Source organism: Dreissena polymorpha, chromosome 6 (assembly GCF_020536995.1).
Source record: "Dreissena polymorpha isolate Duluth1 chromosome 6, UMN_Dpol_1.0, whole genome shotgun sequence".
NCBI lineage: Eukaryota > Metazoa > Mollusca > Bivalvia > Myida > Dreissenidae > Dreissena > Dreissena polymorpha.
In genome coordinates this window covers 28,250,025-28,382,294 of record NC_068360.1, presented here as the reverse complement: position 1 = coordinate 28,382,294, position 132,270 = coordinate 28,250,025, and the positions used below count along the sequence as shown (strand labels likewise).

The window sequence follows — 132,270 nt, the reverse complement described above, 5'->3', positions numbered from 1 at the left end:
GACTGTTCAAAATTGTGTAAAAAAATGAGTTGCAAACTGTTTTACATTGTGAACATTTGCGTCGTGTACTTCTCAAATTTGTGCAAAAAAATGTCATTCGCTAATGAGGAAAAAAAGCCCTGAGTCTAAAATAAAAATGCTATACACATGTTATTAATAATCTCTATTTGGGCGTTTCATCTCAGGTTGGATTTGTTTTATTGTATTATTTGTTTTTAATAAATGGAAAAAAGTTGCGACCAAACATTTCAAGGGGTCATGATCATTCGCCCTCATTCTTGGCGGCACAGTTCTAGCTTGGTCAGCTGCGTCGGTCTAAGTCTTTCTCTGCCTCTCAAACATTTTAAGATCTTCCTCTGCATTCCGGCACATCTCCACATCAACCCATCTAATCACTTTCTTGGAAAAAAACTTTTTTCGACCAATTTGTGTTTGAGAGTATTTTTTATTGTTTATCTTTGAATGTTATAGATCTATATTCAAATAAAAGATCTAATAATAATTTATAGGTCTAGATTTGTATTATTCAAGGGACCGTCAACCGCGATTGACAAAAAAGAAAAGGTCTAAAATACCGTATTTTTACAATTATTAGTTTATATTGATTAAAATATCACGACTGGTATATGACATAACTTAAAAAAAAATCTTATTTTTCAGTATATTCGGTAATAAAATTTCGCGATGTGAAATCGAAAGTACATCGCGAAAATAGTGATCACACAATCAATCAATCACTAACAGAGAACAACAAACGCCACGCGCGAGAGGTAAGTTCCTTCGTTTTATTTAAAGTTATATCCTAAAGATTAGTTTTTAAGACAAGACACATGGTCGAGTTGATAAATGGTGTATCCTTTTGTATTGGGAATACACAATTTCACGGAAGAATGGTACAGTTTTGCCAAAAAATAGAAAATTCGATCGGAAAACAGCATAAACTGGGTGAACAGTAAACATTTTAACAAAATAAAACTACTTAGAATTATTGCAAGAAATTGTTTGCTATTCCAGCATGTAGAGTAATCACTGTGCTTCAAATACTGAAATTTCGATAGTATTCAATGAAATATAAACAAAGATAGTGCATGTTGTAATAGGTGGCATACATAAAGTTGCAGGCACTTTGTTTACCGATAAAGGGCACTTCAGATTACGGAGACTTTCAACAAAGCGGACACTCTGATAACTGAGTTTTATCTTCTACCTTAAATGCATTTATTTATATTATGGCTATTCATACGAAACATTTTGAAAATATATTTTTCAAAAATCACATTACTATTAATTTATACTGTGTTTATTATAATTGCAATTTTCAAATAAGATAATATTTATTATTAAATAAATGTGTACATAATGAACTTGTTTTTTATTGGTAACTTGAGATTCAGAGAAATGAAAATACTACGGATAATGCGGATCAACACAATCGTGTTTAACTTTACTTATAGCAGGGCTCTAGATAACGGTAGTGAAGGGGTCTTTATGAGGCAAATACACATTTGTTCTTCATAAAATCCTATGTCGGTTGTGCTTATTTGAATCGCATCATCAAGACGATACTTATGCGTAGCAACAAAATTTAAAAGAGAATGGTAAAACTCCCTTAATTTTGAGCCCTGCTTATAAGGAGCACTTCCCTTAACGCAACGCTAACGTTTGCTCGAAGTGCGATTCACCTGACCCTAAATCACTTTATTGGTTGAGTTTAAAGAAACACGGGTAAAATTAAATCGTAAAAACAACTTGGTCAGAAGTGGTATCTAGATGATGTCTATGTCAAGTTTGAATATTGGTCATGACGGGTCAAAAACAAGGTCACGGGGTCACTTAGTGCGTTTTAAACATTAAGCATGGTGTCCGCTCTCTAATTCAAGTAGTGTTCATCTAATATTTGCCAAACTTGTTCAGAAGTTGTATTAAGATGATGTATAGGCCAAGTTTGAACATGTTTTTTATTTGCGTACTAGGTACATACATTTTTATTTATTGCCTGCTTTCTTTAACAGTATTCCACAGCGAATTCTGCATTTTTTATTCACAAAAAAACGAGTGTGTTATATCTGGAAAAAAGTGTCTAGATGTCGGGAAACGAAGTGCCATTGTTTTTTTAGATGATCGGTAAACGAAGTGCAGATGAAAAATGTGCATGCGACTCTTAAAACATTTGAATTTTCTCAAATACATTAGTAAACTAAAATGTAACATTTTGTAACATTACTGGATATATTGATCTTTTATTTTGAATAGTCAGCACGTTCTTGATTTATTTCCAAGTATGTTTATTTTGTTTAAATATGTACTGATCATTCAATTCATGCTGATTATCGATGGAATTTTATGGGTTTTTTTTCTAATAATTAACCGTTTTTCCGCGAATTTCTTTCTTCGCAATACGAAGTGCTATACCATTAATCACCCAAACAATGTTCTGTGTCTAAAAACAAATAAACAGAACATAAATACAAAAAAAAAACTGAAGAACTCACCTCTCGCGCGTGGCTTTTGTTTTTCTCTGTTAGTGAAGTGCCATCCGTCAACGAAGTATTCGCATACCCGGCGTAACAATTGTACACTTGTGGCATAATAAAATTTATATTTTCTGGCCCGATACGAATAACGGCCCCTTTGCGACGTCATTTTCTTTGCTATTTATAGTAACGATATGTAAAATAATTAAGTTGGCAACCGTGGGGAATTCCTCATATGCAAAAACTATTTTAATTGTTGTAGTGATCCGTTCCCCGATTATATGAACATAAATGTCTTCATTATGTTTATTTCAAACAACTCAACAAGTTTGTCTGTAAAAAGTATTCAAATTTTGAAGGAAACCTGAGTCGTGTTTGGCAACCCTTACTGTTTTGTCAGAAATTTTTCGACAATTTTAGGTTAATTCTTGGCTTTCAACACATAGATATTGATCAACGTTTTGCTAAAATAATTAGCATATAAATGATGGAAAAGAAATGCAAATAATTACCAAAATGGATAAATCATTAGTATACAACAACAACAAATAACAACATTTTATATATACAAGTAAACAAGTAATACAAGTCATGGCAGATGTGGATTAAATGTTAAATTGAACACATGGTGTTAGTGCGAAAAATATATAATATATTCGTTTGAAAAAAATATATTCAATATTGACAACAATGTTATGTTAAGAAGTTCAGTATTCATTCACTGAAAATTATGTTTGTATCCAGCAACACGTTGAAGAAATAATTTAAAATCAAATTATTTCAATACGAGAATTATGGTTATAGTTATTTATAAAAATTAACAATTTCTGAAAGTTGATATAATAACATAAATTATTAATAGCTTAGGCATTAAAAAAATCAAAATGAAACAACAAGTTGAGTGGAAACAAATTAGCATTGTTTATAATGCTATTCAAATTTATAAGGAATGAGAAATTGAATTTGAGTTAAGGTATGTTGTGCAAGGGTTGTTACGTTCTAAAAGACTAATTACGTATTTAGTAGGCGTCGTAAATTTGATATACCACAATCTACGAAGCCTTTAGTTTGTTTGAAATGAAAAATACTTACTAAACGTTACCTGTTGGTGACACTGCGAAACAGAACATTATTTGTAACAATCAAATTAAACATACTTATAACATTTAAATTCATACCAAAACAGTATCTTTCGGCACCCTTAAAGTGTACAGGTAGTCATTGTAGACGGCGCAAATTCACAAAATATCAGGCCATTGATGAACAATTGTATTAAATCTTATTTCCATTTACAATTTTTTTATTTCTCTAAAAATTCACTTATTTATTGCATTTTATGAGGGAAAATTTCGAAACGTTTGATACAAACATAATTATAACTTAAACCCATTTCAATCAAGGAAAAATGCAAAGCTTGATCTAAACACTACAATTCTGCACTGCATAAATACTCTATAGCAAAATGTAGGATTCTTGTCTTATCACTTTATGCAGTATATCATTCCTGTGAAAATTGAAAAACGGATAGGCCTACCGAAGGCAGCAAGCACATCAGTTGTAACACACACATACTCAATAAGGCGAAATCTATGTAGAAACAAAAGGCAAAGGTAAAGGCATGCTTTTATAGTCTGACTTCTCACTATGATTCAATCGACTTTGACATTTACCCCCCCCCCCCCCCCGATCACTGGGATTAAGTCGTCCGATTACATATGGCGCACAAGGCAGCCACGGCACAGTGACTTATTTCCCTCACAGGTACCCATTTATACACCTGGGTGGAATGGAGCAGATATGGGATAAATTTCTTGCTCAAGGAAATCCCAGTGGTCCTCTCGATCCTTAAGCCAGCGTCTTACCATTAGACCACTGCTCCCACAGTATCACAAACAGTATGGTGATAGGTTATCAATTTAAACAGCAGACACAGCAAGCATATAATCAGTGTGTATCAGTGCGTAAGGCATCCAGTTTGTTAAATATTGTTACCAGCAAAGGTTAGTTCTAAACACAATGGCCTATCCTACAACATTGACGGGGTATATACTACATATATATTAACCTACGTAAACTTGTGTTTTCATTAATGGAATCACCACATATCAAAGTTCATACTATGTAAGAAATGTTCAATGCTATTTTGATTTACTGGAAAACAAAACGTATTTGGTTTGCAACTGAATATGTGTGTCAGAACAACGGTGTTAAGCATCATTGGCATTAAATGCATTTTTAAGATACAACTTAACACATGTCATTTATATGCGTCAATACTTTACACACGATACTAGCATATTACTGAAGTGTTTGTGTTTGGAATATACTTAAACATTCTCAACAGTCGCACTTAAACAATGTATTGTAAGTTTATTTTAATAAAGATAAAGTATGGCATAGCTGCCCAATAATGTATATACTTCGTAGGAGATTTTTTAATTGAAACATTTATACCTGACTTTAGCCTTAAGCATTATTTACCTAAATTGAAAAAAAAACATGTGAATATGAAGTTTATATTTAATACGTGATTCATGCAACTTTTGCTAAATGTGTTTTAACACTTTTGGTGAAAAGTGTTTTTGATTTGTTTTCATATATAATGAGGTGAACTATAAACAATAAATATGAATGTACGGCAATTTGTTTTTTGTCATTTCTGAATATATTTATTGAAAGAAACACCTTCAAATCACTCTTAGGACAAAATAAGTAATTATGCAGCATTCAGTGATGTTTGTTTGTATTTTTAAAGAACAGAACATAACATAATAGTTTGTTCGTCGTTCACATACATATAAAATGCGTTGAAGTACACACAAAACACACATCACTTTAAAGAACAGTTAATCTAAATAAACAGGAAATAAACATATTTCGTGAACATATAATCTAAATAAACAGGCAATAAACATTTTTCGTGAACACATTTCGTGAGAATGTCACATGGATGAGGTATGCAGGTTTTTTAGCTAAATATGGCCTTGACTTGTAAATATTTTACGACTATGTAACACATATATTCAAATATGTATGCCATGATTTTTATGAACATTTCGACCTGTACGCTAACCATTTGTTGCACGTGCACTTGAAGTAATTATGTTTGACATATAACTATGCGATAAGAAAGTAACAGGTTATAAAGTATAGACTGATAAAAAAACTATGTAAATGTATAAAGGATATTTGTTGAATTTGGTGGAATATCGATTTTAATTCACGAGTGATCATACAAAATGATTTTTCACGAGTGGCGTAACTTTTCTATGATTATGAGTGAATTAAAATCGATAATACACCAAATCCAACAATTTTTCATTTGTTTTTATGCTTACAAATTACTATTTTTGTATTTTTGCCATCCCGGACGATATTCGATATTATTACCATGTATGTTCAAGTGAAGCTTATCCGTATGTTTTTATAAACATTTAATGCAGAGTATTTTTCCTTGGTAAGATTGTGGAGGTTCACAATGGGGAAACCAACGATATCTAAAATAGTTTCGGTAAAGCAATGAAACGTATCGATAATTATCGATAAGTTATTTTTCACTCTTTGAAACAGTGAAATATCAGTTTTAATGCACTGATATTTCTCTATAAACTGTAACGTGTCTTGACCGAGCGTCGGTCTTTATAGTATGGCTCAGACAATAACTCAAAGCACAATACAATAGTTTATAATTTTCCTTAAGCTACACTGCTTTATGATTGGTTATTAATACAATAATTGGTTTGGAACAGTAAATCAAATGTAATCAAATGCTATAATCATATGACCTCGAACCTCACTATTTACGCTTATGACCTCGGGTCTATGTATGGAGACTGATGTCTCAGGACTATGTATGGAGACCTATGCCTCGGGACTATGTATGGAGACCTATGTCTCGGAGCTATGTATGGAGACCTATGTCTCGGAGCTATGTATGGAGACCTATGTCTCGGAGCTATGTATGGAGACCTAAGTCTCGGGACTATGTATGGAGACCAATGTCTCTGAGCTATGTTTGGAGACCTATGTCTCGGAGCTATGAATGGAGACCTATGTCTCGGAGCTATGTATGGAGACCTATGTCTCGGAATACTTCGTAATGACTCCGAGTCTGTGTGACTCGATACCCTATGTATGGAGCCTTGTAGTGTTTGTGTGAAGGTATGTGACATACATATCAACTATTAGCGACCCAGGCTGCTGAGGGTTAGGAATCCAACTTCAAGGCTCTCAGAACGTTTGAAGAGGATAGCCAGTCTCTATGTGCCCAAAGTCCCTAATGTATGTTAATAATATAATTTAATTACATATTTTCGCGATGTTAACTCGACGAAGTCGGGACTATTCATAGAAGAAACGCGCGCTTTTATACGTTGTGCTCATGCGGCGTTACTCGGACATTTTCATAGTGATACAGTTGAGATCTACGCAATCGTGGTTTGACTTAATTATATAGCATAATTTCAGGGGTGGCGAAATCAAATGTCCGAGTTGCCCGAGTCGTACATTTGCTTGTCTGGGCAACTGATTTTTTTCGATTAAGTTGTCCGTGGACAAAAAGTTTTTTTAAAGTCGGGTCCAGGTATACAAAAGAATACGTTGTATTAAAGCCGTAATTAAGTTTTACAAAACCGGATGTTGACACGCGATTACATTGTCAGTGCTATTTGCGGAGCAATCAAGCTAAAATACGGGCACTCTCCTGCGCAGTGATCTCCCTTATTCTATAAGAGACCAGGAGCATGCCGCATTTTCAACATTCGGCCCGACTGTTAGACGGTGTACAGACTGGTTTCTTTATATTTACAATCAGACGGAAATAAAAAGTATCAAACTAAGATAATCAAAACATGGTCTACCTTGTTATTTGAGACGACTTTAATGGTAAAGACCGAACATTTTGTTTTTTTAAATCTCCAACAACAGAGCAGAAACACCAAGCTTTGAGCAGTCCACCTCCCAAAAATACTAAGAAAGATTATGATAAAAAATAGGATCTAAGTAAACGCACCAGAACTTTAAAAAAAACTTGGCTAACAGATTTTCAATGGTTACCAGTAGATGATAATCAAATTGCTACCAGTAGCGGTGCAGAGCCTCCGTCTGATGAGGTTGACATATTGGACTAGTTTAATTTGTTAAGATTACGATGTACTTATGTTCAACACATGTTTTAATAACACTAGCTTTGCAAGATTAAAAGTTTGACAAAGTCTTTATATTGTTTATAATATATTGCTATAATGAATGTACCATTGAAATACAACTATAAACAAAACAAGCAAATCATACTCATTTCTATTTATTCCACATTATTTTACATTAATCAATAAATGCGTTTATAATTTATATAAACATTAACGGACAAGTGTAGTTCAGCAACGGACAAGTTAAATTTCCTAAATGGTTGTCCGTGGACAAGTATAGTTTTTTGAGATTTCGCCACCCCTGGCATAATAATGAGGTTCTGGTCTTTTTCAGCGTAATAAACATTTATTAAACAAATGGATATAAAAACAACACACAACAATACATTTCTAGGCATATTTTCAACAATGAATAAAACCTCTGCAATGCTTACTAGAAATCAATGGACGCTTTTAATATATTAACTAAAAGGAACAATATGCTCAAAGGAAAATGAACGTAAGTAAAGAACGGTGGTAGGTTAAAAATCACCACAAAACCATCGGAAAGCATAAAATAAAGTAAAATACAATGCCACTATTGGCTGACTTTAGTCAACTACTAACCTATTAACCACGAACATAGCCCTCAGCTCAAAGATCAGACTCATGCGCGCCCTGGTCATGTTCATATTTGTGTATGCCTGCGAGTCATGGACACTAACAGCTGACTTGGAGAGAAGGATACAGGCCATGGAAATGAGATGCTTTTGACGACTCCTCGGCATCTCCTACAACGACCGCATCACAAACGAAGAAGTCCGAAAGAGAATCAGGCAAGCCATCGGGCCCCATGAAGAACTACTGACCACTGTGATTAGACGCAAACTAAAGTGGTATGGGCACGTCTCACGATCGTCAGGGCTTGTCAAGACTGTGTTACAAGGAACAGTAAAAGGAGGAGAGGCAGACAAAAAGATGAGAGGACCACGTCTCAGAGTGGACACGGATGAAGCTCAGCGAAACATTGAGACAGTCCGAGAGACGAGAGAAATGGAGAGAACTGGTTGCCAGATCATCTGTGGTGCCCCAACGGTCGTTCAGACTACGGGACAAGTGAAGTGAAGTGAAGAACCTATTAAAACTGGTGTGATTTCATTGTAAATTTGCGTTTTTATTTGAATAGATATCCTTTTTGTCCTTGTGGTCAAATTGTTTTTCATTAATACAGGCATGACGAAAAAACACAGAGTGTACTCCAATGTCCGAATAATGCATTACCAGTAATTACAAGACTTTTGATTTTAGCATTATAAGATTGCTATTTGCACACAAGCATCGTTATACAGCATTCAGCATGTGTGTAAAGCGTCGTCCAAGATGAGCCTGTGCAGTACGCACAGGCTAATCAGGGACGACACGTTTAGCCTAAACTGGATTTTGCGAAGAAGAGACTTTCTTTAAACGAAAAATATCATGAAAGCGGAAAGTGTCGTCACTGATAAGCCTGTGCGGACTGCACAGGCTAATATGGAACGAAACTTTACGCGCATGCATTAAACCCCTTTTTTACAGAGCACGGCCCATATATTTTCTGTATAAAAAGGTCTAGTGATTGGGTCTCATGTCTTGTCACAATGCGTTACTGTAAGAAATCTTCACATCGAGAATTTTTGTTTTGTTTTAAGTGTATTATAAGCTAATATGGCCAAATAATGAAGACCTTGCTTTCAGATTTTCTAAACTTCGTGTCGATCAAATGATGTAAATCGGTGAATTAGTCTTACCGTTTGTGTAAGTACTATGCAAGGAGAGTGGTCATATATTGAAGATTAAATACATATTTAGCCGCAGGCGTCATCTTGAATTGCTCAACGTTTTACCATTCAATCTTGCAGGCATTGTTGATATGATATGAAGTTGTTATTAAAATACACATTAAGCTTTTTTTAACTTAAACACTACATTAATTCATGGTAATGAATATTTACTATAAACAGTTTAATGAAACCGCGAGGTTCACAGTTTTAATATTTTGTATGTATCATCGAGTATTTGTCCTAATATTGCACAATAACTTTTCCAAAGATTTGCCACGAGCTACAAAGCTTTAATACTTCGAAATGTAACACAATTTGTTCTAATCAGTATTTAAATGTCATAAATAGTAGGGCTCAAACAGGTCAATGCATTTCTTAGGGTCGGGTCAGTGTTAGAAGTTTAAAGCAACGTGGAATTTTGGGTCGGCTCTGGTCAGTATTTAAAGACCTATAAAATAAATGTAAGTATTGAAAGACACTAAATAATCTTTAATTGAATTTATTTAAAATACTATTTTAACGAATGAGTTTTTTTATGATTAAGAAAACACGTTTTCTACACTTTTTTGATTTGCTTCCCAACACAGTGACAGTATCACCGGCAAACTCTTTGTCCGAAACATAGGATATTTGTTCGACCCTCAAAATCGATTCTTTTTCGCGTACCCGATAGGGCTATCCGTGGTCGCTTTTTAATACGTGAATAGCCTTTAAGACTATTGTAGGCGCTTGGTCCTAAAATGACCCTCTTCGTATTTTGCAAAAACATTATATATTGTCATTGTGTGGTGCCCGCTGTCAACAATAAAAAAACATTAGTGTAGTAATATTGGGCAAGCTTTAAGTCGATGATGACATTAAACAATTCATTTAACTAATTCAATAGGAAACAATTATGGCGTTAGATGAGCTGGATTACACGCACTTATTTGGGAATATCCGAATCCAGTGTATTTAGTATTGCATAATATTTCCCACAAATGCACATCGATGCGAATATATTTGCCTTTCAAAATTTGTGTTAGGTTTACGTGATTATACATGAATTAATTGTGTCATTAGTTGCCCGGAACGACCGAATCCTTTTTGCAACGTTGTTCTATTGAGTAGCCAAATAAATTAGTTTGAAAATCGTCAGTCTTTGAACTGGTCTCGAATTTATTATTTCGTGCAAAAGTTGTTCTAAATAACCCCATTAAAAGGCACAACAACGTGTTGTATTTCCAATATATATTTATCTATTACATAAATAAAAAATAAATAACATATGAATACAGGTTATGCAAATAAAATAAATATTAAATTTTATTTCATGCGGACATAGTAATTGTTCATTTCAGCAATTTATGTATAACTTTTTTAAGTAATTGTAAAGTTCAATTGATATAATATACATGTAGTTTCTGTTGGAGACTAAATAACGAACATAAGGGTCACAACAGCGTTAAATCCTTCATGTCTTTTATTTATGAGTTATCTACCTTGTGCAAGTGATGACTTATTGCTCTGCTTCTTTTCATTAACTTATGGTGCAACAACTCGATTCTGAAATGAAACGAAAAAAGGACAATAGTTTAATCAAAATGCATAGTTTATACAACACGGGTGCATGATAATAACATGATTGTGAGTTTCAAAAAAAAGACAAATTTAACCGTTATTTATATCATACATTAAAAAATACGTACACAATAATTAAAATAGCATTTGCTATATCAATCACTAAACATGATATAATGCAGATATAAACTGACCCCGTGTGTAATAAATTATTTACATATGTGATATAAGCAATTGTTTCGCCTAGAAACCAATGCCTTTATGAGATTTTGCGAGTGTTGTGCTCGGCCATTTGAAGTGACATTCGCCGAATGGACTCCGAACAATACAAGACACCTACAACAAATAACCGTTTCGATATGATATGACTTACAGGCATTGAATAATATTGTAGAATTGCGATTCTTACTATTTGTTTGAGAAGGCAATCCCGGCTGTTTCTTGGACGGGTTACTTTGTCCTTTGTCGGACTTTCCCTTTACACCAGGCTTCTGGGCGGGCTGTTTTGCTTTCCACTCTTTCCACTTAGAAACCTCTTTTACAAATTTTGCCCCTATAGCTGCGTCATTCGTAATTGAAACTGTCCTACCTTTATTTCTAGTCAAAAAGTGTTTGTCCATTTCGATTGAATCGTATTTCCTAGCCACTACCTGCATGGTGGTCAAAGCTCCGCATTTTTCCAAGCGTTTGAATACATAGAGTCGGCGGTTACCATTGACGACATACCATATTTTCTCAGATTTCCCGCCATCCAGCTCATCGGTTTGCATGACCTCGATTGGCGGTACATCGTTGCCCCCTAGTCGTATCTCAGCCCGACCGTATAACAATGCAATAAACGTCGAAATCATAGAGCGGCCATCTTGGAAATGCGCCGTTATTTGGTCGTGAGTGTAACGCACTTCTGATGGTTTTAAATAAATAATTTCTCGATCATAAAGTTTAGTTACCATATATTCATCTCGAGGTGTGAGACCTAATTCGTTTTTAGTTTGTTTTCCAGATTCATTCTTATCGTTTTTCATCGGAGTATTATTCTTTTCTGGGGACTCCTTTCTCGGCGTCTTTACCGCCTTAATATCCTTCCGCGGTGACACGTATACCGGGGGTTCGCGAGGGGTTTTCCGCGGTGAATCAGTTGGCATCACTTTATTGGAAGTACCGACTGGTTTAGAGGTACTGTTATTACTTGCAACAGATCCAGTCGAGGGCGGAGCTTTGCGAATGTCAAAGTACTCTTTGTCACGTGATTTGTCCAGATTGATCTGCTTCTTTTTCTTGTAATTGAGGTTCTGCAATATATAACGCCTGCCCCTCGGACTGGTGGACGGTGAATAAGATTTGTATTCCAGCGAGTGTCCATCTGCGTACCTTGACATCATTTTGCTCATTTAAACGTCTATTTTGGACGAAACGTGACGTCATTCATATCTACAAGTCGTCTACACCGCTTTTTTGTTTGTTTGGAATCCAGCTGCAAGCAAAGGAACGTTTGGTTATGACTGATGTGCAGTTTGTACTTTTTTAATACATTTTTACACCAACAATTCGAATTTTTTTATATAAAAATTAAAATAACACATACATATTGAACATATATCAGAACATCGAATTCTAAATATCTACACTTCATTTTTGTTATCATGAAGTGACTAAAAATAGTACTAAGGCCTTCCATACACAGATACATGTAGTTTATATGTCAATTTTTCTGACGGACGTTGGTTTTTAATTTACATGATCTAAATTAAATTTAAGTGTTTTATTCAATCAATATCCTCACGAATCATGATGAAAATACCACTAGTATAATATTGATTACTTGATAGAAGTTAATCTTGATGTTTCTGTATATGCAAAAATACTTTAAGTAGAGGAAAATGCCATATGAATATATCACTTTAAATTAGCCAATGGCGTTAAGTATGGCATTGAAACATTGGAAAATCTGAAATGCATGTATCAACAGAACGATTGACTTTTATGTTCTCTACAATTGAGGACTGATAAGACAAATATTTGCCGGAGTTAACATTGACCTACCTGGGTGTTAACACTGGGGGCTGTCGAGGTCAAAGCGTAGTCCGTTTCGCTACGACGTCGGGTATATGTTTTACTACGAAAACATTGTTTAAATACACATGACATCGAGAACGGATTAGTCGAAAATTGTGTTTAAACATGTAAGATTATGCTTTTCTAATAACAAAACTCTGAATTTAAGCACAAAGACATTTCATAGGGCTGTTACATCAAATTATAATCCAAGATGTGCCTGGTTTATGCGGTTAAACATGAAATATACCGCTGATTTATAAAACCGAAGTAAAGTTTCACTTTAAAAAAATGCAATTAAGGTTTACAACTGTGTTTAAGTGACACAATTTTACAATTTCCATATTGGTCTATGTATCGTTAAGCCACTGGTGTGTTTAGAAATGTGTAGGGTGACCCAGTTATCACAAAATAAAGGCTAAATATTATTATTAGGCATGATCATGTCTCTGACAGTACACGTATATGCCTCGCAACGACAACGCTTTAGCGTGTATGCGTTTCTCACAGAAGACGTATTGGTTATCTCTCAAAGGCAAAATAAAGAAAAGTGTTTTTTTCATACGGAGTCATGGAGTGACTGGATGTTTCCTTTGAGGAAGAGGTACTAACAACGGCACAACATGATCCGAAGCGCACAGTCGACATGGTAATGCACATTATGATATAATTGAATTCACGACTAGGCCAAAGGAAACGATTAAAATCGAAAATCCATATATAAGATGACAGTTGAGAGTCGAGAACCTAATGTCGTCGGTCTCAATAAAAATGACGCATCTTCACCTTGTGACAATCACTTATACGTTCATTTTGATAGAGACCGACGATAGGTTTTCAGCATACGGTACTCTTTATCAAATAACATTCGATTCTCGTTATCCCCAACTCGCTTATCTCGTAACTGCTTATGTCAAAGTAAATCCCATGTCCAACTTTGATCATTATTTATCTCATACGGATTTTGATTTTTACATTGTATATATCAAAGCGATTTTCTTGAAAATCGGTTATCGTCAACTAATTTTGAGATGAATTTCATGTTCGTATACATGATTTTACCTGTAAAATCCACACCTGTAACAGTCGTAAGGTGTGGAAAGTAGGACCCCAATGGCATAAATCCGCAATTGCATAATCAATATATCGTTGTAAAGGTGTGGCAGTGGGTTTCTGTCACAGGTTATTGTTTACTGCGTACATGACGGCCGGTAAATTTACCTCGTGTTACAATGCGGTTAAGGCCCAGTCTCAATATGATGCCGGCGGAGCCCCAGTGCGTGATCAGGCATCTACCGGGATGAACCGGGGCCCTACCGGGATGAACCGGTGCTCCACCGGGATGACCCGTGGACGACCGGGGACAACCGGGGCTCCACCGGGAAAGTATTAAAATGTTTAATACCTCCGGGATGAAGCGGGAGTCACCGGGTAGGACCGGTAACGACCGGTGTGGCACCGGGAACAACCGGGACTGTACCGGGAACAACCGGGACGGCACCTTAGCTCCAGCTGGGCCCAAACACACCCCGGCAGAGCTACGGCAACGCCCCGGTAGAGCCCCGGTGAATGCCGGCAAAGTCCCTTTATAGCTACGTTGCATAAGTAAACCGGATCTCTGACGGTGCCGTCTCTGTTGTTCCCGGTGAAGTCCCGGTTGTTTCCAGTGCCAAGCCGGTCATTGCCGGTCCTTCCCGGTAACTCCTGGTTCATCCCAGAGGTATTGAACAGTTGAATACTTTCCCGGTGGAGCCCCCGTTGTCCCCGGTTAAACCGGGGCGTTGCCGCAGCGCTGTCGGGGTCTGATGCCGGTATAGCCCCGGTGAGTGCCGGCGTAGTGACGGTATACCGGGGCTCTGCCGGCTTTCACCGGGATCAACCTTTTCGTTTTGATGTTCATGCGCACAGTGAAGCACGGCATCTTTTGCACTGGGCAATGGCAGTCTGCAGTAACTGCAAACTGCATGTGATATGTCCTGAAATGGATACAGAGACTTCGTTGAGCAACCTTTACATTATATTTGTACTTCGTTGCGCAACCAATACATACTCTGTGCGAAACCTATACATAAAGCGACTTGTAATTACCTTTGCAACAAAGCATTTGAATAATTAAAACACATGTTCGTAACCTGTTTTGTACTTTAAAATGTGTAATGTACACTGAATCAAAGTAACATGTAGTTTTATTTAATATAGGTTACCGTAATTGGTAATTTTAACAGAATAACCACCTTATGCATTGCTACAAATCAAAATATTTCGATTTTAGCTCAAAATAAACTTAAAGGTTGCAACTACGCGCATTTGTTATTAGTTTGTTATTGAAAATAAGTGACTAACATTACTGGATGTTCCGTTCTCTAATCCATCAACACCAGAAAAGATGAAACTCGCCTGATTAAGTAGTGTATTTACACAATGTTTTCGTAGTAAAACATATACCCGACGTCGTAGCGAAACGGACTACGCTTTGACCTCGTCAGCCCCCAGTGGTTAAATGAAATTATAATTGCTGATAGTGTGCAAGTTAAACCCACAAACGGCTCTTGAAATTTACATGGTTACTTACAGTTTTGATGATAAATAATAGTCTATATGGTGTGCATAATATATAGCATGTTTAAACATGCTCATCTTTAATAACTAATATTTTAGAACCAGAGTTTTCACAAGTATAAAATTTATTTTAAGAATGTATTATGCATTGAAAGAATTTAATCTGTTTTCATCTTGCATTGTTTTATCATTACATATTGCGGCATAATTTTAATTGCAATTCTAATATTGCTCTTCAAGCATCCACAACTGACTTACAAAATATTGCTTAAACTGATTTAAAGGGATCTTTTCACGGTTTGGTAAATTGACAAAATTGAAAAAGTTGTTTCAGATTCGCAAATTTTCGGTTTAGTTATGCTATTTGTGAGGAAACAGTATTACTGAACATTTGCCATGGTCTAATATAGCCATTATATGCATCTTTTGACGATTTAAAAACCTAAAAAGTATAAAGCGTTGCAACGCGAAACGATTGAATAATTTGGAGAGTTCTGTTGTTGTCGTTTAAATTTGTTGAACTACGAAGATTGCTTATATAACGTATAAAATACGCAACTTATGTATGATTGGCGGGATAGCTCTGTTGGCTTATGCGTTTTTACTTCAGGATTCCGGGGGTCACTGGTTCGAGCCCTGCTACGGGCTTCTTTGTTTTCCTTTTTTAAATTTTATTTTTGATTTTTTACTGGGGCTTTTAAAATTTTATGTTTACATTTATCAATATAAAGCATTTAATGACAAACTTCAAAACATGCCAAAATCTGTGAAAAGGCCCCTTTAAGGTCAGTTGAAAACTGGCCACATCTTTGATTTGTATTTCGTTTTACTGCAGTTTTCCACAATGTTACGTAAAAGTAGTCCATTTATTCTCTGAATCAGAAGTTCCCTTTGTCAAACATTAATATTCAATTTTAACCCATTTAAGCCTAGTGGACTCTCCCATCCTTCTAAATTGGATCAATTTATTTCCAAAATTTGGGATGCCTAGTATATTGATTTCAATATTTAGAATATTTCTTACAGAAAATCCTTTTAGCAAACAGCGCAGACCCTGATGAGACGCCGCATCATGCGGCGTCACATCTGGGTCTATGCTGTTTGCCAAGGCCTTTTTTCTAGACGCATGGCATAAATGGGTTAACTTTGACACATACATTGGGCATTTCATTTCAAGTCATCATAATTTCTTAGAGGAAACTTAGTATGGAAGGACACGCCTAGTTCCATGGAATCAAACGAAAAAGCTGCTCAAACAAATTTGGAAAACTGCTGCCCTTGTTCAACTTCAGGTAAGACATTTTTTTCATATGTATTTAAATTTAGTATCGTTTGTGAAGTAAAATTATCATTTAACAGTGCTTAAAAGTGTTGATAATTTTTCAATTTATAGCTTATTAAAAGTAATTCCTGTGCATTGTCGTATATATTTGGATATTAAAGTTTAATTAATAGATAGATAGATAGATAGATAGATAGATAGATGGATGGATGGATGGATGGATGGATGGATGGATGGATGGATGGAGGATGGATGGATGGATGGATGGATGGATGGATGGATGGATGGATGGATGGATGGATGGATGGATGGATGGATGGATGGATGGATGGATGATGGATGGATGGATGGATGGATGGATGGATGGATGGATGGATGGATGGATGGATGGATGGATGATGGATGGATGGATGGATGGATGGATGGTGGGTGGTGTTTTGGGTGGGTGGGTGAGTGGGTGTTTGGATGGATGGATGGGTGGATGGATGGATGGGTGGGTCTTGGGTGGATGGATGGATGGATGGATGGATGGATGGATGGATGGATGGATGGATGGATGGATGGATGGATGGATGGATGGATGGATGGATGGATGGATGGATGGATGGATGGATGGATGGATGGATGGATGGATTATCACTATTCATTGCAGTAACTATTAAATAAATTCCTTTTTTCGTTATTGACTATTTGTTTTCAAATTACTGTTGTGTCACATACATTAAATAGTAATTTTACAATTTTGCATATCTAAAGTTGCAGTTAAATTATATAAAACATATAAAAAGCGGTGTTTATTAGTTCAGGCGTAATTAATAATTCAACGGTCGACATTTTTCATTCTGATCTGTTTCAAACACTGTTTTACCGTGTTTACTTAAACTTTGCATTATCAATATCACGAGTAAACACTAAAAATACGGACGCCTATTTGTTACACGAATGGTACATACAAACAATTTGAAATAAGCGCAGTAACTTCCGAAACTCTTGAATGTACAGGCAGTGGTTGTTAAAGGCCAAAATCTACAGAGCAGCAGGCCGACAGAGTTTTCCGGATCAATATAACTAGAAAGCATCAACAATGTATGAACGCTCTAGTTTGTTTGTAATTAAAAGGCCAATACAATATAAGGTGCTGGTGACCCTGCAAAACGGACGCTTGTTTGTCAAAGACAAATTGAACATAGTATAAAGTTCATATTTCAAATAAGCACTGCAACTTCCGGAACCCTTCAATGCTATAAGCAGTCATTGTTGAGGGCAATGATCCACAGCATATGAAGCCGCCAGTAATTTTCTTTTTTTATTTAATTGAATGTATTCTTATGAACATCAATGATTCTTATTTCACTGAAAACTCTTTTAAATGCAGTTTTTAAAGAGAGTTCAGTACTAAACATGATGCCGGTGAAATGTAAATTACAAATAGTAATTCACTTATAACCTACAGAGTTTTCAAACGCATATCAGACTTTGGAACTTATGTCGATTTGTGTTTCAACTTTTTTTAAATTTGCCTTTCGAAATAAAGATTATCGTCTCACATATTAGCCATTGAAAAAAGATATTTATAACACTGTAGAAATATCTCAGCGTTTCAATAACGTTTTAATAACTTTATTATGGTTATGGTTCATCCTTCAAATTTCGAACAATTTCAGCATGAAATGTTAGTCGATGACCAATCTATCATTACATTTACATTTATATAGTATCATGAGAAAAGAAAACACATACTGCTATTATGTTGATATTTGCATGATCAATGCAATTCTGATTGTTTACTCTTTTCAATAAGATAAGTCGCATTTAATATAGTTTTCTTTATTTGGTAAACCGTGTGTGAATCGTGAACACATTTGTCGGCAATAGTAAGTTGCATTTTGAAGTACACTACGATACGCCGCTCTTTTACCTATGGTGTTGCAATATAGAATTCAACAAAGATAAGCTATCATGTGGACTTAAGTCCGCATAGTTCCCGTGTCGACACCTTTAAAACTTTAATCAGAATGTATTTACTGTTCTGTGATCTAGTAGTATACAAAAATGTACCTTTTATTCAACGAATGCCTTCATTTTAATTCAATTTATTACACATGGTTTTAATAAGATATAGAAATAAGTACAGGGGTTGCTACTTTTTAGCTTTTGCTTTGTTTACCGTATTTATGAATATGAATAAAAACTAGTAAAAAAATGTTTAGTACAAAATGTAAAAACAGTCAAACGGATTTATGTCACATGCGTGTATTCACGACCCTTCACTATGAAGAGACCTTGTTTATATCAAATACTGAATAGTATGTCAATATTTTTTTAATGAAAATGAGATCCTTCCACGAGTAAGAGATGGTTAGATAGGAACATTAACCCATTTATGCCTAACGTCTAGAAAAAAGGCCTTGGCAAACAGCGTAGACCCATATGAGACGCCGCATGATGCGGCGTCTTATCAGGGTCTGGCTGTTTGCTTAAAGGAATTTCTGTAAGAAATATTCTAAATATAGAAATAAATATACTAGACATCCTTAATTTTGGAAATACATTGATCCAATTTAGAAGGATGGGAGATTCCACTATGCATAAATGGGTTATATGATGCTTATGCGTTGTTTCCTGATACTCTTCATTTTGTAAATATGGTGTGTTATGGTTTATATTGTCCATCCATTTTGAATGTCAATGTTTCTACTATGCATTATTTATGATGTTTATTTTAAAGTACTAGCCGTCTGGAACACATGAAAGAAGTTTGTTTTCAACGTTGATGGTGAACGTGTTTTATTAAATCTCTTCATTCAAAATATTGAATACCCGTATGTAGATTTTAATGAAAATTCGTTGAATACAAAATTAAAGAATCCCGTACAAACCCATCTACGTCCATTCTGACACTCGTGAGTTTGACATTTAAAGTGGATCACAGCCAATGAATCAGCTAAATGAGTTGACATTTCAATGGATGAAAGTATCGATTTTGCCTCTTTACCGTCGTTAAGAAACATTGGATAATACCTCCTTTCGGCGCAAAGCGGAAAATTGTGTAAGCATCATTAAATGCTCTGAAAGATATTTCTTAAATCCAAGCCTCGAGATTGCATATGAGTTTTAATAGAAATATATATATATATTAAAAAATATGGTCGCGAATAAATTTTATGTAAACAAACTTCGATGCGAGGCTTTTAGTCGTTCAGATATTGAAAAGAAAATCAAATCATATTAATTTCAAACCAACTTAGACAGTTCAATGATTAAAAGCGGTTCAATCCTTATATCAATAAAGCCAAGTTTGAAAGTGTGTATATGCAAAAATAAATTGTTAAACGCGTAAGTGACATAACAGGTAGTTTTCATTTAAATATTCAAAATATTACGAGGCAAACAGCCACTAAATGGATCATTGTTAGCATTCTTAAATGTGAATTAGTTTTGAAAGAAGCAACAGCCACAGTACACATTCCTCCGCTGTAAAATTTAAGCGCTTCATAATATATTTTCCTTTTTTACGGTTCCATCCATATTTACTGGTTCTCGTAGGGCTGTTTTATCAACCCAATAGCTAGGTAATTGCCATGTCATTATGAAAAGTATAGTCGTTTATGATTCCTTATCAAATACTTGGTCAGTTATTGATTGTAGATTTTGTTTATACACTGATTAAATGAAAACATTGTGCTGCATTAACATAGTTAAGTGGACTATATCGGTCATTTTAGTTCCGCTGTTATCGTTTTATGATTCCACCTGGGATTCGGACGAACGTATGTTAATAACTGTTTTACTCAAACTTGTTTTTATGTTCATGTCAAACAAACCAGTGCGAATAATTGTATAGTAGTACCTAGTGTTGTAGAAGTTTACATAATAAAAAGATGCGTTCAAATATTGAGTGCAAACTCTTTAGTTTACGTTGACTCGTCATTTAAATATCAATTCCAGAAACAATGCACAATTGATCTATATGTGTCTTGTTCTGTGAAAATTGGGCAAAATGCATGTGCGTTAAGTGTCGTCCCAGATTAGCCTGTGCAGTCCGCACAGGCTAACCAGGGACGACACTTTCCGCTTAAATGGTATTTTTCGTTTTAAGGAAGTCCTTTTTTTACGGAAAATCTAGTTTAAGCGGAAAGCGTCGTCCCTGCTTAGCATGTGCGTACTGCACTGGCTAATCTGGGACGACACTTTACGCACATGCATTATGCCCATTTTTATCGGAACGCGACTCACATACATGTCGTTTGCACGACCACACTTTGACTAGCACGTAAAACGTAATCTAAATGTAATATTACAATGATATAAAAATAAATTAAGGCCGACAAATGACAAAATTGCGATGACGAAATGAAACACCGGCATCATTTGCTGATTTTATCCTTCTAGGCTTGTTTATTTAATTTTCCGCTTTTAGATACACGTTTGAATGCACCTTTTTTAACTCATTAAATAATGATAATTCATTATTGTCGTAACATAAGAAGCATATGAAGGTTTGATTTATGCGTCATGCATACATTTTGTATACAACTCCAAGAAGTACATTTATTATCCACATAGAAATATCAATTATACTTGCATTCCTATTACATGGAGTAAAAACTTAATATGAAAACACAATGTCAAAACACGTATAAAAGTTCACGTAATAGAAACCTACCGTTTTGATCTGATCTTTTATGTGTGTTGTTTCATGCTTCGGCTTAATATATCAATAATTGACACGCGTATTGCAATATTTGAATATAGTCAATAAATGACAGCAAATGTGCATTTTTATTTACGTACAATACTGATAAAAAAAGAGTATGAATACTTACATTAATTTTCCATTTCTTATTTTGAAACAGTTAGTTACAATATTCAACTTCAATTAATTCCCTTTCCTTTCGGACCTAACGAATCGCACCGCTTATTTTCAAAAGAAGTATGGATTTTGGTACAAGCACGGAGCTATGTAAATAAGCAGTTCACTTTCGCCTTCTGTGACGTTTTAAACTTTCACTGTTTATGTGTTGATAATGGCCGTGAATTCGTGATAAGCCGAACTGAGTCGTACTCTCTCAGGTAGCGACTTACCTTTAATATGTAAAATTGTTCATTGAAATCATATTGCATCAAGAGGTTGTATGATTCGCGTTCTGGGAAAACTGGATATAATGCATATGCGTAAAGACGACACTTTCCGCCTTAACTGGATTTATGCAAAGAAGAGACTTTCTGTAAACGAATAATATCATAAAAGCGGAAAGTATCGTCCCTGATTAGCCTGTGCGGACTGCACAGGCTTATCTGGGACGACACTTTACGATAAACAGATGAACCGTGCTCTGGGAAAACGGCTCTAACTGCATGTGCGTTGAGTGTCGTCCCCGATAACCCTGTTTACTCCGCCCGGGCTAATCAGGGAAGACAATTACCGTATAAACTGGTTTTTTTAAAGGACTTCATTAACCCATTTATGCCTAGTGGACTCTCCCATCCTTTTAAATTGGATCAATTTATTTCCAAAATTAGGGATGTATATTAGTATATTTATTTCTATATTTAGAATATTTCTTACAAAAATTCCTTTAAGCAAACATCTGGGTCTACGCTGTTTGCCAAGGCCTTTTTTCTAGACACTAGGCATAAATGGGTCAAACGAAATGTTTCAACAAAAGCTGAAAGTGTCATCCCTAATTAGCCTGTTCAAATGGCACTGAATAATTTCTAAAAACACTGTATCCTAACATCGCGGCTTAAATATATATGGCTCATGCTATGGGAAAGTTTTTTTTATGCATGTATGTAAAGTGTTGTTCCAGATTAGCCTGTGCAAACTGTACAGGCTCATCAGGGAGGACACTCTCCGCCTAAACTGGATTTTGCTAAGAAGAGACTTTATTTAAACAGATAATATCATAAAAGCGGAAAGTGTCGTCCCTGGTTAGCTTTTGCAGACTGCACAGGCTAATCTGGGGCAACACTTTAAGCACATGCATTAAGCCTCCTTTTCACAGAGCATCACTCTTATTATTAAAGTGAGTTAGCGGGATTACAGACTGAAAGAATCCTTGATGGAAATGTTAACTTAAGTTGTACTTTGTATTTTATTTCAGATTAATTTCTCTATATGAACTCCAACTCATTAATAGATTTGTCATACACAATATTACCTATTCAAGCAATATTGACTAAAAAAATTTTATCAATAAAAAGGAATTTCCCAAAGTTTTCCCACTGAGAATATTGTAAATATGGGCCCGGACTCTTTTCCTATATTCTAGGTAATGGTAATATATCAACATGGTCCGATGTATGCCAGTAAGAACCTTCCAATTGTAGTGTCCCGAAAACGGATGTTTTGTAGCAAACATAAAAATGGGTACACAAACCCCTGAACAAATTGCGAGCAAACAAAAGTAACACAAACTTATAGTTAACGTAGTTTATTCACTGGTCATTCAATAAATAAATGCAACGAAAACAAAAGTAAACAATAAATAATTCAGTTCTTAACAATAAATAGCAGCTAGAGTAAACAGGGACACATTACATCACTAAAAGTAAGTTAAAATGACAAAGTCTAAACTCTTGTCAACATAGACAAATAGCAACATATTTACAATATTCACACATATTGAGTTTATATAGTTCAGTACTTTAACAGCTGGATATTGTTATTAACAACTAATTGATTATTTTTAATGTTATTTAAAAAAGGGAAATAAAAAGTGTCAGTAAAATGACAAGTCAGTAAAAATAATCTATATGAGCTGTGGTCTGTGAAAAGGGGGTTTAATGTATGTCCGTAAAGTGTCGTCCCAGATTAGCCTGTGAAGTCTAAACAGGCTTATCAGGGATGACACTTTCCACCTTAACTGGATTTTTGCTCATAAGAGGCTTTAGACAAAAAATATCATAAAAGCGAAAAACTGCGTCCCTGATTAGACTGTGTGGACTGCATGGGCTCATCTGGGATAGCACTGTACGCACATGAAATTAACCCTTTTTACATAGCAATGCGCATATATATTATATTTTGTGAGATTACTGAGTTACCATAGCTTAGTGCACATCTGATACCAGTAACTGACAACTGCCCTACCAGCGAAGGGACAAACAACTAACCAACTTTCATAATAATAGTTAAATTCTAGAATTTATAATGCAAACATTGGCAATTTCTTGAAGACCTGGTGTAAATTAAATCACTGTACTGTGTGTGCACATTAGTATATTTTGGTGACGGGTTGGGGGTGAGGGGACCCTAGTCAAAACTAGTTTTTGAAATACACATTTTTTTCAGTATGAGTGTGAGCTTCTAAGTCACAACACTGTTTCCACAAAATAAACGCAACAGCATTTACAACAACAACATCAACAAACTCTGTGTTATCACTTATATGCCTTAAATCATCATCTTATATCTAGACTTTGTAAAATCAACAACAACTTTAAAAGTATACACAACTTACAAGTTCACACTACCCATAACAATATCATAAATTTGTATTGCATATTCTATATCAAAGGCAGTAGACTTAACAATGAACAAAAACATATATTGTATACACAAATGTGCATTACAAATTGAACAAAAGTAAAGGACACCTGTCTGTATTGCCTTATTTTAAGATTTTATAGTGAATACCAATCTTAAACCTAATTCATATAATCCTGACAATTCTTGTTATTTAATTTGACCAGGACCAAACAATATAAACTCAGATGAAAACCAATATTATTCATCATACATTATTCTTTCCGGGGTCCCCTTTGACACGAAATCAAATGTCCAATGAATTTTGAAGTACGAGGTTTAATATCAGATAATAAAAATAATACATGTATTTAAGATCATAATGAAATAAAAGATTTTATGAATCCATCAAACTTCATTTCACCAAAGATAAATAAAACTATAGTACTTCAAAATAACTGGAGAATAAAAAACTGATAAAACCACCATATTACATGAAAGTGATACAAAAAAGTAATTGGTCTTTTTTCTTAACTGATAAAACTTATAATCTTCTATTTCTTTTTCAAATGTTCAATAGAGGGATTTCCACAATAAACTGAATGCATTTTAATAAAATATGAACTGATGTATGTATATTATGTAAATAACTAGAACAAATAAAGCAGACCGGAAACATTTCAAATTGTTAAGCGCACAAATATTGTCCTCTTGTTTTACATAATTGATTTATAAATGCCTTAACAAATATACAAAGAAGACAAAGGTTACATAAAATATAATAAATTTCACGCCTTAGAACTCCTTGATTTGCACACAAACCGGTAGTGCAATTGGTTACAGTTTAGATAATTATTTTAACAAGATTCAAATTGTGATACTCTTATAAAATGACTAGAGCTAATCAAAGTTAAAAGCACAAGATTTTATCTCACACAGGAATGTATTAGTACTACAACACTCTGCTTTCAACAATTGATACACTTGATATAGAAACCTGGCCCATTTACTTATAGATACTTAACTAAACATACTTTATAAAGACATAACAGATACAACTAGACATGTATCACAGACACTGATGTCCCAACGACACATGTTTGGACACTAACAAATCCACAATTATATACTACAATGGACAAAAGGTGGCAGTGGATATGGTGTCCGCCTAGCAGGTTACAGGTTCCATACCCACTGTGGTAGCGTTCTTTAGAGGTACCCAATAGACACCCAAGTACTGGTTCTAGTCCAAGGAAAATAACTTAAGAGTGTTTCAAATAAGCCTTAGGCTTTCTATGCAATTGAGCTGAATTAAGGAGGACATGAATAGACACAAGACAAATCCACTGTATATTCTTCAGTACATGAACATGGCCATAATTCAATCAAAACTGGGCGCAGTCATTTTTCCTTTATTTACATTCATCTACACATGAAGGTAATTCATATGTGAAAGTTTGGGCTAGATTAAACCTGCAGTTAAAGTGAAGGTAAAATTCCTTTTTAACCAGTCATCTTCATGTTAAAAACATTAAACTGTGAAGGTTTGAGTGTGATCTACCCAGTTTTTAAACAGGAGTTCAAAACACAAGCTTTGGGACATACATGTGAACGAACAAGTGCAATAAGGCCACCCACTCTCTGTGGGATTTAAAAATATAAAAATTGTTAGCTGAAAATCAATTCATAAACAATTCTTAAAATTGTAAATCGGGATTTAAAAATTACAAATACTTATTTACACTTACAAGTACATATTTGTATACATATTGCACATGTGACCAATTTATAAAATATTCCTTAACATTCATATAGCAATTATTAAAGTGCCTTTTGTTTAAGCAATCTTTTCATGCATGCTTAAAATACTCTTAAAGACTGGAATGATATTTCGAACTGGAATGAAATTTAAACATGCATAAAAAGAAAATAGTTTGAAATTTAAAAATATATCTTGTTTAAAAACATAATGGAATCTAAAATTAGATTACTTTTTGGAATGTATTTGATGGATTTACATACAAGTTTACAAAATGTATTAAAAAAGATGGAATACATTGAACTGAATGCATTTTGAATTATAAATTTGAACTTAAAAATATACAGTGAATCATTCTACAAATCTTTTATTAGATTTATAAAAATGCAATCTTGCATTTAAAAATATTCACTTATTTTAAGTTGGAATTCAAAAGCAGAATTCCATAGTCTCAAACATATACTAGCACACACAGTACAGCAAAGCATGACTAAGTATTTATTTCTTGACCTTTGATCTTGAAATCAACCTTGGGTCAGTGGACTGGTTTTTCTGCAAAACACTGTGTTTCACCATGGTCAACAATTAAACCAAGGTATCTAAAGATCTGTACCTTATGCGCAATTAAAATGCTGTTTTCAAACAACTCAGGATAGAATTCTTCAAATATTTGACCTTGAACTTTGACAAATATTCACTCTCTCTATCAAACACTGTCCCAGACATGACATGTCCTGTATAAATCATCAATATCAGACCATACAATTTTACCAAGCACAATTTTGTGATCTAAGCTCCTAGGGCTCCAAATGAAGCATTTACCTACACTGGGTCTTAAATGTTGCTCTTATCAATTGGACTGGTTACACATGAGTAATATGCTACATAGAGCTTAGTGCCAGCAGGGTTCGGAAATAACCATTGTAAAGCTTAACATTGGCTGTAATATGTGTTTTTCACAATTTATGAGGTCTCTCCATGACTGAGGCTGCATTATGTGATGACCTGGAAGATTTGCTGTAAGTCTTGTTGAGTGGCTTTTAAATGGCGCTTTCATCCACTGGACTGGTTGCACTATATCCACTGGAATGACTGGTTTGGTCCGCCTGACTTCCAGAACCTGAGACGTAAAAAATAGAACTGCATTTGACCCTTGCTCTAGGAAAATGGGGTTTAATGCATGTGCATTCTACACAGGCTTATTTGAGACAACACTTTCTGTTTGAATGCTATTTTTTCTTTAAAAGAAGTATCTTATAAGCAAAAATCCAGTTTAGGCGGAAAGTGTTGTCCCTGATTAGCCTGTGAAGATGGTGCAGGCTAATCTGGGATGAAGATTAACACACATGCATTAACCTTTTGCATGCTGGGAAATTTGTTGTCTGCTAAAATGTTGTCTGCTTAATTTCTAAAATTAGCATTTTTTTCGAATTTTTTTTCAAAGAATACTATCAGAATAGCAAACAGTTTGGATCCTGATGAGACGCCACTGTTTGCAAAGGCCTTCAAAATTCGGTTCCCGCACTGAAAGCGTTAAACACCTTTTTCCCATAGCCAGGCTTATATATTAGGAATTTTAAAAGTTGTTTGTTTTCATTTACCAAACAGACCCTATTTTTTGGTTCCAATTATGCACATTTTAGGGGGGTATTCTAGGTTTAGTTAAGATCCTTCTTTGATTATGCATTCAATAATAATTACTAAATTAACTTTGACATATATTGTATGTTGCATAATACCTTGTAGGATTTCCATCATTGAACATTCATATTAATTGGAATATATATTGCATGTCATAAAAGCATGATAATTATGATTTCACTATGTTATTTATTACGTTTATAATTTTTCAAAAGGATAGCAGTTGAACAGACTTATGGCAGTTGAACAAACTAATGATAATAAAATACAACTCATATATATAAATAAATAAATACTTAAACAAACTGGCATTTAGAGCAAAAGTCAAAGAAGTAAATGCATGAATGCAATAAGCACAAAGAAAACTATTAGACATGTGTCTGTAGGAAAAGGATTCCAATGTTCCCCTTAAGTCTCACAACTTCACCAATATTGCCAAAATAACCAGGCCCCGTGTTCACAAAACATTTTTGCAATCAAAAATCGATTTTGCTTGTCATTGAAACTGGATTTCCATTGTAGTTGATAGGCAAAAATGAAAATCGATGTCAGTTAAAATTGATTTTCGATTGCAAAATCTTTTTGTGAACACAGGGCCAGGTGCGCAACATAAAATGATGCAAAGCTTCATCACTCAAGCATCAAACCTCTGCGATTTTAACATGCACAAATCTGCCTGATGGACAGATTCTCTGATGGACAGACTGGCAAGTGCAAAACTAAAAGTGGGGGCATAAAAAACAAAATCATATACATGTATCAAAAAAACAAAATTATATACATGCGTAAAAAACAATTATATACATGTAATAAAAACAAAATTATATACACGTGTTATTATTTTGTATATTCATGTATCAAAAATCAATATGTACTTCAAGGTTTACCTATACTGGAAACCGAGGCCATCGATCTTGACCCTGCGTTGGCAATCGGGTCGAGGTAGGTAGATGGTACCCAGCCCTCCTCATTGGTGGTCATGTGATGCGCGAGCCACCAACCTGTGCTACCTGTGCGCAGGATCTCGACCACATCACCCTCATGCAGACTCATTTCCACGTCGTCAACGGCAACGTAGTCGGCAATGGCAACAAACTGCTGTAGGTACGTTGGCTGAATAAAGAACGTGGTACAAATGTGATCAAATGACAGTGTACAATATTACCGGTATTTGACAATTATGACAAGTGGTCTTATACCATGATCACAGTCAAATTATTTTTGCCCAGTACTGTATGTAATCTTTCATAAATGTGTTTACTTTCAAGTTATTTTAAATATGATATTCACTCTGGGAAAACAAGGCTTAAAGCATGTGCGCTAAACGTAGTCCCAGATTAGCCAGTGCAGTATGCACAGGCTTATCAGGGACAACTCTTTCCACATTTATTTAATTTTTTGTTAGAAGGAAGTCTCTTCTAAGCAAAAATCCAGTGCATGCGGAAAGTGTCATCCCTGATTAAGCCATTGCAGACTGCACAGGCTTATCTGGGACGACCCTAACTCTTTCAGTGCTGGAACCGAATTTTGAAGGCCTTTGCAAACAATTTGGATCCAGATGAGACGCCACAAAACGTGGCGTCTCATCAGGATCCAAACTGTTTGCTATTCTGATAGTACTTTTGAAAAAAAATCAAAGAAAATGCTTATTTTAGAAATTCAGCAGACAACATTTTAGCAGATGACAAATTTCCCAGCATGCAAAGGGCTAAAGGCATATGCATAAGACCCTGTTTTCTCAGAGAAAGGCTCATTTCTTTTAAGCACTTACTGACATAATTATTACTTTTCATTTCCAAAGATCTAAAGCATATGTATCTGTTTACTGATTTATTAATTGCTTAATTGGTGAGGGAGGACGGCATAATATGACAAACATGTTTTAACAATTACTGGTACTTCAATGTTTATATCTATTTATGTTTTTCAAATATATGCATTTGTGTATTTGGATACTTGCTTGTTGCGTTTAGTGTTTAAAATTGTAGAACATAGTAATATATTCAGAATGTTTGAGGTATTACTCATATGATTTGTTTAACAGTATTTAATTGTTTAAAGCATAAAGCAAGGATGCATAACCACACTTATGGAACTTAATAAATTTAAGCGGACTTCAATTTCATTAATATCCTCTAAAATGCTTTGTAAAAACAAGCCCGTTTCCACACTTCAACACCTCACTCACCTCCAAAGGTGACACATGCTGCGCGGCCTTCCTCTCAGTCTCAGGCTCCGAGTCAGTGTACTCCACGTCGGACCACCTGTCTCCATTCTCCCGTGACTCGGGGGGACTCTCAGGGCTCATCATGGCCAGGCCCACGGGCACAGTGGACGTCGGGTTGCCCCCCGAGCCCTGCCGGTTCCGCCAGCTCTCCATCCCACTGTCGCTGCCTGACCGGGTGGTGAGGTCCTCCGACGAGTGTTGAATGAGATTCAGCTTATTTACTGGGAATAATCATTGAAGGGTTGATTTTTTTTAAGTATTATGGTTAACATTGTTCAGAAATGGAACTAAGCATTGACCCTGTTTACAGTAACTGTTTGGCAGGATCATAAATACTAGAATATGTCTAAGAAATGAGATTCAACTTGCTTAATGTGAACATGGCTGGCATTTACAAGTTAATTTTTGAACCCTTTCCTTCTCAGATACACATTTGGACCCATTAAAGTCCATTAGAAAATAAAATTAAATAACAGACTCCTCTAACTAGATTCAAGATTGAAAGCCTTTATTTCCAACACTAAGTTACTTATTGTGTTTACAATAAATCTGCTTGACTTGTATACAGCAAACAATTATACTTGTCTGCCCTTGACCCCAATCAAACAACTAACATCCTTTGGATTAGCAGAGGTGAAAAATAGAATAACATGGTAACAAAATAACTTTGAAACAAAATAACATTCAAATTTTGAAACAAAGTAACATTGACACTTTGAAACAAAATACCTTCAAACTCTGAAATACAATAATATTGAACCTTTGAAACAAAAAGGAAAAGTTCAGGCCAACTTACATTTGATTTCATCAAACTGTCCCATGAGGACCTTTTTGATTTCTTTCACCCAGTAGTCCTTCACTTCCAGACTTCTGGCCTGCAACAGCAGATTGAAAACTTGTTTATAAACCATAAAGGACTAGTCAGGTTGAAACTTGGTTACATAACACAAACTAGAGCTTTGTTACAGACTTGACGTATACCCCCACGTGCCGCATTGACACAGACTATTTTGCATGCTGTCTTCACAAAACAAGAAAATCAAATTTATGGCAATTTTTAAGAATTATAATGCCATTATCATTTATGGCCATTTCGACCTTTGAACTTTTGAATTCTTTCGCATGACATGCCGTCCAAATTTATGGCCATTTTTTTACTTTTGAACTCCAAGTGTGACCTAGACCTTGGAGTTATCAACATAATTCTTTCGCATGACACATCGTCCAAAGATTGTGAACAAATGTACCTGGTATTTTAAAAATCTCACAATAAATGACATAGTTATGGCCCGGACAAGATCATTTATGGCCATTTTTGACCTTTGAACTCACAGTGTGACCTTGACATTGCAGATATTGACGTAATTCTTTCGCGCGACACACCGTCCAATAATGGTGAACAAATGTGCAAAATGATTTTAAAATCTCAAAATGAACAACATAGTTATGGCCTGGACAAGCTCATTTATGGCAATTTTTGACCTTTGAACTCAAAGTGTGACCTTGACATTGGAGTGATCGACGTAATTCTTTCGCGCTACACACCGTCCAATGATGGTGAACAAATATGCCAAATGATTTTAAAATCTCACAATGAACAACATAGGTATGACCGGGACAAGCTCATTTATGGCCATTTTTGACCTTTGAACTCAATGTGTGACCTTGGAGATATCGACGTAATTCTTTCGCGCCACACACCGTCCAATGATGGTGAACAAATGTGCCAAATGATTTTAAAATCTCACAATGAACTACATAGTTATTGCCTAGACAAGCTCATTTATGGCCATTTTTAATCTTTGAACTCAAAGTGTGACCTTGACCTTGGAGATATTGACGTACTTTATTCACGCGACACACCGTCCCATGATGGTGAACAAATGTACCAAGTTATTTTAAAATCTAACGATAAATGACATAGTTATGGTCCGGACAAACTTTCGGTTTAAAACACACTAAGTGACCCCGTGACCTAGTTTTTGACCCGGCATGACCCATATTCAAACTTGACCTATACATCATCAAGATACAATTTGTGACCAAGTTTGGTAAAGATCGGATGAAATTTCGGGACAGACCAACAGACCGACAAAGTGACTCCTATATAGCCCCCATTACCAATGGTAATGGGGGTATAATGACAGGTCAGATTGAAACTTGGTTACAAAAAAACAAAGGACAGGTCAGATTGAAACTTGGTTACAAAAAAAAAGGGCAGGCGATGTTGACTGGTTTTGATAAAACTTGGTTACGAAATACAAAGGACAGGACTGGTCAGGTTGAATGGTTTAGAAAATTGAGTTAAGTTGCATTATGATGTTTGTTGTAAAAAATTCAATCATCATTAATTGTAATCCAAACATATGTCTTTGATAGTGTTCATAATTAGAATGGCTCCAATAAGTATAAGCTGTAATAATCTCAACATTTAGTGTACACAGAATAAAAAGACCTGATTTTACACATAGATGCTCTTAAGCACACATAAAAAAATATTTCTTTTTTATTTCTTTCAAACTTCTGGATTTACTAAACATTCAACTTCAAAGTTATTAAAGAATTGCAGAATATGTAATAATATTGTTGAATGGACAATATTTTTCAGTTTTAACTTTTTTCCATATAGAGTGGTATCAGAATTCTAGTAATGAACTTACAGGAAATGTATGTTATAAATCTGCCGTAAGAAATGCAAGAAAATGTTTCTCATAATAAAATGATTGACAATATCTTTGTGTATATTATTCAAGATGTTGATGTAGCTGCCCTGTTAGGAAAATGGTTGTTACATGCTGTTCTGGTTTCAATCTCCACTCCAAGGGAATTCAAGTTTTATTGGGGGGTCACCATACCTGAAAAGCTGTGTTTCCTAAAGACTAATAAGTAATTTATGTATGAGAGCCTAAACAGCGCAGCTTCAGGTGCATAAACGTTATAATACACACACACATATATATATGAACCAACCGCACTCTGTGAAAAGGGGATTTAATACATGTGCGTTAAGTGTCATCCCAGATTAGCCTGTGCAATCTGAACAGGCTAGCAGGGACAACACTTTTCCCTTTCATGATAGTTTTCGTGAAAGAAATTCTCTTCTAAACAGAAATCCAGTTTAAGCGGCAAGTGTTGTCTCTGATAAGGCTGTGCACAGTCTAATCAGAGAGAACGGTGTCTGCTTAAATCTAGGATGAAACTTTACACAAATGCATTAAACCCCGTTTTCCAAGAGTGATACCCACTGAACCACATACCTGTACAATGTACACTTCCTCACGACCTCTCAACCAGAGCTCAAACTTCTTCTTGTCTCCTTTGATGTTCTCTGTTAATCCTACCTGGTTACACTGAAACACATACCGGTATTATGTTCAAGACATATTGAAATTTTTAAAATTATACAACTGATAATTGTATTTTTGAATCAGTAAATATCTTGGTTTTAACCATAATCTGTTTATGTTCCTATCATTGCATCAGAACCTAAGGTTAACAGAGACACAGTCAAGTCTTGGTATAGAAAGGAGCAAGTATCTCGTGTCTGGAATCTCCCAGAGTGGGTATCAAACCTGGGACAACTCAATCATAAGGCACCCCACGAGTCCACCATATTGGTTATAAATTTACAACATGGTTACATTTTTCATTGTTATATTTCATGTGAACTAATAAGCTGATTCTGATATCCGGTTGTTAACGCCGAAAGGTAAGTAAATCAATATTTATGCTTTGATTGTTTTAAACTTTTGTGTTGAAATAACATCAAATGAATGTCAGGCGATGAATTGAGCACAATTTAAGTTCATTATATTTCCATACAACGCACATGCGCCTGATTCAATCCTTAGGTGGATGAATGTATAGGAAAAGAGGCTATAAAACGTTTTGTGAAAGTATATTCTGAATTATAATGCATGTTACCTGATCTTGAACAGTCTCCTCAACTTCAGAAAAACCCGTCCAATATGTAGTTACAAACACAGCTGACCAATTTTATCCAGCAATAATAAGTTGCATTGTAATAATAATGGTCGATATACTTTGTGATTTGGAAAGGATTTTTCATGTGTTGGCTATGTCTGTACACACACAAGTGTATTTTTTTCAAAACCAGGCACATTTATGAAAGTAGATCTATTGTTTGTTTCTGGAACTAATCAACCAAAAAAAAATCAAACTTAAGAAATTATATATAGACAAACCTTGGGTTTTTATTTACCCGTCAACTAAGGCCAGAGGTTTACACACAACAGTGTTATATCATAACAAATTTGCTACTCTTGCCTGGATATGGTGTCCACCTAGCAAACAGACAGCCCTGTGTTAATGTCCACTCACGGAGATCACCTCTTAAACCTTTCCCCCATAAGAAGCAAAGTGAACATGGCCTATGCAACCAGCATAACACCAGAACAGCCTGCGAGTAACTCCCAGTCTGTTCAGGTTCTATGCTGTTTGCTGCTCATCAGTATCTAAGAGTTGCAACTGAAGCCTTTAAAACTTGAATCTAGTAAGAAAGGTATTTAATTAAATTTCTACGGGACTATACAAATGCCTCAAAATACCTATCCAAGTGGTAAACACAACCAGCAATACTGGTTCAACCCAGGAAACTGACTCGAGGACATGTCAATAAGTGCTGGGCTTTTGATGTAATGGAGCTTAAACAAATTGCAGTAGGTTTACACAAAGACTGCAACAGTAAGGTTAACTATTGTGTTGATTAATTAATATTCCATTGATCATTTTCTGCTCAGGTACTACTTAAAAGTAGCCTGAATACTCTTAATTACACTACCAATTACCCAGGGTATGAAAGCATACTAAAAAGTACCCCATAGTATGGCCAAATGCCTTAAAGTGTTTTTTTCCATAACCAGGGTACATCATAATATACTTAAAGACTACCTGAGCTACTTTAGAGTATTCCTTGAGCCAACAAAAACCAATTAAGCTTTATCAAGTGATAGCTCTTTTGTTTTTTTAAATCATTGGTTCAATGCAAGCTTAAAACATTATATACCATACCTAATTTTGAAAATCAATCTTTTCAAAGGAACTTGATTAAAAGTGTGAAAAAACTGCCACAAAGCTACTCACCCGTAGCAAGTTCTTGTAGCAGTACGTGTCCCTGCTGTCCCCATGTGCGTCCTCCTTCTGTTTGCACAGCAGGATGGCCTTCTCGTAAAGGAACACGTGACGCTGCATGGCCTTGAAACGAATATCACGAATCTTTTCATGCTTGTGTTCTGTCCATACACTGAAGCTGCCCTGCATCAACAGCTTGCCCAGGTCTGATAGGTTACCCTGCAAAGGTCACAAAGGTCAATTACACGCAAAGGTCACAGTTGAAGGTCAATAATATTTAAATGTGAATAAATGTGTCAATGTGTGTTGTGTCCATTCACTAAAGCTGCCCTTCATCAACAGCTTACCAAGCTACGATAAGTATCTTTTCAATGGTCACATTAGAAAATTAATGTACATGTAAGGTTGCTAACATTGAAATGAAATTATTGTGTCAATTTGTGCTGTGTCCATTCACTGAAGTAGCCCTCATCAAAAATTTCTTCTAAGTCTGTTTTTTTCCCTTTTTTTGCCACTTTCAACAGCATTTCAGTAATATCTGTGGTCTGTTTATCAACACACACTTTCCTGGGTCAGCTGATTTACAGTGCTTAGTGCACATAGTTATACCACAGTCTGAAAACTGCCAATCTTGAATCAGAGATAGGAAAATAAAGGCTGTAGAACAGATTTCAAATCAAATACCCACACAAGTAATGTGGCTGGGCCATGGATCTTCAGATTCAGATAACAGCTTACAAAAGACGTACAAAAACAGCATTCATGACACAAATGCAAGCACAGTTACAGAGAACCATAGCCCAAATGCAAGCACACTTACCGGGAAGCCCACAATGGCGACGTGGTACATGCTGTTGTTGACGATGCGTACCACCTCCAGCATGGTGTTCAGGGCTTCCTCCAGCTGATCCTGACAGGTTTTGTTGTCCTTTGTGTACTTAAGCATCTCCTGAGAACAAAATAATATATACAATTTAAATACCAACATTTCTCAAATACTTTTACTTCTCCAAGTATTTGGGTTTAGGGCATAAACAGAGTGTTGAAAGAGCAAATGTTTACAACAGACGACACACTATGAACAAGAGGTTAAACTTGTCAGGCGGCTTAAAATTAGATGGATTAGCCTCATTAAAAGTGACAAAAGTATGCACTTTGCAAATATATTACATACAATAATAAAAAAAATTGACCTTGAGTGAAACAAACAACAAGAGGGCCTGAAAGGCCCAAAGTAGCTCACCTGAGATAACAAGATATTATTACGACAAATCTTCTGACCAAGTTTCACGAAGATCAGAAAATAAATGTGGCCTCTAGAGTGTTAACAAGGTTTTACTATAGCCATATACAGAAAAATGCCCTGCCCCCTGGCAGTCATGTTTTTCAACTAACCAGCATCATTTTTGAACTCGTCCAAGATATAATCGGGATGAATCTTCTGACCATGTTTCATGAAGATCGGACAGTAAATGTGGCCTCTAGAGTGTTAATAAGATTTCACTATAGCCATATAAGGAAAAATGCCCCACCCCTTGGAAGCCATTTTTTTCAAGCAAACATAATTATTTTCGAACTCATCCAAGAAATCATTGAGACCAATCTTCTGACCAAATTTCATGAAGATTGGACAATAAATGTGGCCTCTAGAGTGTTAACAAGGTTTTACTATAGCCATATAAGGAAAAATGCCCCGCCCCTGGTGGCCATGTTTTAAAAGCAACCAAAGCCATTTTTCAAACTCATCCAAGATATCATTGGGACAAATCTTCTGACCAAGTTTCATGATGATCGGAAAATAAATGTGACCTCTAGAGTGTAAACAAGGTTTTACTATAGTCATATAAGGAAAATAGCCCCGCCCCCGTGGTGGCCATGTTTTTCAACCAACCGGTATCATTTTATAAATCATCAAAGATATTATTAGGATGAATCTTCTGACCGAGTTTCATGAAGATCGGACTATAAATGTGGCCTCTAGAGTGTTAACCAGGTTTTACTATAGCCATATTAGGAAAATAGCCCCGCCCCCGTGGTGGCCATGTTTTTCAACAAACTGGCATCATTTTTGAACTCATCCAAGATATTATTGGGATTAGTCTTCTGACAGAGTTTCATGAAGATCGGATTATAAATGTGGCATCTAGAGTGTTAACAAGATTTTTCTATAGCCTTATATAGCCATATAAGGAAAAATGCCCCGCCCCTTGGCGGCCATGTTTTTCAAGCAAATGTAACCATTTTAGGACTCATCCAAGATATCATTAAGACAAATCTTCTGACCATATTTCATCAAGATTGGACAATAAATGTTGCCTCTAGAGTGTTAACAAGGTTTTACTATAAATAGCCATATAAGGAAAAATGCCCCACCCCATGGCGGCCATGTTTTGAAACCAACCGGCATCATTTTCGAAGTCGTCCAAGATATTATTGGGATGAATCTTCTGACCAAGTTTCATGAAGATTGGACAATAAATGTTGCCTCTAGAGTGTTAACAAGATTTTACTATATACATATTAGCCATATATGGGAAAATGCCCCGCCCCTTGGCAGCCATGTTTTTCAAGCAAAGGTTACCATTTTTGAACTCATCCAAGATATCAGTGGGACAAGTCTTCTGAGCAAGTTTCATGAAGATTGGAAAATAAATGTGGCCTCTAGAGTGTTAACAAGGTTTTACAATAGCCATATAAGGAAAAATGCCCCGCCCCCTGGCGGCCATGTTTTTCAACCAACCAGCATCATTTTCGAACTCATCCAAGATATTTTTGGGATGAATCTTCTGACCAAGTTTTATGAAGATCAGACAATAAATGTGGCCTCTAGAGTGTTAACAAGATTTTACTATAGCCATATATAGCCATATAAGGAAAAATGCCCCGCCCCTTGGGGCCATGTTTTTCAAGCAAATGTAACCATTTTCGAACTCATCCAAGATATCTTTGAAACCAATCTTCTGACCAAATTTCATGAAGATTGGACAATAAATGTGGCCTCTAGAGAGTTAACAAGGCAAACGCACAACGGACGACGGACAAAAAGCGATCACAAAAGCTCACCATGAGCACGTTGTGCTCAGGTGAGCTAATAAAAAACAAAATCGTTCGACATACCACTATTTGCAAAACCTAAAGGATGCATAGCATAAGGTTAATCATGGGTTATTTTCCAACACATTTCATCATACAAATTAGGATTAAAAAGGTAAACAGGTACTTTCCAATTCTGACAATATACCTAACAAATTCGTCGTACCTTAAATAGTAACTTGTATTTCCTGACACGCTGCACAATATACCTAAACCATTTGTCCTACCTTTAACAGTAGCTGGTATTTGGTGATACGCTGCACTGGCTTCAGGAGGTAGGCCCCTAGGGGCAGTTTGTGGTCCAGCTTCCTCTGACACTCCTTGAAGAAAGGGTTATTGTCCCCTATTTGTGTACGCAGCTCCTCGGAACGGGGTTTGTTCTGGCAGTATATGCTGTACATCTGGAACATGTCCTTCTGGAGAAGGGAAACAAGCATATTGTTGAAACTGACGAATTCTCCCTATCTGAGCCTCATTCTGGTAAAACAGGGCTTATTTTGCACAGGCTCATCACAGACTACAATATCCGCCTAGACTGGATTTCACAAAGAAGAGACTTCTGTTCAACGAACAAAAACCCATAAAAGCAGAAAATGTTGTCCCTGATTAGCTTGTGGGGACTGCACAGGCTAATCTGGGATAATACTTCACACACATGCATAAATCCCATTTTTTGTGTGCAGGGTTTGACAGTATCTGCTGTACATTTGGATCATATCCTTCTGGAAAAATTGAACAAGAATATCAATGGTATTGGTTTTACTTTTCAAATTTTGCAGATGAAATTAGGCCGCCATTTCTAATCTCAAAAGTATATATTTTTTCAAAATGACTGCCTAAAATTTCCAATTAGAAGTTTCATACAAATAATTCAGACTGATGCATACTTAATTCCATCAACATTATAATTCTGATGGATGGACAAACAGCAACTACTACATGCTCCTCCCCCTCTCCAGGAGCGTTATAACAAATGTAATGGAGCAATCGCTTAAGTATTGATTGCAAAGACATATCCCAAGTTTAACGTAATTGATTTGTTTTATTAATAATAACACTGTAAATTGACTCAATTTAAATATTTAATTCTTAATGGCCTTTTTAAAATTATGAAATACATAATAACTTCATCTGTGTGCCATTATTATTACTCCCATTTCATCTTGCAATAGCAAAATCCCATATACCCATTGCTGCATAATTGTAAATATCTCAGCATGATGCCAGGAAATATAAAGGTACCCTGATTTGACTATATTTTTTTATAAATGCCGAACTAGGGCTTAAAATATTAACATGGTTCCCTGAAATAATCTATATTATTTTACATTACTACTAAGTGAGTTCATTTTCTCTTTCACTAACATGTACCTACATACAACTATTAACATACTAACCAACATTTAATGTAATTGTAATCATGCCACAATTACATTAAATGTTGGTTAGTATGTTAATAGTTGTATGTAGGTACATGTTAGTGAGAATTGAAGGTTTTTACTGAGATTGTGGATTCCCATGAATTTATAAACTGACATTTTAGAAGAAATGTGACATAAAATTGAAAGAACACAATAAACATGATTACATACTCTGTTCACGAAACATTTTCCCAGCTTTGTTGGACAATCGGCACAACTTTGAAGATCTTTCAGAAACTCACTGAAATGATAAAATAATACAATAATACAATATATAAGCCACATTCAATTTTTTAGCCCAACTCAAGCCATGAAATTTGAGCTTCAAGTAAGCCGAGTATTCAGAATGTCAGTCAGCTAACGAACAATCTCAAATTTCAGCTGAAAGAATATGCATGCACATTCTCCCTGAAAACCCCAAGGATAAGTGAAACTTTTTTTCCTTTTCCTTCAGCTCAAAAATCCAAAAAGCTTATGTGAACACTTAACATAAAATGATGGTAAAACTGAGCTCAAAAATTGAGACAAAGCTCAGTTGAGTCTTTAAGTCCATACTAGGCCTCTGAGTTCAGGACATGTGCACACTAAGAATGCATGGCAACATTACAACATGACTATCTCTTCTTCACTTAAATACGTATTTTGGAGTGTTCGTAGCCCCTTAGAAAGTTTCATTTAATTAAATACCTTTCTTACTCAATACAAGTTTAAAAGGGTTCATTTTCAACACATAGTTACTGATGAGCAGCAAACAGCATGGTTTTACGCTATTGCACATGGCCATTTTGACTTTTCTTCTAAGTGGGAAAGGACTATACATACTCATGATGGAACTTGTAGATTTGTTCTAGATTTCCAAACAGCACATCCTTGTTGTTGACCAGCTCGTCAGGTATCAAGTGTTGCATAGTGCGATTGTCCATCTCACAGTAATAGCCCTGTAATGGAGTTCACATATAAGGGAGATGTTGATATTTGAGCATCTCACAGTAATAGCCCTGTAATGGAGTTCACATATAAGGGAGATGTTGATATTTGAGCATCTCACAGTAATAGCCCTGTAATGGAGTTCACATATAAGGGAGATGTTGATATTTGAGCGTCTCACAGTAATAGCCCTGTAATAGAGTTCACATATAAGGGAGATGTTGATATTTGAGCATCTCACAGTAATAGCCCTGTAATGGAGTTCACATATAAGGGAGATGTTGATATTTGAGCGTCTCACAGTAATAGCCCTGTAATGGAGTTCACATATAAGGGAGATGTTGATATTTGAGCATCTCACAGTAATAGCCCTGTAATGGAGTTCACATATAAGGGAGATGTTGATATTTGAGCGTCTCACAGTAATAGCCCTGTAATGGAGTTCACATATAAGGAAGATGTTGATATTTGAGCATCTCACAGTAATAGCCCTGTAATGGAGTTCACATATAAGGGAGATGTTGATATTTGAGCATCTCACAGTAATAGCCCTGTAATGGAGTTCACATATTAGGGAGATGTTGATATTTGAGCATCTCACAGTAATAGCCCTGTAATGGAGTTCACATATAAGGGAGATGTTGATATTTGAGCATCTCACAGTAATAGCCCTGTAATGGAGTTCACATATAAGGGAGATGTTGATATTTGAGCATCTCACAGTAATAGCCCTGTAATGGAGTTCACATATAAGGGAGATGTTGATATTTGAGCATCTCACAGTAATAGCCCTGTAATGGAGTTCACATATAAGGGAGATGTTGATATTTGAGTTGTGTTCTGGGAAAGCTGGGTTTAATGCATGTGTGTAAAGCTTCATCCTAAATAAGCCTGTGCAATTCCTACATTCTAATCAGGGACGACACTTTCCACCCAGACTGGATTTATGTTTAGAAGAGAGTTTCTTTAAACAAAAAAATTCGTAAAAGGGAAAGTGTGTCCCTGCTGTTCCAAAATAAAATATTCTAGAAATTATTGCTGTTATGTTGGTATGAAGTGGTAGTTTGTAGGTTCATTTCAAGACCTTGTTACAGCAATGGCAAATGCCTAATGACAATGCAGTTAGTTAGATTTTCTTTTCTTTATTTCGTTTGTGATGATAGAAAATAAATATTTTCACTAATGGCTGCGACACTCATGAAAATAATAATTCATCTCGTGACTAGTGAATTGAAATCAAAGGAAAACAACAAATATTCTCGACATGAGCCAGTTTTTTTAAACCGGGCTTATTGGCTGTACATAAAGTTAAGTGTCATCCGAGATAAACCTGTGCAGTTGGCACATGCTAATCTGGGACACATTTTTCAGCCCAGACTTGATAAAAAAAGAGATTTCCATGACATTAAAAATTCCATACCAGACTCTGCATAGTGTCATACCTGATAAGTCCGCATAGGCTAATCTGGGATGATACTTTTCGTACATGCATTAAGCCTGGTTTTCATCAAAATCAAGTTCATATTACATAAAATAAGATACAATATAGCTTAGTGTTTAGGTATGACCTTTATTTCAATTATAAACTTGTTTACCACCACAACATGAATGACATTGCTAGTAATAATGAAGTGACATCCAAAACAGCATAAAAATGATGATTTTCATTTAACTCATTTTATAACTAAATAACTTCACTTTCGACCACTGGAAAACGTATATAATTCATTTTTCTATCATGAACAATTTTAATATGTGATAGGTTGCTGCTACATTGCAAGGCAGTAAAACTTCCCAGCAGAGTAAATTTCAAATGTACAAAGGATAAGAGACTATATCATCAAACTTACACGTAGTATATCATGAAGCTGTTGAACGTATGTCTTTTCAGTGTCGATAAGTTCCTTCATAACATGCCTGAAAAACATGATATTAACTAGAGTTGCAGACAAAAAATGTCAGTTTTTAAGCCTTCAAAAGCATGAATTCCTGGCCATGGTATTGACCAAACTATTATCAGAAGACAATGAAAATTCAACCTCGTATGTATATGGAAAATCTTCAAGTTTACAAACTGTTAACTTTTTCAATTAAGAAACAACCTGAAATACACTTAACCTTATTTTCAATGCATTAAAAAACTAACAACATCACCCTTATTTAGTCTTGTTTTGTTTAAAAAGCCTCATGTTTAAAATTCTTATCTTAAATACCTATGCCGTGTTTTTATTTACTAAAATATCTCATAGTCCTGCTTACTGTCTCTTCTCATGCAAGCTTTCCAGCATCTGCTCAGATATACCGCTCGATCCCGAGGTAGTCGAAACAGAGGCCACGGAATTCCGGGTCCTTTCTGCAGAAATCTGGTGTGCAGGGCCTTCTGATGATGTCATCAGTGTTCGTGCAACATCAGTGCTGTCAGTGGTGGACAGGTTGCTACTGGTACTGGTTGACCCCTGGTTTGACCTTGACCTTCCACCATGACCCTGACCTTTATGGTGTGGCTGGGGTAAAGCAGCATCTGTGCGTATCTGAGAATAGAACAATTAGATTGATTAGTAAATTGTGTGTGAAAATTTTCTTCAGAGAAAAAAATAACATGGAATTACTATTTATCCCCTGTTTCAATAATTTGACAATCATTCTCTGGCACTATGGTTCACAAGGTATTATTTGGCAAGATAAAATTTTGGGTGATATAAAATAAATCACTGGAAAAAAAAAGGAACATAAGGAAAAGAGTGCTTTAATGCATTAAATAAAAAAAGAATATCTCAGACTGTCGCTGAAATCAGCAGTTAGGCCAAGCAAACTTAACTCCTTTATGGATGACCTGACAACCATACAATTTTATCAGACTGTCTATATACAATGTACATGTATCACAGAAAATCTGATGATCTATATCTCACAGAGAATCTGAGGAAGCCCTTTCAAACTTTGCCAGTTTATGGACCCATTGCGGTGTTATTTGGGGATTGACACTACTTCCATGGTCACCAAACTTCTTACTTTTAAACAGCTCCTAATACGATTTGTAAAGCCATCTTGGTATTTAAGAGGAGGATATTAGCTAAGAGAAATCACACACCTGACTCAAAAACTAAACACTTCCCCTTAGTATAAACCTATTTATGTTATCTTTATTGCATTAAAAGTCTAAAGCTTATTGAAACACTCTTGAGTCTGTTTCCTGGGTATAACCAGAACTTGGTGTCTTTTGTGGAGACCAAATAAAACTTCCATGTTGGGGATCAAAACCATGATCTCCCATTGCTAGGCAGGCACCATGTCCATTACACAGCAGCGACAATAAAACTTACCCTTGCTGATTTCTCAACCTGCGGTGCCGCAGTCTGAGGCTGCTGTCCCTGTTTTCCAGCTCTCCGCTGGTGCCCAGCACTCTTGCCTTTGAGATTGTACTCTGGAACAGTCGTCTGCCCACGGGACGAAGCGGTCACTAGGTCGGGTTGGACCGGGTGTTGGACGGGACGGGAAGTGGTGGTCTGGGAGAGAAGCTCCTCCCTTCTCTTCGAGCACATCATCTGCACGTCTTCTACTTTTTTGAGGACTTTTTGAACAGCTGTCTGTAATTAAAAGATAAAGGATCAGGTATTCTGATATTGCTTACTTGTGATATCTGCAGCCAACATTCACCCCTTGATCACTGTGATACAAGTTGTATGTTTACACAACAATCATCATCATCATCATCCTAATATTTATCCATATCATCATCATCATCATCATATTTATCATATCATCATATTTATCATATCATCATCATCATCATCATCATCATCATCATCATCATCATCATCATCATCATCATCATCATCATCATCATCATCATCATCATCATCATCATCATCATCACCACCACCATCATCATCATCATCATCATCATCATCATCATCATCATCATCATCATCATCATCATCATCATCATCATCATCATCACTATCATCATCATCATCAGTATCATAATTAACAGCAACAACATCATCATTATAATCATAATAATTATCAACTTCAATGACAATGTCATAATTGCATAACAATATTCATAATAACAAACTAGACAAAATAGAAGTGCCCAAAGCAACAAATAGTAATAATTCACTTATGAAATCGTGCAAGAGCTCACATACTCGTGTCTTGAATCTTAAGAGTTCTGACACAACTAAGAAGTGGTTTGTAATAAATCTGTTTGTTTCTTGCCTTAAGACAACGCTGTACCTAACATAAGGTACATTAATAATTTGTAATTTATTACATCATTGTACGACCACAAACCACAAATGCCCTCGAGGAGCAAAGAACTTCTAAACTAGAAATGGCGCAGCAGAGGCCGACGCGTATCCCCACGCCGAATGTTTGACCTAGGTGTGCCCCAGGGTTGGTAATGGGGCAATGCATAGCTGAGATTGACCGTATTGTCATAAGAGAAGTTCATCATCAATTAGAAGTGAATTGGTGTAGAAATGAAGAAGTTATAGTAAAAGGCAATTTTGGGTGGGTGTGACATGTGGGCAGGGCGCCCCAGGGTTGGTAATTGTGCCATGCATAGTTGAGATTGACCGTATTGTCATAAGAGAAGTTCAGTATCAATTTGAAGTGAATCGGTGTAGAAATGAAGAAATTATAGTAAAAGGCAATTTTGGGTGGGTGTGGTCTATGTGGGCGGGGCGCCCCAGGGTTGGTAATGGGGCCATGCATAGTTGAGATTGACTGTATTGTCATAAGAGAAGTTCAATATCAATTTGAAGTGAATCGGTGTAGAAATGAAGAAATTAAAGTAAAGGCAATTTTGGGTGGGTGTGGTCTATGTGGGCGGGGCCCCAGGGTTGGTTATGGGGCCATGCATAGTTGAGATTGACCCTAATGTCATAAGAGAAGTTCAGTATCAATTTGAAGTGAATCCGTGTAGAAATGAAAAAATTATAGTAAATGGAATTTTTTGGTGGGTGTGGCCTATGTGGGCGGGCGCCCCAGGGTTGGGATTGGGGCCATGCATAGTTGAGATTGACCCTAATGTCATAACAAAAGTTCAGTATCAATTTGAAGTGAATCCGTGTAGAAATGAAAAAATTATAGTAAATGGAAATTTTTGGTGGGTGTGGCCTATGTGGGCGGGGCCCCCCAGGGTTGGGAATGGGGCCATGCATGGTTGAGATTGACCGTATTGTCATAAGAGAGGTCCAGTATCAATTTGAAGTGAATCGGTGTAGAAATAAAGAAGTAAATGTAAAATAACCTAAAAAAATGAGTGATAATTTCTGACGCGGCCCCACCCCAACCGCTATAACTTTTGACCCAGGGGTCAGATCAAAATTCCAAATAGTGCAGGGTCGCACATATGCTCATAGCTACCATGTGTGTAAGTTTCAAGGTTCTAGTGCTTTTAGTGTAGGAGGAGATAGTGGCCAGGACGGACAGACAGACAGACGGACGGACGGACGGCGGAGATAACCACAATATCCCCACCTTTTTTTCAAAAAGCGTGGGGATAACAAATGTTCTGACTTTATTTCAATGACCTTGTTTTTCTTGACAAGAATATTTACATTGGATTAAAGTTGAATGACTTCAGTATGTATCTTGTAAGCATTTTGAGTCTGGAGTTGAGAAAACATATTGCACATTAAATTTTAATATATTTAAAACAAAACGTGATTACATGAGCATAATCACAAGGTTTCTAAGTACAGCAGAACTATACCAATTTAATACACAGTATGCTTAAAAATGTTGTGTAGTTTCCTTTGCAACATCATCACTCACATTTTGTGCACCCTAGTGCAAAATATAAGGTAATTCAATTCGACAATAATGAGAATCAGTGAAATTATTAAGATTGAATGCAGGTATTTACAGGTTATTTAAATTTAAAAATGAAGATTTGTGAAGATTTAAGAAAGCCAATTTATAATTTTCTTTATTTGAAAAATAAGGACCAGCGGTGAGCTAATGAGAGAACTTGTGAAAAAAGTAGAAGTATGTTTTAGAATGTTACAATAAATTCCAAGTTAAAAAAGGGCCATAACTTTTGTAATTTTTATTACCGAATGTTACCAATCACACCTGCACAAATCCATTCAAAATCTCAGCTAAGTTTGAATGTTGAACGTTGAAAACTGTAAGAGAATTTTCAAATTTTAAATGCTGGATGATACAAAACGCACATGCAAAACTACATTCGCAAAATCATATGAGTATACTGCATATACTGCAGATTGAAAACTGTAGCAGAACTTCTTCTGATATTTTCTGACATATAAATGTCCAAGTTATCACAATAATATTTAAGTAAAAAAATGGGCACATCTTTTGTAATTTGTAATACTGGTTGATACACATCACTAATGCACAGTTTCATTAAAGTTTGAATGTTAAACATTAACAACTGTTAGAGAACTTCTTCTGGAATGTTTGTTTCCATGGACGGACAGACAGACAGAGATGGATAGAAGCCCTTGGTGAATCAAAAGAATAAAATCCAATAAAGTTGTCCCTGTGGAGTATCGAATATGGTGTCCGTATAGAGACCAGGAGGTCACGGGTTTGATCCCCACAGTGGGAGCGTTCTTGAGATCTTCCTAAAAGATACCAAGTACTGGTTCTATCAAGGACACAGACTCTAAGCCTTTCAACAAGCTTTCGGCTTTTGATGTAATTGAGCTAAAATAAATAGGTTTATATAAAAATCCAATGCAAAAAATTACCCTCGTCTCTGAAGTCATCACAGTGTCGAACAACTGTCTGAACTCTTTTGGGTTGTTGAGCTGAAGCTGCTTAGCAGAGATAACAAATGCATCAATGTCCTTGACCGCCCTAGTGACCTCCTCGTTACCCTGGCAACTCTGCAGCTTGAGGTTGGTCAACATGTCAACACCATCCATGCACCATTTGTTGGCCTGCAGAATGAATGGATAAACAATAATGAACAAAAATTTGTCTAAGGGTGTCCATGCACAATTTGTTGGCCTGCAGAATGAATGGATAAACAATAATGAACAAAAATTTGTCTAAAGGTGTCCATGCACAATGTGTTGGCCTGCAGAATGAATGGATAAACAATAATGAATGAAAATCTTCTATGGGTACCATAACTCTTTACCGCTCGGAAAAGCATTTTGACACATTTTAGAAAATCAAATTAAACACAACACCTTTCTTACTAGATTCAAGTTTTAAAGGCTTCATTTTAAACCCTAATGTACTGATGAGCAGCAAACAGCATTAACCCCAAACAGACCGCGAGTAACTCACAGGCTGTTCTGGTTTTATACTGATAGCATATAGCCATTTTCATAATAAAGAAACCAAATCACTCCAGCAGTCAGGTTCTTTTTCGATTAGGTAAGACACACAGATCTTATGAATGGATAGACAGTGTGGACAGAGATCTAAGGTCCTATCTTTATTTTGGCATTCCTGAAAGTGTGTGCCTCGGAGGGGGGGTTAAAACTATTTATATACATATCAATGGTGACACAAACTGGACAAAACGACATCATCAATTTGTGTTTATATATTAATGATGTCAACCAGGATGCTTTATTAAAGTACTTATCCTCTTGGGGATAAATTTACAAAATAGCCAAACATTAGTCAAACACAAATCCTTCCAGAAAATGTTAAGACAGAATGCATGATTTCTACACTAGAATAATATGACTGTCATGTGAAATAAAGGTCTTCAAAAAAAAAAAGTAACTGCCCCCTTAAAATATTTAATACTTGATACTCAGATGTATTGTAAATAAATATTGTATGAACCTTCTCGATTCTTTCTTGAAGCTCTTGAGATTTGTTGAGAATCTCGCGTCGTTGTCGTAGCAACTGTCGATACTGTTCGCACATACGCTGCAGTTCGATGCATTTCGGGCGAATGCTGTCTACTGCATAGTGGTCGTCCATTATGTACTGTTCCCCGTCCCCTCTCATTTTTTCGCCTCTCTCAATATCTTGCTGCAACCAAAAAATTTACAAATAGTAATTTCCAGACAAGATAAATTATCAATTTTTAAGCTGTTGTCTGTTTTATTTTCATAAATTATATATATATATTAATTTATTAATATTAAAATAATTTTATATATAAATTTTATATTAGTGCCTTTCATTCTACTTTGCTGTAATGGAAGATATTTTTGTTTCATACAGGACTGTACCTATTTTAAACAGTTTTGCTATGTTTTCATACAATCAATAAGAGGATTTTTATTTTGTATCATACAGGTTTACCCATTTTAAACAGTTTTTGCTATGGTCAGGTACAAAGTTGACCACTGACTTCTAAGCTTTCCTTATGACTTTTGGTATATGGAATTTTAGCTTTTTGAGTCCCACTAGTTGTTTTCTATACCATAATATATTATTTGAGCCTTGATCTGGGAAAACTAGGCTTAATGCATGTACATATTCTTGTCCCACATTAGCATTGTACAGTCTGCAGAGGGCTTTGTACAGTCCACAGAGGCTTAATGCATGTGAATATTCTTGTCCCACATTAGCATTGTGCAGTCTGCAGAGGGCTTTGTACAGTCCACAGAGGCTTAATGTATGTGCATATTCTTGTCCCACATTAGCATTGTACAGTCTGCAGAGGGCTTTGTACAGTCCACAGAGGCTTAATGCATGTGAATATTCTTGTCCCACATTAGCATTGTACAGTCTGCAGAGGGCTTTGTACAGTCCACAGAGGCTTAATGTATGTGCATATTCTTGTCCCACATTAGCATTGTACAGTCTGCAGAGGGCTTTGTACAGTCCACAGAGGCTTAATGCATGTACATATTCTTGTCTCACATTAGCATTGTGCAGTCTGCAGAGGGCTTTGTACAGTCCGCAGAGGCTTAATGCATGTGAATATTCTTGTCCCACATTAGCATTGTGCAGTCTGCAGAGGGCTTTGTACAGTCCACAGAGGCTTAATGCATGTGAATATTCTTGTCCCACATTAGCATTGTACAGTCTGCAGAGGGCTTTGTACAGTCCGCAGAGGCTTAATGCATGTGCATATTCTTGTCCCACATTAGCATTGTACAGTCTGCAGAGGGCTTTGTACAGTCTGCAGAGGCTTAATGCATGTGCATATTCTTGTCCCACATTAGCATTGTACAGTCTGCAGAGGGCTTTGTACAGTCCACAGAGGCTTAATGCATGTGAATATTCTTGTCCCACATTAGCATTGTACAGTCTGCAGAGGGCTTTGTACAGTCCACAGAGGCTTAATGCATGTACATATTCTTGTCCCACATTAGCATTGTACAGTCTGCAGAGGGCTTTGTACAGTCCACAGAGGCTTAATGTATGTGCATATTCTTGTCCCACATTAGCATTGTACAGTCTGCAGAGGGCTTTGTACAGTCCGCAGAGGCTTAATGTATGTGCATATTCTTGTCCCACATTAGCATTGTACAGTCTGCAGAGGGCTTTGTACAGTCTGCAGAGGCTTAATGCATGTGAATATTCTTGTCCCACATTAGCATTGTACAGTCTGCAGAGGGCTTTGTACAGTCCGCAGAGGCTTAATGTATGTGCATATTCTTGTCCCACATTAGCATTGTACAGTCTGCAGAGGGCTTTGTACAGTCCGCAGAGGCTTAATGCATGTGAATATTCTTGTCCCACATTAGCATTGTACAGTCTGCAGAGGGCTTTGTACAGTCCGCAGAGGCTTAATGCATGTGATTATTCTTGTCCCACATTAGCATTGTACAGTCTGCAGAGGGCTTTGTACAGTCCGCAGAGGCTTAATGCATGTACATATTCTTGTCCCACATTAGCATTGTACAGTCTGCAGAGGGCTTTGTACAGTCCGCAGAGGCTTAATGCATGTGAATATTCTTGTCCCACATTAGCATTGTACAGTCTGCAGAGGGCTTTGTACAGTCCACAGAGGCTTAATGCATGTACATATTCTTGTCCCACATTAGCATTGTGCAGTCTGCAGAGGGCTTTGTACGATCCGCAGAGGCTTAATGTATGTGCATATTCTTGTCCCACATTAGCATTGTACAGTCTGCAGAGGGCTTTGTACAGTCCACAGAGGCTTAATGCATGTACATATTCTTGTCCCACATTAGCATTGTACAGTCTGCAGAGGGCTTTGTACAGTCTGCAGAGGCTTAATGTATGTGAATATTCTTGTCCCACATTAGCATTGTACAGTCTGCAGAGGGCTTTGTACAGTCCACAGAGGCTTAATGTATGTGCATATTCTTGTCCCACATTAGCATTGTGCAGTCTGCAGAGGGCTTTGTACAGTCCGCAGAGGCTTACTGCATGTACATATTATTGTCCCACATTAGCATTGTACAGTCTGCAGAGGGCATTGTACAGTCCGCAGAGGCTTAATGCATGTGAATATTCTTGTCCCACATTAGCATTGTACAGTCTGCAGAGGGCTTTGTACAGTCCACAGAGGCTTAATGTATGTGCATATTCTTGTCCCACATTAGCATTGTACAGTCTGCAGAGGGCTTTGTACAGTCTGCAGAGGCTTAATGCATGTGAATATTCTTGTCCCACATTAGCATTGTACAGTCTGCAGAGGGCTTTGTACAGTCCGCAGAGGCTTAATGCATGTGAATATTCTTGTCCCACATAAGCATTGTACAGTCTGCAGAGGGCTTTGTACAGTCCGCAGAGGCTTAATGCATGTGAATATTCTTGTCCCACATAAGCATTGTACAGTCTGCAGAGGGCTTTGTACAGTCTGCAGAGGCTTAATGCATGTGAATATTCTTGTCCCACATTAGCATTGTACAGTCTGCAGAGGGCTTTGTACAGTCCGCAGAGGCTTAATGCATGTGAATATTCTTGTCCCACATTAGCATTGTACAGTCTGCAGAGGGCTTTGTACAGTCCGCAGAGGCTTAATGCATGTGAATATTCTTGTCCCACATTAGCATTGTACAGTCTGCAGAGGGCTTTGTACAGTCCACAGAGGCTTAATGCATGTACATATTCTTGTCCCACATTAGCATTGTACAGTCTGCAGAGGGCTTTGTACAGTCCGCAGAGGCTTAATGCATGTGCATATTCTTGTCCCACATTAGCATTGTACAGTCTGCAGAGGGCTTTGTACAGTCCACAGAGGCTTAATGCATGTGAATATTCTTGTCCCACATTAGCATTGTGCAGTCTGCAGAGGGCTTTGTACAGTCCGCAGAGGCTTAATGTATGTGCATATTCTTGTCCCACATTAGCATTGTACAGTCTGCAGAGGGCTTTGTACAGTCTGCAGAGGCTTAATGCATGTGAATATTCTTGTCCCACATTAGCATTGTTCAGTCTGCAGAGGGCTTTGTACAATCTGCAGAGGCTTAATGCATGTGAATATTCTTGTCCCACATTAGCATTGTACAGTCTGCAGAGGGCTTTGTACAGTCCGCAGAGGCTTATTGCATGTACATATTCTTGTCCCACATTAGCATTGTACAGTCTGCAGAGGGCTTTGTACAGTCTGCAGAGGCTTAATGCATGTGCATATTCTTGTCCCACATTAGCATTGTGCAGTCTGCAGAGGGCTTTGTACAGTCCGCAGAGGCTTAATGTATGTGCATATTCTTGTCCCACATTAGCATTGTGCAGTCTGCAGAGGGCTTTGTACAGTCCGCAGAGGCTTAATGCATGTGCATATTCTTGTCCCACATTAGCATTGTGCAGTCTGCAGAGGGCTTTGTACAGTCCGCAGAGGCTTAATGTATGTGCATATTCTTGTCCCACATTAGCATTGTACAGTCTGCAGAGGGCTTTGTACAGTCTGCAGAGACTTAATGTATGTGCATATTCTTGTCCAACATTAGCATTGTACAGTCTGCAGAGGGCTTTGTACAGTCCGCAGAGGCTTAATGCATGTACATATTCTTGTCCCACATTAGCATTGTACAGTCTGCAGAGGGCTTTGTACAGTCCACAGAGGCTTAATGCATGTTAATATTCTTGTCCCACATTAGCATTGTACAGTCTGCAGAGGGCTTTGTACAGTCCACAGAGGCTTAATGTATGTGCATATTCTTGTCCCACATTAGCATTGGACAGTCTGCAGAGGGCTTTGTACAGTCCGCAGAGGCTTAATGCATGTGCATATTCTTGTCCCACATTAGCATTCTACAGTCTGCAGAGGGCTTTGTACAGTCCGCAGAGGCTTAATGTATGTGCATATTCTTGTCCCACATTAGCATTGTACAGTCTGCAGAGGGCTTTGTACAGTCCGCAGAGGCTTAATGCATGTGAATATTCTTGTCCCACATTAGCATTGTACAGTCTGCAGAGGGCTTTGTACAGTCCACAGAGGCTTAATGCATGTGCATATTCTTGTCCCACATTAGCATTGTACAGTCTGCAGAGACATATCAGGGACACTTATCGCTTTTATGGAATTTTTGTTTAAAGAAAGTCTCTTCTAAACGAAAAGCAAGTCTAGGTGGAAAGTGTCGTCCCTGATTAGCCTGTGCAGACTGCACAGGCTAATCTGGTACTACACTTTCTGCTTGTGCAATAAGCAGTTTTCCCATAACAAGGAGCGTGTGAATTTAAAAACAAAAAGGACTGATAAATAGCAGAGTCTAAATATAATGTGTCATTTAAAAAGGAAAAGAGGCAAGACTTAAAAAAAATACTTTGAAAATAAATAAATATCTTTACATTAACCATATTTGAAATACCAGTGATCTAATTGCACCGACAGATTATCACACTTTTCAATCATATAAGGCAATACCAGTGATCTAATTGCACCGACAGATTATCACACTTTTCAATCCTATAAGGCAATACCAGTGATCTAATTGCACCGACAGATTATCACACTTTTCAATCCTATAAGGCAATACCAGAGATCTAATTGCACCAACAGATTATCACACTTTTCAATCCTATAAGGCTTAGTACCAAAACCTGATGGTCATATGTGGCTGCCCAAAAAAGAACACCAAGTTACCAAACTAATGTGACCACATTTGTTTGTATCATTAAATGAATCGTGTACATATATTTCAGGGTAAATGCACTCATTTATTATGTGTTTAGTTAACAAACTTTGCCTGTGCTCCAAGAAATACACTAATTACCACAAGCGGTACACCTGAAGTTAAACCGCTGATGTAATTACTCCAACTTGATTTACTGGGCTATACAATTGGAAGTTAACTACAATTAAAAAGGGATTCTTAAAAGAAGCAGCAATTTAATGCTCAATGATGATTGTGTAATTAATATGATTTGTAATGCAAAATGATAATTGTCTCATTATAAAATGGTACACAAATAATGTAAGTATTGTAATTACAATATCAACAAAGTATTTGTCCTTTTACAAATTAAAAGCTGCCTAAAATGAATCCCTAGTTTAAAAGCTGCCTAAAATGAATCCCTAGTTCAAACACATACCTTTTTTCCTTCAATATTTTGACATTGATTTGATAAGAGTGATCGTGTTATAAACATAATAGAGACACTGCATTTTAAGGAACAAAAGACAGACATAAACATTCAATTGTCAAGTTTATATTATTTGATAAGATGGATTCACAAAGGATTAATGGAATTTGTATTTACTATTATGATTAAGAATTGAGACAAAACTATCATTAGTAAATCAATGACAAATATGCAACAATGTTTAAGAATTATAAGTCACAAGTTTGAAAGAGTCACCTGCAATGATGGATCAGAAAAACAGATATCAGGCAATTAAATCTGCCCTACAAATTGGTTATAATTTCTCCATAATGCTAACAGGCAAGAAACAAACCCAAAGGTCTGCTAACTTGCCAATAACTCAATAGGCTTTTTTATAACTTAAGATATAAGATAATTGAATTAATAGGGAGATATGTCCATGGGTCTCAGAGATTACTAATTGTAGTATGAGTAAGTCGTTAGCAATCATTATACTTAAAATTTGTATGAAACACATCTGGCACTTTAAACATGTGTATTGTTTTTAATAGAGATGTCAAAGGTTTTAAGATAAATGAAAATTTAGAAATGGATAAAAATCTATGAAATTTGTGTTTTTTTATTGCAGATTAAAGCAATCCAAAAAACCTGGTTATTGATTTCTATAACCTGAATTTCATACCTACATAGCTATGCCATTTTAATCCATTAGTCAAATATTATTCAAGAGAAGTGCTATTAGTTTTTTTTACTCTAGAAGCAAGTGCCATTTTTATGAGACACTTGATTTCATGTAATACCAATACAATGTTAAAACTTCAAAGTCAACAATTAAAAACGTTATTAACACTTTACCACTTAGATACTATTTTGACGCATTTGTAGTCCATTAAAAAGTTACATTTAATTAAATACCTTTCTTACTAAATTCAAGTTTTAAAGGCTTCACTTCCAACCCTTAGATACTAATGAGCAGCAAACAGCATAAAACCTGAACAGACTGAGAGTTACTCGCAGGCTGGTCTGGTTTTATGCTGTTTGCACTTAGCCTAATTTTCACTTTGCTTCTGAGTGGGAAAGGGTTAAATGTTTTTTATTTGAAAATGTCATTAAATAAATTTACTAACAAAAAATATGTATCACCTCATTATGTTGTTAATAGACCAATTGCGGATCTCTGAAAATGTGATTCAATAATAATTCTTATATTTAATTTTGCTCACAATAAATTTCTAAATATTCTCTGAAGGCATTGCTCTTTCTATTTGTTAACAAACAAATGTGTACAGCTAAGGAGCTGAGCTAACAAAACACCATGAAATGACATTTAAATAATCAAATATCATTTATCCTATTTCTATTGATAATAATCAATACACAAACACATATTTTTCTAACATTTTCCTTAGGTAGAAAGTGTTTTTTTATTGATTGAATAAATGCATACATTGTTTAATTGAATCTTTGGCAATTTTTCATTAATTGCCATTTAGCGAAACAGAGAAATATAGTCTCTTTAAAAGTGTGCCATATATAGTATTTTGTTTCAGGTTTACTTCAAATTTATCATAAGAAAAGAAGAGACAATTATAAAAATTGCAAAATATAATGTTATCAATAAAATACAAATGTTTTTCAATTTTCAATCATTGATTTTACACATTATCTGAAAGTTTATAGTTCAACAGCTCAGAAACTCAAAGAATCAGTGGGTTATATTTATTATGTTTGAACAAGTGATATGCTGTACTATGAACTGTTCATTTCACTTCTTTCAAGAGCAATTTGTCACAAACTTGAGCCATTAAGAAATCAGTCCTCCTGTCCAGTTGCGGGGAAGGAATGCTATAAATAACACATCAGTGAGTCCCTGTAAATTCCTGACCAGAAAGCCTTGGGAGCCAAAATCATAAATATATCAACAATAAAAGAAATGGTCTCTTGTAAGAGATAAATGTTTGATATAGGGTATTAACACTAGGTATTTAGAGATATAGAATCCAATTTCAGCTCAAGGAACATGTGAGCCCCTCTCTAAAGTGGTATGAATGGAATGGTACTAAAAGCTGATTGTACTAATTGTACTCGAAATTGTAGGGAATTTCGGTCATTGACGTCATTTCATAGAAAGTGTTGTATAATATGAACATATGAAACAGTGTCTCTAAAAACAATAAAACCTTATTTTACAATATTCTTACATGATAGCAGCTGATAAAAATCAAGGGAGAACACTTTTGGTCTGGACTGGATATTGTGAATACGATACTTTTTTAAACGAAAAATTCGATAAAATCATAAAGTGTGGACAGCACATGCTTATCTGGGACGACACTTTACGCACATGCATTAAGCCCCATTTTCACAGAGTTAGACTCATATTCATTAGTTTTAGTTAAAACCTATTTTTTTAGCTTGATTGCATCAAAAGCCCCAGGCTTATAGAAACGCTCTCGAGTCCGTTTCATGGGCCTATAACCAGTACTTGGTGTCTTTGGTGAAGATCTAGAGAACACTCCCTGAGTGGGGGTCAAACTTGTGACCTCCAGATTACTAGGCGGACACCTTATCCATAACGCCACTGCAAACTTAAATTATTTTATATATAATCTTATTCATTAGATTTGTCTGGTACCTTACCACAATAGACGTCATACAACTGAAAAGGGAAGGACATACAGTCTGATATTTACTTAAATCAGATGTGTTTCAAATGGTAGTCAAATTAGTGATAAATCTTGTAAATCTATGTGGTGTTTTTGTGTGGCTAAATCCCACGCTGTGGCAGCCTTTGTAGGCTTTAATTGCAGCAGTGTAAATGTTTACTTAACTGCAAGGATGAATCACAAGTAAGGATGTGTACCTACATAATCAGCACATACAAATGTGGACAAAACATAATGAGAGTGTGCATAAGTGCAAAAAAAACCCGCATACATTTTATTTTTGCAATTATTTATGAGCAATTTAATAAATCAAGCAAAGAATTTATTTATACTGCTTTTTAACCCTTTCCCACTTACATACATATTTTGAAGTGTTTGTAGTCTCTTAGAAATTTATATTTAATTGAAGATCTTCTCTTACTTGATTCAAGTTTTCAAAGTTTCATTTGCCATCCCTTAGATACTGATGAGCAGCAAACTTCATAAAACCTGAACAGACTGAGTTACTAGCTGGCTGTTCTGGTTTTATGCTGTTTGCACATAGGAAATTTCACTTTGCCTCTGAGTGGGAAAGGGTTAAATAGTTTATCAAGTTATAAACTTTAGTCTGAAACTCAAAATGTACTGTATAATTATAAGGCCTAAAAAGTCATTTGTTTTTACTAACATTGCAAAACAAATTAGTGTTGGTATGTCTGATAAACTTTATGTTTTTGATTACCTTTGATGATATTTTCAAACTTAAAGAAGAATATGCACAGAAATGCACACATCTTCCCAATCTCTATTTTATTTTGTTCCTCGTTTTTGTTATTTTTAAAGATAATTTTGCCGATTAGCATAAAGTGTAGCAAAGATTATTGCAAACTTAATTATTAAATTAGGTAAAATAAACAAGTTTAGAAAAAAATATTAATTTAAACCCAACATAGAATACAAACAAGAGATGTGTTTGTCAGAAATACAATGCCCCCTACTGCACCGCTTTGATACATGTTTTTTTACCTTTGACCTTGAAGAATGACCTTGACCTTTCACCACTCAAAATGTGCAGCTCCATGAGATACACATGCATGCCAATTATCAAGTTGCTATGTGAAGGGACATAGAAGTTATGAGCATTTTTCGAAACCTAAACGTGAAACCTAAACGCAAAGTGTGACGGAAAGACGGACAAACAGACTGATGGACGGTCCAATCACTATATGCTCTTGAACTCCTTCTGGGGCATAAAAAGCACTGAATTAAACAACTTTTTACTCCCAGAATAGAAACCCTGATACAACAGTTTTGTGATTTATTTGAATACAGACAATTAAGAGCACTCAGTCATTCAGACATTATTGACATCCATAACAGTATGTCATGTTTCAGAAGATAAGAAAACTTGTCTAATAAGATAATGAATCAAAACTACATTTTGTTCCATCATAATACTTTTAAACAATCAATTACAAGAATACACATTTTAAAATCATTATGTACATAATTTAATACTTCAAAACATTTTTTATTAAATTTTTTTTGATTAATTTAACTTACCTTTTTTACGACAAACTTCAACATTTTCCAACTTAAATGAATGTGTCATGTAGCCTTTACTTTCCAAATCACAATCTTTAAGCTTTAATACCTCAATTGAGCAGAATCTACATAAATATGCAGGGAAATAACATCTGCTTTCACATGTTCTGTTTCCATGGGCTGGTGTATTGATTGGTTAAAAACAAATCCAGAGGGAAGTTTTTTCAATTTATGTTATTTTTCCAAATCTACCAAAATAGTCCACAGTGATGTTCACAAAGTATGACATATTTACAAAAGTGTGACATTAGTTATCAGTTTAATATCAGCCTCTATTGAACATCAATCAGCCACAACACCTGTCTCAAAGAAAATAGAACCTTTTGCTATTGCTGCACATTTAGGCTATTATATTTTAATTTCACAATGACAACTGCGTGTCAACAGTTTATCCTTATACCAATTAAAGGTATCCTCAAAAGCTGTCCTCGTGACAAAGATAACAAATGATTGAAGTAAAATACTCTATGCTTAGACTGTTGTTTGCTTGTCACACAGATGTATCACAATTAAATATTATATTTAAACTACATTTCTTCAAAAGTCTCCCATGTTACAGCTGATAGTTAACAAAACTCTTGTTTCATGCCTGATATATTGTAGCTATTAACTGCCATAACAATTTGATGAGGTTATGAAACATAAGACACAAACTTAAATTTAAAGCAACACTCTCAGTAATTCTTCTCCTCATGTGTGCATTTTATACGTAAAACTGACAAAACTTCAAGTTCAAAAATCAGAGGAAGCACGAGGCAACACCTCCATCATGATGCCATTTGTGAGTTTTTATGAAAACAATTCACAGTATTTTTTCTAACTTACAAACACAACACACTGAGCACAAAAACTATTTTCATACAACTCCTTTGAATCGTTTTTGGCTTTTCACAATAAACTACGTAACTGTGTAACAGTAACAAATAAGGTTTGTAGCCTGAGTTTGTTACTTTTTTCACCCACAATGTTACAGTTATGGACTGTCATCTCAAAGGTCACATGATCATTCCAATGTTTAATCCAAATTGTATACAAGTGTGTATGGTCACAAGTGTGTATGGTCACATGAAATGCTGGTCAATATACAATTATTCATCCCATCATGTCCCAGCAGAGCAACCAGTAATTTTATACTAATTATCCTCATCAAAACCCTTTATACAAGGCACACTATTTAATAAAACAACTTACAGCAGCCTTAATAAGCTGTAAGCCGTGAACCACAATTAGTCGACCCAAACACTTGAATCCACGGAAACCACAATGATTTAACATCTTTTCGATTCATTGACTTATTACAAATTATCAATGAATCTACACCGGATATTGCCACAGCGATCGTTGAATGGTTCCTTAACACAGGTGATACGGAAATACTCAATGTTTTGTATAGCGCTAAATGTTTTGTATAGCGTCGAAAAAGGGGAGCAATTTTACACGTTTATTTTGCACATACAGGTTAACAACTCCAATCTTCTTTTGAAATCCCTGTTAACATTTGGTAAAGGATAGGCTGCAGTTTGACACATTTAATTAATAGTAAAGAAATTTTAACAGAATTAACTGTTACTCAACGCTTTCATGTCTTAAAAAAATAAAATTTTAAAAACAAAATAATAATGCACCGAGAAGTTAGTGAGTTAAATATATATAACATTCAAGATGTATTCATAAACATAACATTTATCTAACTATATATCCATATATGATATTATATCCGCCACTTTTGTTTTGTATAAAAACTAATGAATTATTAAAGACAAATATAGAAATGTTATCCTTTCGCAATAAATTCTTAATTACACTTTAGAAATATGTGCATCATTTCACAAAACACATTAATACAATGGTCCTTGATCGAAAATCCATACAACTATTGCCAAACCCTTTCATGTGGAACGAATAATTGCCAAGATATTGATAATGTATCCCACATATGTGGTCCATTTCTTATAACACACTATTATAACAGTGTTTCCACTAATACTTCACCATCTCATTAATGGAAAACACATTATATTGATCAGTGTACACTAATAGAATAAAGTTATAACAGGAAGATTTTTTTAAATATTTGTTTTTATGACAATTTGATATCGCCACAAACAATTGTTGTCCTTCTTTCAACATGACAATATTAGGCAACCAAGTTAATTGATATTGTGTCACAACAACAAGAGGGACAAACCCTTAAGGCAGGAAGTGTTCACAAGTTTTCACAACGAACTTCTACGAAAAATCCATCATAACCTGGCAGTCATTTTTTTTTAACAAACATGATAATTTTTTAAACTAAACCCATATAAATCATAACAACACAATTTTTACTTTCATGTGCAAGTTTTATTATGAATGGGTGAAAAATGAGACTTATAGAGTGTTAGAAAAGTTTTACTATAGAAAACTTCCCCACGGCATGGCAAATATGTTTTTAAATGGACCTAGAACATTTATCTCTGACTCTGTGGAAAAATTAGGAGAAAAGGTTTTACAGCAAGTTTCATGAAGAATGCACAAACAAATATGTGCTCCTGGTTTTTCTTTAATTTCACCTAGTGACCTAGTTTATCACGTCACCTGACCCAGTCTCGAAGTTGTCCAACATATCATTTGAGAAAATTTTCTGGGCAAGTGTCATCATCATTGGGCTCTAAATGCAGCCTCTAGAGTGTTCACAATGCACGAATTGGCAGACACATCATGAACAAAAGCTCACCATGTTGTGCTCAGGTGTGCTAACCCTTTGCATGCTGGGAAATTTGCCATCTGCTAAAATGTCGTCTGCTTAATTTCTAAAATAAGAATTTTCTTCGAATTTTTTTCCAAGAATATTATCAGAATAGCAAACAGTTTGGATCCTGATGAAACGCCATGTTCTGTGGCATCTCATCTGGATCCAAACTGTTTGCAAAGGCCTTCAAAATTCGGTCCCCCCACTGAAAGGGCTAAAAACTGTGAGGCCCCACAGCACAGTCGGGCCAGAGTAATTGTTCAGTGTCAGTATGCAGGTTGTAAAGAAAAACTTTATTCTAAATTAACCCATTTTTTTTGAGGTAAAATAAGGCTTTTTCACCATTTTCTTGCATTGTTTATGGGTAGAAGTAGAGAATTTTGTGGAGAAACTAAAGTCATGGTATCAAAATAATGATTTAATTTACACATTTTTTAGAACAGCACTGTTGATTGTGGATTTCATTGGTTGAAAAAAAAGCCATACACTATTATCAGAGAAGTAACTTAAGGTAAATAACCCATGTCAGGTGACATGATTAACAAGGTCACCAGGTGAAGATAAAGAAAAACCTTTAGAACACATTTGTTTGTGCATTCTTCATGAAACTTTCTTAGAAAACATTTTCCTCTTAATTTCTCTACTGAGTAAGAGATGATTTCATTTAAAACATTTTTTTCCTATAAACCATCAAAAAGAATACAAAAATCAAAGCGCTGAAGGCACTGAAGTTGTTCGCTGTTCGCGTACGTGATTAGCTTGTGCGCATTGCACAGGCTAATCAGTGTGCACAGGCTAATCTTATCTGAAGTGCATTAAGCCCCGTTTTCCCTGAAAGCAGCCAATATGTACAGATTTCAATGATAAATACTAAACCAATGTCGTCTTACAAGCTGGGATATACACTCACTGCTGGAGCAGAATCATTTGTTGTCTGCTGCAGACAGGCAGCAGTAATCGTCCCTAGCAGAGTGAGTTGCGGTTCTTACCATAGCTAAGGCTTCTAAGCACATACTGATTTGCAAAATATGCTCTGTAAATTCAGTAGGCTGCTAACGCTGGCAAAGTTGTATATGGGTCAGAGTGATTGACAACTTACACTCATTCCTACAGGGAAACCCCTCAGGCATTTGAAATTCTTTTGAAAAATGTCCAGTTACAATTAATTACACTAATTTCTTAAATACCTGTAGGTTGAACTGACAACTTTTGAAATTCATGGCCATCTGAACATGATATTGAAACTGTTTCACATCATAACTAATAATGATGTTATTTAATGATTATACTTCCTATTGATCAATGTAAAAATATTGTTATCCCCACGTTTTTCGGAGAAAAAGTGGGGATATTGTGGTGATGTGCATCTGTCCGTCCATCCGTCCTGGCCACCTGTTCTTCCTACACTATTAGCACTAGAACCTTGAAACTTACATACATGGTAGCTATGAGCATATGTGCGACGGCAACAGTGACGGAATTTTGATCTGACCCCTGGGTCAAAAGTTATGGGGGTTGAGTGGGGCCAGGTCAGAGATTTTCACTCATTTTTTAATGTTATTTTACATTAACTTCTTCATTTCTGCACCGATTTACTTCAAATTGATACTGAGCCTCTCTTATGACAATGCGGTCAATCTCAACTATGCATGGCCCCATTACCAACCCTGGGGCGCCCCGGCCACATTGGCCACGCCCACCCAAAATTGCCTTTTACTATAATTTCTTCATTTCTACACTGATTCACTTCAAATTAATACTGAACCTCTCTTATGACAATACGGTCAATCTCAGCTATGCATGGCCCCATTACCAACCCTGGGGCACCCCGCCCACATAGGCCACGCCCACTCAAAATTGCCTTTTTCTATAATTTCTTCATTTCTACACCGATTTACTTAAAATTGATACTGAACATCTCTTATGACAATGCGGTCAATCTCAACTATGTATGGCCCCATTACCAACCCTGGGGGGCCCCGACCATTATAGGCCACACCCAACCAAAATTGTCTTTTACTATAATTTCTTCATTTCTACACCGATTCTTATTGATACTGAACTTCTCTTATGACAATACGGTCAATCTCAACTATGCATGGCCCGATTACCAGCCCTGGGGCGTCCCTGGGTCAAACATGCGGCGTGGGGATATGCCTCTGCCGCGCTATTTCTAGTTTGTATTATTATTACCAAAATATGACTAAAATAGCAAACCAAACAACCAAACTTGAGAACTCATAAGAGAAACAAACTAGCACAATAAAGCAACCATACAATTAATCCAACATAATTTTCTTTTCAAAAATCTTCATCTTTATTTAATCTATAATAGTGAAACTCAGTACAGCTGATGATTTTTATGAAATTAAAAATTCCGTTCAAACTAAAAGCAAACATGTATATTATATAAATGCATTTTGTGTATGTTGAATACAGAAATGCATTGTTAGGTTATTTTCTTTAAAATCTCAATGCTCTCCTAATTGAATTATATATCAATGAGAATTTCAAAATCAATAAAGGATTGCCAAAATATTCTTAAACATTGAAAAGATATACTGATATTTTCTTTGCAAGTGTGGTGAACTTAAACTGTAGAATAAATATTAGCCTGTGAAAGTTAGACATACCCTGCAAATACACTGGATAAACTCTTATTGTATAAAAATAATTGCTTTTAATTCCTGAAAGAACGTTCTTCTTTTTAGTAGTGGAATTGAATAGATCTTGAGTTAAACATTGTAAGACGTTTAAAACCGAATTGATATTAAAGAAAAAGCTGTTATTCAAATGTTGTCTAAATTGCTCTCTGCCTAGAGGCTTTAAATCCCCCCCCCAAAAAAAGTATTACCCCACCCACAGCCATAAATCATGGTTCATAAAAAACTAAATTAGAACCCTAAAATCAAAAATTTAAACAAATATTTAAAAAGTGTTATGTATGCTTTTTATCCTTAGTAAGAAAGCAATTGAGTTATTTCCAACAACTGAACTTAAGAGAGATCTAAGACTTAACAAATTTGAGGCAGTAGATGACAAGAACCAAAAATCAGTAAATATTATGCGCAAACATATTTTTAAGTTATACTGTCATCACTTTGTTGCGTCTTCAAACACACATACACACATTTGACATACTTTAAGTCATCAGTTAAAATAAAAGGACTTAACCCTTTCCAATTCAGTAACAAAGTGAAAATAGTTATGTGCAAACAGCATAAAACCAGAACAGCCTGCGAATTACTCGCAGTCTGTTCAGGTTTTTATGCTGTTTGCTGCTCATCAGTATCTATGGGTTGGAAATGAAGCCTTTAAAACCTGAATTTTGTAAGAAAGGTATTTAATTAAACTAGACTGATAAGGGACTACACATGCGTCAAAATACGTATCTAAGTGGTAAAGGACTGAACATGATGACATGAACTTCAACATCACTTTAAGTCACCCAGTAGATATAGTCGCCCAGTAGATATAGTCGCCCAGTAGATATAGTCGCCCAGTAGATATGGTGTCTGCCTATTGATGAAGAAGCTCAGTTTCAATCTCCATTCTTGGAATGTTTCAAGGTCTGCTCTCAAGACTGCATGTACAGGTACTACCCAAGAAATGGACTCGTGTATATCAATGTTATTCAATGTTATGTTAAAGGCTAATAAAGAGTAGAGCTCAAATAAAAAGGGTTAAACTTAAACTGAAAGGGAGAAGCTGCATAGTAAGTAGATGGCTTAGTTTATTCAAGTCTGAGTACTCGTCTGGGGGGGGGGGCTGTAACAGGTTTGATACTCCATCTGGCTGCAGCCTGATAAATACACTATTTCTTGCCTTTTTAGCGACCAATTTCATGATTACAAATTAAACAATACCAAACAATTCACAGATCTTAGCATTTTTCATAATTGAAAGTATCAGAAGTTTTTGTTGACTGATTATAAAAAAATCTATAAAAATGTATATTGATATAATAATTATCATGCTTCGTGTAACAATAAACAATGTCTGTCACCTTTGACATTTTCATCATTTGTAAATAAAATAAATGGTTTTTTAGTGAATACATAAGTTTATAATAAACATTTTTGTTCTTTAAAATTTAAATATTGTAACCACCATGTTAAGGAATAACTTCCTTAAGTTCAGTTCAGTCAAATACTACAATACTTACATCATTTTAAATCCAGATATAATCAATGTACACTATTCCACTGTAAGTCCAAACAATTTAAAACATGGAACACAACTTAATTTCTGTGAATGATCCAGCATAAAATTCTCTCAAGAACACTTTTTTGAGACACAAAATAATTTCCTTCACATAAAATCTCTAAAATCATTCGAAAATCTGTAGATAAAACCCAACTGCACTCGAAATGGCCTAAGGTTACTACTAACCAATAACTATAACCTCTTTAAGTATTAACTGTTTTATCCAGCATATTGAATGGAATAAAAGGTTTAAATGTGGAGCACATGTAACAAATAAAAGAATAATTGCCCGTTATCAATAATTTAAGGCAGATCAATATATTTGAGGCCTGTTAAGACCTATACCCCCATAGATAGGTGTGACACACATCAGACTGTGGGAGAAACAATACACCACTTACCGGTAATTCACAAGAGGGTAGATACTGTTTTTATCGCATTTAAGCGATATTAGGCTCGTTATGAGACAGTCAGCTATTGATATGTATTTAGACAAATGTTGATGGTACTGTAGAGGGTTAAAACATGGCCGATTAAATAAAAACGTTATTTTGATTGAGACAAAATTATTAACTACATCTGTTTAAAAAAGTTTGCACAATTAATTGAGATAAAACATTCAACACACATACATTAATATTATCATGAGATCAAATAAAAACAATTAATGCATTATAAAGAAAAAAAAATTAACAACAGTGAGTGGGATTTAAGTGACAAAAAGTATTCTCTATGCACTTACCTAAAACAAAAATCCACCAAATTAATCATCCAAAACATTTATTGTAAAATGCACTTTAAAGTATTAGTCATGAAAAAGTGATCTCAAGTAATAAAAGGAAACAAAATACTTCAAGATCACAAGTTTTAAAATTATTTTACTGAATTATATATAAATCTAAAATAATAAGTGTTGGTGTTTTTTTTAGGGGGGGGGATAAAACAAACAAGAGATGTGTTTGTTAGAAACACAATGCCCCATTCTGCGCCGCTTTGAAGCCATATATTTGACCTTGAAGGATGACTTTGACCATTCATCACTCAAAATTTGCAGCTCCATGAGATACACATTCACATATATGTACCAAAATATGGGCTCAATATATATTTGCGGGGATTTCAATAGTTGATGCGGGGAACTAGATGATTTTATTTCAGGTGTGGATGATATACCACAGCGTAATATTGTTGATTATGCCATAAACAAATATGGAGAGCTATTTGTAGATTTTTTAATTAATACAAATATGTGTATGCTAAATGGCCGTAGTAATGGGAATAATAATTATACATCAGTTTCTGTAAATGGAGCATCTGTAGTGGATTATTGTATTACTTCCCATGAGCATCTGGGTATTTTTACAGACTTTAAAGTCACCGTCACATCAGATCTGATTATAGCACTTGATAGTATTGTAAACATTACTCCTGTGGGCATTCCAGACCACTCGCTGCTGTCTTGGAATATTGTTACTAACTTAGAGTACCAAGGTAGCCTTGATGCTAATATTGTTTCTAGTCATGTTAAATTTGATTTGCAGAATGTACCAAATGATTTTCTCAATGATGAGTCTATTTTAGAAGATATAAATATTTTAATAAATAGATTGGAAAGTAACGAGGTAAATAGCAATAACATTGATAATGTTTACCAAGATTGGTGTGATATTGTTAAAAATAATATGTATAAGAGTGTTCCTCATAAAATTATTGTAAATAATATGTCTAGCAAGTTTAGGAGACATAGACAAGGCAAACCTTGGTGGAGTGTTTTACTTACAGATCTGTGGTCTAAATTATGTACTGCTGAAAAGAAATGGTTAAGTTGTACTGTTCGTAGTCTTAAACATATTTTTAAAGCTGATTATGTTAAGTTACGCAAGCACTTTGACCGTGAGGTACAAAAAGCTAAGCGTACATATTGGTTTAATTTACAGAATAAATTGCTGGAGGACTGTGAAATTGATCAAAATAACTTTTGGAAGTCTATCGGAAAAATTGGTGTAAATAACTCCAAGAAAAAGCTAATCCCAGAGCAAGTTGTTTTGGACAATGGAACAGTCTCTTCTTCAATTTCAGATGTGTTGAATAAATGGAAACATGATTTTAGCTCACTCTTTAATAATAGAAATGTACAGGACTTATCTGATGTTGATAGCGATAATATTAATTTTGGTAATGAAAGTAATAATCCTTTTAATAATGATATAAGTATTGCAGAAGTTAAGAAAGCAATATGGAAAGCTAAACGTGGGAAAGCTTATGGGGTGGATGAGATACCCTCTGAAGTACTTTTTAATGATACATCCATTTATTTTTTACATGTGTTGTTCAATTTATGTTTTGATAATGGAATTGTACCATCAGTTTGGAGTAAATGTATCATCAATCCTATCCCCAAGTCTCCTACGCTAGATCCTAGAGACCCGGTGTCATATCGAGGAATTGCCCTTGCGTCTGCAATCTACAAGGTCTACTGTAGGATTCTTGATGATAGGTTAAGCTCTTATATTGAAAGAAATAGTATTTTAGTAGATGAACAGAATGGCTTCAGGAAAAAACGTAGTACTGTTGATCACTTATCTTCTCTAACAAGTATTATAGAAACCCGTAAACAGCATAAATTAGCAACATTTACTGCCTGTATTGACTTTAGAAAGGCGTATGATTCAATAGATAGAACAAAACTTTGGAATAGATTACTTAGTAATGGTGTGTCAGGAAAAATGCTACAAGCAATCAAATCTATATATAATTGTGTATCTTCCTGTGTTAGAGTTAATTTGCATAGAACAGATTGGTTTGAAGTAAAATGTGGTTTAAGACAGGGGTGTATTTTGTCCCCTATTCTGTTTAATATATTTATAAATGATTTAGCATTGCTTTTGAAATCGTTAGATATTGGTGTTAAAATTGATGATGAGATTGTATGTGTTTTATTATATGCTGATGATATTGTACTTCTGGCTGATAATGAACAAAACCTACAAACACTATTAAATGTATTAAATGAATGGTGTATTAGAAATAGCATGGATATTAATGTAGGAAAAAGCAATATTGTTCACTTTCGTACAAAATCTATGCCGAGATCTAATGTTGTGTTCACGTGTGGTGACCAAGTGATAGAATATGTAAATCAGTATAAATATCTAGGCTTAGTTTTGAATTAGTTTTTGGATCTTGATGTTACTGCTAAGATGGTAGCTCAGAGTGCTAGTAGAGCTTTAGGTCTACTTATTGCCAAAGTTAAAACAATTGGTGGTGTACCATACGATGTCTACACGAAGCTTTACGACTCAGTTGTTTGGCCTGTCATTGCTTACGGGGCGGCTGTATGGGGGCATAAATCCTTTTCATGTGTAACAGCTGTCCAGAACAGGGCAATGCGGTTTTATCTAGGAGTGGGTAAATACACCCCAAATCTTGGTGTTTCTGGGGAAATGGGTTGGACTCCAGTCCCTATCCGCCAATGGATAGTGGTGGCAAATTACTGGGCCCGTCTTACCACTACCAATTCCTCTAGATTAAACAAGCGCATAGCACTCTGGGCTAGCACCAAATCAGAAAGATGTAAAAATTGGTTTTTCTATGTGCGAAAACATCTATCTCATTGCAATCTTAGACATCATTATGATGTTGCTAGACCTATATCCAAAGGTGTTCTTGTTAAGGACATTGAACAGTTTATGTTAAATGAATATAAAGTAGATTGGCTACAGAGAATTAACTCTAGTAATGGTGTATCAGGTGGAGGTGGAAATAAGCTTAGAAGCTACTGTACATTTAAGCAGAACTTTGATGTTGAGAAATATTGCAAGTTAATAATCCCTAAGAGTCATAGATCGGCCCTGTGTAAATTTAGATGTGGTGTTGCTCCGATTCACCTCAAGACAGGCAGGTATGAAGGACTACCGGCTGACAGACGCTTCTGCCCATTTTGTAGAGATAATACAATTGAAAATGAATGCCATGTATTATTAGAATGTAGCATGTATAATGATATCAGATATAATCTTGTGGAAAAAGCTGTTGTTTCTACTCCAAATTTTATGAACATGTCGAATAGCGATAAGCTGAAATCCCTTTTTATCAATGAAGGATTAACAAGAATTTTAGCCAAAACCTGCTTTTTAATTTTACAAAGAAGACAGTTCTACATGTGTAAATAAGTAGTAGTGTTGCTTATTTTATGTAAATAGTAGCGATAGTATATTTATTATCTTTGTCATATAATGTACTTGTGTATAGTAAGAAATTCTAGTCATAAGTTGAAGGTATATTGAGCGTCTTTGTGTATAAAATCTATTATATAGGATTAAAGATGATAAATTCTCTTTAACGCTCAATTATAGTTCTTTAGGTTTTAATGTAACTAGTGGTTTATAACACAAATGTTTCTTATTTTTTAACCATCTTAAATAACTGTTTTATTAAAATACAGAATGCCGCTGTAAACCAGTTCACTTAGGTAGTCGCTTTTTTTACATCATTTTAACTATGCGCATTAGTACCCAGTTTTACAATCACCAGTGTTTTACCAACTTCAATATTTTATTACAGGTGCTTAACATAAGGTTAACAGGGGCATTATGATGTAGGTTTAAACATGTATTTGTAAAAAAGAAAAGAAAAAAGCAATAGTTTTAAGTGTAATATTACACACTTAAATGTCTTTTACAAATCTATAAGATTGGCCATGCATGTTTGTAAATTGTGTTATTGTATGTATTATTATATTGTACATGTCATGGACTAGACAATAAACTTTGAAACTCTCTCATTCATGCCAAACATCAAGCTGCTATCTGAAGCGAAATAGAAGTTATGAGCATTTTTTGAAACCTTAACGCGAAACCTAAATGCAAAGTGTGACGGAAAGACAGACAGATGGACAGACTGATGGTCCGATCACTATAAAATTATGCCCTCCTTCGGGGCCATACAAAATAAACAAATTATCTGTTATTTTTATCTCACACTGTTTTGCAGAATAATCCATTTTAACTTTAAACACACACGCATTAAATTACAATAACAATACACAGACAATTTACATGCTTCAGTGGACCAATCAGTGGACCAATCAATTTGTTTGCAAATCATTCAAATAAAAATACATTTCCCTTTTAGACATTCAGTTGTGTGGTTATGTGCTTTACAAACCATCCTTACAGCTTTAACATAAAGCACATTAATATTGAATGCTTCTGATAGCTGGCTCTGATGTTCATTCAAGAATAATTGCTGGAATATATTGTTCTTAGTCCTTAGATAATTATCAGTATTGTTTTCCAAGCATGATTAAATGTTATGCTTTTTGCACTTGAATATAAAGTGTTATGTTTTTTGCACTTGAATATTAAGTGTTATGTTTTTTGCACTTGTGCTTTTTTTGAGTTTAACAGACAATAATGCTATGAAAAGATTGATTTCTATAAATTTTGTCTTATGAATAAAGCAGAACAAGTTAATCAATGAGTTAAACTATTAACACTAAATTCCATATACATTTCATGCACATTTAAAACAGTCTGTGCCAATACTGCTGCATTTATGAGCAATAAATACACTTTTTTGACCTTTAGTATGATTAAGTTTGACTTATTACATACACTCCACTTCAAGGGGATAAATTTGCTTTAAATACTTTGTTTTTAATCCACGACCATATTTGTACTCTCTTTGTCACCATGCAATCTGTCCAATATTAAATTCCCTTCTGTTTGAAAGAGTCCGTAGTTTTTATTTGCTTAATCAGCAAATCATTAAACCCTTTGCATGCTGGGAAATTTGTCGTCTGCTAAAATGTTGTCTGCTGAATTTCTAGAATTAGCATTTTCTTTGATTTTTTTCAAAGAATACTATCAGAATAGCAAACAGTTTGGATCCTGATGAGACGCCACATTCTGTGGCGTCTCATCTGGATCCAAACTATTTGCAAAGGCCTTCGAAATTCGGTTTCAGCACTGAAAGAGTTAAACTGTATAACTATTACATAATATTTTTATACAAAGCAATACATTAAACAAACCTGAATTTGAAATCCAATCACAAACTGTAATATTGCATTTCAACAAGTGAAATAAAGTAAATGTTTGGACAAGTGGAAGTAATAAAATGTTTATTTAATGCTGAACGTAAGGCAAATTAACATGTGTGTGAAATATAAGGTAATAACAAGTTTACATTAGGGTCAAATATAATAAAAGTCATAAAGGTGACTTTATATACTTGATTCATGCTTACATATCCAGGTGTTTAAAGACAAGTTTAATGAAATGGAGATATTGCATCATAGTGAAGCTCAAATCTCTAAATATGAAATTGACTGACTTCAACTGTTTTCACAGTTGTTAACCCTTGTTCAAACAGCATAAAACCAGAACAGCCTGCAAATAAATCAAGTCTGTTCAGATTGTTTTCTGTTTGCTGCTCATTAGTATCTAAAATTGGAAATGAAGCCTTTAAAACTAGAATCTAGACTGCGATTTACTCGTAGGCTGTTCTGGTTGCATGCTGTTTGCCAATAGCCATTTTTACTTTGCTTCTGAGTTGGAAAGGGTTAACCATTATGTTCCAACAATTCTACCATATGAAAACATCTCATTCTGGATAATGAACAACCAATCAGGCAATCATCAAAATTGATTGTTATTAAGTAATCCACTATTTGGCGTCATAAACAGAAAATAATGTTCTCAACAAAATAATGAACTCCCATCAAGTTTGAATGATGATAATTGATAAACGTTTGATTGTCTTAACATTTGTTATAAAAGTTTGTCATATGAATTAGAAGGGATTAAAACAGAACTGTTCTATTTTGAAAAGGACAACATTATAATAACAAGATGGCCAAATTGCCCTAGGTCGCTAACATGAGACATGCAGAAACTAACCTGTTGTGTATAAATTCTGTGATGTTTGTGTGATAAACTGTTTATTTTCATCTAGTATTTTTACATTGTATTAAACACTAAATGTGGTCTGATACAATATAAGATCAAATTAAAGTTTCTACTATAAACACATTGAAAATACCAAACAATTAACTGCTGGACAGCTCTGAGGCCAGTTTTGAGCAAGGGGCAAATTGATTTGAACAAACTTATTAAAGGACCACCCTACAATCTAGCATACAAAGTATTAAACCACTGACCCTTGCAGTTGCATAGAAAATATATTTAAAGTACTTTACAATATAAGGCTATATAAACCATGTGACCCCTGGGGCAAGAATTGAACCGACTTATAAAGAAGATCATGTAATTGTTTAACACCAAATATTTAAGCCCTGAAAATTGTGGTCATAAAAACATACATTTTAAGTTCCAGTGACATACACGTGCAATGGACCGGAACAATATGAACACCTCTCAAATAGGGTAATTCCTGTAAAGTTTCTTTTATATTTTCACTCTCCAAATTTCCTAGTTCATTTGTGGGACATGAAAACACTACAACAAATGAGTGGATTGAAAGGACTGGCGCAGAAGCGCCCACCAGCAATTATTTATTGTTAAATAAGAAAGCAATAATGGAATTAAAACCATCAAAAATTTGCAAATGTCCCATAAAGTTGGACTTTCTTTTGAAATCTGCAAAGCGGTTCAGTAGGAAAAGTAAACAGAAGAAAACGTTAATGCATTCACGCACACACACAAGGACTGATGGACGACAGACAACATTGGTATCCTAAAAACTCCCCATGAAGGCTATGTGCTCAGGTGAACTAAAAATGTAATAGCTAAAGAATACAGTCCCTTAAATCAGCTCTGTAAGAGCTGGACTGGATACAAGTAGTGTACTCTATTAATGATCAGAATAAATCTGTCTGACTAATACAAAGTATCAATATCTTTGTGACCATTAAGTTTTTTCCATAACACTTTACAAAGTACAAAAATTAGTATCACCGTTTGAAGAAACCTATTACCACTAATACTATTAATTTTATATATATACAGAACATCTTAAATTACTGACACAAAATAACATATTGCATGTTTGAGTATGGCAATGCCATTATCAGCTTAATTGTTCGTGCACTAACTGATAAATTATGCAAATTATCAGTAAACGCCCAATGCCATCTGCTTTTCCTCATGCGATAAAGACACCAACAAGAAGTGTTACCATGTGTTCTATGTTTATGATAAAAAATACATGACTTTTGACTATGCAGTTCTTAAATTAAATAACAAAATCTATTCTATGGATTATCTGGCAGTCTGTGAATGTGATAATACAATCAAACTTGTGTTGTTTGTTCTGTCCTGTAATAGACTGGTTTTCCTTTTGATATTATTTTGTTTCATTGAGTGGATAATTAGGACCAGACCAGGCAAGCAGGGTAGGGGTGGGGTGGGGTTCAGATCATTAAAGAATATGAGATATTGCCATATATTGCATGAAAGAGAAAAAATATATATAAAATTAGCTATGGCACACAGTTAATTATCCATTACCATGCTATATATTTTAGTGAGCATAACATAAATATATCCAATACATCTCACTGTCCTTAAAATGCAAACAACAAAAGCATCCACATTTTTTGCATACAAAACACAGGTCCAGAGTGTTAAACATTCCAATAAAGTACACCTGGATCAAAAATATTCAAAGCAGATCATGGAAGAAACAAATGTATCCTCAAGTTTGAACACGATGTTTAAAATAAGAAATGTTGAATCCACTGAAAAATATTTAAATAAAATTAGCTTAATGCGCAAGCTTTTATGTCAATACAACCTTGTATCGGACTTGAGAAGGCATTATGTAAGCTTTGGGTGATATAGTGGTAAATGAAAATGAAGGACAGAAAGAACTTAAACTACAAGGTGAACATGCCTATCAGTGGATTTTAATTACAACAAGAGCACCGCCTTGCGGGTGCAGACCGCTCATCTATTTTCTCTTTAAAGGTGAAGGGACTCTCATTACTCTCATTTTCAATCACAAAGAAGGGGGTGGGGGTGGAGGAGTGAAGAGGGGTGTATAATGTGGGGTGTGGACATTTATTACATTATTTTCCAAAAATGCGAAAAAAAAATGCGAAAAAAAAATGCGAAAAAAAAATGCGAAAATATCGGGGGGGGGGGGGGGGGGGGGGGGGGGGGGGGGGGGGGGGGGGGAGGGGGGGGGGAGGGGGGGGGATTCTTGGGTGCGATGGTTGGACGGTATTTCAAACATAAAATAATGAAAATAAATATAAGTTTTTTAACCGTTTAAAAAAAAAATTGGGTGAGGGGGGTGGGGTGGGGGGGGGTGGGGGGGGTATAGTGTGAGGGTGTGGTGGTCATTTGTGAGATGATCTTAAAAAAAAAAAAAAAAAAAAAAAAAAAATAAGGGGGGGGGATTTGGGGGGGGGGGGATTCGGGTGGGGGGGGGGGGGGAGAGGGCACGGGGGATGGTTTGGGTGGAGTCTATTGTGTTATGTCAGGTAAGAGTAGTTTTGTCAAAGTATCAATCAAATCTAATCATAAATAAAGAAGTTATGGCAATTTCAGCAAAATTTAATAATTTGACCTTGAAAGTCAAGGTCATTCAAAGGTCAAGGTAAAATTCAACTTGCCAGGTACAGTAACCTCATGATAGCGTGAAAGTATTTGAAGTTTGAAAGCAATAGACTTGATAGTTAAGAAGTAAAGTGGATCGAAACACAATATTTAACCATATATTCAAAGTTACTAAGTCAAAAAAGGGCCATTATTCCGTAAAAATGACAACCAGAGTTATGCAACTTGTCCTTTTACTATACCCTAATGATAGTTTGCGAGTGTTCCAAGTATGAAAGCAATATCTATGATACTTTAGGGGTAAAGTGGACCAAAACACAAAACTTAACCAAATTTTCAATTGTCTAAGTATAAGGGGCCCATAATTCCGTCCAAATGCCAGTCAGAGTTACATAACTTTTTCTGCACAGTCCCCTTATGATAGTTAATAAGTGTGGCAAGTATGAAAGCAATAGCTTTGATACTGTAGGAATAAAGTGGACCTACACACAAAACTTAACCAAATTTTCAATTTTCTAAGTATAAAAAGGGCCCATAATTCTGTCAAAATGCCAGTCAGAGTTACATTACTTTGCCTGCACCGTCCCCTTATGATAGTTAGTAAGTGTTGCAAGTATGAAAGCAATAGCTTTGATACTTACGGAATAAAATGGACCCAAACACAAAACTTAACCAAAATTTTTCAATTTTCTAAGCATAAAAAGGGCACATAATTCTGTCAAAATGCATGCCAGAGTTATCTAACTTTGCCTGCCCAGTCCCCTCATGATAGTAAGAAAGTGTACCAAGTTTGAATGCAATAGCATTGATACTTTCTGAGAAAAGTGGACCTAAACGCAAAACTTAACCAAAATCAATTTTTTAAGTATAAAAAGGGCACATAATTCTGTCAAATTGCACGCCAAAGTTATCTAACTTGCCTGCCAAGTCCTCTCATGATAGTAAGTAAGTGTACCAAGTTTGAATGCAATAGCATTGATACTTTCTGAGAAAAGTGGATCTAAACGCAAAACTTAACCGGACGCCGACGCCGACGCAGACGCCGACGCCAAGGTGATGACAATAGCTCATAATTTTTTTTCAAAAAATAGATGAGCTAATAAAACCTTGATTGAAATGCATTTATTATGCTATGCATAATCCTCTTAAATAGGTTTTATTTTGCCATTGACATCTAATACGGAAAAATGGTTTCGTGTGTGTATATAATGACGTATTTCCTACATTTCCACTGATGGCATCCATTTACATCTACTTCACAAACAAGCAACTGCTAAAACGTGGAGCTACAGATTTTGCATAATAGAAAACTGTCAATGTTAACCGCATATATAATTGACTAAGTCTTAAACAGCAACAAAATAATTTGTTTAACCCATTTATGCCTAGTGGACTCTCCAATCCTTCTTAATTGGATCAATTAATATTTCCAAAATTAGGGAAGTCTAGAATATTTATTTCTATATTTAGAATATTTCTTACTAAATTCCTTTCAGCAAACAGTGCAGACCCTGATGAGACGCCGCATCATGCAGCATCTCATCTGGGTCTACGCTGTTTGCCAAGGCCTTTTTTCTAGACACTAGGCATAAATGGGTTTAAAATAACGTTTTTGTGCCATGTTTATTCATGATGATGTTTTTGAATAGGTTCCTTCTTTAAGCTAAGTTTAGAGCGATACAAAATATTCTTGTGTGGTGATCAAATGGCTCCAAAACAAGATTCTAATATACTGGTATGTTTTTCTAACAATAGTTTCCAGACAAAATTATATGTTAAGAAAAATTCTGGGCAAAAAATATTCTATTCTGGGACGTCACTTATTTGCTGAGAACTTTCTACTGGCACAAACAAGTTCACAACTCCACAAGAGCCAACATATGAGACTCGCTATGGCAAAATGGGGCTTAATGCATGTGTGTAAAGTATTGTCCTAGATAAGCCTATTAACGCTTTGCATGCTGGGAAATTTGTCGTCTGCTAAAATGTCGTCTGCTGAATTTCTAAAATTAGCATTTTCTTCAATTTTTGTTCAAAGAATACTATCAGAATAGCAAACAGTTTGGATCCAGATGAGACGCCACGTTCTGTGGCGTCTCATCTGGATCCAAACTGTTTGCAAAGGCCTTTAAAATTTGGTTCCAGCACTGAAAGGGTTAAGTACACACAGGCTAATCAGGGACAACACTTTTGGCCTAAACTGGATTCTTGCTTAGAAGAGAGATTCCTTTAAAACAACAAATACCATACCACATGTATTAAGCCCAGTTTTCCAAGAATGAACATCATATGATTTCTGATCCATACAATGCCATTGCTATTAAAACTTCAACTCCTGGTCGTGATCAGAACAGGACGGCTGCATTGATTTTAAATCCAGTCAGCTAACTAACTTTATTGCTTGTACAGCAATTAATTTCATACAATATTGATTATGGTTATACAATTTCATTTGTTCAATTAATTATTCAGCATAAAAATGTTCTCTTTTGTCATAAGCGTTTATATGCTTCAGATTCATTTCCAATGTCTTAAAATGATAATAAAGAAAGAGTTACATCATTCATGCAAATGTACCTTTGAAGAGATCATTTATCAGACTAAAAAGTACATGTTCTATAAAACAACTTTAAATTGTGCAAACCATACCTACAATTAATTCCATCACTTAATGGAAATAAAAAAAGCACACAAAAATACTGGAATATATATTTTGAACACCATATAGAGCTATTAAATACATACTGATAAAATAAGTATCAATTTACTACCTTTGCATTCCAGCGTTTCTAATTCAGATATTTCCGTTTGTGCTTGATATCACCCCTTAAACAGGTCTTTTATCAGCCTTTATCCTTACGTAGTGTCGGACATGGCAATTTATCTCCTACATGGAAACAGCTGAGGCTATTAAATTATTTACAAAACTGTCACAATTTCGCTGATGAAGGGAAATGAATGGAAGCACAAATATTTTGAATCAGGTCACCGAAACTCAACGATAAAAGATCTGTTATTCAATTTTTCATAAGCAATCCTTCATAGTGATGAATTGTGTTGCAGTGTAACCTCTGAGACCTTGTGCAGCAATGTCAATCATTTAATATGAGCATCGCTTTGTAAAAACAGGGTTTAATGCATGTGTGTAAAGTGTCATCCCAGATTAGCCTGTGCAATCAACACAGGCTAATCAGGATGACACTTTCTGCTTTTATCATATTTTCGTTTAAAGACAGTCTCTTCTTAGCATTAATCTAGTTTATTCGGAAAGTGTCATCCCTGATAAGCCTGTGAGGACTGCACAGGTTAATCTGGGACGACACTTTACGCACATTCATTTAACCCCCTTTTCACAGAGCAAGTTTCATATTAATTATTATGCCAGGCTGGACAATGTCCTCTAAATATTGCAGACATTATGAAGAATAAATAACACACAGTTATAAATAAATAAAACTTATGTATGACATTTTCCATTTAACAAATCAATTCACAACTTATTAGAGACTGTTTGAACAAGCCCATGTCAGTTAGTGATGGTACCAAAACCAGAATCAGAACTGACTTACAAGTCATAACTAATGACAATTTATTCTCTGAAGTAATAATAAGCAGAACTTACCGTAACAAAATTAGTAGGCATCCTTGTAAAGTTGTCATCTAGTTCTTAAGCAGTTACACTTAATCTATACGTTACTTTACTAAACCCTCACAATGTTTGTACATACACATGAAAGCGCTTCCAAAAGGCTATTTTTAACTATATTAAAGGAATTTTGTGTAAACTTTCCAGATTTAAGAAAACTTACCGGAAGTTTTAAACTACTTTCCCGAATAAAGCACACAGAAAATAATATGGTATCAATTTTAAGCAAGCCTGAAACATGTAAACACTCACATTTGCAAAAAACAATACTGAGGTTAATAACAGTAAGCCAATTAAAGGGCTTTTCAACTTTCTTCAATCAAGACAAAGACCTTACTATAATGGACTAAGGTACCCTTTCTGATATCAAATAACTCTTTCATGTCGTCTAAAAGTAGACCTCTTATCGCTGAGACAATGTCAGTGACTTTTGACACAGTTGTGATTCATTGTTCATGCTCATTCAGAAAATGCAAACAAATGAACTGCTTTTTCAATTCAAATTGTTTAGTAAATTAATCTGTAACTTTACAAGTGGGTCAAATACCTAACTGTGTGTACTTTTCGAGCATGACCAAAAAGTTCAAATGTATGTTTGGAATTAAAGGTAATTGGTAGTTTTTCTACGAAACAGTATTTTTAAGTTGAAATTCTAAAAAACGACTGGTATTAAAACTGGATTGCAAAAAATATTTTCAAAGAATAACATGCATTGAAGATTTGAACACAGACTTCATGCAATGATTTTTTCTATGTACATGTAAATTAAAATAAAATATATTTTCAACCAACAAAATGATTTTTTATTGATATTCCCCAAACTATGTTTCCAAATCCTATAATGCAAAACAACTTTATATGCAATATAAGTTATATGCAGAAAGTATCAACTTTGACCTTGACCTGGTAGCAAGTGACACGTTGTCTTGATATGATGATCCCTTGTGCCAATTTATTGTGAAATCCCATCATGCACTGCAACGTTATGTGCCAGACACAAATATGTACTTTAACTGCATACATGTAAGGAATAAGCAAGAATGAGCAACATTGTTGTTAAACGAGACACGTTGTCCTAATAGGATTGTCATTTGTGTACCTTTATGTGGGAAGCTCATAATGAAAAACAAAGGTATGAACGGGATACAAAATGTACCACAAACACTCAAACACACACATGGACAGTGATAAGCCCTTCAACTATTATCACAGCAGGGACATAATAAAAGTACATAAACTATTTACAATCCAGCTTTAAATATTTGAAATAATCTTCAAATGAACAAAAAGCAGAATGGAATGAAAACAGGTGTCCCAATCCAATTAAATGGTTCATAAATTTCAAATATTTCATTGCACCCCCTGTGATAATTTTGATAAAATTACATTGATAAACCAATATATGTTCAATACATTACCCCATATATTTATTCATGCAATAATACATGACCTTAAGCCTATTATATCTATTAACTAAAGATCAAATTACTTATGTTTTGAAGAAGAAAGGCACGCTAATTAAACGCTTGATTACAGCACAGTGGAGAAAGTGCGATGGCTAAACATGATTATCCTTTAAACAAACAATTCTTCTTGTTCAATAATTAGTTAAGGGCATTTAGCTTTTCTTAAAGCATGTCAAAGAAAATTAAAGTCACTTTACAATGTCAAAATGCCTTAGATTTCAATAAACATGAATATCAAATTGCATCAGAGAATAAAGAATTATTTTTTGACAATAATTTCTCATATCACAATAATTTGGCCAATGATGATGATTACAATGATTTGTATGATTCTGATGATGATGAAAATATGGTTAATGTTGATGTATATGTTGCCTTATTCTTAGAACCGAATAATAGATTCATTTCAGACCAGTTTGATTATTATTGTGCTAGTGACAATTTCTCCACATTGAAAAAACAAGAGGACCATGATGGCCCTTGAGCGCTCACCTGAGTCATATCTGTAAATCAATGGTTTAAGATTTGACCTGGTAACCCCGTTTTGTTTTACTTTAAAGTAACACAGTTTTGATCTTGACTGCATGATGGTAAAGACAAATATTAAGAGTAAGTTTCATCGTAATTTGGTCACACATTTGAGGTTTTCCTAACATTAGACCAGCTCACCTCTGTTTTAGGGCACTTGACTCATATTCAAACTTGGCCAAAATAGTATAAGATAAACATTCTTACCAAGTTTCATCAAGATTAAATGCTAAATGTGGCTGCTAAGCTAGAAACAAGGTTTTATAACATTTGATCTCATGGCTTTGTTTCGAACCCATGACTCAGGTTATAACTAGGCCACTATATTTTCAAATTTAAAATTCTGACCAGGCACCATCATTGAGCAATAATTGTTTCTTCAAGTTTGGTAACAAGGTATTTCAAAGATTGGACCTTACAAACTAGTTTTTGACCCTACTTGACCCAGAATGGAACTTTGCATAGCTGTTGTCAAAATAACCATTCTTACTTTAACTTAGTTACAGTAAGATGGAGTAATAAAAGTTGCCTTTCCTTGCCAAACCAATCACTCAAAGTTGCCTTTCCTTGCCAAACCAATCACTATTTTATCACATATAGAGTTGCCTTTCCTTGCCAAACCAATCACTATTTTATCACATATAGAGTTGCCTTTCCTTGCCAAACCAATCACTATTTTATCACATATAGATGTTTCCTCTTTTGAATACAAATTATTTATAGTGCACAAGTAAAATGATGGCCATTTTTGGTCAGATTTGCTTGTTTTCTTGGCTTGAAATCTTGTTTTTCTACAGTTTTTCATTACAAAACACAGTGTGTGTGTTAAACATGGTCGCACACTTTACATGTTTTTTTATGGTACCTTTTTTTCCTCTTCATATACATCAAACTCGGCTATCAAGGCTTCCACAGCCTTCACACTATCTCCTATCTCCTTCATCTGAGTCTCCAGCAGACTCAGGTCCCTCTCAAACATGATCTGAAACTGGAAGAAATACAGAGAGAATTTATTATTAGTGTGTAGTCTGAACTTGGAGATATATAGAGCATTTATTATTGTTTGTAACCTGGAACTAGGAGAAATATACAGCATTTATTATTGGTGTGAAACCTGGAACTAGGAGAAATATAGAGCATTTATTATTGGTGTGAAACCTGGAACTGGGAGAAATGTATAGCATTTATAAGTGGTGTGTAACCTGTAACTGGAATAAATATAAAGAACTTACAAATGGCATATAACCTACATGCAATTACATCATGGCATTTTACTATAAGTAAACAAGAGATGAATTTGTCAGAAACACAATGCCCCCTACTGTGCCATTTTGAAGCCATATATTTGACCTTTGACCTTGAAGGATGACCTTGACCGTTCACCACTAAAATTGTGCAGCTCCATGAGATACACATGCATGCCAAAATTCAAGTTGCTATCTTCAATATTGCAAAAGTTATGGCCAATGTTAAAGTTTTCGGACCAACACACAGACTGACGGACAGTTCAACTGCTATATGCCACCCTACCGGGGGCATAAAAACAACAACAAAAACAACAACAGCAAACCAAGGTCCATCTCAAACATGAGCTGGCACTGCAAAAAAGAGAGCATTTATTATTGGTGTGTACAAGAGAACTGGGAGAAACATATAGCATTTATTATTGCTGTGTAACCTTTGAACTTGGACAAAATATATAACATTTATAATTGAGGCATAACAATGGGACTGGAAGAAATATATAGCATTTATTATTGGTGTGTAACCTGGAACTGGGAGAATTAAAGAGCATTTATTATTGTTGTGTAACCTTGCACTGGAATAAATATATAGCACTTAAAAATGACATGACATGGAATCATATCAGGGCATTTTACTATAAGTACAAAGCAACAACAACAGCAGAAGAAGATACAAGGTCCATCTTTAACATTATCTGGTGCTGCAAATATATTTAGCATGTTTAAGTGCTGTAACCTGGAAATACAGAATTTTTAAGTTATTTGTAACCTCTCTATGTTTATGACCATTCCCATATCATTGGTGACAATGTTTCAACCATTGCTGCCAGTCAAAGGTCCATGATTGGCAAAGATAAAAAAGGCAACTGTCAATCATGTGTTATAACAGTTTACTATGTTATGACCATCTTCATATCAGTGAAAATCAAGAACCAATCAATAAACCTCTTTTGGACTTCATATTGACCATTATTTGCTGTAGAAAATATTAAACACAATATATATATTTAGTTTAGGTATTTTATCCAAAAAGCGCAAATTCTTAAAGTAATTATTAAGTGAAAAAATAGTTAAATCACCCTTCAATCTTCTGATTTGAAGTCCACTCTCTACCAACCAAGCTAACAAATCTGCCTTCAAACCTCAGACTAAAGCTAACACCTTTAACTTTCAGCAATATTTTACACAATAATTGTAACATATTCAAAATCTGCTTTAGGCCGATGTTTTCCTGAAAATGGTTTATGCAAACCTATCGAACAAATAATGTTGAATGTTAACCAGCATTAAGAACTTTCAGAAGCCCAAGACGCAAAATTAGTAGTTCTTATTATTCTACTTTAAAAAAAAATAACACATTTAAAAAATGTATTAATTTGTTATCTAAAACCTAATCCCAATATATATTTTGCATAAAAGAACCTTTAATCATTGTAAATAATTTTAATTCATAACTAAGGTATACACATTAATATAGAACACATTTATACATAGCTTGGTTTGCATACAGAAAGCAATTTTGAGGCAATCACATTGAATTTGTCCTGCACTTCAGTAATTTAATATCCAAACAGCAGAATGTAATTCAATAGTTTAATGGTTAAATATAACAAAACAAATATATTATAACCACAACATGAGCATATAAACATGACTTCCTTATTCTCCAATAGATTTACTGCAGATGATAAAATACTTGGGTGTCTAGAAACATTTTAAAAGTAATCAGATATCTACATATTCTACAGTTTAACTTCCTTATTACCCAGTTTGGCAATAACATACTTATTTATAAAAAGATACAAAGAATTCTGCATCATTTTGTAGTTTATATTTATACCACAGTGGACATTGAGGGGATGTGTCAGGCTTAAATTATGAAAGTTCACAAACAGCAAGGCACAGTGGACATTGAGGGGATGTGTCAGGCTTAAATTTTGAGAGTTCACAAACATAACAAGGCACAGTGGACATTGCGGGGATGTGTCAGGCTTAAATTATGAGAGTTCACAAACAAAGCAAGGCTTAGTGGACATTTAGGGGATGTGTCAGGCTTAAATTATGAGAGTTCACAAATATATGAGCCTTGCTCTGGGGAAACATGGCTTAATGCACTACGTAAAGTGTCCACACAGGCTTAATGCACTACGTAAAGTGTCCACACAGGCTTAATGCACTACGTAAAGTGTCCACACAGGCTTAATGCACTACGTAAAGTGTCCACACAGGCTTAATGCACTACGTAAAGTGTCCACACAGGCTTAATGCACTACGTAAAGTGTCCACACAGGCTTAATGCACTACGTAAAGTGTCCACACAGGCATAATGCACTACGTTAAGTGTCCACACAGGCTTAATGCACTACGTAAGTGTCCACAGCTACTAAGTGTCCACACAGGCATAATGCACTACGTAAAGTGTCCACACAGGCTTAATGCACTATGTAAAGTGTCCACACAGGCATAATGCACTACGTAAAGTGTCCACACAGGCTTAATGCACTATGTAAAGTGTCCACACAGGCTTAATGCACTACGTAAAGTGTCCACACAGGCATAATGCACTACGTAAAGTGTCCACACAGGCTTAATGCACTATGTAAAGTGTCCACACAGGCATAATGCACTACGTAAAGTGTCTATGCAGAAAAGGTCGCCCCTGATTAGCCTGCATGGACTGCACAGGCTAATCTGGGACGATACTTTACGCAGATACATTAAACCATTTTTTCCCAGACCACAGCTCAAATTTAATTTGAAGGGGTGTTCACGCTCTTTGTATTAATCAGACCAGGCAGCAGGGCAGAAGGGGTGGGGGGGGGGGCTGGGATGCAAGGAGATGTTGCGATATCCACCTGCTATTTCAATGTACATTTTTATTATCTTTTGGCTGCATAGTGACCAGTGTATTAGAGGCAAGGTTTATTCAAACGCTTAATAACAAGTAATAGTACCAGTGGCAAACATTCAACACTATACAGTAGGCAGGGCTTATCGGGCAATGATAGTGCTAAACAGTGTTGTTGGTGAAGTGCAAATACACAACAATTTTTATTTAACCCTTTCCCACTGAGAAGCCCACTTTGATGTGCTTCTAGTCCTCTACTAAAGTGTTTCTAGTCCTATACGAAATACATTCAATTACAAAACCTTTCTTACTAGATTCTAGTTTTACAGGCTTCATTTCAAACCCAAAGATAATACTGATGAGCAGCAAACAGCATAAAACCTGAACATACGGCCAGTTGCTCGCAGGCTGTTCTGGTTTTATGCTGGTTGCATATAGCCATTTTCACTTTGCTACTGATGGGGGAAAGGGTTCCCTCACAGAAAAATGGTTTTTGCAAGCAGTATAAATCAAGAACAGCCTAAAAGTAACTTGCAGCCTGTTTCGGTGTTATGTTGTTTGCTTTCCTAGGGTTAGACATGGAGCAAATAAAACTTGAATCTAGTAAGAAAGGTCCTCAATATAATTTAATTTTCTAAGGGACTACAAAGAAGACAAAGTGCATCTGTAAGCAGTAAAAAGTAATTCCAAACATGAAACAATTGAGTTCACTTACTGCTTAAAATTCCTCTTCAAACTTTCGGAGCTGTAAGCGGTAAAAAGTAATTCCAAACATGAAACAATTGAGTTCACTTACTGCCTTAAATTCCTCCTCAAACATTCGGAGCTGTAGCGACTGTTGCAGTTTTCTGTAGTGGCTCTCCCAATATTCCTCAAACTTCCTCTTGGTCTCCTCAAGTTGGATGATCAGTCTGTAAACCAGGGAACATTGTGTGTTGGTTTAATGAAAGATTTGTGCAGTCCGCTTTCATTGATGTTTTTGTTTAAAGGGAGTTTCTTCTAAAAGAAAATCCAGTTTAGGTGGAAAGTGTTGTCCCTGATGAGCCTGTGCAGACTGCAGAGGATTATCTGAGATGACACTATACTCATATGCATTACACCCTGTTTTACCAGAGCAAGGCTCCAATGAATTATATCTGTGAGATTATTAGTTACCTGGCTTTTCACTGCCCCCATATGATGTGATTAAGAGTCAGTCAAAATATTGGACCAGAACTAAGCTTGATCCCAATATAAATAACATCCATACAATAACATGGTGTTCAGTAAGAAGTCTTGTTACTTTTATTATCATACTGAGCTACTGGCCTTATATGAAACAAGTGTTCCGCGGTCTGAGACATATGCCCCTCCAAACAGGGCTTTGAACTAGTGACCCCAATTTCAATAGGGGTCATCTACTGTTCAAGGCCAATGCGCATGTGAAGAATCAAGCCAATCGGTAAATTCGTTGAAGAGTTCTTGATCCGAAACGATTTTCACACTTAGTGAGACAGTGACCTTGACCTTTGACCTAGTGACCCCAATTTCTATAGTGGTTTTCTACTGTCCAAGGCTAATTCACATGTGAAGTATCAAGCCAATCGGTCAATTCGTTGACGAGTTATTGATCAGAAATGAGCTGGTCTAAGGACATTCAGACTGGCCTACAGACAGACAGCCAGCAAAACAATATACCCCTTCTTCTTCGAAGAGGGGCATAAAAATACATGGTCAGCATTCAAAGTATTAGCCAATGAAAAAGAAGTATTATGCACAGGGAAAGATAGATAAGCTGGTATTGTTAATTTGTTAATAAATCATGCTTTTAAGTTCTGATTTAAAGTTACCTTGGTCATGAGGCTCAACTTAATAAACCATGGTCTTATAATATGGAATTAAACTTCTATAGTTGTTTTGGTGTTATTTCAGATTTACCTTGGCTTTTAAAACATTAGCAATTTCAACACAATTTTGAAATGTCAAACTATGCTGCAGACCTTAAATACGCTTCTCTTACTATGGCCATTTTCTGAATTATAAAAACTAGATTTCAATATGGACAATTTAAGTTTGCTTGCAAAAGAAAATCCTTTTTTTTTTTAAATAAGAAATTTGTTCTGAACAAGAGACATTCATATTTATATAATTAGTTCAAACAATTCCTAATATATTAAAATTAAGAATCCTTTATTTTAAAATTTTCCCTTAAAAAAATGAAAATTGAAAACAAGGGAAGTAACCACCTTTCCACATCTAGGACATGGGAAAGTTGAACCATGGGAGTTCTAGGGTTGTCCCCCTTGATGCATTCAAGCAGGGTCTGTCCATGACCGGTGGAAGACTCCAGGTCCTCTAGAAGCTCGTTTCTCTGGGCAATGTGCTCTTTGATCTGTTTTTCTGTCCCCTGGACATCATTTGGTGTGCAGGCTATATCCATTTTTCGTATCAAATTTGTCAAATTCACAGCAATCTTCTCCGTATTGCAACTGAATTTTTCTACGGCCTGCAAAAGTAATGGTCAATTGTTTTCAAAAAGTACAAAAAAGACAGTTTTATGGTACTTTACTTAGCCATATTTTTAAGTAACTTATATATTAAATTATTTTCTTGTTGGTAGCCATAGCGTACAATTGCAAATTGTAAACAAGCAATAATATGTCTGAAGAAATAATTGTAAAACAGTGGAAATCATGTGGCTGTTTGAAATGTATAGAAACAAATTGAAGGTTCATAGGTTTTAGAAATACTTTTTTAGTGCTTAATGTTAATGACCAGCCCATTGTTTATGAATACATTAATAAGTCACATATATATATGTTAGGTGCTGGTTTTCGTAAAATGCCTGATTATAAGAACTTCGTACCTAAATGAGTAGTCCACCCCCCACCTCAAGATAAGATCACATACATTATTGCATACAAATGCTTTAATTTGTCTGGTAAATGCCATTACTACTCCCAGATTCTGCAGACTCAGCACATTAGGACTGGATATTTTGGCATCAAACTTGAGCTTGCCAAAGTAGTGAAGAAAAACCTCTGCCATTTCAATGTTCCATGTAGGGAATAAAAAGTGCTAAAATTGCACATGCTCAAATTGCAGAAATAAGAAAATAATTGTGCAAGTTTGAATGCTTTGCACTGAAAAAAAGCATCTCAGCGGACAGTTTGTGTCTAGAGTCTATATCGGGCAAGTTTGCGTCTATGGACATACCTACATGGTGAATCCAGAATACATTCCTCTACTTGTTGGGAGGGGTTTATTATAAAGCCTCATTGAGCAATTAACAAAACTCACATTTCTTGAGATTTTGACTATTTTGATGAAGTTGACAAACACACAATATCACATGTTCATTCTATAGAACACTTATGAGTGAGTAGACCTATAACTGAGTATTTATGGTATATAAAGAATACAAGATTAGTGCTGGATACTGATACATTTATTTATCAAGGCTTAGACACTGTATATAAGCAGTGTAATGCAAAAAGGGGTCTTATTCCATACTTGGCCAGTGAGGCTCCAGACCAGCCTGAGCCCTTTTAGTCAGGTCACGAGATAATGTGTCCCGCAAGGTTTCTTGATGTTATAATGGGAAAGTGAAGCTCCTGACCAAACTGCGTGATTGTACAGACTAGTCTGGAGTAACATTAGCTGCATATGGCATAAGACCCATTTTCGCTTGACGCTGGTCATATGCAGTCTATGTATTATAAATCTGTAATAAGTCATCCTAATATCAAAGAATCAACAAGTGTCAAATAATAATTCTGATTTTTTGTATTTATAGTTCATGCATATCCATTTAGTAATTGTTCATACTGAAAAGTCTGCTGCACCACAACATTTAGGGTACACCAGTTGGCATGCACTTTCAAGCCTTGATATTGGAAAACAGGGCTTAATGCATGCGTGTAAAGAGTCTTTCCAGATCAGCATGTTCCACACAGGCTAATCAGGGAGGACACTTTCCACTTTAATGGTACCTTTTTGTTTTAACCCTTTGCATGCTGGGAAATTTGTCTTCTGCTAAAATGTTGTCTGCTGAATTTCTAAAATTAGAATTTTCTTCTATTTTTTTTTCAAAGAATACTATCAGAATAGCAAACAGTTTGGATCCTGATGAGACGCCACGTTCTGTGGCGTCTCATCTGGATCCAAACTGTTTGCAAAGGCCATCAAATTTCGGTTCCAGCGCTGAAAGGGTTTATGGTACCTTTTTGTTTTAAGGAAGTCTTCCTAGCAAAATCCAGTCTGAAAGTATTGTCCTGTATTATTCTGTGCCTTTTGCACAGGCTAATCTGAGAGGACACTTTACGCACATGCATAATTAATCCCAGTTTTCCAGAAGCATTCTGTTCTTCTTCATATCCATATGTAACAGCAGTTGGCAGGCACAGTCTATTTCATATCTTGATACTTACAGATCTGTTTTGTGTCCACTCGTTAGCATCAAAGTCCAATTGCCCGCCCATGTCTGTGGTCACCATCTCCGCGTCCACCCAGTCAAACATATCCTCTGGGGTGTCCATGGAGACCACCTGCATACAATATGATATTTTATTAACTTGTCAAACATGGATGACTTGATGGTGATTAAGATCAACCTGAGCTTTATCATCCAAAGTGTTTATTTACAGATGTTCCTGTGCAACAGTTATTGCTTTTGTGTAACCGCATGAGTTTCAAAATGCAACATATTTACCCTTAGCTGATTTTTGCATAACAGTGATTGCCTTTATTATAATGTCCTTCCAGAGGCATCTGTCCTTTCAGTATATACTAAGCAAGCTAAATTCTCTTAACCCTTTCTGTCTAAGAAGAAAAGTGAAAATGGATATGTGCAAACAGCATAAAACCAGAACTGCCTGCAAGTTACTCGCAGTCTGTTCAGGTTCTATGCTGTTTGCTGCTCATCAGTATCTAAGGGTTGAACACGAAGTGTTTAAAACTTGGATCTAGTAAGAAAGGCCTTTAATACAATTTAACTTTCTGAGGGATTACAAATGTGTGAAAATACATATCTAAGTGGTAAAGTGTTAAGGAAAGTTAAGCCCAGTTTTAAGACTGGTTATTTGGCTGATTCCGTGAAATCAAAATAATTTTTGGCAGAAAATAATTATTTACTGAACAACAAACCGATTATTGAAATTGTATTACTCAATAACATTGTGTTAACTTTGATCACACGTTGTTATACAAATAATTGGACAATATTGAAGTGAAATCAAATTGATAATTGACATAGTTGTGAATTACGCTAATTGTCTTTTCTGCACAACTCAACACTGAATGTTGTTAAATTTAAAAACGTGGCCACCAATTCCACTACATGATTGAGTATTACAAAGTCATCATCCAGGTCAATATATGCACCTTCTGAAAATGCTAAGTGTGACAAATAAGCTCCAATTGGATTGCACCATATATTAACCCTTTATCACTCAGATGCAAAGTGAAAATGGCTATATGTAAACAGCATAAAACCAGAACAGCCTGAGAGTAACTCGCAGTCTGTTCAGGTTTATGCTGTTTGCTGCTCATCAGTATCTAAGGGTTGGAAATGAAGCCTTTAAAACTTGAATATATAGTAAACAAGGGCTGTTTGTAAAACATGCATGCCCCCCATATGGGCTCTTCGTTGTAGTGAGAGCCATTGTGTGAATATGTTTTTTGTCACTGTGACCTTGACCTTTGACCTGAAAATCAATAGGGGTCATCTGCCAGTCATGATCAATGTACCTATGAAGTTTCATGCTCCTAGCCATAAGCATTCTTGAGTTATCATCCGGACACCATTTTACTATTTCAGGTCACCGTGACCTTGACCTTTGACCTAGTGACCTCAAAATCAATAGGGGTCATCTGCGAGTCATGATCAATCTACCAATGAAGTTTCATGATCCTAGGCGTATGCATTCTTGAGTTATCATCCGGAAAACATTTTACTATTTCGGGTCACCATGACCTTGAACTTTGACCTAGTGACCTCAAAATCAATAGGGGTCATCTTCAAGTCATGATCAATCTACCCATGAAGTTTCATGATCCTAGGCATATGTGTTCTTGAGTTATCATTCAAAAACCATTTTACTATTTCGGATCACCGTGACCTTGACCTTTGACCTAGTGACCTCAAAATCTATAGGGGTCATCTGCGAGTCATGATCAATGTACCTATGAAGTTTCATGATCCTAGGCCCAAGCGTTCTTGAGTTATCGTCTGACAACCACCTGGTGGACGGACAGACCGACCGACCAACAGACCGACATGAGCAAAGCAATATACCCCCTCTTCTTCGAAGGGGGTCATAAAAAGGTCTTTAATTTAATTTAACTTTCTAAGGACTACAAATGGGTTATATTAAATATCTAAGTGGTAAAGGGTTAATGACTGTAATATCAAATTATAATGAGCACATTTCATTTAAGTTTAATTTAATACTTTTAGGTTTATACTTAAGTACATCAATTGCTTATCTTTGTACATGGTGGTCAAATTTTAACATTAGAGTATCTTTCTGTAAAAACAAATTTAATACATGACTTTATTTAAAATAAATTGCAAGAATATGTTTAAGTAAATCTTTTATTTCATTTGAAAGCTCGATCACGCTATTAAATATCAATACATTCCATAAGTGATGTTATATTCACAGGAGTATCCAAGCATCAATTGAATAGGAAAAGGTAATTATAAATTATCTGACAGTGTCTTCATTCATTTTGGCACATTTTTTTTTTTAAACAAATAATTTTAGTAAATTGTGTAATTTTTAATGATGATTGATAAAAATTATTCAGTCGCAGCTCTTAATATACTACAGACAAATGCATGCAAGTTTGCATGTTGTACATTAATAATTGTAGGAGAACTATCGGACCATCAACAAATAGAAAATAGTATATGGAACAATTAAATGGATATACTTTATCCATGTTTTCCCTTTAACCAATTCTTAATGTCAAATGAGTTCTTTCTATTGATTCTATGGTTATGAATACACCTCACAATACGCAGTGATTTAACTTGAACACAAGTCATGTAATACTTAAAATGTGAGGCTACACCCAACTAATTGTCTGGAGTATTTCAGACCAGCCTTTGTTGAATTTGCATAAAGCCTTATACGATAAATTAAGATTGATAGAAACGGTATCTCATGATACCTTGTTTTTCAAACAAAACAGCATAATAAATTGGGTGCACTGGTTTAGGAGCTTAATATGTACTAAAGATCTCAGGCACTTTAAGAGCCCATGAATAACAAGGGACAAAATTGTCACAAAACCAGGTTTTCATTGTGAAAAAAAAATCTGATAAAGGGAGAAAACTCAAACTGAACTTTTGAAATGACCAAAAAAAATTAACCCCCTTTGTAATTTTTTTTTTTTTTTTTTTAAATCTATTTTTAGTCGTGGCGACCTTGACATTGGAGATATTGACGTGAATCTTTCGTGGGACACACCGTCCCATGATGGTGAACAAATGTGCCAAATGATTTTAAAATCTCACAATGAATGACATAGTTATGGCCAGGACAAGCTCATTTATGGCCATTTTTGACCTTTGAACTCAAAGTGTGACCTTGACCTTGGAGATATCGACGTAATTATTTCGCGCGACACACCGTCCAATGATGGTGAACAAATGTGCCAAATGATTTTAAAATCTGACGATGAACGACATAGTTATGGCTCGGACAAGCTCATTTATGGCCATTTTTGACCTTTGAACTCAAAGTGTGACCTTGACCTTGGAGATATCGACGTAATTATTTCGCGCGACACACCGTCCAATGATGGTGAACAAATGTGCCAAATGATTTTAAAATCTGACAATGAACGACATAGTTATGGCCCGGACAAGCTTATTCCGCCAGCCCGCCAGCCAGCCAGCCAGCCCGCCAGCCAGCCAGCCCGCCAGCCAGCCAGCCCGCCCGCATTCGCCAATCTAATAACCAGTTTTTTCCTTCGGAAAACCTGGTTAATAATAAAACATAGCTACTGGGTGCGCTTATGCATGCATGCACATGTTTGTTTTGTTCCCATGCAATATCTTCTATGCCATAATGCACCAGCAGTATTAGCATTTAAGTTCAAATCAGAGACAATGCTGCACACTAAAACATGTAAATTATCTTATTCATGAGTGGCCTGATATAGGTAGGGAGCTGTCCTTGAAATGAGACAGGATGCATTTGTTGGTACCTCTATGCTATAGTGTAAACTGTGCAGCTTTTAAATGTATTTTAACAATATGGACATTTTGTATCAAGGACATGTATCAACTGCATACGTTTAATGTATATACCTTACAAGGAATATCATAAGATAAAATGACCTCATTAGATCTATCTTATATTAAGCTCTGCAAATACTCTAAATGATTCTCCAAACCCTTTATAGTCAATGACCTTAAGGTACGATACCCTTTGAAAAAAACAAAAACAAATGTGCCTTTAGCATAAAACCTTTCTGATCTCACGCAAACCAACGTCCTCACTTTAAAACTTAGGCTCAATTTTATGTATTGACCAATCAGAATGCTTGTAAAATTTACAATTCTATTTCCATTGGCCAGATATTTAAACATTATACTATGGCCGATCTTAAGAATGGTCGTAGTCATGGGAACAGAAGCCCACCATATGGTGATGAGATACAACCTGGTGAGGCGGTTGATTATTTAACCCTCCTTCTAAAAAACTGGGCATAATGCATGTGCATAAAGTGTGATCCCAGATTAGCCTGTGCATTCTGCACAGGCTTATCAGGGACAACACTTTCTGGTTTTATGGATTTTTTCGTTTAAAGGTGGTCTCTTTTTAAAACGACAGCACCGCCTTGTGGGTGCAGACCGCTCAGCTATTTTTCTTTTTAAGGGTGTAGGGACCTATCTCAATTTCAATCACAAAGGAGGGAGGGGTGGAGTGGAGAGGGGTGTATAGTGTGGGGGTGTGGTCATTTATTACATTATCTTCCAAAAATGCAAAAATAATAAAAAAAAATTGGGGGGGGAGGGTGAGGGGATTCTTGGGTGGGATGGTTGGACGGTATTTCAAAAATAAAATAATAACAAGGGACAAAATTGTCACAAAACCAGGTTTTCATTGTGAAAAAAAAATCTGATAAAGGGAGAAAACTCAAACTGAACTTTTGAAATGAACAAACAAAATTAACCCCCTTTGTAAGTTTGTTTTTAAAAAAAATCTATTTTTAGTCGTGGCGACCTTGACATTGGAGATATTGACGTGATTCTTTCGTGCGACACACCGTCCCATGATGGTGAACAAATGTGCCAAATGATTTTAAAATCTCACAATGAATGACATAGTTATGGCCAGGACAAGCTCATTCATGGCCATTTTAGACCTTTGAACTCAAAGTGTGACCTTGACCTTGGAGATATCGACGTAATTATTTCGCGCGACACACCGTCCAATGATGGTGAACAAATGTGCCAAATGATTTTAAAATCTGACAATGAACGACATAGTTATGGCCCGGACAAGCTTGTTCCGCCCGGCGGCCAGCCCGCCAGCCAGCCAGCCAGCCAGCCAGCCAGCCAGCCCGCCCGCATTCGCCAATCTAATAACCAGTTTTTTCCTTCGGAAAACCTGGTTAATAAAAATATATATTTGTGTTTTTTAACCATGTTTGAAAAAAACAAGAGATGTGTCAGAAACACAATGCCCCCTATTGCGCCGTTTGAACATTTTTTTTTTTTTATCTTTTTTTACCATTGACCTTGAAGGATGACCTTGACCTTGAACTTCCACCACTCAAAATGGGCAGCTTTATGTGAACGCCGCTTTGTAATATTAATTTTTTTACCTTAGACCTTGAAGGATGACCTTGACCTTGAAGGATGACCTTGAACTTCCACCACTCAAAATGCGTAGCTTCATGATAACGCCGCTTTGAAATATGTTTTTTTTACCTTTGACCTTGAAGGATGACCTTGACCTTGAAGAATGACCTTGACCTTGAACTTCCACCACTCAAAATGTGCAGCTTTATGAGAACGCCGCTTTGACATTTATATAAAAAAAATGAACTTTGACCTTGAAGGATGACCTTGACCTTGAACTTCCACCATTCAAAATGTGCAGCTTCATGAGAACGCCGCTTTAAAATTTCTTTATTTTTATTTTTTGACCTTGAAGGATGACCTTGACCTTGAACTTCTTCCACTCAAAATGTGTAGCTTCATGATAACGCCGCTTTGAATTATTTTTTTTACCTCTGACCTTGTAGGATGACCTTGACATTGAAGGATGACCTTGACCTTGAACTTCAACCACTCAAAATGTGCAGCTTAATGAGAACGCCGCTTTGAAATTTAAAAAAAAAAATTTACCTTGAAGGATGACCTTGACCTTGAACTTCCACCACTCAAAATGTGCAGCTTCATTAGATACACATGCATGCCAAATATCAAGTTGCTATCTTCAATATTAAAGAAGTTATGGCCAATGTTAAAGTTTTCGGACGGACAGACGCCATATATTTGACCTTTGACCTTAAAGGATGACCTTGACCTTCACCTTTCACCCCTCGAAATGTTCAGCTCTATTAGATACACATGCATGCCAAATATCAAGTTGCTATCTTCAATATTGAAAAAGTTATGGCCAATGTTAAAGTTTTCGGACAGACAGACACCATAAATTTGACATTTGACCTTAAAGGGTGACCTTGACCTTTCACCACTCAAAATGTGCAGCTCCATGAGATACACATGCATGCCAAATATCAAGTTGCTATCTTCAAAAGTGAAAAAGTTATGGCCAATGTTAAAGTTTTTTTCGGACGGACGGACGGACTGACATACTGACGGACAGTTCAACTGCTATATGCCACCCTACCGAGGGCATACAAATTATTTTTTTGGGGTGGGGGACGGGGCGGGGGGTATAGTGTGAGGGTATGGTGGTCATTTATTAGATGATCTTTAATTAAAACAAGATGTGTTTGTGAAACACAATGTCCCTCTATATGATGTTTGACCTTGAAGGATGACCTTGATCTTGACCCTTCACCACTCAAAATGTGCAGCTCCATGAGATACACATGCATTTCAAATATAAAATTGCTAGCTTCAATATTGCAGAAGTGACATTACATGAGCAATTTTGAACCATATATATGACCTTAAAGGATGACCTTGACCTTTCACCACTCAAAATGTGCAGCTCCATGAGATACACATGCATGCCAAATATCAAGTTGCTATCTTCAATATTGCAAAAGTATTCATAAAATAAGCGATTTGGGCCACATATATTTGACCTCTGACCTTGAAGGATGACCTTGACCTTTCACCACTCAAAATGTGCAGCTCCATGAGATACACATGCATGCCAAATATCAAGTTGCTATCTTCAATATTGCAAAAGTACTCATAAAATGAGCGATTTTGTCCACATAATTTTGACCTCTGACCTTGAAGGATGACCTTGACCTTTCAACACTCAAAATGTGCAGCTCCATGAGATACACATGCATGCCAAATATCAAGTTGCTATCTTGAATATTGAAATACTGTAAAAGTGTACATTAAATGAGCGATTTTGACCCATATATTTGACCTTTGACCTTGAAGGATGACCTGGACCTTTCACCACTAAAAATGTGCAGCTCCATGAGATACATATGCATGCCAAATATGAAGTTGCTATCTTCAATATTGCAAAAGTTATTGCAAATGTTAAAGTTGGCGCAAACCGACCAACCAACCAACCAACCAACCAACCAACATACCAACCAACAGACAGGGCAAAAACAATATGTCCCCCACTACTATAGTGGGGGACATAAAAAATAATGGGGGGGGGATTCAGGGGGTATTCAGGGGGGGGGAGGATTCGGGGAGGGGGGGGGCATGGGGGATGGTTTGGGTGGAGTCTATTGTGGTATGTCAGATAAGAGTTGTTTTGTCAAAGTATCAATTGAATCTAATCATAAATAAAGAAGTTATGGCAATTTTAACAAAATTTAATAATTGGACCTTGAGAGTCAAGGTCATTCAAAGGTCAAGGTAAAATTCAACTTGCCAGGTACAGTACCCTCATGATAGCATGAAAGTATTTGAAGTTTAAAAGCAATACTTTATACTTTAGAAGTAAAGTGGATCTAAACACAAAATGTAACCATATATTCAAAGTTACTAAGTCAAAAAAGGGCCATAATTCCGTAAAAATGACAACCAGAGTTATGCAACTTGTCCTTTACTGTCCCCTTATGATAGTTTGCGAGTGTTCAAAGTATGAAAGCAATATCTATGATACTTTAGGGGTAAAGTGGACCAAAACACAAAACTTAACCAAATTTTCAAGTAAAAAGGGCCCATAATTCCGTAAAAATGCCAGTCAGAGTTACATTACTTTGCCTGCACAGTCCCCTTAGTATGATAGTTAGTAAGTGTTGCAAGTATGAAAGCAATAGCTTTGATACTTTAGGAAAAAAGTGGACCTAAACACAAAACTTAACCATATTTTCAATTTTCTAAGTATAAAAAGGGCACATAATTCTGTCAAAATGCCAGTCAGAGTTACATAACTTTGCCTGCACAGTCCACTTATGATAGTTAGTAAGTGTTGCAAGTATGAAAGCAATAGCTTTGATACTTTAGGAAAAAAGTGGATCTAAACACAAAACTTAACCATATTTTCAATTTTCTAAGTATAAAAAGGGCACATAATTATGTCAAAATGCAAGCCAGAGTTATCTAACTTTGCCTGCTTAGTCCCCTCATGATAGTTAGTAAGTGTACCAAGTTTGAATGCAATAGCATTGATACTTTATGAGTAAAGTGGACCTAAACGCATAACTTAACCGGACGCTGACGCCGACGCCAAGGTGATGACAATAGCTCATAATTTTTTTTCAAAAAATAGATGAGCTAATAAAAACAGTGTTACACAGCGAAAAGTGTGTCCCTGATTAGTCTGTGAAGACTGCACAGGCTAATTAATATAGGACGACACTTTATTCACATGCAGTAAGCCCAATGTTCCCAGAATTAGGCTCACTATACCTTGTACTCCAGGTCCTCTTTGAACTTTGACCTGTAGTCAGAGAATGCACGCTGAAAGAAGCCGTGGGGTTGGAGCAGGAACACCACTTGAATGTGGCAGGGGAAGTATCCCTGAAACAGCATATGAAAAACACTAGAATACCATTTGAATATGGCAAGGCAAGAAGTGCTGATACAGCATGTATAACCCTTTCCCACTCAGACGCTAAGTGAAAATGGCTATGTGGAAACCGCATAAAACCAGAACAGCCTGCGAGTTACTCGCAGTCTGTTCAGGTTTTATGCTGTTTGCTGCTTATCAGTATCTAAGGGTTGGAAATGAAGCAGTTAAAACTTGAATCTAGTAAGAGAGGTCTTTTATTAAATTAAACTTTCTAAGGCACTACAAACACTTAAAAAGACGTATCTAAGTGGTAAAGGGATAAGACACTGGACTGTAGCATGGGAAGAAGACTTGACAATGCACATGTAAAACACTTGAATACACTGTTACTCTTATAAAACCCGAATATATAAAAAAAAAACATCTAAATGATTGAAAAGAATACATATATTGATTTTCAAATTAACAGCAAAATGCATATGACTTTACATGAGTAAAACACAACAATTTCAGAAAAAAATAAACAAAGCTGGATTCAATGACCTTTGATACACAGAAAAGAATCCAGACAATCATAGGCGTAGGTATATTTAGTTTGTTCTACATATTTATTTGTTTCTTAAAACCCTGTAACATATACTTACAGACAATTTTATAAACGTAGGTATGTTCGATTTGCTCTGTATATACATATTTTTCTTATACCCCTGTCCTAGATACTAACAGACAATTTTATGAGGGAATATAATATTCTGTTTACTAAACATATTCATGTGTTTCTTATACCCCTTATCCAGATACTTACAGACAGTTTCATGAGCCTGGGGTGGTATTCTAGAAGCATTTTAAGTTAAATTTTATTTTTATCCTTAAAATGGGAATTTTTCTTGAGTGTTTCATTTCATACTGCAATAGTTAGGCATCGAAAATTACATCAAAATAACGTCATTATGTCAATGTTATTTGAGGAATACAAAAAAAAGATGCATGTCTTCATTGAGTAAAGAAATACAAAACATTGTAATTTTTAACTTAAGTGAAAATATTTAAGAAATGACTTAAGATGTTTCTGGAATTACCACCCATGGTGTGTTCCATTTTCTTTACATATTAATATGAGCCTTGCTTTGGGAAAACTGGACTTAATGCATGTGCTTAAAGTGTTGTTCTAGACTTTACAAGATAATCAGGGACAACTTTTTCCACTTGTATGGAATTTTTTGTTAAAATTCATACCCTTGAAAGCACAAATCCAGTTTAGACAGAAAGTGTTGTCCCTGATGAGCCTGTGCAGACACTTTACGCACATGCATTAAGCCCAGTATTCCCAGATAGAGGATCATATGCTAATTACACCCTTGTTACTTAAAGACAATTACATGAGGGTATATCATTCTGTTTACTACGGTAAATATATTCATGTGTTTCTTATACCCCTGTACCAGACAAAATCATGAGCGTAATGAGATCTGTTTTCTTAACATATTCATATCAGCCTCGCTTTGGGAAAACTGGGCTTAATGCATGTGCTTAAAGAGTCGTCCCAGATTAACCTGTGCAGTCTGCACAGGCTTATCAGGGATGACACTTTCCACTTGTATGGACTTTTGTGTTCAAATTAGTTCCCTTGAAAACAAAAATCCAGTTTAGACGGAAAGTGGTGTCCCTGATTAGCCTGTGCAGACACTTTATGCACATGCATTTAGCCCTGTTTTCGCAGAATAAAGCTGATATGCTTCTTACACCCTTGGTACTTACAGACAATTTCATGAGCGTGGTGCGCACTGAGCTCCAGCCACTGTGACGTCGATCCACCAGCAGAACAAACCCCATCTGGGTCTCATGCATCCTAGAGATAAAACATGCATTTGAGCCATGCTCTGTGAAAAGGGGGTTAAATGCATGTGCAAAAAGTGTTGTCCCAGATTAGCCTGTGCAGTCTGCACAGGCTAATCAGGGACAACACTTTCCACATTTATGGTATTTTTTGTTTAAAAAAAAGTCCCTTTTTAGCAAAAATTCAGTTAAGGCGGAAAGTGTTGTCCTTGATTAGCCTGTGCAGACTACACAGGCTAATTTGGGACTACACTTTACGCAATGCATTAAACCCCTTTTCACAGATCGAGGCTCATTTAAAGTAATTCCCACAAGGCATATCTCAGATCCTTAAATGGCTTGTATAAAATTACTGGGTCTGTTGCGCTAAGATGTTTGACAAACAGAATCGATTTGTTTGAAACGACTAATTGAGAGGTTCATGCTAAAATGGATCTTATGCCTTAGGCTGTCAGCGTATATCCAGACAAACCTTCCCAGTTGTGCAGTGGGGTCAGGAGCAACCCTGTCTGGTATAAAGTCATGCAAAGTTTTGTGGTCTCAATAGCACACAGGGCAGCTCCTGTCCAAACCTCCTGGATGTGCATATTGCATAAGACCCTTTTTCACATGTACACAATTGTAGCTATATTCCAACTGACAATGTTGAAAGCTGTGGCTAATTGAGGCAATTTTGAGTCAGTTGTAGCTGGGATACACCCTGGGTAGAAATGTGGTGTGGTATACATTCTATGATAAAAATAATAAGTATATAATTGTTAACTTCGAAATCAAATAATGTTAATTAGAAGTCAATCAGTTTGCCATAAAGCTCGCTTGAAAGAGCGCTACAATACAACTGAACCATGCTCTGAGAAAAGGGTGTAATGCATGTGTGTAAAGTGTAGTCCCAGAGACGACACTTTCCACTTTGATGATATTTTCTGTTTAAAGAAAGTCTCTTCTCAGCAAAAATCCAGTTTAGGTGGAAAGTGTTGTCCCTGATAAGTCTGTGGGGACTGCACAGGCAAATCTGGGACACTTTACGCACATGCATTAAACCCCCTTTCCACAGAGCACTGACCATATCTGAGTATCATAATTTTGATTTCCGGCTTGGTCATGAAATCCTTTTCCCAGCCGTTCTCCCCCTACCTCTGATTTAAAGAGGGCAGTTGTCAAGTACGGTAATACCTTTCTACCTCTAATTAAAGACCTTTCTTACTAAATTCAAGTTTGAAAAGGTTTCATTTCCAACCCTTAGTTAATGACGAGTAGCAAATAGCATAAAACCTGAACAGACTGCAAGTTACTCGCAGGCTGTTCTGGTTTTATGCTGTATGCACATAGCCATTTTCACTTTGCTTCTGAATGGGAAAGGGATAAGTATATGTACTTATAAAGGTTTGGTAAATCAGCTGACCTAGGAAGTGAATTAGCAAAACTCATCGCTGTTATATTGACTGATATACTCTTAAATATGGAAAAATTCCAAGTAAACTAAAACAATTGTAAAACAACTCCATGTGAAGGGTACATACCACACATAAAGCTGATGACAGTTTTGTATCTTATATTAAAACCACAACCCAATTTCCCTTAGGTTCAAAATAAAGGGAGGTTAAAGTTATCCATGCTGCCTACCGGTATATCATTCTATAAAATTCTTTAAAAAGTCCAAGCTTTCACTAAAACCTCTTTAAGTATCCATTACAAAGCACTTAGGTTCCAAATTAAGGGAGGTAATTTAAACTAATACACGACCTCTTTAATTAATAAACAAGAGGGAAATGGGCCCTAAGGTGCTCATCAAAGAAACTAAACTGTGCTGAAAAAGTGCAAGCTGATTCATGAAGATTTGACCAAAAATGTGACTTCTAGTGTATTAACATGTTGTTGTTTTTATTTGACCTGTTGACCTAGTTTTTGAGCTCACATGAGCCAGTATAAATATCACCCGAGATTTAATTCGGACTAATGTTCGGACCAAAGTTTCATTAAGATTGGTCAATAAATGTGGGTTATATAGTATCAACAAGCTTTCACTAAAGCCATATGCCGAAAACTGAACCCCCTTCCCTGGCGGCCATGTATTTCAACAAACCAGAATAATTGCTGAACTGAAGAAGTCATTCGAACATGTATTCTGACTAGGTTACATTTATATTGCACCAACAATGTCACTTCTGTTCTGGAGTGTTACCAAGGTTTCTCTTAAGCCATATAAGGAAAAATGGTGGCCATGTTTTTGGCAAACCAGAACTATTTTGGAAATCAGCCTAGCTATCATTAAAATAAATGTTCTGACCAAGTTTCATAAAGATTGGACTATAAATGTGACATCTAGGGTGTTAATGTTTAACTCTAGCCTAATAAGGAAAAATGCACTGCCATCAGGCAGCCATGTTGTTCAACGGACCGGAACCATTTTTGAAATCATCTCAAATATCATTGGAACAAATGTTCAGACCAAGTTTCATGAAGGTTGGACTAAGAATTTGTCTTCTAGAGAGTTAACAAGGTTTAAATATAGCCATATAAGGCCCTGACCCCTGGTGATCATGCTTTTCAACAGAAGAAAGAATTTTCAAACTCATCTAAGATAACAAATTCTGTCTAAGTTTCATGTAGATTGGACGATAAAAGTTCTTGAGTGTTAACAAGATTTTACTATATATTCAAATAAAGAAAACTGCCCTGCCCCCTGGCGTCCATGTTTTTCAACCAACCAGAACCATTTTTCAACTCATTCATACTATCATTGGGACATGTGTTCTGACCAAGTTTTATGAAAATTGGACTATCAATATAACTTCTAGGGTGTTAATAAGGTTTTAGTATAGCCATATCACGAAAAATGCCTCGCCCGCTGATGGCCATGTTTTTCAACAGACAGAACCATTTTGGAACTCATCCAAGATATAATTAAAACTAATGCTCTGACTAAGTTTCATGAAGATCAGACAATAAATAAGAATTCTAGAGTGTTTACAAGGTTTTAATATTGCAATAGAAGGAACACTGCCATGCCTCCCGGCAGCCATGTTTTTCAACCAACTGTAACCATTTTGAAAGTCATTCAAGATATCATTTGGACACATGTTCTGGCCAAGTTTCATGAAGATTGGACAATAAATGTGGCCTCTAGAGTGATAACAATATAAATGATGACGACGCAGGATGAACAAAAGTTGATCATAAAAGCTAACCAAAGGAGATAATTCAAACTACTTTGAGCCTTTCTCTGTGATGAAGGGGTTAAATACATGTGCGTTACATGTCTTTTTGCACAGGCTAATTGAGACGACACTTTCCGCCTAAACAAAATTTTAAATAAAAAGAGACTTTCTTTAACAAAAAAAAATCACATACAATTTTAAAGTAGTGTCTGATTAGCCAGTGCAGTCTGCACAGGCTACTCTGGGACAAAAAATTACACACATGCATTTAACCCACTTTTCACAGAACGAGACTCATTTAGGTTTTCTCTTACGGGGGAATGCTGCATAGGTAAGTGACGACCTTTCTGTACTCCTCATCACTCGGTTCCGGGAGGTTGGGTCGATCCGGGAACGTCAAAACAGGGGCTCCGTTTTTCGCCTTTGCACCTGAAAGATGCACATGTCGTCAAGTGACCGTTTAAACAGCGATTGACTTTTCTGACAAAATACTTGCCTGAATGTAAAAATTCCTTAGCTAAATATATTTGTAAATAGTAAATATTTTTAAAATGTCATATGAACAAAGTATTTTTTGCCAGGTTCTGTTTTTATATTTAATTCAGGGTATTTACTTACTATTTTGGTAATATTATCTGTGCCTGTAAAATAAATAATTTTGGCATAAATTTACTTCAAAAAGGACTTATAAAGAGTATTTTTGCTTGAATTATAAATAGTAAGTGATAAAACATACAAAAAAACAGAAAGTGTTAAAAATAATTATAGTAGTTAAATAAATAATACAACTTCAAAATATTTCTTTCTTCACTTTACAGCTCTATTTCCAAACATCTGAAAGTCAAGTCATCAATTGGGATTTGATGGGGCTGGATTTGGGAAAGTTTTTTTTACCATTGGGGAATAGGACCAAATAAGAGCTGTACAATCAACCAAAAAACCCCTGTAAGCTCAGGATATGTATGTCATTTTTAGTAACTATTATTTTGTTTGCTCTTGAGCTGTCAGGGCCCTCAATCCATTTTAGGGGAAGCGGGTCGCTACCCATAGCAGGGGGAATTTTCGCGGCGTTTCCCTTTTTGGGGGATTTTTTACTTACTATCTAATTATTACATTTGTACATGTTTGCACTATATTCATTGCTTATTTCATAATTTAGTATGTTTGACAAGATTAAATTAAAATAGAATTGAGATATAATAATCATGAGACATCTATCTATAAAAAAAAAAAAAAATTTGTTTTTTTTTTGTTTAGGGGGAATTTTTCCCCAAAAAAGGGGAAAAAAGTATACTTTTCAGGGGGGGAATGCGGCCAAATTTCGGCCGTGGATTTGACAAATTGAGGGCCCTGGCTATTAATTATTGAATATGAAAATTACTAACTGGTATTATGTACTGTGGCATGCAATATTTGTAAAATTGAGAAAATAATATTTTTCAATACTTCATACATATCATTTGCGTTATCATTTCTTTGCAAGACTGGATAATTATGAACTGGTGTGTAACATAATTGTCTTATTTAGTTCTAACATGAAAAATTTATCTGCACTTCAATGAACAAAGTTTATGATAAAATAACAACAACAAAGACTAGACATCCCTTGATTGCTATGGTAACAATGCATCAGATAAAAATGGCAAACAATAAAGATGCAGTTTGTGGTAATTACAGAATGTCAATGAAACATAATCCATATAAATATATGTTACCTGGTGTAAGTTTTCATGTAAAGACTTTATGAAGGTATACAAGCGAGCCATGTCACAGGAAAATGGATCTTATGCAGCCAGTGTAGTTTCAGACCAGCCTACTCATTTAACCCTTTACCACTTAGATCGTATTTGGACACATGCGTGGTCCCTTAGAAAGTTTCATTTAAGTAAATACATTTCTAACTAGATTCAAGTTTCAAAGGCTGAATTTCCAACCCTCAGATACTGATGAGCAGCAAACAGCATAAAACCTGAACAGATTGCGAGTTACTACCAGGCTGTTCTGGTTTTATGCTGTTTGCTTTGCTTTTCGCTTTGCTTCTGAGTGGGAAAGGGTTAATTCAAAACCAGTGCTGCCACACACCCCACGTTGTCACAAAACGCAGCCTTACGTGCGTAAGGATGGGGAAGGACCTCATAAACTTGGAAGAAAAAAACCCAACTAATCCTACCTGAGATGAAGGCAAACTTGGTCTGCAGCAGCTGGGCCACATCGAGGACGCTGTACGGACATGTTTCCATACCCATACCATCTCCTGCAAATACAAGAATAATTGTTTAAACCTACTGATTTAATCTGGATTTCATTGAAAGCCTAAGGATTTTTGAAACACTCTTAAGGGAGGCCTGAAGAAGAAAACGTCCAACCATGTAGTTATTTGCGGAATAAGAGTGTTTCTTATCTTACTTATTTAAAATGTATCGTGAATAAAAATTTGTTTTGTATTTTGAGAAATTAACTGTCCATAAAGGAATTGAAACAGAAATTAAATTGGACTTAACTCATCCATGACTTTGTTAAAAATTTCTTCATATGTTATTTAATGAATGAATTGACTATATGAGAATGGAACCTGCTTGCCAAATTCGCCATGCAATAAACAACATTTATCACTCAGCTTAGACATTTCAGGTTATAATGGCAACGTGACATCACAGCAGTCAAATAGCCAACTCACACTTGTCTATGGTTAGCTTGTTTACCAGTACTAAGTGCACATTCTGATGCCAGTAATTGTCAAATGGTCTACTTGAATCAGACAGAAAAGAATGGCTGTTGAGGTCATAACCAATAACCAATCACCAACAAGATGTGTTTGTGAAACACAATGTCCCCCTATATGACGTTTGACCTTGTAGGATGACCTTGACCTTGACCCTTCACTTCTCAAAATGTGCAGCTCCATGAGATACACATGCATTTCAAATATAAAATTGCTAGCTTCAATATTGCAGAAGTGACATTACATGAGCAATTTTGACCCATATATTTGACCTTGAAGGATGACCTTGACCTTGACCTTTCACCACTAAAAATGTGCAGCTCCATGAGATACACATGCATGCCAAATATCAAGTTGCTATCTTCAATATTGCAAAAGTATTCATATAATTAGCGATTTGGGCCACATATATTTGACCTCTGACCTTGAAGGATGACCTTGACCATGACCTTTCACCACTCAAAATGTGCAGCTCCATGAGATACACATGCATGCCAAATATCAAGTTGCTATCTTCAATATTGCAAAAAAACTCATAAAATGAGCGATTTTGGCCACATATATTTGACATCTGACCTTGAAGGATAACCTTGACCTTTCACCACTCAAAATGTGCAGCTCCATGAGATACACATGCATGCCAAATATCAAGTTGCTATCTTGAATATTGAAATACTGCAAAAGTGTACATTAAATGAGCGATTTTGACCCATATATTTGACCTTTGACCTTGAAGGATGACCTTGACCTTTCACCACTCAAAATGTGCAGCTTCACGAGATACATATGCATGCCAAATATCAAGTTGCTATCTTCAATATTGCAAATGTTAAAGTTGGCGCAAACCAACCAACCAACCATTGTTACAGACCAACCAACCAACAGACCAACCAACAGACCAACAGACAGGGCAAAAACAATATGTCCCCCACTACTATAGTGGGGGACATAAAAATATTTGGCGGAGCAGGTATCAAACCCCCAATCCTTCAATTTGTGGTCAAGCGCTCTGCCAACTTAGCTAGCTGGGGACAATAATGTACGTTCAACTGATGATCCGTTATACGCACAATATCCAGAAATGGTCAATTGGGTGAAAAGAATTACAGTGATTATTACATCGCAGGCATCGGATTCTTTGATAAATTAACATTTAGTGGTATGTTTTACTGTTATGCCAACTTATTACATTATTTAAATTGCAATATTAATTTACAGAAACTAAGCTCTTGTTGTAAAGAAAACTCAACATGTAGTCTCATTGTCAGGGATAACCAAAATATAGGTTATAAGTCAGTACACAATAATGTGCTTGTCTGACTGGACAAGTTAAAAATCAAAGTTTTCTTTTTCTCTAATTTACTAGAAAAATAATCAGTTAAAATTTGCAGTAATTTGGCTAAAATTTTCCTCCAAAACTAAATGTTGACATTTGAACAATAAACATTGGGGTGTCCCAATACTTACACACTGTACTAACCGTACTTTTACCAAAGACGATAAATTATATAAATGATCACTGTTGTGTTTAGGGTTAGTTCCCCTTTACTTTATTTAACGATTCTCGTTGCAGTTTTTGTTACGCCATTTTTTTTACATATATTTGATATTGACACACTTTGTAAAGTTCTAGTCTGTGCTGTTTGTTAAATATTGAATGTTTTTGTAATTCACAATAAAAGGCTTTAAAAATTAATTATGCTACTTTTGTTTTTGAAATATAATTAAAAAGGTATAATAGAGTAAAATGATAGCTTAGAATGGGGGGGGGGGGGGGGGAATTTGCACCTTGTGTCTGTGTATCTATTACCAAACATGCAATGTTTTTATACCACATAAACATATTAGTCTCATTTCTAGCTATACATGTTTAAACTAAGATTTTTGAGAAGTACTGTAATCATTTATTGGTTTTACAACTCCTGTGTTAGAAGGTTTTGTAATTCATAAGACTGTGAAACTCTAACAAGAGGGCCATGATGGCCCTGTATCGCTCCACTGTTTTTTTATGCGAAAAAAGCGTGCATTGCGCATAGGCTGAAATGTACTCAAGCATGTGACTTGCTCTTTCTATCCCTCGTCCCACTGGGCGCTTAAAGTTGGAAGGGTGAGAATTTTTACATATGGAAAACGTTACTACGGTGTTAACTAAACAGACAAAAAAGCCCTGGCATTGTCGCACAGGTCCTTTGCTTATAACTTTTAGTTTGAGAAGAAAATTGTTTATTCATCCCATAATGAATAAATAGCAAAAATGCATAAACATGCAAAGTTCAACGACTTCCTGTGGCCATGTTTTTTGACGAATCAAATTTTATTTAACAACTTTTAATGGGAGCCTTCAAGGGATAAATTTGGCCCAAGGGGCATAATTTGAACAAACTTGGTAGAGAACTATAAGATGTCACTACATACCAAATTTGGTAGCCCTAGGCCTAATTGTTATGGACAGGAAGATTTTTAAAGTTTGCACAAAAGAGGCTATATATACTAATGTTCAGTTTTGTGACCCCCAGGGCAGGATCAAATTTGACCCCAGGGGAATAATTTGAACAAATTTGGTAGAGGACTATTAGACGTCACTACATACCAAATTAAGTTAGCCCTCAGGCTCTATAATTATGAACAAGAAGATTTTTAAAGTTTGCACAAAATAGGCCTTATTTAAGCATATGTTCATTTTTGTGAACCCCCCGGGGCAGGGTCAAATTTGACCCCAGGGGCATAATTTCGAAAAACTTGGTAGAGAACGTTAAGATTTTAATACATACCAAATTTGGCCCAATGGTTATGGACAAAATTTTTTTAAAATTTGCACAAAATAGGCCCAATATAAGCATATGTTCAATTTTGTGACCCCTGGTAAACGGTCAAATTTGATCCCAGGGACTTAATTTGAACAAACAAAGTAGAGAACTATTAAAGGTCACTACATACCAAATGTGGTAGCACTAGGCCCAATGGTTATGGACAGGATGATTTTTAAAGTTTGCACAAAATAAGCTTTATATAAGCATATGTTCAATTTATTGACCCCCGGGCCAGGGTCAAATTTGACCCCAGGGGCATAATTTGAACAAATTTGAAAGAGGTTCACCACAGGAACATTTGTGAGAAGTTTTATCAAAATTGGACTTGTAGTTTAGGAGAAGAAGATGTTTAAAGAAAAAGTTAACGCACGGACGGATGGACGAACACACGCACGACAGACACAGGACCATGACATAAGCTTGCTGGCCTCTGGCCAGTGGAGCTAAAAACCAATTACTTGTATCCAATTAACGCCAATATGTGAAATGTCTATTTAATCAATTCAACCAATGTGATGTGATTGGTAAAGCACAAGTTGAGTTGAGGTTTAGAATTTACTGAACATACAATTTTTGATACAAAACACATTGAAAATAAAACAAACAAATATTGAATAAGGCTTCAAAGAAAAATGTGAGCCGATTCTGCACAGAGGCTGTATCAAATCTGGCAAGAATGAAGACAGAATTCATTAATTCTGTACAAAGAGTGATTCTTGTTGATGAGCTTTACAAACAAGTGATTCTTGTTGATGAGCTTTACAAACAAGTGATTCTTTTTTATGAGCTTTACAAACAAGTGATTCTTTTTGATGAGCTTTACAAACAAGTGATTCTTTTTGAAAACCTCTATTGGAGCCATTAGAGTCAGAGTTAAATACATCAGTGATTGTTTATTCTCCAAACACAAACAAGATTTCATTTTATCTCTCACAATGTATACCTGAATGATATGCCCATATTTTGTAAATGCATTCTGCTTCAGCACAATCACGCACAGTGTCCAATGAAGACATCACCCACTTCTATGCTCGCAAAATGTTCTTTCAAATGTACCTGTTTGCTTGTTGCTTCAAGTATCTCTGTTTGCTTGTTGTTTCAAGTGTGTGTCAAGTGTTCCTGTTTGCATGTCATTTCAGTTGTCTCTTGTGTGTTGTTTCATATTTTCCTGTTTGCTTGTTGTGTCAATTGTCTCGGTTTGCTTGTCCTTTCCAGTGTCCATGTTTGCTTGTTGTTTCAATATTCCTGTATGCTTGTTGTGTCAAGTGTACCTGTTTTTTTTGTTGTGTCAAGTGTCCCTGCATGTTTGTTGTGTCAAGTGTCTCTGTTTGTTTGTTGTTTCAAATGTTCATGATTGTGTTCTTCATGTTTCAAGTGTTTGTTGTTTCAATTGCATATGTGTCTCTGATTGCATGTTGTTTAAATTGTCTCTAATGTATTTCAAATCTCCCTTCTGCTTGTTGTGTCAAGTGTCTCTATTTGCTTGTTGTTCCAAGTGTCCTTGTTTGCTTGTTGTGTCTAGTTTTCCTGTTTGTTTGATGTGTAAATTGTCACTGCTTGCTTATTGTTTTAAATGTCCCTGTTTTCTCGTAGTTTTACATTTCCCAATTCATGTGCAAATGACATTATTCCAAAGAAATAGTGAAAATGGTACTGATGACAACATATACAGACAGCTCAATTCACATCACTGTAGACCAGTCTAAGTAACCAACATTACAAACAACACTTTTAATTCCTCGTTGATTTATCTCATTTATCACATTTCATACACACACTCATACTGTTGTCTATAAGGCCAAAAAAAAAAATAGTCTTGGTTCAGGGAACATGGCCAGAAAAATGTAGGAGGGTAGGTAGGTTTTTTTTTTTTTTTTTTTTTTTACCAGTCGACTGATTTCAGGGTGAAAAAGGGTCAGTTAATGCACCCATGATTGTTTAAACACTGACCAAATGATTAATATTGCACACGTGGTATTTAGTCGTTGTATATTATTCAATATTCCTAGCTCTTTATGCACTTCTTCAGGGCTAGCGCTGGCCCAAAATTTCTTTTAGCCAACCATTTTTTCTTTGTCTGTCTGTGATAGTGTGACCTTCATATTCAAAAGTGAACAAGCCATCTTTATGAGTCTCTGGTGTTTGGGGTGTGACCTTCAGAATTTTTTTCATCATGAGACCTGACCTAGTCTCCGACAAGTGCTCAAGAGTCTGAATAGTGGCTGTCAAAAGGAGGGTAACCTCAGAATAGCACAAGTCTTTCTTCTGGTACATTTTTTGATAAAATGGCAATGGGTTTGAGCGCATCGCACAGGAAGTGAGCAGTGTACATAAATTTGAATGTTGCTATTGGTTTGTACAGGCTAAGGGCGTCACAGTACATTGATTTTGATTCATTATCAAAGCGAAGCCAATTGTTGTCAAGTTTCCATGACTCTTTGAATGTTCTAGTGTTTTGTGTTTTAATTATTTTTTTTTGTTATGACTCTTTTTCGTCCAACAACGCTTTAAGGTTAAAGACGCCATGTTAGCGACTTTAGAGACAAAGTGGTTACTTCCATTTTTATAGTAGTGTAGATGAATGACTCTTCCTATGTGTTAAAAATTTGAAATGTTAATTAAAATTAAACCACGCGTGTTTTTCACATTTTTATTTGATTAAAATACGCTGCTGTCAGTTAGCATAGTGTGCGAGTAAAACAAACAAATTAATTAATTATCATCTTTTCATTTCGATCGGAAATTGGCAGAAAGTTGTAACATCATCGACATAGAACTAATTATTTAATTATCACTTTTAAATTCAGATCAATAGACAGCTTGGAAATAATTAAAATATTGTCACGCTTCTTTTCATTTTTAATCTTTAATAATACGACATTTGCGACCGGCCGCTATTTTGTTTGCAGACGACAATATTAACTGTGTATTCAAAGTGCACAGTGTCTGCGCATGAATGACCGAATATTACTCCATAGCTCCACCCATTTTTACATTTCATTTAACAACGTCATTTCATGTGTAAGCGAGCTCAATGTTGATTGGCCAGCTAGCATGCGCACTTCAATAACAATAAGGTCAAGCGATGTCTCGTATACACGTGCAGACCGGTTATTGTTCACTGTTCAAATTGCGAACACTTTCATTGAAACAAAGAGAAAAATATAGAAAACCAATCCAGGTTTAATTGGTGGCTGTTTTCAATGAAATTTTACGAGATTTTAGCATTTTCGCCATCAGATTTTTTTCCATGGACCAAAAAAATCGTTAGGGTCGGGGGCAAAAAATAGGGTCGGTCGGGTTCCCTGAACCAAGACTTTTTTTTTTTTTGGCCTAAGCAGTACAGATCCTAACACAAACTGTCTTCCAATACACTCAATTCACTCTATACGAGGAATTGTGTGTAAACAGAAAACATAATCACTATCTCCCCATTATTTCGTGTCACAGATGTTCATGCATAATAATATATAACTTTATAGGCAAAATGCATGTGAACGTTTGGTTATCAGGTAACATGTTTAAGAAAGTGTGCACGTAAAATGCGGATTAGACATTTTTGATTTGTAAAATACATGTACTTCCTGAATTTTCTATGAATTTTCTTCTATTTGTTGAAATGTATACAAGCATTTAGGTTTAAGCATTTACACAAAAGATAAATATCTGGTAGCTGTAATAACAGTTATGCAAACAATTATTTTAGGATTGCATTATTTCATTACACCAATGGCTCGTATTCACCAAGGGGACCATATTCACTAATGGGCCACTATTCATCAATTGGACCATATTCACCAATGGGACCATATTCACTAATGGGCCACAATTCACCAATGGGACCATATTCACTAATGGGCCCCTATTCACCAATGGGACCATATTCACCAATGGGCCACTATTCACCAATGGGCCACTATTCACCAATGGGACCATATTCACCAATGGGACCATATTCACTAATGGGCCACTATTCACCAATGGGACCATATTCACCAATGGGACCATATTCACCAATGGGACCATATTCACCAATGGGTCACTTATTCACCAATGGGACCATATTCACCAATGGGTCACTTATTCACCAATGGGACCATACTCACCAATGGGACCATATTCACCAATGGGACCATATTCACCAATGGGACCATATTCACCAATGGGTCACTTATTCACCAATGGGACCATATTCACGAATGGGACCATATTCACCAATGGGCAAATTTTTAGCAATTGGACCATATTCACCATTGGGCAAATATTCAGGAATTGGACCATATTCACCAATGGGCAAATATTCAACAAGTGCACCATATTTAGCAATGGGACCATATTCCCCAGTGGACCATTTTCACCAATGGGACCATATTCATCAATGGGACCATATTCACCAATGGGAAAAAATTCACCAATGGGCAAATTTTAAGCAATTGGACCTTATTCACCAATGGGCAAATATTCAGAAATTGGACATTATTCACCAATGGGACCATATTCACCAATGGGTCACTTATTCACCAATGGGACCATATTCACCAATGGGACCATATTCACCAATGGGACCATATTCACCAATGGGTCACTTATTCACCAATGGGACCATATTCACCAATGGGACCATATTCCCCAATGGGACAATATTCACCAATGGGTCACTTATTCAACAATGGGACAATATTCACCAATGGGGCCATATTCACCAATGGGACCATATTAACCAATGGGACCATATTCACCAATGGGACCATATTCACCAATGTGTCACTTACTCACCAATGGGACCATATTCACCAATGGAACCATATTCACCAATGGGACCATATTCACCAATGGGCAAATTTTTAGCAATTGGACCATATTCACCAATGGGCAAATATTCAGAAATTGGACCATATTCACCAATGGGCAAAAATTCAACAATTGCACCATATTCAGCAATGGGACCATATTCACCAGTGGACTATATTCACCAATGGGACCATATTCACCAATGGGACCATATTCACCAATGGGACCATATTCACCAATGGGTCACGATTCACCAATGGGACCATATTCACCAATGGGACCATATTCACCAATGGGACCATATTCACCAATGGGCAAATATTTAGCAATTGGACCATATTCACCAATGGGCAAATATTTAGCAATTGGACCATACTTACCAATGGGCAAATATTAAGCAATTGGACCATATTCACCAATGGGAAAATATTCAACAATTGCACCATATTCACCAATGGGCCACTATTGACACCAAACAATTGTTAGACTTAAAACAAAGATTGAAGAATATTCATACAATCAAAATATTAATGAATAGCTTTAATTTGAGTCTAACTGTTTATTAGTATTCTCTATTTTGAACCTTTTATTGCCAAAATAAGCACTGCAGGTAGTCTGTACATTTAATTGTAGTCAGAATGTCATTTTTCTTGGATCAAAGTCTTTTCTTTATACTTAAGTTTTTAAATGGGTTGGTGAATATGGGTCCAGAATGAAACAGGGAACCAAACAATAAATAATAGGCTGCTTCAATAGTCATGACATACCCTGGTAATATTATATCCCCTGTAAAATTATCTACTGATATGTAAATTTTGCATTCTGATTTGTTTGGCACACGAATACTGACAATGAAAAACAAATTCAGCAGGCCCAGTATGGTGAATATTTAACAAGAAATATCTTTAAAAAAGATATACGGCGTTGATTGTGGTTGCAGTTAATGAAAGGTAAAGACTTCAATGAATGAGATCAAAGATAGCGAATGTCTTTTTCTGTGCAGTTCTTAGCTGCAGCAAACGCAGTACGGGATGATACGCGGAGTTTTCGCGGCTTATTTTACATTATTACATATTGCTGGTCATAAACATATAGATACAAAACAGAAAACCAAAAGAAGAATGGAAGTGAAATTAAAACATATGAGTCAACCGGCCACACGCGAAGTATCCGTATATATTTTAAATATTTATACGCGCGTTCTTCGAACAAACCTGTTTTAGTGGTTTGTCTGGCGTTGCTATTTGATTAGATTTTTAACAGTATCGAGAATCATTGCGCTCATGCTTAATTCATTAGTCAATATGATGGCATAACTCTTGTTAAATTAATTAAAAATAATATTTATCATGGTATTGTTGTAAAACACATTAAGAATCTATTATTGACATACCATATGATATCGCTGGATATCTTCATTTAACATCTGTCTGGTCTAAAGAAAATTCCAGTTCACCTAGTTCACGCTATAGCGTCTTTATTATGTAACGATTATTTTCCTGGCTGCGAACTCCGATCAGCACATAGAGTAGAGACGCAGCGATGACCTGTATGTAAACTCTGACATTCACACACAGTGGCAGCAAATTGACCCGATATACCTCGCGAGTTGAAATGCAATGCATTAAAGTGAGTCTTCGCTTCCACTGCTCTCTATACTTTAACATGTTAACATGTTGACAGGAATATGGAAGTTAGTACTAAATATGAGAAAATAGCCTTTAAGTGCAAACGTTCTCGCGCTGAAAATCTTCTGAAAATAACAGGTGGACGCACAAACTGTATTGATGTCGAGATTGAGTGTAAAACTGTTCTATCTATTAAGCCTTTTTATTAGATATAAAATTGTTTCATGCTGAACATGCAGTAAAACAGTGTTACAAAGACGCGGACATGTTTCCAATGTTCTGGTCGTATTCTCAAATCAGCCAATGCAGTCAATGAAGTGTATTCATCTGTACTTGGCCGCGGGAAGTTTTATTTGAATTCTATTGGACGCGAACAAAGGTCAGGCTAAGGTGAAAAGCTGGCTTAATACAGCACGCCGAAAAAAAACTCAACTCAGAAATAAGATTTTAGTATCCACTCAGCTGTCAGCACTGAAAATGTTGGTCAGCGCAGTCACTGACAATCTCAAATCTCAGCTATTCGAATAATCACTAATTCTTACCCGAATACATGGTGTAGTCAGACTCCAAAACTCAAAACAACATCAGCAAAGATGATGTAAAGCATGAGGGTCTTTCTTACCTCAAAAAATAGAAAAACAATATAAAAGCTGAGTCAGAATATTTATTTAAATATGTTCATGATCTAGGTCTTAATGCACAATTATAAAATTACAAATGTTTCCCATTGATGATAAACACCTGAACATATATTTGAGCCGCACTCTGTGAAAAGGGGGTTTAATGCATGTGCATAAAGTGAAGTCCCAGATTAGCCTGTGCATTCCACAGAGGCTTATCAGGGACGACACTTCCCGCCTAAATTATTTTTTTTTGCTAATTAGAGACTTTCTTTTAAAGAAAAATATCATAAACCCGGAAAGTGTGGTCCCTGATTTAGCCTGTGCTGACTGCACAGGCTAATCTAGGGTGTCCCTTTACGCAAATTTATATGCAGATTCAAAACAAAATCTCTCTGTTAATGGAAACGTCTATTATGGTTAACAAAAGAAAAACAAAATACCCTAATGCATGAACACTGCCAACCTCAACACCAAGAGACAAGCCCTTATAAAACGTCATTACCTACAAATCCATCAGGACCCTCTGTATTTGTACTAGCCGAGTCACCATGTTGGCTGTTTGCAAGGGAACTGTGCCTGCTATTTGCAGACGACCCAGCCGTGTGACGTTTACTGTCCTTGTACGCCAAGAGCAGTCGACGGAAATCCTCCTCACCCCCTTCAGAATCACTTGTGGTCGTAGTGCTACAGTAGCGATAACGTCGCACAATTTCAGGCATTAGGTAACCTGAACCGGATTTTTCCGGACTGTCGTCCGTGAAATCTGACGAATACAATGAACTGGACGGCCTTGATGACCTTGATAAAGAGGAGCAGCTTGACTCGAGACTCGGGGGTCTAGACTCGAGGACAGGAGGCTGGTCGAGTGAAGATTCTTTCTTTTTAAAATTCTCCACAAAGCTTTCTATCTCTTTCTCGATCTTGCACGCTTCTAGGCCCGAATACCTCTGGCCTCGCACTCTGTGTGTCCGTGATCCACTGCTAGTGCACATGCTGAGTTAGTTCACGTTAATTTTATACCATTTCAACTACAGCCATAACTCATGCCCCCTTTTCAGGTTTCTACCACTGTATTTCATAATCGCACAATTCTGTTAACAAACTGCCTTTACGAGATTTACAGATTTTCCATTCTAAAACTGCTTTCTAAATAGGGATTTACATAGGCAACTTTCATAATTGTCTTTTAATACATATTCACTCGATGTTTTCTGTAATTTTGTTCAGAAGTTCTATTAGCCCTATGATAAGACATAACATTTATTCTTATTCACATTGTCACTGCACACATATTCCTGTTTTTCATTATTAAACTACCACAGAATCTCAAGTTAAATCTTACTTCCCAAGAATTCAATCAATATTTAAAGCATCACAACACCTAGCTCCCAGTGTTAACTGTGTTGTTTGAACATTTTCATTTAAATTTATAAAATTATTCACTATGATGGTAAAGTTACAGGTAGTTAATGTTTTTATTTATTTGTTTACAGAAATATTTAAACTGAATAAAAAAATGTGCTTTAAATTTCATATATTAAAACTAATGAGCTTTGTGAATTTTTGTGTTAGCATTTTCATTATTTTTTATGACAATAGTAAACTTGCAACAAAAGCACATTATGTTCAGTAGTCATAGGTATTTAAATTTAATTAAAAGAAAAAAATATTTGCATTTTCTGTAAAATTCCCAAAGTCTTCAGAGGAAAGTAGAAACACAAAGCAATGCAATATGATTGAATCGCAAATCAAGTAAATCTCGTATTCTCAGAAAACATACTGACTATCCAGCTCTTTGATATAGTCTCTCAATGTTGTCAATTCTGGCCTAAAAGAAACGGTCTATCCAGACAATAATCGGTTGTAAATCATAACACAATGTAACCAGCAGAGCAATTTGTAATCAACACAAGGCAAGACTGAGACTTGTCTACCAGACCTCACCCATCAAAGATGGAAATTCAGGCTTGTTTGAATTACCATGCGGTCACAACGGAATTATAGACCCCCAAAAATAGCCAAAATTCAATTACACTGAAGACATACAGACAATTTTGGGTAGAGAATGTCGAACTGATAACATAGTCTCTTACAGCATATTTGCCATTGCCTAGTTTGCCTATATTTAGTTGTTGTTTATGAAATACTTGACATTTTGGGACACTAAATTGTTTCTGTTTTCCATACAACTAATTGTTGTTACAGTTGATATTACCAGTGCTTTATATTGTTTATAAAAAAATCTTCTGCAGGAAATACATTAATCAGGACAGAGTAAAATATGAAGCAAATTGGTTGAATTGATATCCCCGCCAAATAAACTTTGTTTATGGATTGGTGCAAATCCCTTGATACACAGTATAATCATTAAGTGTAGGGTAATAATTTATAGGTCATAATTAAGTGTAAGGTTATTGTTTTTATGAATTGCAATTTTCCTCATTGATATCTACACACCCACTAAGTTTCATGTTAAAATCTTGAAGCGTATCTGAGATATAGCCTTGAAAAGTTACATCATACAAAAACAAGAAAGGGCAATAACTCTTAGTTAAGAAAATGCAGGGTTATGGTTTTTGTGCATGGCACTTCTTCCCATTTATTTCTACACACCTATGAAATTCCTTGTTGAAATGTTGTATCATATCTGAGAATTATAGCCCTGAAAAGTTCCATCATACAAAAACAACAAAAGGCAATAACTCTTATATAAGAAAGTGAAGGGTTGTGGTTCTTAAGCATGGCACTTCTCCTCATTAGTATCAATACACCGATAAAGTTTCAAGTTCAAATTTTGCATTGTATCTGAGATACCATAAGCCCTGAAAAAAAATCTTCATAAAAAAAACAAAAACAAGGGGCAATAACTCTTATGAAAGAAAGTGTGTGGTTATGGTTCTTTGGCCTGGTACTTCTCCTCATTGATATCTATACACCTATGAAGTTTCATGTTGACATCTTATATAGTTTCTGAGATATATCTCTAAAAAGTTTTGTGAAAGATGGACACAAACTGACAGACGGACAGGCCCAATTCTATACCCCTCCGTCTTATACTTATTTTACTAGTATCAGAATAATATTATCATTTCACTGGCACATTAGAACAGTAAAACCATATTTGGAACAATGTAAAATATTTCAGCATTAATCTGTATTGTTTTTTTCCCCCTGAAACACATACTTATGTAATTGAAACCACCAAATTATACCGCAAATATCCATACATAATTATGAGGAAATTTGCCTTCATAGCGATCTTAAAACAGCTTTTGTCTGCTATTAATATGCAGCCTTTTGATGTCGATATCCGTGGAAATTACCAGCACTTTATCATGTACGGCAAAGTGCTTATTTGGACAGCTGTATTAGCTTAGAGAACCGGAAAGTTTCCTATTTTAGATAACAACAAATGAGTCTTAGCAGAGTTCGACATCTGATATAAATCTGATAGAATCATGACTTTTTCTACCTAGAAATCAATAGCATCTGTCTCAAGGGCAAGAGTTACCTTATTCAGGCTGTTTCAGGTTGAAATCAAATGGGCATTGTTAGACAGGCTGTGGTATCAGCTGTGAAACTTCTGTGATGCACATTGGTTTTGTACATTGTCCCTTTTATTATTTTATTAGAATATTTTAAGTATTACATGGTGAAAATATTAAGTTAAAGATAAATATAAAGTTAAAGTTATCTTCAACAGGTTTTTGTAATTACAAATGTGACCACTGAAAGTCACACACACACAAAATAAAATAAAAAAAGCAGAATGGATTCAAATGCAAATGCTTTAATTATATTGTTGAGATATTTTAATGAATAAGGAACCTAATGAATAATACATAACATGATAACATTACAAACTGGTGTTAGTGTTACACATAATGGCATTACATATGATCTGAGTCATGCCTTAACCCTTTCAGTGCTGGAACCGAATTTTGAAGGCCTTTGCAAACAGTTTGGATCCAGATGAGATGCCACAGAACGTGGCGTCTCATCTGGATCCAAACTGTTTGCTATTCTGATAGTATTCTTTGAAAAAAAATTGAAGAAAATGCTAATTTTAGAAATTCAGCAGACAACATTTTAGCAGACAAGAAATTTCCCAGCATGCAAAGGGTTAATGTGTCTTTTGCCATATGTGGTCAGAGTAGCTCCAGCCAAGGATTTACCTTTACCTCTTATGAGGACAATCAACCATACTTGACTTAATAGTGGACAGCGTAGCTCAAGACCAGACTGTGCAATTGCATAAGACATAAGACCCATTTTTGCAGGATGACACCCAATTGCAGAATTAAACAGACACTTAACTTTGTAACAGAGGCTTCCAGTATCTGTAACCATTGTAACAGTGCTCAACATTAACAGTTGTCCTATTGCCCCTGGCAAGTAAAAGTTGGGTCCGGGCAAGTTATTTTATTATCTAGTTGTCCGCCCAGACAAGTGCAAAAAAGAACAAAGAGCATTTAATTTAGACTTAAATTAGACTTTAATTGCTGTTAGCATTTTGTTTAATGTGCAAAATATAAAAAAAGGTTTTGTGGTGTATCATTTTGATCTTTATTTAACAAAAATATGAGGTTTACAGTTAATGTGATATTTCATGTTTGGGCAAGTGTTTTTACGTTCAGGGCAAGTGCATTTTCTAAGTACTTGCCCAACAGGGCAAGTTGGTTTTTAGGTTAATGTTGCGCCCTGTGTAAGCATCCAAAATATCTGCATTACGGTATCTAATGTTCTTTTCAGAGAGCAAACCTTTCTATTAGGTGATCTATCACAGAAAATGCCATTAAATGCTGGCAAAGCCGAAGTTAGGAATCTATGTCTTTCAGGGAATAAAATCTCCCGAGAATAGCTAGTTTGCATTTCGCCTAAATATGATGAATTGCAGACATTCCTAAGCCTTTGGGTTTTTTAATGCAAATAATACCAGACATATACCAGGCACATGTTCTGAAGTTAACAGCATTTATTGGCTTTTTAGTTTGTTGTTTTTTTACCCATGCTTTATATTTATTTATCTTTGTAAATGTGTTTCAAAAGAATGCAATGTAAAAAATCAACTGAAAAATATCACTAAAATTCAAAAATTGCACAATTCCACTATAAAAGGCAATTTGAAAATTCGCAAGCATTAATTCCAACATACATCTATGTTGTAAAAAAAAATAAAAAAATAAAATTCAATTAAAATCTTTTTGCAGGATTAAATGAATGCTATGTATATTTTATTTTATAAATAATGCTAAAGTGAAACACACTTAATTCAGTAATTCAATATCGAAAAAAACAACGTATTTCCTTGCTTATATGACTAGATGATGTCAATGTATTAGTTTGCTTCTAAGACTGAATGGTGACAACATATTTGCTTGATTCTATCCCTGGTGTATCATGTGCCAATGTATTTTCTTGTTTTTATGAATCAATTGTGTTTTTGCTTGTTTCTACGACTTAATGGTACTGGAATGTATTTGCTTGTTTCTGTGACGTAATGGTACCAACGTATTTGCTTTTTTTCTATTTGACATAATGGTACCCATGTATTTGCTTGTTTCTATGACTTAATGGTACAAATGTCATTGCTTGCTTCTATGGATGATGACAACTTATGTACTTGCTTCTAAGACTCGATGGTGCAAATGTATTTGTTTTCTTCTATGACTAGATGATGGCAATGAAATTGCTTGTTTGTAGGACTGTATGGTGCCGCTTACTTCTATGACTAGATGGTACAATGTTTGTTTGTTGCTATGACTAGATTGTGACAATGTATTTGCTTGGTTATATTACTAGATGGTCCCCATGGTATTACTTTGTTCTATGACTGAATGGTGCCAATGTTTTTGCATGCTTATATGAATAAATGGTGCAAATGTATTTCCTTGTTTCTATGATTGAATGGCTCAGATGTATTTGCTTGCTAATATGACTGAATGGTGCCAAGCTATTTGCTTGCTTATTTGACTATATAATGCCAATGTATTTGCATGTTTATATAACTTGTTAGTGCCATTGTATTTGCTAGCTTACATTACTGGAAAGTGAAATTGTATTTGCTTGTTTCTATGACTTGATGGTGCCAATGTCTATCCTTGCTGCTATGACTGCATGGTGCCAATGTACATTTGTATTTGCTTGTTTCTATGACTGATTTGCGCCAATGTATTTGCTTGTTTCTATGACTGACCACATGGTGCCAATGTATTTGCTTGCTTCTATGACTGAATGGTGCCAATCTATTTGCTTGCTTCTATGATTGGATGGTAACATTATGTATTTGTTTGCTTCTTTCACTGATTATGGTGACAATGCATATTTTTGATTCTATGACTTACTGGTACCAACGCATTCGCTTGCTAATATGACTAGATGGTACCAATGTATTTGCTAGTTTCTATGACTGAATGGTGACAATGTATTTATTTGCTTCTATGACTAGATGGTACCAATGTATTTGCTTGCGTCTAGGAATGATGGTGCCAATATATATTATAATATTTGCTTGTTTGTTTTACTGGATTGTTCCAATGTACTTGCTTGTTTCTATGACTCCATGGTACAAGTGTATTTGCTTACCTTTTTGATTGAATGGTGACAATGTACTTGCTGATTTTGTGACTGGATGGCATCAATAATTTATCACATTTCTTTAAATATATCGAGCATGTATCCAATATTGATGACTTTTTATTTGAATATATTTAGCTTATTTACAAGCTCATTTCTGTGACTCGATCTAGTAAATTATGAAGTGAGTTTCATGAATTAATCATGATAGGTATTCTATTGAATATGTTTAATAAAGAATAAAACTCTTACCATATATCAATTAAATCTTCCTTTAAATTATTTTAATCACGTTTGCCATCATGCAATTTGACTGGCTCTAAAAACAAAGATTTTTTAAATATGTATACTTGACGTTTTAACCTTGTGCATCAAATCGCTTTGTAACATTAAAAATTAATGACAACACACTTGCGACGAGATCTTTCAATAACTTATTGATTTCTGTTGACATCAGGTATTTCAATCCTCACTCACACAGATACATACACATGCACATAGAATACCCTTAAAGTGCCATTAAACAAACACCAATTGTCTTGTCAAACATTGCAGCTTGTCACATGTTTTTATAAAAATGTTGATACACATAAAATTGTAGTCCACAAACAAGAAAATCACAAACATCAAACTTCTAAGTTTGCATTATAGCAAGAGTCAAAGGAGAGATGTGTTAAAATTATCCACTAGATTCCTCAGAAACAATTGTAACAAGAAGACAGTATTTATATCAGCACTATATCTGATTTCCAAGAAACAATCCAAAACGATTTCAAAATCCAATACCTATCAAGAGAAATTCCTGTGCATTGGTAAATAGTGGGCATTTACGTTTTCAGACTGTATTCATCAATAATTACCAGACACAACCACAAACAGTCTCCCATGTATTGATTTAAGCTTCAGACTTAACGCAATATTATTCAACATGCATGGCCAGGAAATTTAAGGGAGGGAACTCTGTTTGAATATCAGGAAAACAGCTCAGTTGTGTCCCTTCATTATAATGCATGTTCTGGAAGTGGCTGTCAAAGATCTAAAAGCCACTATTGCCTACATAAGCCAGTAAAAAACACAATTGGCAGTGATTAAAAAAAAAATTGCTGGTAAATCTTAATTAACTTCAAATGATGGCTTCACATACTTTTGTATAAATGCTTTAGAGCTCATCATCAAATGAGTTGTGTTCTGAGAAAACTGGACATAATGCATGTGCGTAAAATGTCATCCCAGATTAGCCTAAGCAGTTCGTACAGGCTAGTCAGGGACGACACTTTCCGCTTTTATGATATTTTTCATTTAAATGAAGTCTCTTCTTAGCAAAAATCCAATTTAGGCGGAAAGTGTCATCCCTGATTAGCCTGTGCGGACTGCACAGGCTAATCTGGGATGACACTTTACGCACATACATTATGCCCAGTTTTCTCAGAATGCGACTAAAATTAATTCAAATTGATGAGCCAGTTACAGGGTTCCATTGCCTCCATGGGATTATTCTCAATATATTTCCAACTACACAATTAAAACCCTATCATTACACAAGATGCAAACTCATGAGTGTCTTTAAAAGCCAAAAGTTATGGCTATGCAACTTATTGGTAAAATCGATAGGTTTAAACTTAACATGTTACTCTGTCATTACAAATTTAAGGACTACATTAGTAAAATTTCCAACAAAATTAAGAAAATTAATTAATGGTAAAATTTCCAGACCAAATCAATACAGAAAGCTGAAAACAAATGAGCATTCCTCTGTCAAAAGGGGGTTTAAAGCATTGCGTAAAGTGATGTCCCAGATTAGCCTGTGCAGTCAGCACAGGCTAATCAGGGACAACACTTACGCCTTAATTTAATTTTTTCTAATAGAGACTATCTTTAGACAAAAAAAAACAATAAAAGCGTACAGTGTCTTCCCTGATTAGCCTGTGCAGACTTCAGAGGCTTATGTGGGAGACGACACTTTACGCAATGCATTAAACCCCCTTTTCACACAGCACGGTCCAAATTAGTTTGTAAAGAGATCCAATCCATGCCATCTCACAATCTCTACATTACAGTCATGTACACTTACTATTAAAAAAATATACTAACCTTCTTCCACAGGGCACATTTTTACTCAAATTAATTTGTTTCACTATATAATTGTTGTATCTCTGGCGTTGAAGTCAGAATTGAGTGTTCAGTCTGAAAACCTATATTGTAATAAAAAATAATTCTTACTCATTGACAAGAAATTAATCAGATTAGCCACTTAAGGATGTTACTCATCATTTAAAGGTACACACATACTGGGACTTATTCAAAAAAGCATCATGAGGTTAATTTTGAATTAATTATGTAAAATATTTATTTTAAGTTCTTAAAATAGACAAGTGATTAGTATTTTTGTTTAATAAAATTACAAAATCAAAACACAACATTTACTAAATAGAAAGTTAAGATAATAAAACTTCTTAAATATAATTTTTAATTTCAGAAAAAAATCTTTTTCTGCTCACACGAATTCATGTCATTAACTCACACCTCTAACACTAACACAATTGGATATTATGTCATAGAGACCATTATACAGTATGGGGCATTTCACTATCATGGCCTTGCCAACTTATCACCTTTAATTTGCATATGAATTGAGCATCACCTGCTCTACTGCTGACTCATCCATCACAGCTCAGCCTTGGGAAAGCAGTAGTGAACAAATGTTACTAAATATAGCACTGACACCCACCTATAAATAATATGCTGACATTTTATCTAGCTTTCATTGTTTTGGTATAACAAACAATAATAATGGTGTTGTAAAGCTGATATTGGTTTTTTATCTAGTTTAAACATATTTATTTCAAACAATGCACTTTTGTTTACATATAATTACAACAATGTAATACGTACATGTTCGAATAGGATAGGAACGAAAGACAAAGTCTTAAAGAGTTCTTCTCTCTATACAATAAAAGTTTCATGTTGTCAAGCGAACATAATTGGATGTACACGATTAAAACAATAATAACATAATGGTAAAAAAAAGAAAGACTCAGTATATATAGTTTCAAGTGTGCAACACAGATAACGGATTGACACGTGAACAATGTAGGAGAGAAAGTAGCAGAGGTTTGGGAAGAAAGGAGATGTTTTGAAAGGCTTGTGTGAAAGGGGAGAAGAAGCTGGGTTTAGAGTCGTTCTGTAGCATATTACGAATCAAATCGCTTACTCATGGAAATAAATTTATGAACTGCATCAGCTATTTTAGTATTGATTAAGTAGTCACGAGTGGTGTCTCCATATAATATAGTTTCAATAGAGGGGAGGGAATACATTGATATTGAGTTAATAAGTTCACTGCAAATAATATGTTCATACTGAGTGTATTCAAGAAAGTAATGCGACGTTGTTTCATGAAGTCCGCATATACATAACGGAGAGGAAATAATATTGCGTCTGTAGAGATGGTCATTTAAGGCGCTACACTTTTTTCTTAAGCGCGTGTGTAACATTTGAGGGCGTCTTTCACTGTAGGAAAATAATGGATTTGGAGTCAGTCGATCTGTGTTAATAAGCCTTTTGAAGGAATGGATCGATTCAGCGTTCTTAACGTCATCGGATAGATTATTCCATTCAGATACAGTAGATGGTAAGAACGAATTTGAATACAGTTATGTTCGCGCTTGAATTGTTTGGAGATTAGACGCATTTCTTAATGAGTAATTGCTACACGATCCAGCTGTTGCGGGTAAAAGGGATTGTAAGTAGTTTGGTACATTGCCAGAGTACATTTTATACATTAATATAAATTTATGTTTGCGTCTTCGTTGACTTATAGTTTCCCATCCTAACTCATTATACAGATCTTCTAATGAGACTAAACACGTCCAACCAGATACTATTCACGCTGCATTGGTTTGGATTTTGTCAAGTTCTTTTTTTTTCATATTGCGTACAATTATCGAATAAAGCGTCTGAGTATTCCAAGATTGGTCTTATAAACGATACATATAATTTCTCGAGAGTCTTTCTATCAAGCATTATTTTTAGTTTACGCATAATATGAATTCGTGTCCAAGCCTTTTCCTTTATGAAAGACATATGCGCATGCCAGGTACAGTCGTTTGAAATAAAGACACCTAAATGCTTGTGGACATCAACAGTGGGTATATTTACGTTCTGCATAGTCAATGGGGGATGGGATAGTTAATAGTTATTTTATTTGTCCAGAACATAAAAATAGAATTGTTTAATTGGATATTTTTTGCTGTCTATAGTTTGTAAAGCTCATATTGAAATTTTCTCTAGTCCAGAACGATAAAGATCAAATTGTTTAATTGGATATTTTTGCTGTATATAGTTTGTAAAGCTGATATAAAAATTTTCACGTGTCCACAACGATAAAGATTAAATCATTTGATCGGATATTTTTGCTGTATATTGTAGAGTCCCGTCAAGGCAGTCTGATATTAATATCCTACTCATTGAGTTTGTAATGCAAAATATCGAAAATAAGAATGCCTCATTATCATTAGTTAGAATAAGACATCAACCTTAACATGAAATGTGTCATTAATTACATAAATGCTTTAATAATGGTGTATTTAAGATTAACATGACTTATAAGTAAAACAAACTCCTGCATAATATAATGGCATCATTAACCACACAACTATACTTCTATTGATTTAAACTATAACTCTAAAAATTGAAATGACATCTACCATTAGTAAAAATGATCAAATTCAATTAAGAAGTTATGAAAATGTGTGTATTATAATTAAGTATATAACAGAAAACAACAAACATAAATAAACAACATGAAATTCAGATTTATATGAAAGTGACAGTGTGCACCACATTAATGTCCATTCTAAGTGTGATGTCTAATTCTAACTTAAAAACATAATTATAATGTTTTAAGAGGATTGGAGTGATTGGTCAAAGGCCAGTACATGTATTATTCAGTAACTTGCAAGAATACCTGTCATTATCAAATATTTTCTCCCAAACAAGTGCAAATAAAAAATTCATCACATGTTAAAATACCAGGTTATAACTGACATTTTATAATTATGATAAACAGTACTTTTTGACGATGCTGGAACAGCACCGTCTAAGGTATGATAACCAGTAAAAAAATTCTTCACAATGGCGACCTATGTAAAAGACCGAGCCAGTCCGATTGAGATAACTCGATTTTTCAGTTACTTCCCTTGGCATTCGCCTATGCGTAGGAGATTACTCGTTGATTTTCATTGATAACATTCTCCTAGCAGAGTTGTCGTTGGTGTTGATAAAGGTAAATATTAATAGAACAGCATATCATGGGGAAACAGATTCAATAAGTGTATCAGAACGTTAATTTCAAATAAGTACATGTAATTTTACATCCATTTTATTTTTATGGACCAATGAAACAACTATATATTTTCTCTATTTTGTTTGATATTTGTTCTTGATTTAGTAAATAAATTGCGAATAAAAACATGTAAAATTAACTTTTTACGTGATCACAAAACTAAAGAATGCGAACAATTTCGAACCTGCAAATTGTAAACGCTGCACTGCTATGATATATATAGATAAAACAACATTTCTTTGCGTACTTGTCCGTCCCGCTAGCGCAGTGGTAAGGACGTTCGCTTTTTCACCTTAATGACACCGGTTCGATTCCCGCTCCCGGCGCAATGTTATATTTTGTCTGTTTTATGGTCACCATTCCGGACAGGTATTTTTTCCGGATAATCTCATCCCCCCCCTTCCCCCCGCAGCATTTGACCATATAAAAAATTAAAAAGTATTTCAGTACAAAACAAATAGCTGGAAATTGCAGCTATCATTCAAAATTCGTCCCAACTGTCGTCGAGGTAACTCATTACCTTGGAAAAACACAAATACACACACTGGGTGCAGCCTAGGCGCGTATAGACTCAAACAAGGCAACAACCCAAGTGCGGGCACAATCACTTAAAATTTACATATTGAATACAAATTCTAACAGAAATTACACAACCACCTAAGTGTACATACCATGTTTGATATTTCGTTAGATTGTTAGATTTCAGCATATACATGTATAAGGTCATTTCGCTATTAGTTAACTTATTCATATGTTAGTGGGCGAACTCAGATAGTCAAGTGCTCATACGATTGAGCTCACATGGTCCGGCTATGTGCTCATACCTACTTTCGAGAATCATCATGAAGGTATTGCCATACTTAATGAACAAGAATGTGACCCGCCTCCCAGTTTCGCTCAATGGGTCAAGTTACCCACGGGTACTACTTCCCCGTACCCCTAAACTTTTTTTCGTACCAAAAATGTTTTGTACGCAAATTTTGTTCGTACCAAATTTTTTTTCGTACCCAAAATTTTCGTACACAAATTTTTTATCGTACCCAAATGTTCGTATCAACATACACAATTGTGGTGATATAGATAAACTTAAATTGATGTTTTATATCCATCCTCTTCAAAAGCATCGTCACACCAGTACTGCCAGTACTTTGATTTAGCCTAGAGGTAATGTTTACATAAGACATGTAGTCACATGCAGCTCTGTCAAAAACTTCCTGATATGAATTTCAAGATGAAAGGCTTTGTATTCTTGTCATATGTATTATAAAGCCATTGGTATGCATGTTATGTATCACAGTATCAAAGCTTAACTTTATTTGATACAAAGGTAACTACTGGTATTTTTCATCAAGCTAAAAATCATAATTGCCTGATAGATGATAAAATCATTTAAATAAACTCTTTAAGTATTGAAAAATGAAAAATTTACTTTATATATTACGGCATATTAATATTGGTATACCCACAAGGAGCTATTATTCAAAAAAAGATTTTATTATTTTCCAATATTTAAAAATAGACCAGACAGGAAATTAATAAATATTTGTCATACACTTAAGAGAAATGTTTGTATTTCCATGAATAATACAATGTGCATTCATTGTGATTACTGTTATGATTTAAATGCATGACATTGTCCATCATCAATATTAGGCAATTATAATCCTGCATAACTTTATTTTAACATACATAGCATACATGTATGCAGGGAATAATTCAGACTCATTCTGTTCCTTTGTTGAACACTGACGTCATTTAACTGTTAACGCTTACTTTTCCCTTCAATTTCCCAGTAGTCATGCAATATTTCACTTACACAGCCATAAAATAGCATGTTGGGTAATATATTACATGTATTTCCACATAAGCCTTAGCCAATATCTCACCAAAAAGTTACGGTACCTCAATAATTTAGCAATAATCAATCACCGTTATGTAACACTTACAAAGTACTACTCATTTTGTTCACATTGTCACATATGATATAGATCTTTTTTTACAGATGATCAAAGAAGTTTGATTGAAGATTTTTTTGTATATGAACAGTACATGTCCATTAACAATATATTATGCAAAAAAATTAATTGAAATGGTTTAAACTGTTTCTGGTTACACACGAGAACTCACTCACTCAGTGCAAAAAAGGAACTATTATAGTAGTGAAATCATTATGAATGAAATCTACATACTCTACAGCTACATGCATGCCAACAGGTCATTATTTATTTAACAAAACATGCATGACAGTAGAAATCATAATTATGTTTCACCTGCATCAGTAATATTTATAAAACCACATAACAGTTTTTTAAAACCATGAGTCTTAAATGAATTTGAGCTGAATAATAGCTAATAATTTTTTCAAATATGTTTACATTTTTAAGAATCTATCAATACTCTTTCTACATCAGTGTCTTTGTTTAGATTGAGATGAAAGTGCACTTGGTAGTTTAATAAAATAAACAAGAGATGACTGTTTGTCAGAAACACAATGTCCTGGTTGTTTGTTGTTGTTTTTTTTATCGAGTGCACCGGGATTGTCTCCCATATGGCCATCGCCCCCAGAAAGACGTGTTAGTTGGTTACAGGGGATAATGCAAGATACAGGAGACACCCCATTCCAGAGGTGACCCTGGGTCTTTTAGTGCCCGGTGTATGGCACCTAGTACACTGCACCTCGGTTTAACGTCTCATGCAAAAGACGAGTTAGTAGGTTAGGTGCAGCGGGGGATCGAACCAGCGATTTCTGGATTGAGAAGCCAGTGTGTTACCACTAGACCACGGATCCGCTACAGAAACACAATGTCCCCTATTGCGCCGCTTTGAAGTAAAATTTCAATATATCATTTGGCAGGTTTAGAAATTATCTCCCTTTTAAAGCTTATTACTTCCCTTGGATTGTATTTTTTACTTTTGACCTTGAAGGATGACCTTGACCTTTCACCACTCAAAATGTGCAGCTGCATGAGATACACATGCATGTCAAATATCAAGTTGCTATCTTCAATATTCAAAAAGTTATGACCAAACTTTAACCAAGATTAAAGTTTGGGACACACACAATGAATGAATGACAGACAGACAGGCCAAAAACAATATGCCGCCGATCTTTCGAACCTGGGGCATTAAAATTATGCATAATTGTCAAATTTTGAAATCTTTGTCTACCAAATAAATGGATTGAAAACAAATGTCCTTAGTGAATAGTTTCGCCAACATCCTTTTTTCACTATCACACTTCTAGCCTGTGGGTCGGGGGAGCCTGAAAAGGGGCAGGGTAACCTCTTTCGTGAATCAGATTGTACCATAGTAATTTAGCTTTGTACAATCTAAAATCAATAGTTCGAATTACTTCTTTATTACAAATAATGTGATGTTAAACTCAAATATAGCAAATGATAAAACTCCAGTAAGTCTATCAGGAAAAAAAATTCGGGAACTATAAATATCTACTACATGTACTTTTATAAAAGAACACCAACTATCAGCATACAATGATTACAACTTAGATAACAGCCTTTGAACTGTCAAGCATTTAGGGTTTACACCGATTTGAGGGCAAGTCGAACCTCACACTTCCTCAGAATTAATGAAAAAAAACATGTGTATAAAAGATTTAGTAAAAAGAACCTATGCAGACAGAAAATTTTGATTACATGAAATATCAGAAGGTGACGTGTGAATTGAACACAACAAAAAAAACGTTTGTGTGCTAAACATGATTTGTATCAGGAAAACATTGAAGCTATTAGGGGATTGATTTTAAAAAGATCAATAATAAGAAATTTGGTCCATCTATAAAAGCTATTTAACAATCAAGTAGCGATGGTTCTACAGAAAATTGTCAAACTAGGTGTGTATAAGAAAGATCAAAAATATATTTCATCCAAATAACAAAAATTGCATAAGCTAATTTTTTCCTTCTTTATAAAGAACTGGAAAACAGCACTTTCCCGTTGGGGAAAAAATGAAAAATTCCCAATTGCTGTTCAAAAAAATTCCAATTAAAGGTTTTCAAAAAAAAAAAAAAACATATTTTTTTTTTGAAAATAAAATGCAAAATTTGGTAATATTCCCTATGCAGCTGTATGGCTTCAACCTAAGTAAAAATGATATCATCAACTTGACAACACTTACTTTTATCATTTTTTAAGTATTTGTTAGCAAAAAATCAAATACATGTACAGTAATACCAATTTCACAATTGTAAGACTTCACAACTTTAATTTTACCAACGTCAGGATTTTTGCGCTTATTTTCCCAATTTGGCTGCTACAGGTACTTTTCCCAATTGGGCAAACAAAATCAGTGCACATATACTGCCAACAGTCTCTGATGACTGAACTATGAAAACATTGAAGATACAGGCATTGCATTTTAATATAACTTCATCATTTTCATCAGAAGCCATTTTAATACAGATGTATTTAACATACCCACAAACAAATATTCTCTGAATATCATTTTAAATAAAAAACAAACAAACACACAAACCAAATCTTCTCACATTATTGAATATGAACATTTAAAATTTCAAACTTATTTTAAAAACATAAATTTTTAGTTTTTGACGCAAGCATCAACGATAATTATTCATAATGTAATTAAGAGTGGAAAGGAATTTCAAATACATAATTTTATAAAATATAAAGATATTGTTAAGTCAGTTAACTTACCTGTATCAATGTCTTTGTAGATACAAATTATTCCTGCTTCCTCATTCTAAATGGAATTCCAGGATTGCTGCTACATCAGTCAGTTTCCGGTGACCTATATAGTGACACCAGGTAGGTCGTGTCGCGAATATACGTGTTACAGGTAACGTTAAGGTAACCACTTACATTTATTGCCGCGATTATCAAAATTATGGGTTGTTTAATAAGACCTTTACAGTATTCAAAGTAAACATCGGTTGTATTAGGTCATCAACGAAATGTAAACATCAACAACACGTCGATAATTGCTAGGTGGGTGTGTTTATTAATGAGGTCAGAGGTTACGTTGACAGGTATATTACCCTCAAGAAATTTTATTACTGGCAGTTAAATTTCAATTCACGAAAAGATTGTCTTAAAGTGAAAATAAAATGGGCATATCGACGGTGGTTCCCGAAATATAAACATGTATTAAAATCAAGGCATATCGCTTATGTGTAGAGTTATCAGTAAATAAATACTTAAAAAAAATATTTATTGTAAAAAATATTTGTGTTACATGTATAAGCCATTAATATGCCATTTAAGTTGTCAACTACATTGTGTAAAGTTTAATTATGTAATACAATTGT

At 35.4% G+C, this 132,270-nt stretch overlaps 1 protein-coding gene across 1 annotated transcript; it reads right to left on the bottom strand.

Annotated features, from left to right (window-relative positions):
* Positions 1-23,497: 23,497 nt before the first annotated feature.
* On the bottom strand, positions 23,498-116,091 carry LOC127833949 (guanine nucleotide exchange factor DBS-like). The gene is made up of 24 exons (XM_052359475.1): positions 115,566-116,091; positions 104,660-104,743; positions 102,804-102,918; positions 99,254-99,344; positions 97,393-97,503; positions 88,775-88,891; positions 86,591-86,850; positions 85,162-85,276; positions 81,139-81,261; positions 48,289-48,480; positions 47,232-47,423; positions 43,830-44,093; positions 42,766-43,037; positions 42,357-42,423; positions 40,402-40,517; positions 39,751-39,820; positions 38,386-38,574; positions 35,886-36,014; positions 35,078-35,284; positions 33,232-33,324; positions 30,771-30,849; positions 29,936-30,195; positions 28,635-28,860; positions 23,498-27,226 (listed from the first exon to the last, which is right to left on the bottom strand). The coding sequence occupies exons 1-24, from the start codon at positions 116,053-116,055 to the stop codon at positions 27,147-27,149; spliced, it is 3,942 nt and encodes a 1,313-aa protein (XP_052215435.1). The 5' UTR covers positions 116,056-116,091; the 3' UTR covers positions 23,498-27,146.
* Between the last annotated feature and the right edge of the window lie 16,179 nt (positions 116,092-132,270).

Coding starts and splice junctions, on each gene's coding strand:
- LOC127833949 (XM_052359475.1), bottom strand. CDS start 116,055: ATGTGCACTAGCAGTGGATCACGGACACACAGAGTGCGAGGCCAGAGG. Junction 86,851..88,774: donor AGTGGACACAAAACAGATCT/GTAAGTATCAAG, acceptor TTACTTTTGCAG/GCCGTAGAAAAATTCAGTTG. Junction 42,424..42,765: donor AGCTTGCATGAGAAGAGACA/GTAAGCAGGACT, acceptor CATGTTTTTCAG/GCATGTTATGAAGGAACTTA.